The 123466-nt window shown below is 50.8% G+C and overlaps 8 protein-coding genes across 20 annotated transcripts in view; 5 read left to right on the top strand and 3 right to left on the bottom strand.

Moving 5' to 3' along the window:
* Positions 1–34639: 34639 nt before the first annotated feature.
* Positions 34640–65327, top strand: EVI5L (ecotropic viral integration site 5 like). 5 transcript variants are annotated; one of them, XM_045850556.1, is made up of 20 exons: positions 34674–34812; positions 45973–46156; positions 48481–48670; positions 49057–49281; positions 49408–49482; positions 50145–50270; positions 51703–51846; positions 51993–52082; positions 53191–53288; positions 53372–53432; positions 57285–57338; positions 58437–58469; positions 59453–59593; positions 61280–61408; positions 62740–62880; positions 62992–63147; positions 63244–63390; positions 63473–63568; positions 63650–63745; positions 63882–65327. In XM_045850556.1, exons 2-20 carry the CDS (start codon positions 46005–46007, stop codon positions 64158–64160), a joined length of 2433 nt encoding a protein of 810 aa, XP_045706512.1. In that variant the 5' UTR covers positions 34674–34812; positions 45973–46004; the 3' UTR covers positions 64161–65327. The 5 variants fall into 5 exon arrangements, with proteins under 5 accessions (XP_045706515.1, XP_045706512.1, XP_045706513.1 ...); XM_045850557.1 differs by lacking the exon at positions 58437–58469; XM_045850558.1 differs by lacking the exon at positions 45973–46156 and having other exon boundaries at positions 34696–34812.
* A 2389-nt stretch (positions 65328–67716) lies between these two features.
* On the bottom strand, positions 67717–76939 carry PRR36 (proline rich 36). 3 transcript variants are annotated; one of them, XM_045850623.1, is made up of 6 exons: positions 76810–76939; positions 71136–71404; positions 70922–71021; positions 70590–70702; positions 68679–70496; positions 67717–68506 (listed from the first exon to the last, which is right to left on the bottom strand). In XM_045850623.1, the coding sequence occupies exons 1-6, from the start codon at positions 76812–76814 to the stop codon at positions 67986–67988; spliced, it is 2826 nt and encodes a 941-aa protein (XP_045706579.1). In that variant the 5' UTR covers positions 76815–76939; the 3' UTR covers positions 67717–67985. The 3 variants fall into 3 exon arrangements, with proteins under 3 accessions (XP_045706579.1, XP_045706580.1, XP_045706581.1); XM_045850624.1 differs by lacking the exon at positions 76810–76939 and adding an exon at positions 71952–72375; XM_045850625.1 differs by lacking the exon at positions 71136–71404.
* Positions 76428–84143, top strand: LRRC8E (leucine rich repeat containing 8 VRAC subunit E). 4 transcript variants are annotated; one of them, XM_045850626.1, is made up of 3 exons: positions 76428–76579; positions 79935–80077; positions 80953–84143. In XM_045850626.1, exons 1-3 carry the CDS (start codon positions 76528–76530, stop codon positions 83194–83196), a joined length of 2439 nt encoding a protein of 812 aa, XP_045706582.1. In that variant the 5' UTR covers positions 76428–76527; the 3' UTR covers positions 83197–84143. The 4 variants fall into 4 exon arrangements, with proteins under 4 accessions (XP_045706582.1, XP_045706585.1, XP_045706584.1 ...); XM_045850629.1 differs by lacking the exon at positions 76428–76579 and adding an exon at positions 77073–77115; XM_045850628.1 differs by lacking the exon at positions 76428–76579 and adding an exon at positions 79516–79744 and having other exon boundaries at positions 79939–80077.
* Positions 84144–84944: 801 nt separating this feature from the next.
* MAP2K7 (mitogen-activated protein kinase kinase 7) lies at positions 84945–95149 on the top strand. 4 transcript variants are annotated; one of them, XM_045850634.1, is made up of 13 exons: positions 84945–85595; positions 87356–87403; positions 90411–90552; positions 90730–90796; positions 90905–91018; positions 91106–91225; positions 91377–91484; positions 91561–91761; positions 91877–91957; positions 92073–92215; positions 92577–92622; positions 92782–92827; positions 92961–93063. In XM_045850634.1, the coding sequence occupies exons 1-12, from the start codon at positions 85472–85474 to the stop codon at positions 92788–92790; spliced, it is 1203 nt and encodes a 400-aa protein (XP_045706590.1). In that variant the 5' UTR covers positions 84945–85471; the 3' UTR covers positions 92791–92827; positions 92961–93063. The 4 variants fall into 4 exon arrangements, with proteins under 4 accessions (XP_045706590.1, XP_045706587.1, XP_045706588.1 ...); XM_045850632.1 differs by lacking the exon at positions 92577–92622 and having other exon boundaries at positions 84951–85595; positions 91582–91761; positions 92961–95149; XM_045850633.1 differs by lacking the exons at positions 87356–87403; positions 92577–92622 and having other exon boundaries at positions 84953–85595; positions 91582–91761; positions 92961–95149.
* Positions 95150–95595: 446 nt separating this feature from the next.
* TGFBR3L (transforming growth factor beta receptor 3 like) lies at positions 95596–98967 on the top strand. Its single transcript, XM_045850635.1, has 7 exons — positions 95596–95675; positions 96567–96703; positions 96803–97096; positions 97700–97832; positions 97935–98093; positions 98300–98372; positions 98821–98967. Exons 1-6 carry the CDS (start codon positions 95603–95605, stop codon positions 98365–98367), a joined length of 864 nt encoding a protein of 287 aa, XP_045706591.1. The 5' UTR covers positions 95596–95602; the 3' UTR covers positions 98368–98372; positions 98821–98967.
* Positions 98968–100607: 1640 nt separating this feature from the next.
* SNAPC2 (small nuclear RNA activating complex polypeptide 2) lies at positions 100608–103505 on the top strand. Its single transcript, XM_045850538.1, has 5 exons — positions 100608–101023; positions 101609–101728; positions 101885–101953; positions 102241–102511; positions 102601–103505. The coding sequence occupies exons 1-5, from the start codon at positions 100841–100843 to the stop codon at positions 102930–102932; spliced, it is 975 nt and encodes a 324-aa protein (XP_045706494.1). The 5' UTR covers positions 100608–100840; the 3' UTR covers positions 102933–103505.
* Positions 103506–114567: 11062 nt separating this feature from the next.
* Positions 114568–116394, bottom strand: CTXN1 (cortexin 1). The gene is made up of 2 exons (XM_045850564.1): positions 115831–116394; positions 114568–115494 (listed from the first exon to the last, which is right to left on the bottom strand). The coding sequence occupies exon 2, from the start codon at positions 115472–115474 to the stop codon at positions 115226–115228; it is 249 nt and encodes an 82-aa protein (XP_045706520.1). The 5' UTR covers positions 115475–115494; positions 115831–116394; the 3' UTR covers positions 114568–115225.
* Positions 116395–116490: 96 nt separating this feature from the next.
* Positions 116491–123466, bottom strand: part of TIMM44 (translocase of inner mitochondrial membrane 44) — a 16239-nt gene continuing 9263 nt past the window's right edge. Inside the window, exons 8-13 of the mRNA XM_045850563.1 lie at positions 123286–123378; positions 123056–123180; positions 121325–121375; positions 118244–118333; positions 117377–117487; positions 116491–117043 (exon numbers count right to left, since the gene is read on the bottom strand). Coding sequence (XP_045706519.1) covers positions 116924–117043; positions 117377–117487; positions 118244–118333; positions 121325–121375; positions 123056–123180; positions 123286–123378 — 590 coding nt within the window. The 3' untranslated portion in view covers positions 116491–116923. The remainder of the gene's footprint in view (positions 117044–117376; positions 117488–118243; positions 118334–121324; positions 121376–123055; positions 123181–123285; positions 123379–123466) is intronic.

Raw genomic sequence — 123466 nt, 5'->3', positions numbered from 1 at the left:
TACTACCTTTAATTCTAATCTGAAGTCAATCTGTGTGCAACAGTGGGGCAAAGGGGAAATGGCCACCTTAAGGAGAAGTTATCTTCAGACAGAAGAACGAAACAATATTCTTTACCTACAGGAGGATTGGGCTGGAGCAGCACAGATGACCTAGCAGTCTGAGCAAATTATTCTTTACTACCAGACTACTGTTACAGTGCTTTTTCATAGTATAACTTACATACTAATGATTGACAAAACAAAGGGATGAAGAATGAAATAGTGCCAGGAGCCATACTTCCTAATGGTTTTGTGGCCAATGATTGCTTAAATCAATACTGTCACCAGTTTTATATTTATCTCGATTGTCATGCCACTGTGGCTGTCACTAACAAAAAAAATATGACTATATATTAAGGAAAACAGATAATCATCAACCAGAAGGCTTTGATATGCTTGCTAAGGACAGTGAAGTTGGTCACAACAAGAAACTTAAAAATGAAATGAAATCTGGACACAGAGATGAAGTTGGTTCGGTTCATATCTACATTTATATACTCTATAGACAGCATATTAGATCACTTATTATTTTATTTTTAGTTATATTTTATTGATTATGCTATTACAGTTGTCCCAACTTTTCCTACTTTGCCCCAATCTACCCAACACCCCCCACTCCCTCTTTAGACAATCACCACATCATTGTTCATGTACATGGGTCATGAATATATGTTCTTTTGGCTACTCCATCTCCTATAATGTGCTTAACATCCCCATGGCTATTTTGTAACTACTTATTTGTACTTCTTTTTTTTTTTTAGATTTTACTTATTTATTTTTAGACAAAGGAGAAAAGAGGGAAAAAGGGAAAAAAACATCAGTGTGTGGTTGCCTCTCATGTGCCCCCTACTGAGGACCTGGCCCACAACTCAGGCATGTGCTCTAACTGGGAATCAAACCAACATCCCTTTGGTTCACAAGCCAGTGCCAGTGCTCAATCCACCAAGCCATACCATCCAGGGTAACCTAATTGTACTTCTTAATCCCCTCACCTCTTTACCCATTCCCCTGCACCTCCTCCCATCTGACTACCATCAAAATGTTCTCTGTATCCATGATTCTGTCTCTGTCCTTCCTGTTTGCTTAGTTCATTTTTTAGATTCATCTGTTGATAGATATGTATTTATTGCCATTTTATTGTTCATAGCTTTAATCTTCTTTTTCTTAAATAAGTCCCTTTAACATTTCATATAATAATGGTTTGGTAATGATGAACTCCTTTAGTTTTTTCTTGTCCAAGAAGCTCTTCATCTGCCCTTCCATTCTAAATTATAGCTTTGCTGGGTAGAGCAACCTTGGTTGTAGGTCCCTGCTTTTCATGACTTTGAATATTTCTACCCAATCTCATCTAGCCTGAAATGTTTCTTTTGAGAAATCAGCTAACAGTCTTTTGGGAACTCCCCTGCAGGAAACTAACTTCTTTTCTCTTGTTGCTTTTAAGATTCTGCCTTTATCTTTAACTTTGACACTTTAATTATGGTGGATCTTGGAGTTGGCCCCTTTGCATCCATCTTGTTTGGGACTCTCTGTGCTTCCTGGACTTGCATGTCTATTTCCTTCACCAAATTAGAGAAGTTTTCTTTCATTATCTTTTCAAATAGATTTGCAATTTCTTGCTCTTTCTCTTCTCCTTCTGGCATCCCTATGATGCTAATGTTGGACCTCTTAAAGTTGTCCCAGAGGCTGTTTACACTATCCTCATTTTATTGGATTCTATTTTCTACTTGTTGTTCTGATTGGTTGTTTTTTGCTTCCTTATGTTCCAAATCATTGACTTGATTCTCGGTTTCATCCACTGTACTATTGTTTCCCTGTAAATTGTTCTTTATTTCAATTAGTTTATCCTTCATTTCTGACTGGATCTTTGTTGTGATGCTGAGGTCCTCACTAAGTTCCTTGAGCATCCTTATAAGCAGTGTTTTGAACTCGGCATCTGATAGATTGCTTATCTCCAATTCTTTTAGCTCTTTTTCTGGACTTTTGACCTGTTCTTTCACATTTGGGCCATGTTTCTTTTTCTTCCCATTTGGCAGGCTCCCTGTGTTTTTTCTATGTGTTAGGTAGAGCTGCTTTGATTCTGTGCATTGATAGTGGCCTAATATAGTAGGTGTTCTGTAGGGTCCTCACTGATCACCCAAGCTGGGTACTAGAGATGTGCCCTTCATGTGGGCTCAGTACACTCTCTTCTTGCAGTTGAGTCTTGATTGCTGTTGGCAGGTCAATGAGAGGGATTTACCCAAGCCAGTCAGCTTCAAAGACTGGCTGTGACCATTGACCACTGACCTCTTTCCTCTGTGGAGAATCAGCTGTGTGGGGGCAGGGTGGTGGTGCTCTGACATAGTCTGTAGCTGCCCACCTGGGTCTTCATGACCTGTTTCCACCTCTGGGTGTGCAGGCTCTGGGATTTCCCAGGTGGTGCAGCGCAAGTTCAACCCCCACCATGCTTGAGCTATAAACCAATCTGAGATGGCTGCTACTTGTGCAGGGCTTGCCGATTCCTAGGCCAAGCCAAGCTGTGAATCTAGACTGGCTGCTGCTATTGCCAGGCCTGAGGCTCACTGAGGCCAACTGTTGCCTGTTTGAGAGGGTTTAGGAAGTTGTGAAGCATGAGCCAGGACCAGCCCACATGGAAAAGCGGCTTGGGTGGGCCGGTAACTTTGGTGAGGTGGAGTCTCTGGTGATCTCCAAGGTGGGTCAGACACTGTTAGCCAGGTTGATAGAGTCTCAGATATGGCACCAGCCTGCTACTTCTGTGGCTCTTTTGGAGGAGGGTTCAAAAAAGGGACAATGGCCTCTGAATGCCTTGATATCAGACACTTCAATTTCTGTATGCCACTGGTGTCTTTCAAGCTGCTACCCTGGTGCTGGAGCTTTGAAGGAGTGAGTCTGAGTAAGTGAGTACTTGTATGGGTTCTTTAAGAGGGACTGCTTGGGCTCCAGAAGTTTCTTCCACCAACTAAATCCCCACTGGTTTTTGCAGCCAGAAGTTGTGAGGACTTATCTTCCTGGCACTGGAACCCTGGGTTAGGAGCCCTGGTGTGGGGCTGGGATCCTCACTCCCAAGATATCCCGCCTGAATTTTTATCTATCCCACATTGGTGGGGGGCCAGCACATTCCATGTCTGTGCCTCTCCTACTAGTCTGGGTGAATGTGGTGTTTAATTCCGTATTTGTCAGAGTTCCATTCAATTTGATTTCTGATGGTCCTGAGTGATGGTTGTTCTATATTTATTTTAGTTGTAATTTTGATGTGGTTGTACAAGGAGGGAAGTCATGTCTGCCTATGCTGCCTTCTTGACCATAAGTGTCCTAATTAGATCATTTTTTTATCCATCTGTCAATCTCTGCCTTTGAATTGGAGAGTTTAACCCATTTATATTTAATGTGATTACTGATAAGGTAGGGTTTATACCTACCATTTTGCTATTCATTCTTTATATGCCCTATGTCTTTTTGTTCCTTGGTTCTTCCATTGCTATCTTTTTTTTATTAAATAGATGTTTTCTAGTTTATCATTTAAATTTTCTTGTTTCTTTAACTATTTATTTTTGAATTATTTTCCTAGTGCTTATCCTGGGAATTACTATTAACATCTTTGTTTTAATAGTATGCAAAACTTTGCTACTATATCGTTCCATTTCCCCCTCCCTTTATGTTGCTATTATCACAAATTATATTTTTATACATGTGTGCTCATCAACTTTAATTTCTAATTATTATATTATACAGTTGTCTTTTAAATCACATGGGGGGAAGGAGTAACAAACAAAAATGCATTTATACTTGTAGGAGACCATTCTACATGGTGTGGGCCCAGCTCCCACTCGGAGATGCACAGGACCCACACCCATGGATAGGTTCTCCTGTGGAGAATCAGGCCTGCAATGTGCCTAGGCCACTTTGAGTCTTGCTCTTGCTAAAAAATTCCCTCACCCTGAATTGAGGACATTTACTGCAAAGTAACTTCCTAAAATCCATGCTAAACCTTCCAAGGATGAGTGTAACCAGTTCTACCACTTTTGCCTTTTCATTTGCAAATATCCCTCTTCTATGATGTGATTAGCAGCATTGGCTCCTTTGTTTTCTGTATAGGGTAACCACCTAAAGTAAACCTGTGCATAGTAAATGAGGACCATCATGTAATGTGCCAAGAAACCCAATAAAGGCCTGTAACAGCAAGGGCCAAGGCTTTTGCTCCCCTTGAGAGAAAAGCCGTGCTTTCCCTTTTCCTCCACCAGACTCGGTAGTATGTGTGAATGTCTCATTTCATCCATAATGACAGAGACACTGCAGGCTGATGTCTGCATCAATATTCTCTATTATAGTTACCTATATAGATTCACATTTCTGTCCTGAAAGACTCCCTTCATTTATTTTATTGTGGTAAAATATACATAATATAAAATTTACCATTTAAACTATACAACTCATTGACATTTAGTACATTCACAATGTTGAGCAACCATCACCATCTAGTTCCAGAACATTTTCATCATACCAAAAGGAAACTTCATACCATTTTAGAAGACACTCCCCATTCCCACCTCCCCACAGAGCCTGAAAACCAAATCTACATTCTATTTCTATCAATTTACCTATTATGTTTCATATAAATGGAATCATACAGCATTCTTTGTGTCTGACTTCTTTCACCTAGCATAATGTTTTCAAGGTTCATAATGTTGTCACATATCATTAGTTTATTCATTTCTGTAGCTGAATAATGTAGTTTTTCTGGATATAGGATTCTTCATTGACAGATTTTTTCTTCTTTCAGCATTTTAAATATGTCTCCCCTATGGCCTCATTGGTTTCTGATGAGAAATAAGCTGTTGATCTTACTGGGGATCACTTGTACATGATGAGACATTCTCTCTTGCTGCTTTCAAGATTCTTTCTTTTTCTGTCTTTGTCTCTCTTAGTTTTTCTGGATATAGAATTCTTGATTGACAGGTTTTTTTCTTTCTTCTTTCAGCATTTCAAATATGTCTTCCCACTGTCTTCTGGCCTCGTTAGTTAGTTTCTGGTGAAAAATAAGCTGTTGGTCTTATTGAGGATCACTTGTACATGATGAGACATTTCTCTCTTGCTTCTTTCAAAATTTGCTCTTTGTCTTTAACAGTTTGATGACTATGTGTCTAAGTGTGGATCTTTTTCAGTTTATCATACTTGGAAATTTTTGAGCTTCTAGATATGTAGCCTAATAATTTCACCAAATTTTGGAGTTTTCAGCCATTATTTCTTCAAATATTCTGTCTCTCTCTTTCCATTCATCCTCTCCTCTGACACTTGTATCATGTGCCAAGCATATGTCACTATGCTTGATGGTTTCCTTCAAGTCTCTGAGGCTCTGTTAAAATTTTTTTCTCTTCCTCAGACTGGATCATCTCAATGGACCTATGTTCAATTCTTACTGATTCTTTCTTCTGCTGGATCGTACCTGCTATTGGATTCTAGTACAAAATTTTATTTCAGTTATTGTAACTTACAACTCAAAAATTTCTATATAGTTCCTTTTTTATAATTTTTCTCTTTTTTTCGGGATTTTATTTATTTTATTTTTAGACAGAGGGGAAGGGAGGGGGAGAGAGAGAGAGAGAGAGAGAGAGAGAGAGAGAGAGAGAGAAACATCAGTGTGTGGTTGCCTCTTGCATGCCCCCTACTGGGAACCTGGCCCCACAACCCAGGCAAGTGCCCTGACTTGGAATCAAACCAACAACCCTTTGGTTCACAGGCAGGTCACTCAATCCACTGAGCTACACCAGCCAGACCTTTATAATTTCTCTCTTTATAGATATTCTCTATTTGGTGATATTGTTCTTATACTTTTCTTTAGCTCTTTAGATAAGATTTCTTTTAGTTCATTGAACATATTTAAAAGAGCTGATTTAAAGTCTTTGTCTTAGGAGGCTTCCAATAAAAATGGAGGAGTAGGTAGATATGCCTTGCCTCATTGCACAACCATAAAAAGGAACACAACTAATTAAAAATGAGAAACACCCAAAACTGCCAGAAAATGACCCATAAAAACACCTGGAGCTGTACAGAAGTCCAACAACCAAGTATTTAGATATATTAATCCAGATGGGTAGGAAGGGCAGAGATGGGGAGTCGGGACAGAGAGCACTCAGTGTGGCAGCAGCGGGCCAGGGGTGGAGAGGCAGTGAGGCAGTGAAATGAAGAGGCAGCTGGTGGAAGGGGCAGCCCCACATGCATGTGTACTGGATAAAAGTCAAGGAGATACCTGTGAGAGAACCCAACTGCAGGCCAGACTGCACAGCCCAGGGTTCCAGTGCCAGGAAAAATAGAGCCTAATAACTTCTGGCTATAAACCTAGTGGAAATTGGAGCAGCAGGAGAAATTGCCCATGCATACACAAACTTACCCACCCTGGAAACCACAACCAGAACAGCAGTTGCAGGGGTGCCAGTTGCATACAGGAAGTGGATGAAGTGACTGAAAATGGGGCAAGGGCCAGGCAATCCCCCAGATGTCAGCTAGCAAAGGCATTGTCCCCTCTTTAACTCCTCCCACACACACAGAGCCAGAGTTTCCCTACCCTGGCAAATACCCAAGATGGGAATTGAATACAGCAAAAGTATGAGGGAAGAAATGAAGGCTCTGCTAAGGGAAATAAAGAAAAATCCACAGGAAACCAAGAGTGAAGGGAGGGAAACTGGGATCCAAATCAATGATTTGGAACATAAGAAAGAAATAAACATTCAATCAGAACAAAATGAAGAAACAAGAATTCAAAAAAAATGAGGAGAGTTCAAGAAAACTCTGGGACATCTATAAAAGGGCCAACATCCGAATATAGTGATGCCAGAAGGAGAAGAGGAAGAGCAAGAAATTGAACACTTATTTGAAATAATAATGAAAGAAATAATAATGAAAACTTCCCTAATTTGGTGAAGGAAATAGACATACGAGTACAGAAAGCACAGAGAATCCCAAACAAGTTGGACCCAAAGAAGACCACTCCAAGACACATCATAAGTAAAGTGCCAAAGATTAAAGATAAAGAGAGAATATTTAAAGCAGCAAGAGAAAGGAAGAGAGTTACCTACAAAGGAGTTCCCATAGGACTATCAGCTAACTTCTCAAAAGAAACTTTGCAGGCACGAAGGGACTAGCAAGAATTATTCAAAGTGGTTAAAAGCGAGGAACTACAACCAAGATTACTCTACCCAGCAAAGCTATCATTTAGAATTGAAGGACAGATAATGTGCTTCCCAGATAAGGTAAAGCTAAAGGAATTCATCATCACCAAGCCTTCATTATATGAAGTGTTAAAGGGACTTATTTAGGGGGAAAAAAAAAGAAGATCAAAACTATGAATATTAAAATGACAACAAACTCACAACTATCAACAACTGAATCTAAAAAATGAAAACAGAAACAAACTAAGCAAATAACTATAACAGGAGTAGAATAATAGATATGGAGATTATCTGGAGAGTTATCATCTGGGAGGGGGAAGGGGGAGAATGGGGGAAAAGGTATGGGGATTTTGAAGCATAATTGTGTAGGTACAGAATAGACAGGGGGATGTTAAGAAGAGTATAGGCAATGGAGAAGCTAAAGAACTTACATGGATAATCCATGGACATGGATTAAGAGGGGAATCACTGAAGGGAAGGGGTAACCGAGAAGAGGGAGACAAAGGGAGAAAATTGGGACAACTGTTACAACTGTTTATAATCAATTAAATATACTTTAAAAAATAAAAAAGTAAAGTCTTTATCTAATAGGTCCAACATCTGGGCTTACTCAGGGACAGTTTCTCTTTTTTAAAATTTTACTTATTTATTTTTAGAGAAAGTGGGAGGGAGAGAAATATCGATGTGTGGTTTTTTCTTGCACACCCCCAACCAGGGACCTGGCCCACAACCCAAGCATGTAACCTGACTGGGATCAAACTGGCAATCCTTTGGTTCACAGGCCAGCACTCAATCCACTGAGCCACACCAGCCAGGGCAGGGACAGTTTCTATTCACTGCTTTTTCTACCATGTATGGGTAATCTTTCCTTGTTTGTTTGTTTGTTTTATATCTTATAAATTTTTGTTGAAAACTAAACATTTCAAATAATATAATGTAATAATAGAATATGACAGCTATGGAAATCAGACTTTTCCCTCATTGTTGACACTGCTGTTTGTTGACATTGTTTTTGTTTATTTAATGACTTTTCTGAACTAATTCTGAAAAGTCTATATTCTCTGTTGTGTATGACCAGTAAAATTACTACTCAGCTCAGTAGTTAGGTAGTAATTCAATAGAGATTTCCTTAAATGCCTGAAACAAAATGTCTCCCAGTCTTTGCCGAGGATCCCTGTGTTTTTGGACATGACTTAAACACTTAACCTGGAAAGTTGCAACTCTGCCTTAGTTTTTCCTTTCTGCTTTCACCAAGCCTCAGAGCCAGCCTGAAGTGAGAACCTAGGCCCTTCTCAAATCTTTCCTGGGCATGCACACAACCCTATGGATGCACATGGCTTTTCAGATTCCCAGGAATTTGTTAGAATTTTTCAAAGCTCTTAAATACATTTCATTCATAATTTTTTCTTTTTAATACTTTTGGTTAGACCATTATTTGCCCCAATTGTTAGCCATTGCCTCAGGCAGCTGTGATGTTAAAACATTGGATAAATGCTTTTAGTGATGTCAATTACAGACAAGCTTTCTAAGGGAGGTCTAGACAGGGAGCCACTAGACACATCAAATAATAACTTTTTCCTAGAAATGAGGTTTTGTGAGGACTCCCACTCTATTCTTTCTTCAGAAATGTAGGCTGTTATTTTTCAAGGCTACTTATGTGTTGGAGAGTTGGGAAATGGGACTAAGGTAAGTTAAAAGTCCACAGAGCTCTTTACTGAGATTCAGCTATTTTTCTTGACTAAATGCTTCCTGAATTACTGTAAACTTGTGGTTGATTTCCAAACTTCTAAAAATGTTGATTCTGACAAACTTCGCTGTTTTCTTTTTCATTGCTTTTATGGAAAGGAAAATTTTACTCTGCCGGGTTTTGTTTTGTTTTTTTTGTCATTCCTCTTTCTTTTTTTTTTCCTGGATTTTTTTAAATGTTTAAATTGTCTTTAATTTGACCAGTGAAAGGCTTTCACACTGGCTTCTGTGTCCTTTTGACCTATGCCTATAAGGTTTTTGCTGATCAGTTTTCCTTCCTCTTGGTTTACAACCTTGAGAATTTCTAGGGTGAAATCTGGCCCCCATACAGAGGGTGAGGAGAAACCAAAGAAAAAGGCAGACTACTCCAGATTGGTAGGGGACAGGTTTTACACACAAGGAAACTTACTTGTACAGTTTGTCTTAGGTAACAACAAATGAGCAGACCTCTGTCCCCACCCACCAGAATCTTAAAAGTTTGTAGAGAAGCCTTAACTGGGTTTAGTCACATATACTATCCAGATAGTCTCAACAGTACTTTACTCTCTCAAGGCTGTGCCCTTGAAAATGGCTCCCACTGTGCCAACAGTGGCCATCCATTCCAACAACAGGTGAAGGGTGAGGAGTCTGATTGTGCAGGTCCAGCTCGCATGGAGCTCGCAGGTTAACTGGCAGTCACACCCTCTCAATGATCTCTCTAACATTTCCTTTCTGGACCAACTAGATATTCCAGACTTTCCCTGCTCCAATGTGTAACGAGCCATTTTCCCCAAAGAGCTCGTGTTGCTTTTAAGTGCAGCATGGAATTCAGAAATTAAGACCTGGATGTTCAGTGTACTTATTATTATTTGAGTATCACTAGTGCTAGGACCTCTCAGCAGACAAATGGGAACACACACACGCATATACCTCTATGTATTTTTAAAGCCATGAGATTATACCAACACTTTCAATGAAATACAACAGATTTCATTGTAATTTTCTCTCCACTCACCCTTCTCTGATGGTGAAAACCCAGTTCCCATTATCCTGAATGTATTGATTTATTACATCAATCTCCCTATATATAACCAATCTATCACCATCCCCTACCCTGTGTGAACAGCATCTCACTGTGCTTGGACACTGACCCCTCCCACCAGGCAGACAGACCTCCATGCTATTGTCTTTCTTACCTCACTTAGGCTGTCACACCCCAGAGCAGGCCTCCCCTCACATGGAGGCTCTCCTCACCAGGTCTGAACTCTAAAACTCTAGTGGCCTCCATTTGGGGGGTTGTGGGGAGAGAAAGAGAGGGAGAAAAACATCAATGCAAGAGAGGAACATCAATGATTGGTTGCCTGTCATACACTTCCCAACTGGGGACCAAACCCACAAGCTCAGCATGAACTCTTACCAGGAATGATACAGGTGACCATTCGCTTTGTGGGATGACACCCAACCAACTGAGCCACACTAGTCAGGGCTCCATTTTGCACACTTATTTACTCTGCCCTAACAGTTTATCTATCCATGCACCCCACCCATACTCAGAGCCAGGGTCTGCCTGCCCCCTGATGTGGAAGCTGCCACTACATTGGCTCATTTCATCTCTGAAATTCAGATAATTAAGGTGTTGGGAACTGCTCTGGCCCCCGGGGCATGACCAGTTAGCCAAGGATGAGTAAGTTTCCTCAAGGGAGGGATGACCTAAGACAGGCATGGTCATAAGGGGGCCCTCAGGGAAGGGCTTGGGGGCTATGAAGAAAGGGTGTGATGGGCCTTTGCCCCTTGGCTTTGACATAGCCTGAGTCCTCATTCTGTCTGCAAGAAGTCTCCTAATCTCTTGGCTGCCTTATTTCCCCTGCTCAACCTAAACCTGAAACAATCTGGAGATGGGTGCGGCCCTGTGCTTGAAAGGGCGGGTTCCCTGGGGGGGTCAGGCCTAAGAAAGAATGCATAAAATCCTGTGAAACCTGCTTTGCTAGTACCCTCAATTTAAATGTTAAGAGTCCAAGCATGAAATGAGTTTGTTTCCCCAAAGTTTCATGGCCCTTTAGCTATTTGACACTGACTCACAATAGGCCCTGAGTTCTTTGAATGTTATCTATTTGATCATTACTGCCTGACAATGATTGATGAACTTTCCATATATGCCCTGTATTCCTATATAAATTGAAGCCAATAAAAGCCTGTCAAGGCAAGGGTCCACGCAGTCTCCCCTTGAGAGAGTGGCTGTGCCACCCCTTTTCCTCCACAGGACTCGGTAGTCCATGTGAATTTGTCTCATCTCAGCCATAACACCGCAGACACTGTGGGCCAGAGTCCACATCATTAAGGCTTCCTTGCATTCCCAACTCTGAGTTAGCCCTGATGTAAAGCATGTATTTTCATCTGTGTTTTTCTAATTGTCACCACAGAAGTGCAAATCTTTCTGTTCTTTCTACATTCTAATAAGAAATCTTACAACTTGATACTTCTTTTGTTCTAAATGCTTTTTGGACATAATTTCAATTAATCCCCATAACACAGATACTATTGTCCTCATTGTATCTATGACAAACAAGCTCAGAAATTACTGCACCTGCCCATGGTCCATCAGCTTATAAATGCTGAAGCTGGGATCAAACCATGAAAGCACATTGTTTTTCATTCACCCCTGTGCCCCTAACTCACACCAGCTCAAAAAACAGGGCAGGAGGTTGACAGTGTTGCCTCTCATATTTGGGAAGTCCAAGGGTGACAAGAAGGGCCCAAATTCAGGCTCAAAATTTATTTATCTGTCAATTATCTGTCTCCCCCACAATGCAGCCTTCTAGACAGAGTTGGCAAACATTTTCTGAAAAGAGCCATATAGAAAATACTTTTTGGCCTTGTTGGCCATATAGTTTCTGCCATGATTACTCAACTCTGCCACTATTATGTGAAAACATCATATCACTGAATGAGCAGGGGTATGTTTCATTAAATTACAATGGACCCTTGAAAAACACAGTCTTGACTGCATGGGTCCATTTATACATGGATTTTTTTTCAAGAAATACCTGTACTATTTTCCCCTGGCTGGTGTAGCTCAGTGGATTGAGCATGGGCTGCAAATCAAAGGGTTGCCAGTTCAATTCCCAGTCAGGACACATGCCTGGGTTGGGGGCCAGGTCCCACAGTAGGGGCCACATGATAGGCAACCACACATTGATTTTTCTCTCCCTCTCTTCCCCTCTCTCTAAAAATAAATAAAAATTTTTAAAAATAAAATAAAAATGTTTTTAAAACCTATATAAATAAATAAATAAATAAATAAATAAATAAATACCTGTACTATTTTTGATCCACAGTTGAGAGTCCACAGGTGCAGAGGACCTACTATGTACTTTGATCTATGCCTATTTATATAAGGGACATGAGCATCTGTGGATTTCGCTGTCCACAGAGGACCTTGGAACCAACTCCTGTGGATACCTAAGGACAACTTAAGTTTTTTGGAGAGTCTAATGCTGTACATGAATTTTTTCTGCATGAGGGGCTGGTGACCCTAACCTCTACATTGATCAAGAGTCAACTGTTTTTATAAGCCCTGGCTAGCATAGCTCAGTGAATTGAGCGTGGGCTGCAAACCAAAGCATCGCAGGTTCAATTCCCAGTCAGGGCATATGCCTGGGTTGCAGCCGCGTGAGAGGCAACCACACATTGATGTTTCTCTCTCTCTTTCTCCCTCCCTTCTTCCTCTCTAAAAATAAATAAATAAAATCTTTAAAAAATAATAATAATACATTTTTAAAAATCCAGTGTGACAAATGTCTTTAAAAAATAAAAAAAAATAAAAAGAGTCAACTGTTTTTATAAAAAGAACCAGGTGCTGGGCCGTTCAGAGGGAAGAAACTGAGTCTATTCTCTTCACTGCTATATTCCCAGTGACAAGAACACTGCCTAGTACGTAGTAGGCACTCCACTGGTGTTTATTAAATGAATGACTAAAAGAATTATTATTGCTTGTATGTTCTCTGTGGAGAAGCAGTGATGCAACCAGAGTGACCATTGCTAGTGGAATAGAGGATGGAAGAGCCAGCTGGGAAATATGTTACAGGTCCTTTGGAGGAGCTTTTGTTCCTTAAAGAAAGGGAAAAGAAACAAGTTTTATTGGGCATCTGTTTAGTGCTAAGGACCTGTTCTTTCTTATTACAGGCCTGTGAAGTTGGTTTACGTCATACACTAAATGTTTGTGTCCTCTCAGAATCCCTACGTTGAAACCTAATCAATCTCCAATATGATGGTATTTGGAGGTGGGGCATTTTAGAAGCAACTAGGTCATAAATGAGATGAGTGCCTTTATGAAGGAGACCCCAGAGAGCTCCATTGCCCCTTTACCCTGTGAGGACACAGTGAGAAGGTGGCTATCTATGAACCAGGGCATAGGTTCTCAACCACAAATGGAATCTGCCGGTGCCTTGACCTTGGACTGGCAGCTTCCAGACTGGGTGGCTGTTTAAGCTACCCAGTCTATGGTATTTTATTATAGCAGCATGAACAGACCAAAACAGTCTGTGTCCCCAATTCACATAGGGGGAAACTGAGGCTCAGAGAGTTGAGAATACCTATTCATGGATACATTGCTTGGAGCAGAGCTGGGGTCCAAAGCCAGAACAGTCTGATTTGGCATACTCTTTGTGCCCATCTGAACTTCCTGAGGAGGTAGTGGCTTTTCCATCTCTACAGACATATCAGCAGAACAAGAACATCAACCCCTCGGGATGGCCAAAAATGATACTCTGTCTTGGGTGGGCTATTCCTACCACATTCATTATTAACCCTTCCACCTGGTATTCCATGCTTTGGGGTTAGATCCAAGGCCAGCCACCCAGTTTCCTTTTCTGGGGCCCTAGATTCCTGCTGAAAAACTTTCAGTTCCTCTAGGGACTCACATCCTCTTTCATTTCCTGATCTTTGCATGTGCTGATCCTTCTAAAGGAAACACTCCTTACTCCACCCCATTCCATCTCTGTTGCACCATATCATCCTGCAGCATGGAACCTTTTCCCTAGAATTGAATCTCCTTCTGGAAGCTCTGGCATGGTTTCTGATATCACCAAGCAGTTCTACAATTCTCAGCCATTGCTGCCTGAATGTCCCACAAATTTAATCCCAACGTTATTAATCTGGAGATAGTATCAGAACTATTAAAAAAAAAACACCAAAATTCTCTGGCTGGTGTGCCTCAGTGGACAGAGTGCTGGCCTGAGAATAAAAGTGTTGCCAGTTCAGTTCCCAATTAGGGCACATGCCTAGATTGTGGGCCAGGTCCTCAGTTGGGGGCATGTGAGAGGCAACCTATCGATCTTTCTCTCACATCAGTGTTTTTTTCCTTCTCTTTCCCTCCCTTCCCCTCTCTCTAAAAATAAATAAAATCTTTAACAAATTGAACTGAGTGAATTTTAATAATTTTACTGGCTTTATTCAATAATTCATGAACTGGACAGCATTCAATCTAGCAGTTAGAAAGGAGCTCTGAAGAGCTATGCAAGGCAAGAGATTTTAGAGGCAGAAGGGAACAGAAACAAGGAAGTTGTACAAGGCAAAAAAGTGGGTTGGTTATTGCGAAGTTACTTTCCCTATAGGGGATGGCTAGTGCTGATCAAGCCACTTCTGGTGGGAATGCAGATTGGTGCAGCCACTGTGGAAAACAGTATGTAGATACCTCAAAAAATTAAAAACGGATCTGCCTTTTGCCCCAGTGATCCTGCTTCTGGGAATACATCTGAAAGAACACAAAATGTAAGAGGTATTCAAAACTTGGGGTGCCCAGGAATATAGGAAAAATTCCCACTAACATGGCTAGGGAAAGCTGAGCAGGGCCATGAGAGTTACTTTGTATATCTAAAGAAAGTGGCCAGTGTTTTAGTAATGTTAAGTAGCTGTGCCTGCTGTGCTTGCTAAGAGCCAAGGAGATGGGTGTAACTCTAACTTGTGATGTATAGGAGGGGCTTCCTGTGCCTGTGAGAGAGGCTTGGAGGTGGCTCCTGTGTCATGGAGCCATGCCTGCCCGGACCAAACAACGGAAGCTGAGAAGGGCGGGAGATTTGGGAAAAGGCAGATGTAACCCAGTGTGGGAGGAGCTGGCAATAGGGTTACAGAGGAATATCCATGTTGGAATTCAAACTCCTGCACAGGGCAGCCATGCGGTCTTGTCTTGGCCGCAAGGTTTGAAAGGAGGCAGAAGGACCCCCACCAGTTCACCAGGAGGAGGGGCCATGAAGTTTTGGATTAAGAGCAGGAGCCTTGTCAAGCGCAGATGACTGGAAGAAGCCATAATACAGACGGGAATCTCCCCAGCTAAGCTACAGACTTCTATTTCTTTTCCTGAGAGACAGTACCCCTGACTGACTGGCCTAGTTAAGCAAGGGGAGGCAGGACTGTGTGGTTATGGGTGGTTCTGTAACTGGAAAAGACACTAGCATTTGAGCTGCCTGTCACTACCAAATCCAATAAGCAATGACAGCAATTGAATCTTTTATGGGTGCTTTATTCAGATGGCCAGCAATCTGACCATCTTCAAGGGAAGATGGTGGGTTCATACCCTAACAAACCATCTTCCCTTCTCTTTCCTGGCCATATCTTTTATAAGGGGGTGGGGGAGGACAAACAAGGTGCAGTGAGGGCTTTGAGATTCAGAAGCTGCAACATTCCTGTCCTGAGCAGTTAGTTGATCCCAAGGGGGAGGGGTGGTCGTCTGCTCTCCCAGGAACAAAGGTTCAGATGTCCCCAGGAGGTAATCTATCAGTGCCCCAGGAGGTCACCTGTTTTTCCCAAGAGTCAGGATGGGCCTTATCTGTAGTTTCTGAAACAAAAGCTTTAACATATACATTATTTGCTAGACTTATAACTTTTTACCTTAAGCTAAAATTGTCAAGTCTTGAGTTCCCTATCAGTTTTTGTTTCTAAAGGGAGTGGGATTTAGTGGCAGAATTTCACCATTGTTCTAAATCTATCTAACTTTTAATAAATAGTTTCTTTCCTTTTCATAACACTCTGGCATTGGGAGTCATGGTTTTTTGGTGGTGGGCAATAGAACCCAGAGGAATATAACCAGAGAGGTTCTGTTTCAAAAATACTGATTCAAAAGAACATAAGCACCCCTATGTTCACTGTAGCATTATTTACAATCTCCAAGATATGGAAACATCTCAAGTGTCCATCAGTAGATGAGTGGATAAAACAACTACGAGACACTTACACAATGGAATACTACTCAGCTATAAAAAAGAAGAAAAAATTTACCCTTTGCAACAGCATGTATGCACCTGGTGGACATTATGCTAAGTGAAGTAAACCAATCAAAGAAACACAAATACCATATGATTTGACTCTATGTAGAACTTAATGAACAAAATGAACTAACAAGCAAAATAGAGACAGACTCATAGAAAGTAGGATGACAGCTAAGGGGGGGATTGTGGGAGGTGGAAGGATTGAGTAAAAAGGAAAAAGGACTCATGGACATAGACAACAGTGTGGTGCCTGTAGGGGTGGAGGGAGTATAAGGGAACTAAATGATAATAGAAAAAATACAATTAAAAAACTCAAAAAGAGAAACAAAGATTCTATTTCTGGGAGAGCCGAAACTATTGTTAATTGAAGTCTCAGTTTGGTGGCATAAGGCCTAGCATAAGTGACTCCATTTTGGGACTGTTGCCTTGTCTTTAACAGATCCCACAGATTAAGGGCTCGATCCCACAAGACTGTCCCCAACTTCAGACACCAATTGCAAGTCCAGGCCACCCATATTTCTGACAGAGTGGCTATAAATCAGGGGTTCTTATGACACTCATCTCAGTTCAATAATTTGTTAGAACAATTCACAAAACTCAAGGAAACATTCACTAAACTTACATTTACTGGTTTATTTTAAAGGGCATGCTAAAGAATACAAATGAACAGGCAGATGAAGAGGTACATAGGGTGAGGTCCAGAGGAGTCCCAAGAACAAGAGCTTTGTGCACAGGAAACTGGGGTGCACCACCCTCTTCATTGCCAACCAGCTCATCAACTCATTGTTCAAGAATTTTTATAGTTTAACCTCCAACCCTTTAATCAGTTGACCTGAGACTATAAAGGGTCCCTACTCTAAGCCATTTCATTATGATAAACTCTGGTGTGATCAAAAGAGCCTCCTTATGAATAACAAAAGATACTCTATCACTCAGGTAATTACAAGGGTTTTGGGAGCTTTGTGCCAGGAACTGAACACAAAGACCAAATAATGTATATTTCTTATTCTATCACAGAAACTATCCTAGAACTCCTCCACATTGGGTCAGTGATTCCTTGGGGCTTCCCTAACCCCTTCTTTACTTGTCATACAGAAACCATATGTTTTACATCTGTCTTGCCCTCTAGACTATGAGTTCCACATGAATAGACTGAGTTCAACAAATGTCTAGTGAACAAATGAAGTAAGTGAGCAAATGTTAGCTCATTCCACTGCCCAGTTTAACTTCTGCATCACACACAGTCACATCTTTTAATACCACCTCCTCCAGGAAGCCTTCCTTCCCAAACTTGTTGGGCTGCACAAGCTTTGTCACACTTCATAAGCTTTTTTTAAATTTAAATTATTTTATTGTTGTTCAATTACAGTTGTCTGGGTTTTCTCCCCACTCCTCCCCGCACCCCCTCCAAACCTCCCGCCCTCCCTTGCTTCCACTCTCCCTCTTGGTTTGCTCCACGTGTCCTTTATAGTAGTTCCTGAAAACCCTTCTCCCCACTGTCCCCTCCCCCATCCCATTTGGCTATTGTTAGATTGTTAATTTCAGTGACTCTCCTTATATTTTGTTTGTTTTTTTCTTTTGTCAATTATGTTCCTGTTAAAGGTGAGATCATATGGTATTTGTACTTCACCACCTGGCTTATTTCACTAAGCATAATACTCTCCAGTTCCATCCATGCTGTCACAAAGGGTATAAGCTCCTTCTTTCTCTCTGCTGCATAGAATTCCATTGTGTAAATGTACCACACTTTTTTGATCCACTCATTTGCTGATGGGTACTTTGGTCACTTCCAACACTTGGCTATTATAAATTGTGCTCCAATTGTAGGAGGGTGCAGCCAGAGGGCCCCCAAAAGAAGGATTTGTAATGGAGTCCAGAGCTTAAGGTGTCCAGGAAATATTAGAAAGATATATAGGATGTCCTCACCCCACCACACACACAGGTGTGAGTTGGGGGAGGGGACACATGGAGCAGGGCCATTGAGTTGTTTTGCATAGCAACAGTTTTGCAGATAACCTCTAGAATGGTCATTTAACATATCTATAACCTTTAACTGGTTTCATAGATATGTTAAATAGCTGTGGCCTTGCTTTGAGCCAGGGAGAAGGGAGTGACTTCCACCCAGGATGTAACTAGGAGGCAATTCCCCCTGGTTACAGAGCTTGCGTGAGAGCTCGGAGATGATTGGCTCCATGCCATGGGGCCACGCCTACCCAGACCTCCTATGACAGCCCAATAAAGCTGGAAGGATATGGGAGTGCTGGCAAGTGTAGCCAATGGTGGGAGGAGTTAGAAATGGGGCTGCAGAGGAAGACTGGCATGGAGATTTAAACCTAAACATGGCAGCCATTGAGAGGAGAATCACATGCTTTTGGCAAAGTGGGGACCCCCTGCAGCCATGAGAAGAACCACCACTTGGCTTTAGCAGAAAACCACCATGTGGCTTTAACAGAAAACCACCACTCGGCTTTAGCTGGAGATCCCGGCAACACAGCTGATGGTGCCGGAAACCGAGGTAGGCCTACCAGCCAAGCATGGATTACTGGGAAGAACCGGGGTCTTCCTGAGCCACAGACTTCTATTTCTTTTCCTGGGATATGGTACTCCAGACTGGCAAAGGGGGGAAGGAAGGATTGTGTGTGTTTCTAGGTGTTTTAAGGGACTTTGGAATTTTGATGAGGACATTAAGTCATTACTCTTAAGTCTATATAACTTGAATAAATAACGCCTTTCCTTTTCACCAATCTCTAACATGAAGAGCTATAATTCCCTGGTGAAGGGAATGGTGAACCTAGTAAAGGGGGACCCCAGGAGAAGAGGGGTCAATTCTGTAACATTGTAGGACCCTCTTCCCTGGCAGCCAATTAGGGGAAATCATGGGAGACCACATGTGCAATAGCTTTAAAGTAATACAACTACTTGTACATACTCAGTAAAATCCCACCAAAAGTAGCCAGGAAGGATCTGCCTTATAAGAATAGAGTCCCTCCAGCCCATGAGGTCAATCTCTGCTTGGAGTTGGCCTGCTCCCATGTTCTCTGCTATAAACTCTGGGTGTTTGGTTCAATTCTCTGTCCTGATCACCAAGAACCAGGTTACCTGTGCCCACCTGTGACACTATGAACATTGGGGTGCACAGGTTCTTTTATATTGGTGTTTCAGGGCCCTTAGGGTATAATCCGAGCAGTGGAATTGCTGGGTCAAAAGGAAGTTACATTTTTAGTTTTCTGAGGAAATTCCATACTGTTTTCCACAGTGGCTGCACCAGTCTGCATTCCCACAAATAGTACACTAGGGTTCCCTTTTCTCCACATCCTTGCCAGCACTTATTGTTTGTTGATTTGTTTATGATGACCATTCTGACCGCTGTGAAGTGATATCTCATTGTGGTTTTAATTTGCATCTCTCTGATGGCTAGTGATGCTGAACATCCTTTCATATGTCTTTGGGCCCTCTGTATGTCCTCCTTGGAGAAGTATCTGTTCAGGTCCTTTCCCCATTTTTTTATTGTTCTTTTTTTTTTTGGGGGGGGGGTGTTTGTTTGTTTGTTTTGTTTTGTTTGTTTTTGTCTTCCTGGAGTGGAGTCATATGAGTTCTTTATGTATTTTGGAGATCAAGCCCTTGTCTGAGGTGTCATTGGCAAATATGTTTTCCCATACAGCTGGCTCTCTTTTCACTTTGATGCTGTTTTCTTTAGCCATGCAGAAGCTTTTTAATTTGATGAGGTCCCATTTGTTTATTCTTTCCTTTACAACCCTTGCTTTAGGGGACATATCCGTGGAGATGTTGCTGTGTGGAATGTCTGAGATTTTCTTGCCAATGTTTTCCTCTAGGACATGTATGTTGTTACAACTTATATTTAAGTCTTTTATCCACCTTGAATTTATTTTTGTGTATGGTGTAAGTTAGTGATTGAGTTTCATTTTTTTGCATGTAGCTGTCCAGATCTCCCAACACCATTTGTTGAAGAGGCTATTTTTGTTCCATTTTATGCTTCTTCCTCCTTTGTCAAATATTAATTGACTGTAGAGACTTGGGTTTATTTCTGACCTCTCTGTTCTGTTCCATTGGTCTATGTGCCTGTTTTTATCCCAGTACCAGGCTGTTTTGATTACAGTGGCCTTGTAATACAGATTGATGTCAGGTATTGTGATTCCTCCTGCTTTGTTCTTCTTTTTTAAAATTGCTGCAGCTATTCAGGATTGTTTATGGTTCCATATAAATTTCTGAAATGTTTGTTCTATATCTGTGAAATATGTCACAGGTACTTTAATAGGGATTGCACTGAATCTATAAATCGCTTTGATGATGTTAATTCTTCCAACCCATGAGTATGGTACATGCTTCCATTTGTTTGTGTCTTCCTTAATTTCTTTCTTCAGTGTTGTATAGTTTTCTGAGTACAGGTCTTTTACCTCCTTGGTTATGTTTATTTTTAGGTACTTTATTTTTCTTGTTGCTGTAGCAAATGGAATTTTTTTTCCTGATTTCTGTTTCTGATGTTTCATTGTTGGTGTACAAAAATGCCTTTGATATCTGAGTATTGACTTTGTAACTGGCTGTTTTGTCATATTAATTTATTAGATTGAGTAGTTTTTTGGTGGGGTCTATAGAATTTTCTATGTACACTATCACGTCATCTGCAACAGTGACAGATTTGTTTCTTCCTTTCCAATCTGGATGCCTTTTATTTGTTTTTCTTCTCTGATTGTTGTGGCTAGGACTTCCAGTATATGTTGAATAGGAGTGGTTAAAGTGGGCATCCTTGTCTTGTTCCTGATCTCAGTGGGAAAGCTCTAAGTTTTTATCCATTGAGTATGATGTTGGCTGTAGGTCTCTCATATATGGCCTTTATTATCTTGAGGAATGCTCCCTCTATTTCCACTTTGCTGAGTGTTTTTATCATAAATAGGTGCTGTACCTTATCAAATGCTTTTTCTGAATCTATTGATATGATCATGTGATTTTTGCCTTTCATTTTGTTTATGTAGTGTATTATGTTTATTGATTTGTGAATATTGTACCATCCTTGCATCCCTGGGATGAATCCCACTTGGTCATGGTGTATGAACTTTTTAATGTATTACTGGATGTGGTTTGCCAATATTTTGTTGAGGATTTTAGCATCTATGTTCATCAGCAATATTGGCCTGAAGTTTTCTTTCTTTGTTGTGTCTTTATCTGGTTTTGGGATTAAGATGATGTTGGCTTCATAAAAAGAGTTTGGGAGTCTTCCATCTTCTTGAATTTTTTTAAATAATCTGTGGAGGATGTGAGTAGGGTCTCACTTAAATGCTTTGTAAAATTCTTTTGTGAAACCATCTGGTCCAGGGCTTTTGTGTGTCAGAAGCTTTTTAATTACTGTTTCAATTTCATCAAGTGTAATTGGTCTGTGCAGGCTTTCTGCTTCTTCTTCATTGAATTTTGGAAGATTATATTTTTCTAGAAATTTGTCCATTTCACCTAGGTTTTCAAATTTTTTGGCATATAGTACTTCATAGTAATTTCTTACAATCCTTTTTATTCCTGTGGTATCAGTTGTAATCTCTCCTCTTTCATTTCTGATTGTGTGTATTGGGGTCTTCTCTCTTTTCTCCTTGATAACCCTGCTTAAAGGCTTGTCGATTTTGTTTATCTTTTCAAAGAACCAGCACCTGGATTCATTGATCCTTAGAATTGTGCTTTTAGTCTCTATGTCATTTAATTCTGCTCTGATCTTGGTTATTTCCTTCCTTCTACTTGCTCTGGGCTGTCTTTGTTGTTGTTCCTCGAGTTCTTATAGGCATAGGGTTAGGTTGTTTGTTTGAAATGCTTCTATCTTTTTTAGGTAGGCCTGTATCACTATGAACTTCCCTCTCAGAACTGCCTTCGATGTGTCCCATAAGTTTTGAATTGCTGTGAGTTCATTTTCACTTGTATCCAGGAACTTTTTGATTTCTTCCTTGATCTTATTCTTGACCCATTCATTGTTTAAAAGCATGGTATTCAATCTCCATGATTTTTAGTGTTTGGGGTTTTTTTCCTTGAGGTTAGTTTCTAGTTTCAGTCCCTGGTGGTCAGAGAAAATATTTGATATGATTTCAATTTTCTTGAATTTGTTGAGGCTTGTTTTGTGTCCTATCATGTGGTCTATCTTTGAAAATGTTCCATGTGCATTTGAAAAGAACATGTATTTTGCTTCTTTGGGATAAAGGGCTCTATATATATCAGTTAAGTCCATTTTCTCTAGGACATTGTTCAATGCCACAATATCTTTGTTGATATTTTGTTTGGAAGATCTGTTCATTTTTGACAGTAGGGTGTTAAAATCTCCAACTATAATTGTGTTGCTGTCCATATCTTTCTTGAAGTCCTCCAAGGTTTTCTTTATGTATTTGGGTGCTCCTATGTTGGGTGCATATATACTTACAATGTTTACATCTTCTTGATGGGTTCTTCCCTTGAATATTATGAAGTGATCTTCTGTGTCTCTTTTTATGGTTTTTTTTTTTTTGAAGTCTATTTTGTCCAATGTGAGTATTGCTACCCCAGCTTTTTTTCCCTGTCCATTTGCTTGGAATATTTGTTTCCATCCCTTCACTTTCAGTCTGTGTAGGTCTTCTATCCTGAGGTGGGTCTTCTGTAGGCAGCATATGTGTGGGTCATACTTTCTTATCCATTCTGCTATTCTTCATCTTTTGACTGGGGCATTTAATCCATTTACATTTAAGATTATTATTGATAGGTACTTATTCATTGCCATTTTTTCATACCTGTGTTCCTCTCTCTTTTGCTGTTTTTCTTCCTGTTCTTAATGCACTCCGTTTAGCATCTCCTGTAGAGCTGGTTTGGAGGAGGTATATTCTTTGAGGCTTCTTTTGTCTGGGAAGCTCCTTATTTGGCCTTCTATTTTAATTGAGAGCCTTGCTGGATAAAGTAGTCTTGGTTGCAGGCCTCTGGTTTTCATTACTTGGAATATTTCTTGCCATTCTCTTCTGGCTTGGAGCATTTCCATTGAGAATTCAGCTGCTAGTCTTATCTGGACTCCCTTGTATGTTACTTCCTGTTTTTACCTTGCTGCCTTTAAGATTCTCTCCTTATCTTGGAATTTTGTCATTTTAATTATAATGTGTCTTGAAGTGGGCCTCTTTGGGTTCCTCTTGATTGGGACTCTCTTTGTTTCCTGGATTTGTGTGACTTTTTCTCTCATCAAATTAGGGAGGTTTTCCATCATTACTTTTTCAAACAGGTTTTCTATCCCTTGCTCTTCTCCTTCTGCTATCTGTATTATACAGATATTATTACATTTCATGTTGTCCTGCATTCCCCTTAACCCCTATTAATTCTTTCTGGGCCTCTTTTCCTTGTCTTGTTCATTCTGGGTGTTTTTTTCTGCCTTGTCCTCCAGCTCACTGATCCAATCTTCTGCTTCATTGAGCCTGCTTTTGATTTCTTCTACTGTGTTCTTCAGTTCAGAAATTGTATTTTTCATTTCCTCTTGGCCCTTGTTGATAATATCTATTTACTTTTTCATGTTGATATATTTTGCAATGAGTTCATTGTAGTTTCCCTGTAGTTTTTTGGTAATTCTCTGTGAGCTCATTGAGATTCCTGGTAACCATTGCTTTGAACTCAATATCTGATAGTTGACTTGCCTTTATTTCATTTAGCATTCTTTCTGAGACTTCCTCATTTCTTTTCATTTGGGGATTGTTTCTTTGTCTTCCCATTGTGAGATTCTTCTTGTTACCCTCTGCTTCTTAAATTTATCTGTTCTGACTCTGTGGGTTTATGGTGTGAACTTCTATGGTAAAATACCTGTGAGATTCAGTGGTGCCATCTCCTTGATCTCCTGAGCTCACTGGTCTTGGACTTCTGTTTATGCTGGCTCTGTGTATGTCTTTGGGTTTTTATTGTTGTTGGGTCTTTCTTTGGTGGGTCCTTCTCACCAGCTGGTTAACTGAGGGTCACTCTGTCCACCACCTCTCATATTCTGTTGTGCAGGTGTGGGCAGGTTGTGTTGAAGTTGGTTCTTCTGTGTGTACAAGGTTTTGAGGATTCTCTCTTGCTCTTGTTCAGTCATTTGTTCTGGGTAATTTCTCCACTATTAATTGTATTTCCAGATAGGTCTTGGGTTGAGTTAGTGTGGCTTCCACTCCCTCCTTCACCTTCTTCTGTTGTTATCTGTTGATGGTTCCTTTGTTGGTGGGTTTCCTCTTCCAGCAGGTGTCCTGGTGTTCAAAGCTTCCACATACTCTTTTTTGTGATCAGTTGGAGGGGGGAGGCAAAATGGTTTAATACAGCAAGAGTGTATTCTATGATATTTATAGTACCAACCCATAGAGAAGAGATAGGAGATCCTTTGGATATGTATAATGTTAACCATGATATTTCAACCAACTAGCCACTTTTTAGAAAGGGTGGAAAGAAGGTAAGGCTCTTGTTGTAGGGGGAAGGATTGTGAGTTGGATCTAGAAAGCAGTGAGGTTGTGGGAGGTCAGATTATGAGGTTAAGTGAGAGTAAAGGATAGAAAATAGGTGTAGTGTGTGAGAGAACAGAGTTGACCACAACAGTAACAGAGTTCAGGAAACCATGTAGTGGGCTAGGATCTGGAGGGATGCTGTGTAGTATTTACAATTGTACAGAACAGCTATTATTTATAATAATAATGGAGCAACAATCATATGACAGAGTCTATGTGATCTGGATAACCAGAATAGGAAGTATAGAACCTAGAGTAGTGTGCTAATGAAACACAAGTGAAGTGAAAGACAGTAAATCAACAATACACTATGAAAGCGAGAACCAAAGGAAAGTGTAGGGAACTGTTTCGTGTGTTGTGGAAATGTAGTTCACCCCTCACGTGGAAAACCAGTGGGGTATGAGTCAGCACACAAGACCATGCCCACAGATAGGCTTTCCAGTGGGGAATCAGGCCTGCTTTGTACCTAGGCTGCTATGAGGCTTGCTTTTGCTAAAACTCCCTCACCCTGAATTGAGGCAGCAAGGGCTTACTGCAACTTCCTAAAATCTGAGCTAAACCTCCCAAGTATGGAGTGTTAACAATCCAACCACTTTTCCCTTTACATTTGCAAATAGCCTTCTTCTCTGATGTAATTAGCAACATCCTCTCCTTTGTTGTCTGTAAAATGTAACCACCTAATAAGAACTTGTGCATAGTAAATGAGGACTATCCTCCATGCAATGTACCCAGGAAAACAATAAAAGCCTATCCAGGTGAGGGTGGGGCGCTCTCTCTGACTTAGAGAGCAGCTGTGCCATCCCTTTTTTTCCACAGTATTCCTATAGTCCATGTGTATTTGTTCACGAGCAGCCACAACATACATGGATCCGGCCAGCCAGGATCCACCACAGGAAATGAGTCAGACAATGTAATTTAACCACCCAAGCAAAGAAAACTAAACAGAAAGAAAAGGAATACAAAAATACTAATAAAATAAAAGATGTAAGAATAATGAAAAAATAATAATACAAATATGCAATAACTTGCAAGTTCTCTGTAGTAGCAAAGTGAAATTTGTCTCACTGTCTCAGCTGTTGGGATGCCCCCTCTTTGGGTCCAACTCTGGTCTTTTCACAGTTTCAGGGTTTTTTTGTCTCACTTGTAGGAATTATTTTTTTAAAAAAAAGAAGGAAGGGAGAAGAGATGAAAAGGGAAAGAAAGGAATAAGAAATAAAATGAGGAAGAAGGAGTTAAAAGTTAAAAATAATAATAATAATAAAGAATTACTTAAAAAAAAAAAGCCTCCTGCTGGCTTCAAACTGGCCAAGCCAGTTTTGCTGTTCTTCTGGCTGCAGCATGCTGATGGGTGGTTGGTTTTGTTGACGGGAGAGACCTGGTTCTTCTTGCTGACGCATGTAAAGAATTACATATCAGCAAATCTAGTAGTATGTAATCAGTTTATTAGTGGCCCGTTCCCATGGAAGAGAACAGGACCGGGTAGAGTAGGGGATGAAAGGCAAATTTTCAGGGCAAAGCAGGGTGCGAAAAGCAAGAGAGGCTGAAGACAGGGTGGCAAGCCCCTGGGCAGCCTAAGGCCAGGTGGCCAGAGGCCCTGTGGCCCGAGAGCCAAGAGCACCCTGAGCCCCCGAGAGAGTCCTTTGTTCTCTGGACTTATATAGTTGGTGGGATAGGAGGAAAAAAAGTTACATATTGATTGATGGGTAAATGTGGCGCCAGCTTTCCTGGGGAAATGTGACTACACAAATTTAGGGATAAAAGGGGTTCTGTCCGCCCAAATTCTTATCTTGCTCCAGACTCCATTTGGTCATCCTGTTGTAAAACAAATACATGACAGGAGGCAGTTAATTAAATTTGAGGCACTTTCCAATGTTATTTATGGGCTCTTTCTGTAAGTATCAGGGACTCCCTTGTAAAACAGATAGTGACCAAAGGTAGGCCATTAACCAAAGTTGTTTTATGGGCTCTTTCTTTGGGCATCTGGGACCCTCTCCCACATTCAGGCCTTGGGATGAAAGCACAGTTTCAAGGCTTTCTTTCCCAGATAGTGGAAATGTTACATAGAATTTCAAAGACTTTCCTTCTTTCTTGCTAACATAATGTTTCTTGTGATATTGGAACACCTGTCAAGATTATCAGAGCAGGTTCGGGACTGCTGAGTTAGCATGTGAGACTTGTTTCCTTCCTCCTTCCTGCCTCAGTTTACTATTTATTCTACCTAATTGGTAAAAGGCATCTCCTGGCAACCAGGGTAATAAATGCTAGCCAGTGACAGTATTACAGTCTCAGAGTTCTTCCTATACTGTCTCCTGCTTCAGTTTTGCTTTTCTCCCTTGTAGATCGGCAATCAGTCAGCCTCCAGCCCAGTTCCCCAGCAACCTCTGGTCATGCAGGTTCAGGTTCAAGTTCAGGCTCCAACTCTCCCCAGGAGTACAGGTGTGAGCTCAGGGGTCTTCCACAGTGCACACTCTCCCTGGGGTTTAGGGTGTGAATTCAGGGGCCCCTCTCCAGGGCTTTGGGTGTGGGCTCCGGGGCCTTCCTCAGTATGCACTCTCCCCGGTTGCAGGCATGCGAGCTTGGCCTGGCCACCTCTGGTCCACGCCCTGTAAGCTTTGATTTGGCAGCAGGAGGTTTTCCCCAAAAATGGGCCCCAGGTCATACCCCACTTACCTTCCCAATTTTCTTAGACAAGCGCCACCTGCTGCTTTAGAGGAATGTCTCTCCTTCTTTGAAATGTGGGCCAGGCTGGACTGGCCATTCAGAAATTTGTCCACAATAGAATTCCAGATCTTCAGCTAACATCCACCGACCAGAAGGAGACCCCCATGGACTGTGGCAGGACTCAATAATCAGGCAGCCTGGCCGTGACCAGTGTGGCTCATTTGGTTGGGTGCCATCCAACAAAGCAAAAGATCACCCTTTGATCCCAGGCACATGCCTGAGTTGTAGGTTTGGTCCCTAGTTGGGGTGCATAGCCAATTGATGTTTCTATCTCACATTGATGTTTCTCTCCCTCTCTTTCCCCCTCTCTAAAAATAAATAAAATCTTAAAAAAAAAAATCAGCCCTGGCTGGTGTGGCTCAATGGATTGAGCTCTGGCCTGCAAACCAAAGGGCGGTGGGTTCGATCCCCAGTCAGGGCACATGCCTGGGTTTCAGGCCAGGTCCCCAGTGGGGGGCACATAAGAGGCAAACACAAATTTATGTTTCTCTCCCTCTCTTTTTCCCTCCCTTCCCCTCTGTCTAAAAAATAAATAAATAAAATCTTTTTTTTTTTAATTAGGTTGGATTCCCAGCCAGGGCACATGCCTGGGTTACAGGCCATGGTCCCCAGCAACCGCACATTGATGTTTCTCTCTCTCTCTCTATGTCCCTCCCTTCCCTCTCTAAAAATAAATAAATAAATAATCTTTTAAAAAAAATTAGGTTGGGTTTCTGGGCAGGTTGGACATCGCCACCTAGGGGATCCAGGTGTCTTCTACATGGGTTTACAGAACAGACCATACCTTCCTGCCTCCTTGCCCTTACACTGGCCAGACCCTCTGCCTGGATCCTGCCCTTCCCTCATCTCTCCGACATTTTACAAGTTCTTGAGAGTACCATCATGGTCCTCCGGGTTTGCACTTTTTCCTCATCTTGAGCTTTAGCCCCTCCTAGTCACTGTTGCCCTTGAGTGCCCCAGGGAAGGGGAGCCTGCCCAGAGTCCTGCTCTGCTCCTGGGTCAGCTTTTGTTTCAGCCCCTAAGGCTCCATTCTTGGTGCTGCAGATGAGCTGTGCCTCATGTCTTGGAACAAGGAGACTTCCAGGGATGTAGATATGCTTCTGTAATCTTTGGGGGGAAACCTCCTCAGTTCTCTAGGTGTTACCAAATATCTCAGAAAGGGTTGTTGTCATTCCTGCCTTCATCTTCTCCCTATTCCCCCTTCTTGGTTGCTCCGCCTCCCACGACTCTCCAAAAATGACCAACGACAGTATCTACCTTCCCCCTGAGAAAACCAACAAATTCATTTTTGTCTTGGTCCTACCCATGATAGGGGTGGCCATTCCTTCCTTCCTGTTTGAACCCCCCAGTCATCTAGGACTCTTCCTACCTTCCAGGTTGTTCCTGCTCTGCCTATTTCACAGGCTCTTCTTCTAACAGTAAACATGTTTCAAGTCAGAGGATTCACACTTTCCAATTTCAAGAATTAATACCAAGCTACAGTAAGCAAAAAAGTGGTTCTGGCATAAGCAGAGGTGTCTAACCAATGGAATAGAATGGAATTTCAGAAATAAACCCATACATCTATGGCCAGTTGATTTTTTACAATGGTGCCAGGTCCACTCAGTGGGCAGGACAGAGAGGTGTAATGTCTCCAACAAATGGGGCTGTGACAACTGGATTTCCACATGCAAAAGAGTGAAATTAGACCCCTACCTCATACCATATACAAGAAATAACTGAAAATGGATCAACACTCTAAATATAAGAGCAAAAACTATAAAACTAGTAGGAAAAAACAGGGGTAAATCTTCATGATGATGGATTTGGCAATAGATTTTTAAAAATGGAATCAAAAGCATAGACTACAAAAAATAGGTTAATTGAACTTCATAAAAACTTTGTATATGAAAGGATATTATCAAAAAAGTGAAAAGGCAGCCTACTGAATGGGAGAAAATATTTGCAAGTTATATATTTGATAAGGATTTAGAATCCATAACATATAAAGAACTCCTGTACTCAGCAACAACAAAAGGACATACGACTTAGTTTAAAAAATGGGCAAAAGACTTGAGCAGACATTCTCCAAAGGTGGCATATGAATAGCCAATAAGCACATGAAAAGATGTTCAACATTATCAGTCCTTAGGTGTTGGGAATCACCCTGCCTGGTATCAGAAGCTGTAATCCCCACTAAGGCTGAGGGAATGACCTTGGACCTTAAGCCACTAAGGAGGCAAAAGCTTATCTCCCTGGAAGGAGTGCCACTTCTACTCCTTTTACTTCATCCTGCCTGGCCCCCATTGCTTGGTCCGTTAGCCAATGATGGGTAAGATTCCCCAAGGGGGGAACAACCTAAGACAGGCACGATCACGTGGGAGGCCCCCAATGAAGGACTTTGGGAGCTACAGCAAAAGGGAGTGATGGACCCTCGCCCCTCAGCTTTGACATAGCCTGAGTCCTTATTGTCTGCGAGAAAATCTCCTAATCTCTTGGCTGCCTTACTTTCCTTCCCACCTAAGCCTGAAACAATGACAGAGGGTGGTACAACCCTGTGCTGGAAAGGGCGGGTTCCCTGGGTGATCAGGCCTAAAAAAGACTATGTAAAATCCTGTGAAACCTGCTTTGTTTAGAATGCTCTCAATGAAATGATATGGGTCCAAGCAAGAAGTAAGTTTATTCCTCAAAGTTTTACAGCTCTTTAGCTATCTGACCCTGACTCAAAATAGGCCCTCAGACTTCTTTGTTATCTATTGTTTAATCCTTACTTCCTGTCAATCATTAATGAGCTTTACCTGAATTCCTGAGTAAACGAACCCAATAAAAGCCTGCTTGGGTGGGAGAACAGTGGCTCTCCACTAGAGAGAGTGGCCATTTCGTACCTATTTCCCCACAGGACTCGGTTGTCTCTGTACATGTTTTTCTCGTGTTTTGACGAGCATCCACAGCTATGATAGATACCGCTGGACTGGTATCCTCCACACTTAGGTAAATGCATATGAAAATCACAATGCGATAACACCTTCACCCCTTCTAGAACAGCTGTAATTTCTTTTTTTTTTTAAGATTTTATTTATTTACTTTTAAGAGAGAAGAGAGAAGGGAGGGAGAAGGAGAGGGAGAGAAGCATCAGTGTGTGTTTGCCTCTCACACGCCACCTACTGGGGACCTGGCCCACAACCCAGGCATGTGCACTGACTGGGAATCCAACAGGCAACCCCTTGGTTCGCAGGTTGGCACTCAATCCACTGAGCCACCCCAACCAGGGCAATAGCTACAATTTTTTTAAAAAATTTTAAAGATTTTATTTATTTATTTTTAGAGAGGGAACGGAGGGAGGGAGGGAGGGAGAGAGAGAGAGCGAGAGAGAGAGAGAGAGAGAGAGAGAGAGAGAGAGAGATCAATGTGCAGTTGCTGGGGGTCATGGCCTGCAACCCAGGCATGTACTCTGACTGGGAATTGAACCTGCGACACTTTGGTTCGCAGCCTATGCTCAATCCACTGAGCTATGGCAGCCAGGGCTACAATTTTTTAAAATTAACAAATATTAGTGATAATGTGGAGAAATTGGAACCCTTGTGCATTGTGGGAAGAATGTAAAATGGTACAGTCCCTGCAAGAATATAGTATGAAATTTTCTCAAAAAGCTAAACAAAGAATTATCATAGGATCCAGCAACTCCACTCCTAGGTGTAAATCAAAAGAATTGAAAGCAGGTACTCAAACAGTACTTGTGTACACATATTCACAGCAGCATAATTCACAATTACTGAAAGGTGGGAAAAACCCAAGAGTCCTTCAACAGATCAGTGAATAAGGAAACAAAAATACATATAATGGAATATGATTCAGTCATAAAAAGGGATAAATTTGTGATACTTGCTATATAGCACAGATAAACTTTAAGAACATTATGCTCAGTGAAGTAACCCAGGCATGAAATGACAAATATTTGTGATTCCATTTATCTGAGCTACATAAAGTAGGCAAATTCAGAGACAGAAAGTAGAATGGAGGTTATTAGGGGCTGAGTGGAGGGAGTATGGGGAGTTAGTGTTTAATCTTTCTACTTGGGGATGATGAAAATGTTTTGGAAATAGATAGTGAAGATTACACAACATTATGAATATGCTTCATGCCACCAACTTATACACTTAAAATATCAAGTTTTATGTTTTGTATTTGTTACCACAATTAAAAATTGTACTAAAAAAAGCCAAAGCTGCAATGCCTTTTAAGGCCTAGGCTCAGAACTAGCCCAGCAACAGCTCTGATGCATTTTGTTGGTCAGAACAAGTGATGGGGAAACAGACTCTGCCTCTTTATTGGAAGACAGCCACAAATATCATCACCTCATTTGCTCTCTATAAGACAAGTATGAAGTCTAAACTCACATTAATCAATATTCATAACAAATGAATTTTTAGTCCAAAATTTAAACCAGAAAAAAATTTTGATTGTGCTAAAATTTGTTATGGCTAAATACTGAGAGAAAAAAGTCTTTTAATAAATTTAAATATGCAAAACTTGACTCCAAAGAAATGACAGCCACACACACACACACACACACAAATCACAGTGATAAAAATCAATAGCTGGTAAAAATTGGGCAAAAAGAGCCTGATTGATGACTTAAATGTTTACTGCAAAAATCACATGGGGAAAAACATTCCCAATAAAAGACTTCAGTCAAGTAAAAATGAACTTTGAGAAAAATTTGGGAATGGTTTAACTGCACTGAATAGAAAAGTGACCCAGGAATCTCATTGGCTAAATGCAGTTTATGATTCAAAAGTCTTTTCCAACAAAAATTTGCTGGATATATTTTCCCAGTGTTTATAAAAACGGAATCAAAGTGCCCCCAGAATAAAATCATTGTTTGTCTGGAAATGGCAGTATAAGAATGAGAGAGTTAAATGTCCTGTGCACCTTCCTGGTGTTTTATTTGATCCCCTAGACACCAGATGTCCCTCTCTCCCCACAAGGCCCCAGAAACAAACTGGTTGTGACCTTTTTCTGGGGGCCATGGACCACACCCAGGCTTGTACCTCCCCACATCCAGGTTTTTCTGTTCATCTGAAGTTGTGGCTCACACCAGAATGTTCTTTCCTAAGAAGTGACCTCTGGAAACATGGGCAAACCTGAGACTTTGGCCCTTATGATGGCTCCTCAGTCCTCCATGCTCAGGGGTTGTCCCATATGGTTACTTGGCCCTTACCAGATCCTGATGTCATCCTTGCCCTCCTGAGTCAACACCCTGCATCTCATCTCCAACCATGTCCACAGGATCTGTAATCCCATTCTAGGCCTACTCAGAAATCAGGGGACAATGTCCATAAATTAATTTCAGCCTCAAACTCACCAATTCTAAAGTCACTTTTAACTTCGTCAGGACTATAGAATGCCCAACACATAAGTTGACTTTTAAACACTTTATTTTTTTTTAAGATTTTATTTATTTGTTTTTAGAGAGGAGGGAAGGGAAGGAGAAAAAGAGGGAGAGAAACATTGATGTGCAACAGAAACATTGATTGGTTCCCTCTCGTACACCCCCAACTGGGGACCTGCCTACAACCCAACCTTGGGCCCTGACTGGGAATTGAACTGGAGACCTCTTGGTTTGCCGGATGACATTCAACACACTGAGCCACACTAGTCAGAGCCAAAGCTGAGTTTTAAAGGAGGGACATAAAGATCTATTCTTTCAAGGAAGAAAGGAAGGAAAGAGGAAGGGAGGGAGGGAGGGAGGGAGGGAAAAAAGAAAATGAAGGAGGGGCTTGTGAGGGAGACAGAAAGCATTATATTCATTTTTACCACCAGAGTTTTTAGAAATAATGTTTTGGGGCTTTTCTTAACTGTTCCAGAATTTTCATAGCTACAATATAGATAAAGAGAGAAGACAGAGGAGACATGCAGAGACAGAGGGAGAGTAGAGACAGCAGCAGAGAGTGCAGACAGGGACAAATGTAGATGGGACAGAATGTAAAAAGGCAGAGGTTGATGGACAGGGACAGGGAGCAAAGGGGTGTCAGCCATTGCTCCCCAAACCAGACAGAACTCCCTACTATTTAGAAGGTTGAAAGCTAGACCTTAGAAGGTCCTGGAATGCCCACCCTGGGTCCCAGCCCTCCTGTTCCCAATTTTCAGTCCCCATTCTGAATTTATGATGTCACCCTCTTGTGACAGGGTCTTTCCCTGCCCCACCCCTGTAGGACCCATTCCTGCAACTTGGGGTGGGTACTTGCCTGTTTTGCTAAGTCTTGCAGGCTGTCAGTCATTGTCCCTACAAGTCCTGAGCCTTTGGCCCACCGTTCATTTAGTCATTTGTTCAGCAAACATTTATAAGCAGTCCTATGAGCCGGGCCTCTACTCAACAATGCTGGGAATCCCTCCAGACCTGATTTAGGCTTACCCCACCACAGCCTTCAGGGGTGGAGAATGGGAGGGCCAAGTAAGTAGCGATAACACAGCCTGATCAGAGTTTTAATGAGGGAACAGAAGGTACTGTGAGTCTCAGAGAAGATCCGGCCTAGACAAACTAGGGGAAGGAACCGACCAGAGTCTTTGGTGTGATCTACACCCCCAATAGCCCTACCTCCAGCACAGAACTGGGCTCAATAACGCGCCCCCTTATCTTCCCTTCAGCCTTAGGGATTTCTGGCCACGCCCCTTATCGGACCCAACCCTTAGTCGCTCCCTTATCTGGTCCCGCCCCACCGCTGCCTAGGTCACGCCCCCTAAGCCCCTCCCCTATGTCATTCAGTGTAGGTTTCAAGCTAACCGCACACCAATAACATGATCCCATTGGCTACAGAGTGTTACTTCACCGCCCTCCTTCAGTTGTCAATCTTTATAGACTCCCCCAACAGTTGTCATGGCTTGGTTTAAGGGGTAGACGAAAATGAACATCTCAGGATGTCTCGTTATAGGGCAGAGAGCCCGGCTCTGGGTGGGGCTTAGTGCCAAAAGCTTGCTGTTTCAGTCTGGTGTTCCTCAAGGCCGCAGAATTCTCTCAGGGACACACCCCTCTTTCCTCTTTATTGGCCTCTCCAGGTGTTCATCAACAGTACTCCATATTCCGATAGGCAAAAGCACCCGTCCTTCACTGCTTTCCTAATTTCAATTTGCTTTTCTCTTCGGAGGAGGCAACCTTCTTGGCCGTAGCCAGAATACTGTTCACGGAATGGCCACGGACTGGCCAAACATCCCGTCACTCCTGTCTTGTGGGCGGAGCCAGGGTAACTAGGGGCGGTGAATTGGCTGACTGGGCCTCGGAGGCGGGGCAGAGGCCCCTGTCAGCCGGTGAAATGGCAGCGGCTGAGCGGTCGGCCGCAGCGGTCCCGGGGGGCGGCTGAGGGGGCCGGGCCCGTGCTGCGGTGCTAGCGGCGCGGCGGGGATCGGGCGGCACAGCCCGGGACTGCGAGGGTCGGCAAGATGATGGCGGCGCGCTCAGCGCAGGTAGGGAGGCGGCGTGGGCCAGGCCCCCTGGGTGCCTTCTCAGGCCAGCGACTCCGCGCTGTGGCCCACGGGGGCCGGGCAAGACCGGGAGTGGGGTCGCTTCGTCAGGACCCCGCACTGGGAACCCTCTGCACTCCCAGCACGAACCCTGGCCCCCTGGCCCCCTGGCCGTCAGCCTCGGGCTCCGACCTCCGCCCACCCTTGTTCCTGACGCCTCCCCACTTCTCAGGGCCCTTCCCCAGACTCTCTCGAGAGTCCCCCCACCCCCACCCTGTCCCTCCCGGGGAGTCCCCTCAGGGCAAGGACCTTCGCCTACCTTCTTTACTGACTCTCAGGACCCCTCCCGGGACCCTTCAGGGCCACCCCCAGCCCCTGTCCCACAGACCTGCTCCTGCAGGCCCAGGACAACATCACCCCTTCTGACCCCTTAGGATCCCTCCCATCTGTAGAACCCTTACCACCACGTCCCTCTCACTTCCTATCCTGTCGGCCTATACCTGCCCCCACCCCCAAGGATACCAGCCTCAGGGCCCTCCCTGTCCCCACCTTCTGACCCCACAGGACCCCTGCCTAGCCTCTATAAATCAGGATTCCTGTCCACAGGCCTCACCTCACTACCCCTGAAAGTCATTCCTGGGGTCCTCCCAGCACACTCCAGTAGCTACACACACACACACACACACACACACACACACACACACACACACACACACCCCTGAGTCTGACTTCCTGACTCATCTTGATCTCTGCTTCCTGGAAGTCCACACTCACCTCTTGCTCAGCACTACCTCCCAATTGTTATGAACCCCCCTCCCCACCCATAGACATGTCTTTCTGAGAGCCTCACATAGCTCACACACACATAGTTCTCACACAGAGAGATACTCATGAACCACCACCATCCCCCCCCCAAAAAAAAAAGCATACTGATGGGCATCCTGGTACCCACCATAGACATTCAGGAGCCCCTGACATGCACACATACACATACATACACACAATCAAACACTTGAACCCCCAACATACACAAAGAAACTCAGGACCTCCAACACAGACCAGGCAGTTGGAACCACACACATGCACGCACATACTCACACAGGGCCTTCACCCCTTCTTGAACCTTAACTTCCCAGGTCCTCCTAGAGGCCACGGCACTCCCAGCTCTGGCTGAGACTCAGACACTCTGGCTGCCCTACCTCAGACAGCCAGTCTGCCCAGCCACAGCAACCTCCCTAAGCTGGCACCCCCACTGGGACCTGGAGTGGTAAGGTGACCCGGAATCTCCCAGCACCCTGTGGAAACCTGCTGCAGGCCTCTTCCCCTTTATGCATCTCTCCAAACTTTGCCCTTCTTCCAAAGGAAGGATGCTCTCTCTCCTACACCGAAGTGTCCCTAAAATTCCCTGCCTGCCCCCTGATTTCTGCCACCCCTGGCAGGGAGAGGGAGTTCAGGCTGCTCCCGTCCCTGGGCCTGAAGTCTGCCCAGACTGGCAGGACCAGCATGCTGACCCCATCACACCTACTGGCCTCAGATGGCAGGGCCAGTGCTGCTGTCCAGGGGCAGCCTCTGATAGTCCATGTCAGTTCTTTCACCCACAACTCGTATGCTATGCCAAATGAAACAGCTTCCTTCTCTCCTGGCATTTGGGACCCTGTGGGGCTTGGGTTCGGGCCTGCCAGAAGCAGACAGTTCTTTGTTAAGGATTCTTTTCAAAAGGGAAAATGTGGGCTGCTTTTTCCCTCAGCTGGGCAGTGATGGAGCTAGAGGACCTGTGTCCAAGTATCTTTTTGTGTTGTATTGGCTCTTCCTGCCTGTCTTGCCACCTCACCAACGTCACCCTTGGGTCCAACCTGTGGGTTCCCCAGAGCTTCTGCTGTTGACTGCTGGTCATTTGGAAGGAACTGCTTGTTGTTTGGCTTGGTTGGCCCTGACACAGGAATGAGGTGAGACAGGAGAGGAGAGCAGATAACAGAACTGGCAAGATGGCATGACCAGACTGCAGGGAGTAAGGAGGAGCCCCAGGTCCCCCTATATGGACTCCAGATCAGTCCAATCCCAGCACTGCCTGTCTGGGCTCCTTCCAGCATCCCTAGCAAATCCTAGGTAAACAAAGCAGGCTTCTTTGTGGATATTCACCAGTGAATTCTGGAAGGCCTGGAAAAAAGCACATCTTGGCTTAGGGCCTGAACTTCTCGATCTGGAAAGTGGGGGGATAAATTCTTAGAACAGTAGTTTATACTGCAGGGGAGCCAATGAGGTTAGGATATGGCTTTGAATATCCCCTGGGCACCATGCAGAAGGAGTCAATGGAGTCCAGGAGGGCACTCGCCCATCTAAGAGTGTGAACAGAATCACTAGCCATCCTGTACCCTGGCTGTACTTAGTTGATACATCACTGGATAATGATTGTCTCTCTGTGGCCAAGCTGCCCTACAGGAAGCCAGCTTGAATCAGGGATGAGAGATGGTCTATTGTGTTGGGAGACAGAGGGCAGTACGGAGCCTGCTTGCTGGCAGTGCCCATCCCCACCTCCACCCCCACCCACAATGGACCTCTGACATTGGGTAGGGAGAGGTTTATTCTGCCCACTTGCTGAAGGAAGAAAGTAAATGAAGACTGTTGAAGGTCATGAGGCAACAAGAAACAACGTACAGCCTCCCCAGGGTGGGACCTTCTATGGGGGCAGTGGGGTCAGAGAGCTCCCCGGGAAAGACTGTGAACTCCTCAGGAAAACATGAGAAGGCTCCCCAGGAGGGCTTATGAACAATATTGATGCACTTTTACCCCAGACTGGGGTACAGGTCTGTGTCTTTGTGTATGTATGTGCTTTGATGGGTGCAGGGGCCAAGTGGGAAGGTGATCTCAACTTCCTCATGCAAAATGTAGATGCTGATTGTTCTTGGGGAAGTCCCACACTGGGAATCGAGTTAGATTCCAGAGTCTGAAAGAATATCAAAGATGGTACCTACTCTGCATCTAAGGACCCTCTCTATGCGGTAAGACAAGCTGGCAACAGTAGTGCACACTGATCAGGCCCATGCCACATGCTAGGCCCTATGCCAGGCACCATTTGCATAGTATCTCATTTAATCCTCCAGACAACCTGGAGATACTGGGATTCTGGCACCATGCCCTTACCATCACATCCTCCTGTGTGGAAGCACGAAACTGAATTATGTATGGAATGCTGCTGTGGGAACACAGGAAAGAGCCCTGTACATTTCTGGGGTGTCAGGGAAGGTGGAGAAGGGATGATGTATGGAGTGTTCCAGGCAGCCAGAGTGCTTGGTCAGAGGCCCAGCAAGCAGCAGCAAGCATGATACATTCAGGGAAGCGTGCCTCTCTGGTGGACCTCATCCCATAAGCCTTCATGTTTCAAAGGCAATTCACAGGGCACACACCAGGACACTCCCTGGTCATAGCGATCCATAGTTGGCAGAACTCAGAAAGGCAGCAGACCCCACCACCCAGGGAAATCTGCAGCACACACTGTCTAGGAGCCCAATGGAGACAGTGGAAGGAAGGGGGTTAGTTATGAGAATTAACCCACTGGAGCTAGGAAGAGATTAACTGACTACACTTCTCTTCCACTTCTCAGTGCACTGGATGTGTTTGTGAGATTGTTTTATTGGTGTCTGTTTCTCATACCAGGCGGTGAGCCCCACAAGGGCAGGGTGCATAGCTGCTCACGGTTGACTCTAGGGCACATAGGAAATGCTCAGTAAATATTTGGTTGGTTTTAGAAGCTGACAGTCTTCTCTACTCATTCGCTTTTGAAACAGGGCCTGGAGCTCTTCCACAGAAAGAGCTCCGTTCATCAGCCTTGGAAAGTTTCCAAAGGGAGGGGAGATCCCCCTATCACCTCTGCCCCACACCAGTGAGCCTTTGTAGCAGGAATACCATTTTGGCCTTCAAGAGCTGAGAACCTTCTCAAGATGGTGCTGCTTTTATTCATCTGTCCCTGGAAGGCTTATGAGGGCTTTACATTTTTTCCTTTGTTATTCTCAGGGACCCTAGATGTTAAGAAAATGAGAGATTTGCTAGGGATGAACCTGTTTTAGTAACAGAAAGTAAGCTGGTGACAATACAGAGTATTAAACATTTTTTTTTGTAGATCAGAAGGGATTCCACAGGTTATAAATGGTCCCCACCTCAGATTTTAGCCTGAAGGTATTTGCTACTGTTGCAACTATTATCAATAACAATGGTTATAGTTTTACTGAGTTAATGTTTAAACAGGGTCACCACATAGGGGCTAGGCCTACTGAGGAGGGGAGGTTTGTTTATTGATCCACAAACATTGGGTGACTGACAGTATACTAGATGCCTCGATCCAGTAATAGGCTGGACAGACCCTGTTCTCATGGAACTTTCTCCCCAGCAGGAATAAACATCATGGGCCAGATCCTGGTCCATGGGCCATCATGGACCAGTCTCAATCACTTGACTGGTTTTTGCTTAGGTATTCCAACAACACCTGTGAAGTAGCCCTGGCCAGGTAGCTCAGTTGGTTAAAGCGTTGTCCCAATACACCAAGGTTGCGGGTTTGATCTCTTGTCAGGACACATGCAAGAATCAACCTGTGAATGCATAAAAAAGTAGAACAACAAAGTGATGTTTCTCTCTCTCTCAAATCAAGTTGGGGTTTTTTTTTAATTTTTAAAACCTGTGAAGTAGTTGCTATTATTAGATCTGTTTCCAGATGAAGAAACTGAGGCAAAGGGCATTGTATCCAAGATCACAGATAGAAAGTGGTAGAGGAAGGACTTGAACCCAGGCTACTGGCTCTGAAGTTCTCACAGGAAGCCAGGAGGTCTGGGATCAGTTAACCACATACACAGTCATAATACATGGATGTGGAAACACCCAGGATAACGAGGAGCAGTTAGAACGGGAGACAAGAAGAAGGCAGGTAGTGACCTCTGAATTCTAACTGCTGTCCTTGTTACCCCAGGGGCATCTGGCCCATCAGTTGCCTACTCCTTGCCAAAAAAAATTACCTGAGATACCAGGCCATTTTCCCCAGAGCTGGAGCCAGGCAGGGTTATGGTGGTCTGCTGGCATCTTTCAAGGCTTCAGATTCAGAAATGATTCTGTGTCCCCATAATCATTAGAGGTGGGGGATCAGAAGCCAGGAGGAGGGGACAAGGAAGCCAGAATTAAAGGAAACTTTGGGACCTTTATTCTTGCCTCTGAAAATACCAAACTCTGAAAGATGGCTCTTACATGCTCTCCCTGTTAAAAAATAATGACTGCCCACTACAGTCAGTGCTTCACATATATTATTTCTAAAGTAAAAGAAGGCAGAGAGAGTGGCAGTCCAGCGGATCATTGCAGGGTGAAGGTTTGGGAGTCAGAAATCCAAGTTTGAATTTTTCTTCCCCTACAGCCTAGTTGAGGAACCCTTTGAGTGACCTTCTGCTCAAGGTAACACCTTTCATATGTTAGAACTATCCTTTAATTTTCTATCTCTCCTGATATAGAATGCTTTTTTATGTTTAAAATAGACTTTCTTTTTTAGAACAGTTTTAGATTTAGAGAAAAATTGAGAAGACAGCACAGAGTTCCCACCAGACCCCACAACCAATAACATCCCAGGTTAGTCTGGTACCTTTGTTATAATTAATGAGCCAACATTGATATATTATCATTAACTACAGTCCACGCTTTATTTATATCTCTTCAGTTCTTCCCTAATATCCTTTTGCTGTTCCAGGACCCCATCCTGGATCCCCTGTGACATTTCATCAGCACATCTGCTTAGGCTCCTCTTAGCTGGAACAGTTTCTCAGACTTTTTTTGTTTTTGATGACCTTGACAGTTTTGGGAAGGACTGGTCAGGAATTTTCTAAAATTCTGGATCTGTCACACATTTTTCTCATAGTTAAACTGGAGTGATGTGTTTTGGGGAGAAAGACACAGGGATGAAGTGCCCTCAACCTATCAAGGACACATGCTCTCAACATGACTTTACTACTGCCAATGTTGACCTGGATCACCTGGCTGAGCAGCACAGAAATTTTGGTCTTTATTTTTTTAGCAGACGTGTATTGAGCACCTAACTAAATGTCAGATGCTGCATTATAGGCTTGGAGTAGAAAATTTAAAAAAATAGACCCTTGTACTAAGAATGTTCATGACTCAGTAGAGCAGGCAGGCATGTGCAGAAGAATATAACTGCCAGAGAATATGTCTTGGGCTGGGGTGTAGGGGATAGGTATTTTCAGAAAGAGACAGAGAAGTGAGCCAGGACACTGGAGGCAGGGTGTTGACAGGAAAAATCTCACAGGAAAAAAAAAAACTCAAACCAAGTTTTGAAGAATGCTTTTCCAAGCAGAGAGAACAGCATGTGCAAAGACAGGCGGGAAGAAGGAGGTGCTCCAGATGGGCTGAGTGTAGAAGGACAAGGAGATGAGGCTGGCAGGGCTGTGTGCACAGTGCAAAAATGTTTGAGCTCCATGTCATAGTATGGAGTGGCCAAAGGGTTTGGAGCAAGCACCAAGAAAGTACCAGGCTTAGCTTGGGCCAATAATAGATGGCAGCATCATGGGCTCAGGAAGGCCCACCTGTGGCAGAAGGGGCTGGCTTTAATCAGGACAGAGCTAACTTGGAGGAAAGTTTCCCAACTGGGGGCAAGGAGTGTTTTCCTAAAATTCAAGCCCAGTAGGGTTCCTGCCTTCTCCCACAAGGCCCTGTGGGGTTCTGGCCGCTGCAGAATTTCCTAGTCACTTTCACTTCTGGAGTTGCAGCCACACGTCCCCACTGCTTCTGTACCAGCTTCCTCTTCCAGCCCACCCCATCCATCCCTTACCTTCTCTTAACTGAGATATATATATAATTCATATAACATAAAACTCACCCTTTTAAAGTGAACAATTCAGTGGTTCTTAGTATCCACAGAGTTGTGCAACTACCACCACTAATTCCAGAATACTTCATTACCCCAAAAAGAAATCCTATTAGCAGTTTCTCCCCCATTCCTCCCACTGCCCCGCCCCCAGGCTTCTGGACATTTCATGTAAATGGAATCATGTCACTTGTGGTCTTTTGTGTCTGGCTTCTTTCACTGTGTATCACGTCTTCAAGGTTCTTACATGTTGTGGAACATATCAGAGCTTCCTTCATTTTAATGGATGAATAATATTCTATTATATGGATGGACCACATTTTGTGTATCCATTTATCCATCTATGGACATTTGGGTTGTTTCTACTTGTTGCCTCTTGTGAATAATACTGCTGTGAACAGTCATGTACAAGTTTTCATGTGGATGTGTGTCTTCCATTTTCTTGGGCAGACACCTAGGAGTAGAATTGCTGGGTCATGTGGTAACTTGGTTGAACATTTTGAGGGAATACCAGACTGTTTTCCACTCTGCCTTCTTTTATTCTGAGTACTTGTCTAATCTGTAGTAGAAAGTTTGGATGACCATTTGTTGGCCTCTTTCCCTATATGCTCTGGGTGAGCAGGGGCTATCTCTTTGCCCACTAGCCTTCAGTCCTCAGCCTGGTACCTAACACCCGGCAGGCACCCAACAAAAATTGGTGGAGACGCAGGTTGGTTCAATTCTTCAAATATTTCTTGACTCTTAGGTTGTACCAGGTTCAGCAGGAACCCAGACAATGGCGATTCCTGCCCTGGCCAGGGGTCTGATGGAGATGTTCGGGAGCTAGTTAGTGATCTTGGCTGGTGCTCAGGAGAAAGGGAAAACTGAGGACAGAGGTGTCACAATCTCTGGCATATATTTGGTCATTTAAGATGTGAGAGTGAAATCGCCAAGGGCATGAAGGGCCAAGGGCCAAGGCAAAGTCTACAGAGAAACAGGCACCATATGGGAGGCTGAGAAGCCCTGGGCAGAGAAGCAGGAGAGCCAGGAGCCTAGCCTCTTGGGAACTAGATGGGAGAGGACTTCAAGAAGGAGGAGGCATGACTAACAATGTCCAAATGCCCCTGAGAAGGAGAGGAAGAAGTGGGGAGAGATGTCCAGCATCTGGACTTTGCCCCCACACTCCCTGCCCCAGCTTACCAGCAGAGTCTCTTCCCACCCTCTTTCTTGGCTCAGCTTCCTAAACCATGGGCCACCCTATGGGGGTGAGGTGGGTGGTGGCAGAGGCAAGAGCAGGGTTAGGTGGCCATGGCCTACCCTTCAGGAGCCAGGATCCCCCTTCGGGTGGCTGAGGTAGGGCAGAGGCAAAGGGTTTTGAAGTTAGGAATGTTGAGAGGCTAGGATCCCAAACTGAGAGGGTCCTGTGTGTGGACTTTAGAGGTGTAGCCCCTCAGCCCTGGAGGGGAGCCTCCTGCCTCTGCATCTCTGTGCCAGTCCAGCCAGGAGGGGATGGTGAACAGCCCGTGGAGTTTTCTCATCACCTTGTTCTACTCATTTCCCTTGCCTAGAAGAGTGCCTGGCCCCCAGTAAGTACCAGGGAAGAAATGGCTGTGCCAGTAAGAGTCATGGCACTCTGGAGAGGGAGGCAGGACTGCCCACAAAGCTAGGACGGCAGCAAGCAGCGTCTATCCCAATCTACTTGATTCCCAGGATGGCGAGGTGCAGAAAGTATGCATGGGTGTCTATGGATGTGAGATGGTGTGTGTGTGTGTGAATGTATATGAGTGTGTGTCCGCCTGTATATCTGAGCATGTAAGTTGTGTGGAGTGTGTGTCTGCCTGTATGAGTATGTGTGCCTGTATGGCTGTGTGTGTGAGTGTGTGTACATCTAACACTGTAAAGCAGTGTTTCTAGGGAGTCTGGGGATGGGTCAAGAGAAAGTTCCTGAGGGATCAGAAGTTTCTTCCTGTCAGACTGCAAATTTCAGCCCTGTGCATTGAGTCAATTTTATATCCTGAATGAAATACACATTACTATGTGGTAAATAGCTGAACACACTTTGCTTAGCAGACAGCTCCTGTTTGTGTGTGTGTGTTTTGTTTCTTTGTTTTTGTGTGTGTGTGTGGTTTTTTTTACCAGAAACTCAGAACTGAACCATTCTCTCATGCTCTTTAGGGGAGGGGGTAAGCCAATGTGCTCTAAGGCTTGGATCCTCTGGTCTCAGTAAGGAGACAGTGGTCCCAGGTCATGACCCTGGCCACATGTGAGTTCTGTCTCTGAGGCCCCAAATCCAGCTGTGCTTCTGCGGTACTGATCCTCACCTCCCCATCTCTCAACCCTGAAGCTGGAAACCCATGAGGCCTTTCCAGCCCTTCCCCACCCAGAGAGATCCTTCCAGATTAGCACTTCTTGTCCATAGACTTTTTTGACTCTACAGAAGGCCCTGGAGCAGCCCTCACTGTCCCTCTCTCAGGAATGATTAACTCCTGGCTAAGTGGTACACATGGCTTGATCTTTGGAGCAGGTTGTCCTTGACCAGCGGGGCAATGAGATGGAAAGGTCTTCTGCTTCTTCCAGGAGCCACCACCTAGAGTTTGTACCACTCACCAAAAGCCAGAGTCCTCAGCACCCAACAGACTAGGAGAGCTCACATGAGCCAGAGACAGAACCAGTGGCCCTGGGAAGGGAGGGTTCTGGACCCCCCACGAGGCAAAACACAAATGGCACCCTACCATGACAGGGCAGCATGAGGGAAGGAGGCCAGAATCAAGTGCATGGCCAGGATCAAGTCCAGCCAGCTCTTGGGTATTGGCTGAGAACACAGTCCAAGCTGCAGGAACGTACCTAATGACCTGAGGTGGCAAGGCAGATATTAAGGGGTCTGCTCTCATCCTGTCACTATCCCCCTGCTCCTAGAGGACCAGTTTCTCCCTCTTTAGGGACTGGGCATGGGCCCCTATGCAGGCTGAGCTATCAGAGCCAGGTCAGGTGGGGTCCAGGGGCACATGGTAGACTCCTGGTACAGAGCATACAAGGGAAGTGGTAGGCATAAAGAAGCCTCCTACAGTGGTGGTTTGTGGGGAGCAGGACTTTCTTCCTGCTTCCATGGCTCTGGGGTTTCCAATCTTCTTAGACCCTTTGTGCTAACCTGGGCTCATTAGAAACAGCATGGCTAAGTAGAAGGAACACTACCCCCAGCTCCTCATGGCCTTCCCTTTCCTAGCAGTTCCTGACCCCTAGAAGCTCCCACAAGGGAATACCAACCCTGCAGGTATCCCGCACCAGGCAAAGCAGAGCCCCAGAGCCCTGGCTAGCTAGCCCTCAGCCCTGATCCCAGGATGGATAGCAATGGCTGATGTTTGTGGAGTAACCACTAAGTATCAGGCACTGTTCTCACATGTTGCCTGCAGTAGCATGCTCAGTTCTCACGGTTACTGTCTGAGGTCACTGGAGACTCAGAGAAGCCAAGTGCCTGGCTCAAGGCCATACTGCTGGTTGAGGGAGTGCCACACCTTAGGCACAGGTCTGTCTGAGTCTGGAGCCTTAGCTTTAAGAATGGTGCCGAGCTGCCTCTCATGGAAGGCAACTGGCAGGAGGCAAGCGGCCAGTGTCCTTGGAGCCCCCCAGGAGGGTAGGACCAGACCACCCCCAGGAAGAACAGGGCCAACACCTGCCAGACACATGGCAGGCCAAGATCAGAATACTGGTCAGAGCCCATAGCTTTCACTCTGTGTCCACCAGGGTATAGATGTCCAGCACTTTGATGTGTCCCTGGCTTCCCAGCCCAAGAGGAGTCCACTCTTCTGGCAATTGGCAGCACCAGACAATTAACAGTAGAGAATAACTGCTTCTGGCTGTGCCAGCAGCCCATTTTGGTTGATGAGACAGGGAAGTTCAGATGCTGAGACAGGCCTCCCAAGGCAGGCCACAGTAGGGGACAGGCAACAAGGCTATCAGGAAGGGCCACCAAAGCAGGGGCTGCTATATCTCAAGGCCCCAGCAGGGGTCCTGAGTGACTGGAGCCTTGGCCTTCATGCCCTTGGACAGCATGACAGCTTGGGCCCTGTCATGGTCCTATTGTCTCTGTCCAGGCATCTGGAGGACACAGGCAGGGGTTCCGGTAGCCAGGGTCTTGAGTAGAAGGTGCTGGTGCAGCTGTCAGCTGGGCTGAGGTTTGTGGGAACAAGGGGTGCACCAAGTGTACAAACCAGAAGTGGGAGCCCAGAGTGAGGAAATGTTCATCAGTGAGCAGCAGACTCAGCAGCCTAGAGCTGGCAGGATGGGGTGGAGACCCTACCCAGCGCTGACCATGCGTGTGTGTCTCCGGCCCCCAGACAGAGCTGTGACCTGGCACCATTTGCAGCTGATGAGCCTGCCCACCATGGCAAGCCCCACTCTGAGCCCCGACTCCTCATCCCAGGAAGCCCTGTCAGCCCCCACCTGCTCCCCCACTTCTGACTCTGAGAACCTCAGCCCTGATGAGCTGGAGCTGCTGGCCAAGCTCGAAGAACAGAACCGGTGAGTTAGAGCCTAGGAACGGAGGGGGTGTGCACAGTATAACCTGGGCCCCAAACAGCAGTTTCTGAGTGTGGCCTTGGGCAAAGTCATAGCCGCCACCAGAGGCAATGTCATCCTCCTAACCCCAGGCGAACAGACAGCTCCCCATTCAAGTGAGGAGACCAAAGTTTCAAGAGGCAGAGTCAATCTGTGAACCTGGCCATGTTTCTCAAGCCTTTGTTGGACAGAAGAGTCCAGTCTCTGACTCCAGGGTCAGGCTTCCCACCTTTTTCCTCTAGCCCTCCTCTTGCTTTAAAATGTGGGTTTATTCCCAAAACACTAATTTGACGAATATATGCACCACCGTGTTCACTGCAGTGTTATTTACAATAGCTGAGATTTAGAAGCAGCCCCCAAGTGCCTGTCAATAGGTGCATGGATAAAAAAGCCATGGTATATTTACACAATGGAATATGACTCAGCCATTAAACAGAATGAAATCTTACCATTTGCAACAGCATGGATGAACCTAGTGGGTATTATGCAAAGTGAAATAAATCAGTCAGAAAAAGACAAATACTGTATAATTTCACTTGTATGTGTAATCTAATGAACAATGTAAACAAACAAACAAAACAGAAACAGACACATAGATATAGAGAACATCTGATGGTTGCCAGACAGAAGGGGTTTGGGGATCTGGGTGAAAAGGACGAAGGGATAGAGAAGTACAGATTGATAGTTCCAAGCAGTCATGGGGAGGTAAAGCGCAGCACAGCAAATACAGTCAATAATATTGTGATAACTGTGTGTGGTGCCAGGTGGGGACTGGAAGTTTTAGGTGGGACACTTTCTGAAGTATACAATTGTCTAATCACTATGCTGTATACCTGAAATTAACACAAAATAATATTCAATGTAAACTAATTGAGAAAACAACAATTTTAAAAAAAGGAGTCCTACTGGTACTTAACAGACACATACTCCCTGAAGCCCTTTAAATCTGCCCTGGCTTTCCTCCTTTGGCATGTAAGTACCTTTAATTTTCCATAGTGTTACAGAAGAATAACGATTATATTCACGAGTAGGAATGTTTATTAAGTGAAAGGTGACCAAAAATAGTAACACTTCCTCAGTGTGTGCTTAGTGAACCTTTCTAGCAGAACAGAGGCAACAATTGAAAACTTTCAAATCATAGTTTTTGAGCTTTTGAAGTGACCTGTTATATAACTTGTCCTTTTCCACAAACAGTGTTATATAGCAAGATAAGTTTGTATAAAAATTACTATGTTCCCTTAATTATAATTAGAATTTTGATCAATTATGTTTTCTTATTTCCAAAACTTACCCCTTTTCTCCCAAAGTATAGCTTTAAATTAAAGGAAAATCTTTCAAATATTAAAAAATAAAATGTAGATCCATTATCATTCAGCTATGGCAAGGCCAGCAGATCGGGAAAGGACTGCCACTGAGAAGATAGTTTGTCACTCACAGTCCCCTAGAAGCAGGAGGCAGAGCACACCATGAAGGCCACACAGGGAGGTACAAGGGTCAGTCAAAAGGTGGACTGAGCCAGGGGGAAATTCAGGCAAGTACCTCCAACTGTAGTTTTGGAGAGAAGCAATGGGAAAGGTAGAGAAAGTAGGCCTGGGTTGGGCTAGCTGGAATAATTCTACGGGCTCTGGGGCATAGGGGTGGCTCTGGTTGCCTGGCACCTGGCCCTGTGGTGATCAGGATGGAGAGATAGTGGCCGTGAGTATGAGAGCCTGATAAAGCAGGGGTGGTAGTTTTGTGGGTTCTGGATTCAGTGATTTGCACATGAAAGACACACTGGGAAGTGAGTCCTTATCTCTAGGATTTAGGAAGGACTGGGAGGGGCAGACCCTCTAGAGTCAGCCAGGACCTAGCTGTCAAAGCATCAGGTTTCATACAACTTCTCCCTAGCTAGGTGCTTCCAGCAAGCAGCTCACCCTCTCTGCACCTCATCTATAAAACATGGATCTTAACAAAAACCTGCCCTTCAGGGGTGGTACAAGACTCAGTGAGTTAACCCACATGCTTCTCAGCCCAGTGGGCACAGAATGGGACAAACAAATGGCAGCCTCTGCAAGAACCCAAGGAGATGGACCACAGTTCAGAGAGCTTAGGGCTCTGGCCAACGTCACTCAACAAGTGCCACACAGCAAGAACAACTTAGACCCAATCCCTGGTGGCCTCTGGAATCCCTGGGAGGAGGGGCCAGGCTCCTCAGCAGCCACCTGTCCCCAGGGAGTCACTGAAGCCCAGAAATCTGGGTGGGAGGTGCCTACACCCCGGACTTGCCTCTACTGGCCCTCTCTGCCTAGGCTCCTGGAGGCCGATTCCAAGTCCATGCGCTCCATGAATGGCTCGCGGCGAAACAGTGGCTCCTCGCTGGTTTCCAGCTCCTCGGCCTCCTCCAACCTGAGCCACCTGGAGGAGGACACGTGGATCCTGTGGGGCCGAATTGCCAATGAGTGGGAGGAGTGGCGGCGTAGGAAGGAGAAGCTGCTTAAGGTGGCGGGGACGGTGGAGGTGGGTGGGTAGCTGGGCGGCCAGCAGGGGCAGGGCCCCGGCCCAGGCAGAGGGACAGAAGTAGAAGTGTGCAGGCACTTTCAGAGGGCTTTGCCAGAGGGAGAGGGGAGAGAGATCTGGCTGGGTAAGTAGCTATCACACTGACACCTCAGGGTCCTGTTTGTTTCCTGCCCCACTATGTTCTGTGACAGACTGGGGGTAGTACATTAAGCAGTGTAAACTCTGTCTGCAGTGCAAAGATGCAGCTGAGCTCCAGGCCACATGCATGGCATGGTCAAGCCTTGTCTTGGGGACTGGACTGGGTAGCTGTGAGGGGCTGCACTGGGACAGTGTCCAGCCTGGTCTCCTGCTGCCCACCTCATCCCCAGGAGCTGATCCACAAGGGCATCCCACACCACTTCCGGGCTATCGTGTGGCAGCTCCTGTGCAGCGCCACGAACATGCCAGTCAAGAACCAGTACTCAGAGCTGCTCAAGATGTCCTCGCCGTGCGAGAAGTTGATTCGCAGGGACATTGCCCGCACCTACCCAGAGCATGAGTTCTTCAAGGGCCAGGACAGCCTGGGCCAGGAGGTCCTCTTCAATGTCATGAAGGTGAGCCCACACCCACTACCCAGGACCCCTCACCCCACATGAACAAGCACTGTCCACGTTGCCTGCTGTCACTGCCCTGGCAGGATCCTGGCAGGACACTGCCCTGACACTGACATCCCCTTGCAGGCATACTCTCTGGTGGACCGGGAGGTGGGCTACTGCCAGGGCAGTGCCTTCATCGTGGGCCTGCTCCTCATGCAGGTAAGTGGCAGGGGCCAGGCTATGGCAAGGGCCAGCCCATCTGGGCTCTGCATCCAGGAAGTGGACAGAAGTAGAATGTAACCCTCTATCCAGAATTCTACAGTCAGAGCCTCCATCCTCCTCCTCTGATGGTCCCCGGGCCAAGCCCCCAGTGGGTGAGCACAGAGGGGCTAACTGCCTGTCCTGTCTACTGTACTGTTCAGGGGATGGAGGGGCAGACCGTACTACTCAGTCACCTCCCAGGGCTGGACAGGGAACTCCAAGGGGAAACTTAAGTCAGGCAGTGTAGAGCTTATGGGGGTTTTGTCCAGAAAATCCAGGAGGCTTAGGAAGGGGAGAACAGAGATGCTAGGAGTGGACTGAGAATGTCCCAACCATGGGCTCTGGGGGCAACCAGATCAGGGGCTCAAGTCCCAGCCCCACCGGTCCCTGCCAAGTGGCCTTTGGCAAATAACTTCAGCCTCAGGAGGTTTCCCATCAGCAAACAAGGGCAACCAGAAGTTTATTGTGAGAGTTCAGGCAGCCCACACAGTCCACATTCAATAGACATAAAGAGAATAGAAAAAGGCCAAGCACAGTACTCTGGGGACATAAGAAGAGCAGTGAGCGTCCCCTCCTACCCCTCCCACACTCACAGCCCCTGCTGGCCTGCCTATCCCCAGATGCCTGAGGAGGAGGCCTTCTGTGTCTTTGTGCGGCTGATGCAGGAGTACCGCCTTCGGGAGCTCTTCAAGCCCAGCATGGCTGAGCTGGGTCTCTGCATCTACCAGTTCGAGTACATGCTGCAGGTGAGCGGGACCAGGGTGGCCCTGCACCTCCCACTCCTCTGCAGCACACAGCCATGGGCACCAACCTGGGCCGCCCCAGTGGGTCTCTTTGACTGAAAATTCCAGGGCTGAAAAATCAGGTCCAGATTTCCCAGCTCAGAAAGGGGTTCTAGTCTCCAGGGGGCCATGTGGCACTGTCCCCAAGTATACTTCCATAAATGGCAGGGCCAGCCATTTATGGTGGGGGCTCCTGAGTGCTCTGGGCTCCCAGAGCCTGAGGGCAGAGGGGTTAGACTGGCTCTTGCCAGACACACCCACAGCCCCCTTGTCTACTCCCAGAGTGGCAGAAGGAGGGAAAGTGTCATCTGCCTACCTTAGATGATTAGGGGAGAGCTGTTTATCAACAGATCTTTCTGTTGATAAACAGCAGCCCCCATAGGGGCCGCTCTTGGCTGGAAGGCAGAGCAGGTGCATGCAAGAGAAGAACACACACATGCACGAGAAGAACACGCACATGCACATACATGTGCGTGTACACACATCTGGCCTGCTCCAGAAGCCCGTCAGAGTTGGGGCTGTGACACTGCACAGCAGCTGGGGGTAGGGGGTGGAGGGGGACAGGAGGTGGACCCTAGGATGAGCCTGGTCATGAAAGCCCCACTCCTCAGACCTGGAGGACTGGAAGGTACTATTGATCAAGGGGACCTGGTAGTACCAACAAGCAGGGGGCAGAGCCTGCAGAGAAGTGGCCCTACCCAGGCGGGGTAGCTGCAAGCTCCCACAGCAAAGTAGCTAAACAGCACCACAGAGCCCCTGGGTTTGCAGGGGAGCCCAGGGCATGTTATAGGGAGGGGGCGCCATAGTCCCTCTGCCAGTGAAGAACATCCAGGGGGTCCTAACACTTTCCTCAGCCTCTTTCCCCAGTTTTTGTCACTTTTCAGCAGTCTGAAGTTCAGGCCAATCAGGCTGGCATCCCCTGAGCTTTGCTGGGCACAGAGCATCGTGAGGAAGCTGTGGGGAGACACAGCAACTGGCAAGTTATTGAATACAAGTTGAGCTGCAGTGAGCTCATGCCATGCCCACCTCTCACTGTCTGGGTGGCCTTGAGGAGTTAGGCAAACCTACCCCAAGCTTCAGAAGCTTCCTGTCGGCTGGTCATGAGGATCCCATGAGCTGGGAGGAGGGCAGTCGGGCCAGTTCCTGCCCAGGGTGCACACCCAGCACCCATGAGCTGCTGGTACTCCTGCCACCCCTGCCTGTGTCCCCACCTCATGCTACTCAGTGTTCTGGGATGCTTCAGCCTCACCCAAACACAGTGCCAAGAGCACACAGAGGAAAGGAGCCAAGGGCAGATCAGAGAAGGCAGGGGCACTGAGACCCGGGGCACCTGTGGGCATGGACAGCTGTGCCTGGTGCTGGCTTCACAGTGCTGGCCTCCTCCCACCACCCTCAGGAGCAGCTCCCGGACCTGAACACCCACTTCCGTTCCCAGAGCTTCCACACATCCATGTACGCCTCATCCTGGTTCCTCACACTCTTCCTGACCACCTTCCCACTGTCCGTCGCCACTCGTGTCTTCGACATTTTCATGTATGAGGTCAGGACCCCTTCAGCCCCTTCTTCTCCCAAAAGCCCCACGCTGGAAATAAATACTGGCCAGGAAAAGGCCAGAGCTTGGGGAGGAGTCAGAGAGCTCCCCAGGAGAGCAGGACCAGAAAAGCACTGTCACCACCACCTTTGCAGGGCCTGGAGATCGTGTTCAGGGTGGGCCTCGCCTTGCTGCAGGTGAACCAGGTGGAGCTGATGCAACTGGACATGGAAGGCATGTCTCAGGTGGGTCAGGGATCCAGGGAAAGGTAGGGTTGCCAACCCCCAGCATGGGCACCTGAATCTTCCTGTGAGATGAGAGGGCCTGGCGCTCAGAGCAGCCTGATCCCTTCCTGTCCCCTGTGACCCCTGAGGCCTCTGTGGAGTACCAGGGGTCGGCCTTAAGGAAGCCCAGGCTCTGCCAGACACAATCCAGGGCCAGCAGCCTGGCAGTGGGGAGAGAGGAAGTCCCAGGCCCTGGCTCTGGAAGATCCCACCCCCTCCCTCAGGCCCAGCTTTGTGTCCCTCAAAGCCTTTGTGGCAAATAGTTATACTAGCCCAACCACAAGGCCTTGGGTGCAGTTGTGGGCCCCAGCAACTGGGCCAAGCAAGAGCACAGGAGAGAGTGAGGGGTCTGCCCTCCCCACCCTCCCACCCCCTGTTTTCCTGCCTGCTTCTCACTGCCATGCTCCCCCATGCAGGCCCCTGGCCCCTCCCAGTGTCCTCCAGCTGGTACTTCAGGGAAGAATACACAAAGGCCACGGTTGTGTCCACAAACACGAGTGTTCATTGTCCCCAGCTGCCAGAGGGGGGCAGCTGGGCTGGGAGCAGAAGCCAGCCTGGCCCCAGCCAACAGCAAGCTGTATCCACTGGTGGCTCATATTTAACCCTTTGTGGAGGCCTTGGGGGGCCCCAGGCAAGCAGGTGGACCACTGAGGGGTCTTCCCTCCAGGTTGCTCCTCGCTGCCCCAATTTCTTCAGTCTCCTCTGACTGCCATGGGGTATAATGTGCCTCTCCATGAAGGTGCCCTGTGTTCAGACCCCACCTCAACCCACTCCTGGGCCTTCACCCTCAGGAGCTCCCACGGCCTGCTTTTCTGCTGCAAACGGAAGTCCTGGGTGCAGGTAGCTTCTCCCCAGGTGCCTGCTTCTTATGCTTGTTTGCTCCACAATGACAGAGCACCCACAACTGGCAGGCTGGGCACTGCCCTGGGTACATGGTGACACCCCAGGCAGACCTGCTTCCACCCTCCCTCCTGGAGTACCCAGGCCCTCCTCCAGGGCAGCAGGCACAGCAGGGTCTCCCCTGCCCCTCCCCACCTCCCATAGTCACTGACCATCTGTGTCCCCACAGTACTTCCAGAGGGTGATCCCCCATCAGTTCGACAGCTGCCCAGACAAGCTGATCCTCAAGGCTTATCAGGTCAAGTACAACCCTAAGAAGATGAAGAGGTCAGTACCTGGCAGCAAGGGTGCTGGCAGGAAAGGGGTCTCTGAGGGTGGGACAGTGTCCACATCAGCCTTCTACTCTGCAGGCTCGAGAAGGAGTACGCTGCCATGAAGAGTAAGGAGATGGAGGAGCAGATTGAGATCAAAGTGAGTCCCTGGGGAGGGAGACAGGTACCAAGGCCCTTGGGAGCATCCCACCCCACGCAAGAAGCAGGCAGCCACTAGGGATGACCCTGCCCAATACACCAGGCACCCCAGACTGTCCTTAGGCTCTGGGTGTGTCCCTCCACCTGCTGCCCCTCACTCACTGCCCAACCAGTCTGAGGACCCACCTTGTGCTGGGGACCCAGTAGTGGTCAAGGTGGACCTGCCTTTATGGGGCTCCCATTGCAGTGGGGAGACAGTCAGTGAACCAGTAAGTATAGAGTATGCATGCTAGAAAGTACTCTGGGAAAAATATTTAGGGCAGATTGCTGCAGGCCCAGGGAACCGAGTGCTGAAGTTCAACTCTCTGACACATGGTTGGGTCTCCTGGCAACCCGCTGTGGGCCTGAGGGGCTAGAAGAACATCAGGAAGGCTGCCCTTGATTGGGAGCCCCAGGGCCAGGGGCAAGAGGGGAGCCCCAAGGCAGGCTGAAGCCAGATGCCGGAAGGACAGGCCAGGGTATAGCACTCACACATGGCCCCTGGATCCCCTGGTGCCTGGCCAGCCAGCCGTACTAGGTTTGGGGGTACAATTCTGTCCCAAGCTCCACTGTGTGGGTTTCTCCCCGCACCACCAAGCAATTCTCCAACAGCAGCTGGGTGTCCTACAATTCAGCTCAATTCTGACACCATCTACCTGGAGGAGGCAGCATCAGAGCCCACAGGTTAAGGGCACTGTCCCACAAGACTGCTGCTTCCCTGTTCAGAAGCCAGTCTCAAGTCCAGATTGTCACCTGTGCTCCTGATCAGCTGGCTATAGATCACAGGTTCCTGTGATTCCCCTCCTCAGGCCTGATTAATTTGCTAGAGTGGCCCACAGAACTCAGAGAAACATTACTTGCTAGATCACTGCTTTGTTATAAAGGGTCCAAGTCAGGAACAGCCTGAAGGAAGAGATGCTCGGGGCCTGAATGGGGAAGGCCACAGAGTCCCCCCACACCCTCTCCATGTGCACCACCCTCACAGCACCACTAACCACTCACCAACCTGGAAGCTCTCCAAACTTTATCCGGTCGGGTTTCATGGGATTTCATTACACAGGCATCACTGATTACATCATTGGCCATCAGCGACTGATTCAACCTCCAATCCATCTCCCCCAAAGATCTGGAGATAGAACTGAAAGTTCCAACCCTCTGATACATGGTTGGGTCCCCTGGCAACTAGCCCCCATCCTTAGGTGACCAAGGGGCTTTCCAAAGTCACCTCGTTAACAAAACAAAAGACACCTTTATCCCTCTCCTCACTTAGGGAATTCCCAGGATTTTAGGCGCTCTGAGCCAGGACTGAGTGGAAGACCAAATATATATTTCTTGCTATAAGTCACAATATCACAAAGAGTTTCCTGAATGTGCAGAGTCTCTGGACCCAGTCTTCCCACCCTCTTTCCCTCTGCTTTCATCCCTCAAACATGATTTTAATTATTCATTCAACAAACATTTATTGAGCACCTACTTTGTGCCAATCACAGCAGAGACAGAGGGCTCCCAGTCCAGTGGGGATAGAGGCACCCACATAAAGACAAACCCCAACACAGCCTTGCTCTGTCCTGTCTACACACTGGCAGAATCCCACAGTGGCTGGGTCTGGATTCCCACAGAGGAGGGTTGAAATCCCAGCTCTATTGCAGACCAGCTGTGTGGTCTAGGAAGGTGAATTCACCTCTCTGACACCTCTCAGTGTCTCCTTCTGCACAATGGGAATGACACTTGCTCTGCTGTTCAAATCAGTATTATTATCACCACCACTGCTCTAGTCATCCCTACCTCCTCTGGAAATGCAGAGGCAGAAGCTAGATTACAATTCAGGTCACCTGCCACCCATACCTGAGCGGGAGAGAGGGCATCATTTGTCCCTGTTTGTAGGACTTCCAGAAATAGTTTTGTGTCCTTAATTTTTAAGCACCTGTCTTTCTCAGGAGTGGCAACCTGACAGATGCACCTGTCCAAAAGTGTGTGTGTGTGTGTGCACACGCATGTCTTGCTCATACACAGACAAGGGCCTGCTCCTATCTGGTGACTATGAGGGCCTAGCAATAGGGAGGCACACGGCAGACCCTCAACCACATGCCCAGCCTGGAAATTTCCCACGAGAGGATCCTTAGCACCGAACAGGTCTTACAGGACTCAGACAGGGCCTTCTCCCTTGGCCCTGCCCTGTGCTCTTTCACCTTTAGCCTGTTTTAAAATGTACCTGGGATTTGTTTTAACCAGGTATGGTAGGGTGGCCGACACAGAGACAACTTCCTTTGAAAGAACAGTTTGTTGCTCACGGTTCCCAAAAAGCAGGGCCACCACACCATGCAGGCCACATGGGGAAGCACCAGGGTCAGTCAGGAGACAGTGGGATCAAGGGGGAGAGCAGGGGCCACAGTCTCTATTGTGGTTTTCCAGCAAAGGTATGGGCAAAGCAAGGTAGGCAAGTTTAGTGAGTTCAGGATTGACCAATTTGAATAATTTCGGGGGCTATAGGAGTGGTCCCTAGCTGTCCTGTGGCAATTTAGGACAAGGGAAATATTGGTTTGGTATGTGGAGTTAAATAAGAAAGGGGGGTACTCTGGATTGGCTGGTTTGCTTTGGCAGGCAGGTTGTTTACTATCTGTAGGAATTAACTAGTCCTGGGGGTCTGTCTCTCCAGGATTTGAAAGGCCGCAGGATGTCAAAGCATCAAAAATACAGAAAAAAATTTTCAAAGTCCCACTAGTACATAGCACCCCACACACACAATTCTTGTTTTCTTTCTCATTTTCACTTTTGAATAAACAGGAGAGTTTTCAGTGGGGCCCATCCAGCTCCTCCAAGGATGGCCTGTGCTTATGCCAAAGAGACATCAGAGAAATTGAAAGGTCATGGGTCAAGACTCTGGATTCCAGATCACTGTGAGAGGCAAAGAGCTGTGCTTTAAACAGCTTGGGAGGCTCAGGAAAGACACTGTCCCCCTCCGATAAGTTTCCCCATCTGTGACATGAGTCAATAGGCATCAGTTTAGTCTGCCACCTCTCTGACCAATTGCTTCCTAGGAATGTTCTGGATGTTTCCATCACCTTTTTCTCCCTGGGAGAAACCAGGAAATGTTCTGTGTGATCCACAGGGAGGCAGGGCCCTCATCAATGTTCTGATCGAAACTGTGTACCTACTTCTTAACAAGCACATACGTAGAGACTAAATACAAGGCGCATGAAAACCTCACCTGCTGTAGGGAAACCTAAAACCACGAATATCTAACCAGAATCCACCAGGGCAGGATGCAAGATAAAAGCAAGGGAGCTGGCCTCCCCCTAGCTTGGGGGGAAGTGACAACTGTCTGGCACAGCTAGATGGCTATCAGTAGGTCACAGAGATGTAGTTGTCAAGCTGAAGGAAGCATGGGTGTTCAGCAAGACCCCTTTTCCTGGACCCAAATTTTGAGAGGAGTTTGTCTACTGAGATTGAACCCTGGGACTAGAGGCAAAGCAGTGAGTGGTAGAGGTTGTCTGATAGCAGCTTTTGCCCTGTGGGAGGTAGACAGGCCCAGGCATGGGATAGAAACAGATCCCCAAGGAGGGCATGCATGCATCCCACACACAGTGTGTATCCACAAAAGTGCTCACATTATTTTTACTCAACCAAGGCTTAGTTTAAAAACAAACAAACAAAATCTAATGAGCCATCTGAATGGGGCTTAGCCCTGTTTTCTGGGATCACTGGCCCTGAATGTAAGCCTCTGGGTCTGTCCTGGCCGGTGGTGCCCTGGGGGACAGACCTCTGTGTAGAAGTGGAGGCAGGATCTGATGCGCTCTCCCCTCTCTCCACATAGAGGCTTCGAACGGAGAACCGGCTCCTGAAACAGCGGATTGAGACCCTGGAGAAGGTGAGGGGTATGGCCATCAGCCTATGGCACTAAACCCTCCAGGCCCCAGGCAGGACCCAGCAGCCAGAGGCCCAGCCAGCCCCTTGCTCCAGGCCCAGGCCCCACCAGGAGCCCCACTGAGATTAGAGCTGCCTTATAATCTGGCTGAGGGAAAATTTAGTTTAGGGCTCAGGGTTGAGTTATAACCTGGTTACCTGCAAACACCACAACCCATTTGTGTACGGTGCCCTCCAGGGCTGCCTGGGAGGAGAGGAGGAGATAGAACTGCTACTTTGACTATGGTGGCTGCAACTGGGCCATAAAGCACCCCACCCATCCTGTAATCTGAAAGCCTTGCCCTCAAAAGAAAGGAGATGGGAGTGGAGAGGTAGGGGGCGCTCTTGCCACCAGCTCCATTGTAAGGTACCACAACCTTGATCCTGGCTCCAAACTTTTTTTTTAAGATTTTATTTTTTAGAGGGGAAGGGAGGGCGAAAGAGGGAGAGAAACATCAATGTGTGGATGCCCCTTGCACAACCCCTTCTAGGGACCTAGTCCACAACCCAGTCATGTACTCTGGGAATCAAACCAGAGACCCTTTGGTTCTCAGACTGGCACAGAATTCACTGAGCCACACCAGCCAGGCCAGCCCCAAACTTTTTTTTACAGGTGGAAGTGGAGGTGGGGAGGCCCCCACTTTCTGCTCCACCCTCATTTTCACTTGATCCTCCACTGACCACAGGTTGTCCACAGGATTTTATTGCCCTTGCCCCAAGACCTCCATTCTTGTTCAGCCTCTGATTGAAACTTTCTGAGTTTTCCCCATTGGCCCAAGCCTGGCTGAACCTAGACAGGGCAGCTATGGGCACCTTCGCCTCCCAGTTCAGCTCACACACACAGACCCCACTCCTGGAAGGAGCTGGCTCTAGGTTTGGTCTACCTCCAGGTCCTGTCCTGCTGGTTCTCTGGTTCTCGGGTTTCACGCCTGTCTCCCCTGCTTCTAGAGATAGTCCACTGCATTAGTGACAAGTGGTTCTTGTCTGTCTCTCCCCCTCTCCTGTCCCCGTGCCTTCCGCTCTGCCTCCTCCCTCTGTTGCTGGGAACCCCCTCGCCTGGTAGGAGAGCGCTGCTCTGGCTGATAGGTTAATCCAGGTACTGTAGCTTTTCATCTCACTCTTCCTAGTCTACATGTGACAGCCAATAATGGGCTCTCCCCTGGTCACTGCTATTTCAGGGGCGAGGGGTGAAGGATTGGTACCATGCATGGGGGTGGCTAGGGACTGCTTCTCAAAGACAGAGGTGTCCTTCTAGAGGAGGGGGCTGTGTGTATGCAAATGTGGCATCTGGGTGTGTCTGTGAGTATAATACATGCACAGGGACACAGAGCCCCCTCCCTCCAGAGGACACAGGAGGGGTCAGGAACCCTGAGGGTGCATCTACAACAGGCCTTACCATGTGCTGATCCCCCACCACCACCACCCACACACCTCCCCACCCCTTCTGGCCCTTCACTCTCCTCTCTGCTGCCCCCTGCAAGGCCTGCCAGCTTCTCTCATTCACCAGCTTCTGCTTCCTCATCTTGAATGGCTTTATCTGGAAGCTTCTGCCTGCTGCCTGGTGGCTCGGAGCCTGGAATGGGGGGACCCACATTGGGTGGGATGAGGGGATGAGGCTGGTTGAGTGGATCTTATCCCTTGGCAGGTAGAGGCCCCAAGGTCCAGGGTTGGGGAAAGCCAGGGGACAGATGTATTCCACCTGCCCACCCTGCCCCCAATGCTCAGCTGCCCCCACCCTCAGTGGCAGAGCCCAGCCTCTGGTGTGCCATCATCCATGGATAAGGACTTGCTTCTCCTCCCGTGGGACAGAGGCCAAACACCAGAAGCTGGGAGGGGACGGAGCTGTCAGCAGCCCCAGCCATGGGGTCTCCATTTAACCCTTACAGAGCCCAGGGCCCAAGGGGGTGCGTGTCTTTCTCCAGGCTCCTCCTGGTGTCCTGTACCTGCCTACCCCTCACTCTTGTCCCCAGGCCCTGAGGGGTACCCATCCCAGACTCTAAATGAAGGAGGCCTCTCCCTCTCCCTCTTTGGCTCTCCTCGGGCCTCCCCCTCACTGCCCCCTGTCCTCACTGGGCTCAGGGACAGGTGACACGGGCACAGGAGGCCGAGGAAAACTATGTCATCAAGCGGGAGCTGGCAGTGGTGCGGCAGCAGTGCAGCTCGGCAGCAGAGGACCTGCAGAGGGCACAGAGCACCATCCGGCAGCTGCAGGAGCGGCAGGTACCAGGAACTGCTCACCACCACCCGGCTGCGGGCTGAGGGGTCAGCCCTATAGTTCCTAACTAGCATGTGGGGGCAGCACCCAAAACCAAGTGCATATTCTCCCCCAGCCATCAGCCCCTGACCCAAGGGAGACCCCTGTGATTTCCATGTTCCACCACCTGCTTGGGTGTTTGGCCCTCCACACTGAGACTGAAGCAGCCAGCTTCTTCTGCCTCTAGTCTCAGAGTAGGAACCAGGCTGTCCCTGCAGGGCCCCCTTCCTGGCACAGGCATTAGACCTTAATGGGTGGTATTGTGATTTCTTGGCATCTCCTCAAAGTCTTCAGGGCTATTACGCTTCCCCAGGGGGCAGCCCTGCAGGGTAGGAGCTAGGATGGGGACAGGAGGAGGCACCCTCCTTCAGTACTCAGAGAGTCTGGTCTGTGCCCAATGCCCTGAGCTGGCAGGGTGGGAATGAGGCAGCCCTGCAAGTCTGTTGTGGGGTGTTGAATGTAGTGTCGGGAGGACTCACAGGGCTAGAACACTAGGCAAAGGATCTGCTTCTCCCTAAGGTGGCTTTTAGAACCTTCCTTCAGCTCTACCCATCAGGCTTCCTTCCATACCTGATGACCTGCCAGCAGCTGCAGCCCCCAATCTGAGAGTGTTCATGGGGGCCATGCCCTGGAGGGGCAGGGAAAGATGCTGTAGGCTCCTCGGACCCCTGCAATCCAGGCCTGATCCCAGCAGAGCATGGCAGCAAGGTGGGGTCCCTGATTTACAGAAACCACAAGTGCCCAAGAAATAATGGGTAGGGAGAAGGAAGGGTTGTTCCTTGGGAGACCCCCTCAACCAGGCCCGGAGACCTTGGCTCAGGCATTAATTCAGGAATTTGGCACCCATGGATCTCAGAGACCCAAAGTGGTGGAGGGCAGCAAGCAGACCTGGGTACTGGGTAGGAGGCCAGTGGGGAAGTAGGTGGTATCAGGCAGGGACAGGGTCTGGGGGGATGGGGCTGGGGCAACCTCCCAGAGAACCACCCTGCCAGGCCATGGGGCACTGAGATTGGGACCCAACTCCAGCCCCAGGAGCTTTCCTGCAGCTCCAGCTGCAGGTCTCCTTTACTGGGCCCAAGTGGCACCTGTCTGAGAAGCCTCAGCACTGAGAAAGAAGTACCCCAGCAAACTCTTTTCCCATCCTTTCCTGTTTTGAAATGGAGGAGGGGAAAGGAAGAAGGTGAAGAAAGAGGGACATGAGTGCCACATCCCTGAGTCCTGCCCTACCACAGCCTACCATGTGACTAGTCCACAAGCCATACAGCAGGAAGGGTGCCTTGAAGAACCCATCCTCCGCACCCAGTCCAGCGATCCTGGGAACAGCCAATAGCATCCCTCAGGGCTATCCTGAAGCCATGGAAGGTCCCCTTCTAAAGATTCCCTCTGTGTGACTTTCCCAGAAAGGAGGCTACGTCTGGTCATCAGGGTCCCCATGATGGGATTCAGCTCTCCTCCCAAGAGGGCAGAAGGCACAGGAAGAGGATCCAGGGTTTATCCTCACCCCCCTCCCATCCTCCCACAGACTGAGCCTCCTCCCAGCCCAGGGGCTCTGTGAACTAGGGGCCAAGTCCTGGGCTCACAGCCAGCCGGCAGGAAGGCTCCCCACCCTCCAGCTGCAGCTTGGCCTGATGCAGCCCTCCACCTACCCCCAGGAAAACCCTCGCCTCACTGAGGACTTTGTGGCCCACCTGGAAACTGAGCTGGAGCAGTCACGGCTTCGGGAGACAGAGACATTGGGAGCCCTGCGAGAGATGCAGGACAAGGTTCTAGACATGGAAAAGGTGGGATTGAGCAGGCCAGTGTTGGGGGGACTCTGGGAAAGGGGAGGTGGGGTGCTGCATGTGCTTAAGGAGGTACACGACCAGGCCTGAGCCAAGGAGAAGGGCTGCCGGTGGGGGGGGCGGGGGGCAGTGTTCTGGCATCATATTCCCTTGCATCAGTAGTCCCTGAGGGACCCAAGACCACCTCCCCCATGGTCTCCCCAGGAATGTCTGGGCAGATGGCAAGTGGGTCCTTCACTTCTAAAACCGTCTCCGGTCCTAGAGGTAAACACACAAACACACACACATCAGGGCATCCCCATCCTTGTGCACTATGCACCAGCACTATAATGGCTTCCATGGGCTTCCTGGACAGCCTGCCCCACCTGTGCATCCCTTCAGTCCTTAGGTTCCAGGAGGGAGAGAAAAGGAAGAAAGACCCCAGCCCAGCAGGGCTGCTCACCCAACCCCCACCTCCAAGGAGATGTCACCCAGGGGACAACTAAGGGCCACCCTCTCCTGCCTGCAGCCCTGAAGGGGACCCCAGGCCTCCTGGGTCCCTCCCCAACTTCTTTCACACCGACTCAGTATTGACTCAGCTTCCACAAAGCTGCCAGACGAGGGCAGCAGCCACCCCAGCCACCTGGAGCCTGCCCCTGCCAGGTGTCTGCCACAGCCTCTCAGTCCCCCAGCCCAGAGCTGTGCTTTCTTCCACCTCCCTCCACCTCAGAGGGAAATGTGCACCCAGTAGTCCCTGCCTCCCAGATCCAAACAAGGGTCTGTGAGGTCCTAGGGCAGCAAGCTGGATTTTGTTGCAAGAGGCAAGAACACAAATCTCCCATCCCTGAACCATTGGGAGGCCAGGACTGACCCTCAGTGGGTTCTCAGGAAGAGGGGCTGCCTGGGAGGAGGCAGGGCACAGGGTTTGGAGGCTCAGTCTTCTCAGCCTCTGCTGGGACAGGTCCCAACTCTGGTCATAGTCCCCATGGGGGTGGATCTCAGATTCCCAGGTGGGTAGGCGCCAGTCCTCACCTAGCCTGTCTGGTGTCCTCAACAGTAATACTACAGAGGCCTCACACTTTATGGGGTTGCCCTAAGCCAGTCCTCTGAGAGAGGAGGTGCTGTTCGTACAGCAATTTTGTAGGTGAGGATTTGTAGCTGGGGCCACAGAGAGAGATCTGCTCCCCACAGGCCTGGTCCACCTTTCCAACAAAGCCTAGGCTCAGGGTGGACCCTCTCCTAGCCACTGCCCAAGGTACAGCTCAGAAGAAATGAGAGGTGGCATCTCAGCCCTCAGGAAGGGGTTGCACAGCTGCTGGCTGCCCTAGACTGACTGCTCCCATTCCCCTCAGAGGAACAGTTCACTGCCTGATGAGAACAATGTGGCCCGGCTGCAAGAGGAGCTGAAGGCGCTCAAGGTGCGAGAGAGCCAGGCAGTGGCCTCTGCAAGGGAGCTGAAGCTACAGCTGCAAGAGCTCTCAGACACCTGGCAGGTGAGGGCCTGACCAGAGGGCAGGAAGCAACCCTGCAATCACGAGGTCTGCCACCCTCTGGGCCTAGGGGGCCTCAGAGCCGCTGAGCTGACCACAGGCTTCTGTCGGCAGGCCCATCTGTCCCGCGGGGGCCGCTGGAAGGAGTCCCCACGGAAGCTGGTCCTGAGCGAGCTGCAGGACGAGCTGATGAGTGTGCGTCTGCGCGAGGCCCAGGCTCTGGCAGAGGGCCGCGAGCTGCGGCAGCGCGTGGTAGAGCTCGAGACACAGGTGGGCTGCAGCCGCCCTCTCAGGGAGGGACTTGGTATCCACGGTCGGCCCCCTGGCTAGCCCATGACCCCTGTCTGTGCGTCCTCCATCCCCCAGGACCATATCCACCGCAACCTTCTGAATCGTGTGGAGGCAGAACGCTCGACGCTGCAGGAGAAGCTACAGTACTTGGCAGCGCAGAACAAGGGGCTACAGACGCAGCTGAGTGAAAGCCGCCGCAAGCAGGCTGAGGCCGAGTGCAAGGTGCCCCTCTCCCGGATCCCGCCTTCCCACCCCCACCCTTGGCTGCCTCACTCTTGACTCGCCCTCTCCCCACTGCCCTCAGAGCAAGGAGGAGGTGATGGCCGTGCGCCTGCGAGAGGCGGACAGCATGGCGGCAGTGGCTGAGATGCGGCAACGCATCGCAGAGCTGGAAATCCAGGTGCTGGGTGGGGCGCGGCAGGGCGTGGGGCAGTGTGGGGATGGGATACCACCTGACCCCTACACCCTGGCTTTCCCGCAGAGGGAGGAGGGCCGCATCCAGGGCCAGCTGAACCACTCAGACTCCTCGCAGTACATCCGTGAGCTCAAGGACCAGATCGAGGAGCTAAAGGCCGAGGTGAGCACGGGAGGGGCCCGAGAGCCCAGCATGTCCTCAGCTGGTGACAGGCCAGGAGTCAGTGCCCAGGGTGCAGGAAAGAAGGGTGCTCAGCACCACGTGAGTCCACACCTCCAACATGCCGGTCCCACCCCAGGTGCGGCTATTGAAGGGCCCGCCGCCCTTTGAGGACCCGCTGGCCTTCGATGGGCTAGGCCTGGCACGACACCTGGATGAGGACTCTCTGCCATCGTCAGATGAGGAGCTGCTGGGCGTGGGTGTGGGTGCAGCCCTGCAGGATGCACTCTACCCGCTGTCCCCTCAAGATGCGCGCTTCTTCCGCCGTCTGGAGCGGCAGGCCAAGGACAGCGAGGGCAGCTCGGACAGCGACGCCGACGAGCTGGCCACACCCTATAATCAGGGCCTGGACAACTGAGGCCCTGTCCTTGAGCCCAGAGCCTGGGGTGGAGGATTGGAGGTACCTCCCTGGGCCTCCAGGGCCACACTTAAACTCCACACCCACCCCAAGGGGTGTGGCAGGGTGCAGAGGGTAGAGTTGGAGCCTGATGATCCTTCAGGGTACCTGTCACACTCACCCTCCCCAGCACTGTTTAACCATCATGGTCTGCACCCCCCAGGCCCAGTTATTTGGAGGGTCTGCCCCTGTGAATGAAGGGCACAAGAGGACACAGAGGTCCCAGGACTGGAGAGCAGAAAGCTCCCTCTTCCTACCCGGCCTCCTTCTGGGACAAGGAGGGCCCTGCTGGGAAGGGCCCAGGAGCTGGAGGAGGCCTGAGGAAGGAGGAGCCACTCTGGCCTGGATGTCAACACCCCATGGTGCCCCTGGGGACCCTTGGCAGCCAGGGACAGATGGCCAAGCTGGGCTTTCCTGCCTGATGCAGGTCTTGTGGCCCCCGAGCAGAAACCAAAGTGCCCCCTACTGTGTGCAGGCCCACCTGGGGTGCACACAGCCAGGGAGCCAGATGGGGGCAATGTCTGTCCCTGCTTCTTGGGGCTAGAGCAGCAGTACAGAAGTCAGGAGACCCTGTCCCCAGCACCCCTCTATGAGACACCTCTATCACCCCATCTTGATGGAGGCGTTCCCCACCCAGGCTAGCCTCCTCTCCAAGGGGTCCCCAGCCTCTACTTCCTTCCTTCCCTGGGTCCCTAGCCCCACCCTCCAGCCAGGGCCAGGCCCCAGGGGAGGAGGCTGCTCAGAGGAGTGGTGTCCTCATGCCTCCCTCCTCATGGTGGTCCCGTGCGTCTCTGCAGAGTCAGAGCCAAGAACGGTGCCAAAGTCCAACCATGCTCCCCAGACCCCTCCCCACAAGGGACTTCTGATGCTCTTGGGGCTCCTGGAGCCTGGAACAGCCTCACAAGCAGCCTCCTTGGCACCTCCTGGAGTGGGGAATTCATGTTCAGTGCCCGTTTCCAGTTACCCACTTCTCAGTGTTACAAAGCCTGGGGACCAGGGTGGGCATCACAGGGCTCTCCCATGTGCCTCCCACACTGCCCACCACCATTTTGCACACTGCCTGTTCATACTCCACATGTTTCCCAGGTGGGAATAGAAAATAAAGTGTATTTACACAGTGACAGACAATGGATGCTGAGTGGGGCAGGCCTGGGAGTAAAGGGACTGCAAGCAACCTCAGGGCCCCAGCTGGTCATCCAGCAAAGCATAGGGAGGGGAGCAGACTGTCCTTGTCTTTGGGAGCATCCCAGAGGGGTAGAGGTCATAGCAGGCCAGCAGGGGGTCCAAAGAGGTGCCCAAGCTGGGGTGCAGCATGAAGGAAGAGTACATGCTGGGTCAGTGTGAGAAAAAGTGTGAGGTTGGGGAGAGACAGTATGCGGGGAACAGGTCAGAGAGGATCTCGGTGTCAGGCTCACAGATGAATGCTGACAGCCTGGCATTTTCAGAAGGGTGGCCCTGGAGATGGTGAGGACAAGGAGCGTGATTTCCCTCCTGGGTGACTCAGCTTGGGCCTCCCCTGAGACAAGTGGAGCAATTCGAAGTCTTAGGGTCTAGTTGTGTTCATTCAGCACATACTTCCTGAGACCTTCCTGGAGCTCTGCCCCATGCCTGGCTCTAAGTGATCCCCAGGTTAGTCAAGGTAACAGACACTGGTACAGGGACAGGGGCCAAGCCTTCATGCTGATGTGACAAGTGCCCAGTAGGTGAATGAGCAGGAGATAGGGAAGATTTCCTGGAGGAGGGGTGCCAGAGCCAGATCCAAAGGCAAAAGCATAAAGGCAAGACATGGCAGGGACGAGGGGAAGCACATGATAGAAGGAACAGGAGAAAGTGGGCATGGCCAGACCAGGAAGGGGTTTCTTCCATTGGGAGCCAGTTTGCACTTCTGAACTGAGGACACAGGGGTGCTATGGGGGGCTTAGGTGAGGGGAGCACCATCAGATAGACCACAGTGTTGGGGATTAGTGAGGAGGCCAGGGCAAAGACCAAACTGAGCTGGACAGTGGGGAGAGTGAATGGGGGCTCCCCTCAAGTGAAAGGGGCCTTCTGAACAGCAGGGCAGGATGCCAGTTATGCTCCGGGACAGCCAAGTTCCACATATTGTCCCATCATTCAGCAGCTCCTATGAGCCATGCACCATTCCCATCACAGAGATTTAACAGTAAGACTCAACCAGTTTTTATCTCCATGGCTCCCACAGGGTAATTCATACCCCATGATGGCACAGGGCCCCTAAGGTCTAAGTTTCTGCCCTGCTCACTCTTGGGGTTGGCCTTGAGGCCCCAGCTGCCCAGTAGGTTATGAGCCAACCCCTACCTTTGGGCATGTCTCACATTCTGGAAAGAAAGACCCATGGGTCCTTGCCATGGCTCAACTAGAAAATGAAACTCTGGTTTGCCACAGCACACATTGGCTTGGAGGGGTGGAAGTAGTGTCCAGCTGGGACAAGGTTCATTTCTCCTCAGACCCTAAGTTGGGAGGCCCCCACATCTGGGGTGGGGATAGGCAGGACTGGGCGATCTGTGTCTCACAGGAACCCGGCTACAGAGTGGACTATGAGAACTGGGTCTAGGGGCAGAAACAGGGCTGAGGGTACAACATGGAGTCCTGCTCTTTTCTTTTACCTACCTGGGGATTGAGGTCCCTGCCAGGCCTCCATCATTCTTGGTGTGAAGTAGGATGCCCTTATGGAGAAAAGGCCTGGAGGTGTTTCTTGAAGGAGTACTTGGGAGGAAGGGCCTGGGCAGGGGCTTAGGGAGTCCAGGAGTTGGTTAGCTTTGGTGACATCCGTGATTGTGAGGTACAGACAGAAGTGCCTGGCTGGAGGGATTTGGAAAGAATACCCTAAGTTGGGAGGAAAGGTGAGGCCCATGGTTTGGGAGCCATTAAGGGGCATGGTGAGGACATCCTGGTCTCCCTACTCAGCCTTGGAAGAGAGGCTGCTCCTTCCCTACAGATCCCTCCCTATCCTATCCCAGGAGGGCCCTATTCCCTCTGCCTGGTCATTTTGAGGGAGCCACTGCCCAGCTTCAGGGCTTCCCTGCACTGCAGCCTCCTCATAAGCAGAGGGCATTAGGGCATTGCGTCCTGGGTAAGAAGGCCCAGGAAGGAAGAGAGAGGCCAGGGGTCTCAGGTGATCCCTCTCTCCCAAGGTAGGAGGATGCACACTGAGAGGAGGGAGAGGCCCTCACTCTGACCTCCAGCAAGACCCTCCCACTTCTTCTGCCTCCCGAGGAGTTCTGGCTCCCCTGGCCCAGTGTAGGAAAAGCTCGAGTCCTTCATCCATGCTGGCCACGTACTAGCTTACCCTCTTGGTGGTGTGGACTCATCTGGGTCCCTCCTGCACCTAAAGTTTACACCAAAAGTCAGACAGTAAAAAACCTACCTTCGTACTCGTGGGTGGGTATGCCACGTTAGACCATGCTCGGCATCGCCGGTAATGACCTCATCCCCACCCTATCCCACCCCCATCCTGGACTGAAAAAGCAAAGGTGCACAGGCTAGAGTGTCCCAGCTTTATTGCTTGCCGTAGTCAATATACTGGGCACGCGGTGGGGCCTAGGCTGAGGAAGGAAGGAGCAGGGCTCAAGGGGAGGGCCTTGGCCAAAGGTGTAGGTGGGTCGAGAACCAGGGACAAAATTCTAGGGTAGGGTTCCAGGAGGCTGAGACCAATGCACCCAGATCCGGACTCCAGAGGAGGGGACCAGCATCTAAGACAAAGAGGTGTAACCGCAGGGTGGATGCAAAGGCAGGGTTGGAATGTGGAGAGCCAGGCTATGGTCTGGCTCAGTGGAAGGTCTCCACCTCCACAACGGTCCAGTCACCCTGCGGGGAAGCCATGTCATCCGGGGAGAAGCTGGTGACCGAGGTGATGCTGGCGCGGGACTCGTCCAGGGGAGACAACAGCTCGGCCCAGCGACCCAGTTCGGCGTCGGTGAGCGCAGTCCGGGAACCTGCCGCACCGCCGCCACCACTCCCAGCGGTCCCCGCGCCACCGCCGCGGTCGCCAGTGGCACCTTCGGCCGCTGCTAAGAGCAGCGTCCGGCTCAGCAGGTGCTGCACTACACTGGCCTGCAGAGCCCCCAGCGGCAACTCGCCCAGAGGCGGGGGCTTCACACTGCGTGAGGCTGCCCCCACTCCCGCCCCCGCCCCGGCCACCTCCTTCCCACCACCCACGCTGGGCCCGGGCCCGGATTCCAGTGGTCCCGGGTCGGAGGTCGCCGACTCGGGCCTTTCAACCTCGTAGATAGTGCACAGGCCGTCAGCAGAGCCGGACCCAGCAACCGGAGGCCAAGGCAGGGGCACTCCTGCGGCGAGAGGCTAGAAGCTAGGCGCAGGGAGAGAGAAGCCCCGCCCCCCCGCCCCCCCCAGCCCCCCCCACCCAGCACAGATCTAGGGGAGCCGCACCTTCAACCCCGCCCACCCACATTCCGGTACCTGGCTCCGGGCACAGCTCCGCAGGTTCGGAGGGCTGCTTACCTGGGGTGCTGCAGACAGCCAGTGGTGGAGTGGGACCTCGACTCCAGGCAGCCGGGTGGCAGGCAGCGAGCTCTGCGTCGGCGGGCGGGGAGGCTGGGGCGCCGCTCTCGGGCCCGCTGTCGTAGCCACGCAACTCCTCAGGTGTGCTTGTGGCGCTGCTGCTGTGGCCCGCCAGGTCCGGGCCGCTCAGCGTACTGGACGGGCTGCGAGAGGGCGGTGGCGGCGGAGCGGAGGCCAGCGCCAGTGTCAGCCGTGGACCCGGGATTGGGGCATCCGGACCCGGGGTCAGGGGGCGTGGGGCCTGAAGCAAGGGTGAGGCAGGAGAGGGAGGGGCCTGCAGAGTGGGCAAGGCCAGAGAAGGTGGTGCCGGGGGAGGGGGCTTGGCCATGGGAGAGGGTGGGTCTTCTTGCAGAGGAGGCAAAGTCAGAGTTTGGATCTGCACAGGGGCCCTAGCCAGGAAAGAAGGCATGGTCTGCAAAGGGGACACGGCCGGCGAGGGAGTGGCCTGCAGGGATGATGAGTCAAGAGAAAGTGAGACCTGTAGAAGGGGCAGGGTCTGAGAAGAGAGAGTGGCCTGTAGAGAAAGTGTGGCCAGAGAAGAGGGACTCTGTGGAGGGGGTGTGGCCAGGGGAGAGGGTGGAGCTTGCAGAACAGTTGAGGACAGAAAAGGTGGGGCCTGTAGAGGCAGGACCATAGAGGGCATGGTCTGAAAAGAGTGGCTAGCCAGAGATAGGGTCTGTGGTGGGGGCGTGGCCACAGAAGGAGGGGCCTGAGAGGCCAATGTGGCCAGAAGAGGGTACTGCGTGGGAGGTGTGGCAAGTATATCTGGAGTGGCCTGAGGATGCGGTGGAGACAGAGGACTGGCCAGTAGAGGGGGCGTGGTCAGGGCATAAAAGTCCTGTGGAGCGTCTGTGGCTAAGGGAGATGGTAAGTTTCGGGGAGACCTTGCCTGAGAAACAGGGGCTTGTAGAGGGGGCGTGGTGGGTGGCAGAGGAGTCGGCAAAGGAGGTGCGGTGAAGGGAGAGGGGAGAATTGGAAGAGGGTGCAAAGCCAGAGAAACCTGGGTGGGGGACGTATTCTGCAGAGGTGGTGAACCTGAAGGAGAGAATGGAGCCAGAAAATTGGCTGTGGGAGAGATGGGTGCCTCAGGAAATGATGTATCCAGGTGTGTGAGTGGGGCTGGCAAAGAAAGTGTGTCTCGCAGACATGGGAGGGGCTGCGGAGAGGGTGGAGCAGAGGGAAGAGGTACTAGTGGAAAAGGCGTAGCCAAGGGACTTGTAAGGGACTGGGAAGGAGGCGCAGTCGGTGGAGAGGTAGGAGACGTGTTCCTCAGAGGAATGCCTGTGTTATGGACAGGCGGTGCCAGTTGTGTGGTCGGATGCGGTAGAGGTGATACAGCCAAAGGAGGAGAAAGGCTCTGCTGGATGGCTGTGCCCTTCCTTGGGGGTGCGACCTGCCGTGGACGTGGAGCCTGCAGCCCTTTCGGCTTGGCCTGCGAGGGATGCCCCAGCGCCCCAGATGTTCCACCTAGCGAGGCCCGGGAGAGGGCTGGAGAGGACGAAAGGGTGGCGCTGGAGCCCAGGGGGCGCGAGGCTGGCCTCTGGAGGCTCCCACCGCAGCTGGGTCGCCGCCTAGCCGCGGGGCTTGGCTCCACGGTACTACGCTCTGTGGCACTGCTCACTGATTTCCTGGGGACTTCAGTTGGAGGTCGTGGCCGCGCATTTGAAGCTGCCCGGGGGAGCCCCACCTCAGCACCCCCACCCCGAGACCGACGGGAGATAGCTGGGGAAGGAGCACTTCGGGTGGGCTCAGAAGAGTCTAGGGACAAAGCAGAAGGCCAGAGAGTCATCAATACTTCCAGCCTGGTGCCCCTCATTGCCCAGGAGCCCCACTCCTCCCCAGGTCACATACCTCTCCATGCCCCTGCATTCGGGGCAGTCCTTCTGGAAGTTTCTGGGGGTTTTCCTCTGCCCATAGATTCCTCAGCTGGGGGCCGGAGCCCTTTCTGCCCAAGAGGGCCTAGCCTGGTGGGGGGGGGGGGTGCATGCTCAGTGCAGAGCCCCCCCTCCTTGTTCAACCTCCAAAGTTCACATTTTCTCATTTGTGAAATGGGGCATATGGTCTCTCTGCGCCTAAGCATGGCTTTTCCCCAACTTGTGCCCAGTGATCAGCAACTGTTCCCACACCCCAATTCATGTGTAAAGTGATTCCACAGAGTGACACTAACCCTTGGCATGGGTTACCTGGTGGTCCCGCTGACACGTCCCGGGACAGAGATGGAGCCTGGGCCAGAAGTCTTGGCAGGAGTCTGCACCCCTCTCTCTACTGCTGGGAGCCTGGAGGCTGTTGGAAGAAGACTGAGTCAAAGTGTTGCCCCAGGAAGCAGGGCAAGTTGGTATTTCAGAAGGAGAGGGGAAACAGAGAAATCGGGTCAGAATCAGGAAGAGGCAGGGATACCTGGGCTTCTGGGACCTGCCCCAGCACTCCGCATGGGTCCCACTCGAGGAGTAGCTTCCAGGAGGGTGGCTGTCCGAATGTCCCCGGACCGTTCGGCTGGGGGCACTCGCCCCGCAGCTCCAAGAACTCGGAAGGCCGTGGGGATTACTGGGGGAGGGGGCCGAACAGACCCTGGAAGTTTGGGGGTTTTCCGAAGGCCTGGTGAGCGAGAAGCCGCGGTCTGCGCAGGAGCCCCTGCCCTGCCCTTGTCCCTCTTGTCCATCCCGCACCTGATGAGGAGACAGACCTGTCAGCATCCCAGGTCTTGCACCATACCCAGCCTGCAAGGAACTGGGTCCTGGCACCTCACTGCCCCTTCCCCAGCGTTGCCACCCATGGGCACACAAACCTCCGCCTCAATTCATTTCCCTCCCACCCAACCACACACTCACCAGCCCAGCTGCTCATGGCTGTCCCTAAGTCCCACCCATTACCCTCCTACAGACCCTGCCTGCCCCAACCCACCATCCTTGTCCTGTCTCTGCTCCCTTTCAGCACCTGAGATCCACGACCCTACCCCTCGACCCGTAGGGACCCAGCCCACTGGCCTCGGGGACAGAAGACTGCCACAGGCCCCAGACGGGGTTGAGGGATGGCAGCTAACACCCAGGTACCCTCGCCAGCCTCGAGGGACGCCAGCACCTGTCGGGAGGAGGAGCGGCCCCCGGCTGCCCGCGCACGGGCTCAGAGACAAAGAACGGCGTCGGGAGCGCATCCCCTTGGCCCAGCAGAGGCCCGGTCCGCGCCATCCGCTCCACCTGCTTGCGCCGTGCTCACCTCCGTCTTGAGTCTCCTGCTCCACGCAGGGTGGCCTGGGGTGGGGCTGTGTGGCAGCACCTTAGTGGCCTCAAGCAACAGACAGGCGAGGGGAGGGGGTTGCGGGAGGTGGTGCAGGGAGCAGGTCCGCCCCTCCACCGCAGGCTTGAGCGACTGGGGGCGCACGCGCCGCATCCAGACCAGGGAGGCGGCGGAACTCACTGGAGGGAGGGGCGGCTACTCCGCGGCTGCGCCTGAGTACCCGCGACCCAACCCGAGGGGACTGGGAGGAGGAAGGAATCTCCAGAGATCACGGATCAGGCCTCCCCAACACAACACACGCACACCCCCCCCCACACACACACACACCCCCCTGGCAACCAGGGGGCGGGACCATCGCGCCTCCGGCCCCATCGACCAATCCGGCTGTTCGGTTTCCTTGGTCACTGTTCTGGCCTTCCCTACCAAGGAAACCAGGTCCCCCAGAGTCCCCGGAGACATCCGCCCCTCTCATACCCAAAGGTTTTCCCAGACCCCAGGAAACCCCATACCTGGTGGTGGAGAGGACTATTGGGAGAATGCAGCTTGGGAATTAAGGGACAAACCCTGAATTTGGGGGAAGAGAGGAAAAAAGGAAGGTCAAGAGGGAGAGAGAAACAGTATGGTGAGTGGTGACCCAGCCTTCTGCAGGACAAGGTACCCCCACCCTGCACACCCTCCCAAGTGCCATGAAGGAGCAAGGTCAGGTCCGTAAAGGCTTCCCAGCAGAGCCAGGCTTTGGGAGCCCAAGACTGTGGGAAGTTGGGAGGTGTCAAAACAGGGCCAGGAAGGAGCTGAGAAGATCCCGTTGGAGGTTTCCCAGCCCAGCCAGTGGGACGGAGATGTGTCAGACCCTCCAGTGACTTCAACTAATGCAGGAGTCTCAGTGGAGGAACTTGATAGGGTACCGTGGCATGGAAGGCATGGGAGGTGGCCATCTTCAGGTGTCCTGTGCTGGCCAACTGAGGCCAGGGGTCCTCCCACACCTCCATGTTCTCCCCACATACATACTGTGCTTTCTGCCCCATGCCTTATCTGTCCAAACACTTAGCCACTCTGTCCCCCATCCCAAAGAACCAGCTCCCTATGCCCATCCCTTTCCCCATTACATGTGTAAGTGCCCCCACCCCCAACACACACACACACACACACACACACACACACACTACAGGAGTGGCCCATCCTTGCCTAGAACTCAGGAGACTTCTAAGCACAGGACCAGGCAGAGTGGCACTTAATACCCTGGTGAACCTGCCACTGGTAGAGGGAAGGGTGGACTTAACTAGGCGTATGTGAGCCATGTAAGTTTGTATTTTTTTCTTTTTTTGTAACCCAAAGACCTGATTAAACTTTGATTGCAGAGGCATCCACCTCAAGGATGGCTACCTCCAGTCAACACGTTGCCAGCCACACAGTACATGAAGAGCAAGGCTGCCTCCCACACTGAGTCTCCTTTATTTTAAAGATCTTAGTTGACCTTTTTTCTTTCTTTCCACACTTTACATCTACCAATAAAGAGTGTGCTTATGAGTTCATGAAACCCAAGGCCCCCACACTTTACCCCAGTGAAAAAACCCCAGGCTACTTCCTCTCTCTCTCCCTGATCCCCGCCCCCCATAACCTCATGTAATTTCCAGGTCCTGTAAGGCATCCTGCAATCACGATAAGAACTACCAGGGTTGGGCCAGTCACAACATTGGTTGTTAAACGTCTGAGACCAGCTCCAAACACTTGGGTGTAGCCAGAAACAAGGGTTTGTGTTTTCTCATTTCTGGGATTGTATCCACAGTTGAGGTTCAGGGAATGGAAGAGAGAGAGGCCAGGGTCAGAACTGAATACCCTGCCCTGGGCAGTGGGAGCCAACCTTGAAAACCCATCTTTTCAAGGAGCCCTCCCTCCTGCCTGGCAGGGGTGCCCCTCACATCCCCAGGGCACTGCCCTCTGGATTGGATCATTCTGGGCCTCACTTCATCCTCTGGTCTACTGAGAGTCACCCACGTGAGTCCCTTCTGGCATGGCAGCAGCCTGGTTCCCCTGCCTGCCTGCTCACCTGTTCACCAGTAGTGCCCTTCTGAGTCACAGCTGCCTTACCCAGACACCTGCCCTGCTGTCTTCTATGATACAAGGGTCCCTCCAAGGCCAAACTGAATCCATCCTGCATTTCACTGAGATCTGGACTCTGCCCTCATGTAAGAACATTCCTCAACTCTGGTGCATCAACAAGGGGGATGCATTACACAAACCAAACATACCCTGCATTCCCTGCAATGGAATATGCCTCAGCAATAAAAAGCAACAAACTGCAGTATCAAGAAATGAAAAATGGACAAATCTCAAATATTGGGGAAGGAAAAAAATATTCTGCTGAACAAAAGCAGCTACACACACACTTCACTTCATGATTCCATTTATAGAACATTCTGGAAAATGCAAGCTAATCTATAGTGACAGAAAGCAAAACTGTGGTTGCTGGGAGCCGGAGGGGGAGGGTGACTGTTGGACCACCCGTTGTAGCCATTCTTGGACTCCTGACTCTTAGAAACTGTGTGAGGCAATGAATACTTACAAGTTTAAGCTGCTACATTTGGGGGGTAATTTATTACACAGCAATAGCTAACTACCTCAAGTTCACAAAACCTTAGAAGCTGGGCATTAAATACCAGTGCTGGTGAAAATGTGGAGAAATGGGAAAACTTGAGAGCCATTGGGGGGGGGGGTGTAAAATGGTGCTGCTGCTGTGAAAGACAATATGGAGGCTCCTCAAAAAGGTAAAAGCAGAATGACCATATGATCCAGCAATTTCAGCCAAAAGGATTGAAAGCAGAGACTCCCAGAGATATTTACTCACTCATATCATAGCAGCATTATCCACAATGGCCAAAGATGTTAGCAACTCAAGTGTCATCATGATGTGGATGAATAAACAAACACGATGTGGCCCATCCCAGCAATGGAAGATTATTTGGTCTTTGAAAGGAAGGAAATTCTGAAACCAGCTACGATGTGAATAAAACTTGAAGATATTATGCTCAGTGAAATAAATCAGTCATAAAATGACAAATATTGTATGATTCTATTCATAAGAGGTCCCTTGAGGCATCAAATCTATAGAGACAGAAAGCAGTTCTTGGGTGTCAGGGGCTGGGGAAAAGGGGGATGGGGAGTTAATGTTTAACAGGGACAGAGTTTCAGCTCAGGAAGATAAGAAAGTTCTAGAAATGGACAGTGGGGATGGTTGCAGAACACTGTGAATGTACTTAATGCCGCTGAACTGTACACTTAAAAATGGCTAAGATGGTAAGTTCTGTTATGTGTATTTTACCAACCACAATTTTTTTTTAAAGTTTGGTATTATTGACGTGGGAAAACTCCCCCATTCCCAATGGGGACAGCAAGTGGGAGGCCTCTGGAGAACCACAGGAAAGCACTGGGAGTATGTGTGTCCTGTAACCCTGCCATACCACTTCAGTGTCAATACCTGCAGCAGACACATTTGAGGGCCCCTCCCTATTACACCCATGGTTCCCACTGCAGGCAACTCAAAATTACCAGGGAGTTAATGCCTCTCCATGCCCCTTCTCCAGAGCAGCCCTCAGCCAAGACAAACACGACCTGGCACATCAGCACTCCAACTGGGAGGTGCCTTCCACCACCTCCCAGTGTTCTCCAGAAGGAGCGCCAGTTGCCCACAATGGCAACCTGCTCATTCACCCTCATTGATATCCCCTCATTAAGGCTTACTGGCTTTCCTCCCTGTCCAGTATCACCTCCCCACTACACCATCATCAGTGCTTGCAGGGATCACTACTCAGATAAACTATTTGCATCCAGTTCCTTGTCTCAAAATCTGCAATTTGAAGAGCCCGAATTAAGATAACAGCTCAATCATCCACCCATCCATCATTACCTGAGTGCCTACCACTGTGTTCCTGGTACCATTCCAAGTGTTGGGGACACTACAGGGAGCAGAAGAGACCCCTGCCTGGGCTTAACAGGGCTTCCAGCCCAGTGACCTCAGACTCTTGCATAAGTGTGCCAAGTTGGACACTCACTCATTCCAGAAAAAAGCTGGAAACAAATTTAGAGCATGGATATCAAGGAGCTTCTCTGGAACAGGAAGAGTCCACTGAAGGGAAGGGAGAAAGTACTGTGCCTCAGATGGTTCTTCAGAGGGAGTCCAGGGCTTCACGCAGGTGGAGTCCTGGAAGGGGCACCCATTACAGTTTCACAGAGGAACCTGAGCTTAGGGAGTTCCAACCTTCAAGGTTTCAGGGTCTCAGGAGGTGGCGCTTCTTTGTCCCAGGGGGGCGGGGTCTCACCCTCCCATTCTAGTCTGGCTCCCATTCCTTGTTTTGTAGACAAAACAGACCAAGGTTCAACTGCCCACACCTCCAAGCTGAACTGGGAATTGGCTAGTCCAAGACCCTGGGCATGGCAAGACAGAGTCATTCTTTCTAGAAAACAGCCTCTCAGACTGGACTCTAGTCCCATCTCCCAGAGCCCTCTGTTCCCTGCACTCACCCACAGACCACCTGTGGACCTGGCAGCAGCTCGCTTGATGCCTTACCCCCAGTGGACAGCCAGCCTCAAGGCTGGGCAGGGTAAGACAGGTAAGCACCCCCACTCTGCTGGGCTTCCCTGAGTAGGTGGTTGGAGCAGGAATGGGAAACCCGTTTCCTCTCCCATGGACCTCAGTCACTGGTTCCTTGCTTAGACCTCAAAACCAGGTGGCTGCACCTTGGAGTGGATGAAGGAGGAGGCCTTCCATGCTTTCTGACCCCGTCTACACAGTTTGGCTCCAAGGACAGGGCCCGGGGGGTGCGCGGTGCCTTCAACCCACCTCATACGTATGCCCCAGGCCAGGTTCCGCCTGATGGCAACTGAGCCCAGAGTTCAGGGCCCCTGCTCTTTGGGCCGGCCCTCGGAACACCTGGGGAGAGCAGGATTACGGTCACACTTCTCTGTGATCCTGGGCGCCTGGAGTCAGGGGACACCTGGGAGAGAGGCAGGACTGAGACGTCAGGTGGGCGGGGCGGGATGGGGCGGCCCGGGTTACTGTCCCGCCCACCCTGATTCACCCAGCCTGCCCCGGACTAACTCTGCAGGAGCAGAGACCCAGGAGTTGGGCTCAGCTCTGCCTTGAGCGGTGAGTAGGTAGCTCTCCTCCGCTGAGAACCAGGTTGCTGGGTGAGGGTCGGGCCCAAGGGAAGACTGCCCCAAGTATAGCTGGTACTGTGTCTGGGGCCCACAGCCACTGTCCTGCGTGCAGGAGAGCTGGGGAGGAGGTAGGGGCAAAAAGAGGTTAGGCCCTAGTCAGGACAGCACACAGGGCTGCACAATGACCGAGTGAAGATCAATAGGCTGGGTGTGGCCCTTGGGGGTGGGTTGGTCTTCATCATGTTCCCCTCTCCTTGGTCACTGAGACAACGGCGACAACTTGACTCTGTAAGCCCCTCAAGGCAGCGGAACCACCACTTGGGGTCTTCACCAGGCTGCCCCCTCCAGGACTCTTGAACCTAAGGATTTCCCAGACTCCCAAGTCCTGGCAGGGCAGTTTGGAAAAGTACTAGTTTGAGAGTTCCCAGGCACAGGACCTCAGACCAAGATCCACTACTAAGGCGCATCCTTCTCAACCCAGGCCTTAGTTTCTCCCTTGTGTAAAAGTCAAAGGTTGGCCCTTGTGCCCTCCAAGGCCTGTTCTAGAGCTGATGACTGCTGTTGTGTCTTCCTTGACCCTTAATATGGACTGTTAGTGGGGACGGGGCTGGATCAGGAGAACCCATCACTGCCATGTTTTGGGAGACAATGTGGGGGTTTGGGGAGGGCCTGAGAGAGGAGAAGCAAGAGGCAGGTGTGGTTGGGTGGAGCTAAGGCCGGGTAGGGGGCCTGTACCTGGTGGTAGGCTGGCAGACTGCCTCTCCAACCTGGAGTTCAGAGCAGCAATCCCTTCATCTCACTCCTGCATCCCCCTACTGAGGTTCTTTTGGCAAAGATGCTGGTGTCTTCAAGAGGTTTTCTCCCAAAATGGAACAGAGTGGATGTAATCAGTCAGATGGAACTTGGGACTTGGGCCTCAAATGCCATTTGTGGCTGTGAAAACTTGAGTAAGTTATTTCCCTCCCTTTGAGTCTGGAGAAAGAGGGTTTCCAACACTCATGCTCACCGGGGCATTGAAAGCATACGGTGGCTGTTAAGTTGAGTTCATGGCCCCATTGTTATTTTTCTTAGGGTCCCTCCACATCCCAAAAGTCCTATTCTCCAGACCCTCCCACTAGCCCTACTCAGACAGGTGGGGGGGCAGCACTGTGTCTGTGGAAGCTTAATGGTAGGTTGTGACAATCAAGTTTGAGTCATGGAGACACATAATGATAATGTCTCGTGTCTGCCTCTAATGGTGTTGTGTATGCACCTTGTTCCATGGGAACCACTGGGCCATCTGCTGGGCAACTTGGAGGTCTCTGCCCTTTTGCCTTTGATTGTGGACCCCAGAAGTGAGCTTCCACCACCGAGATGGTTCTGGAAGTGTGGCAGAGACTCAGGTAGGAAGTTAGTGCCTGACTCTGTGTGTGGCATTTCTGCAACAGCCCCCAGAGTTACTGTTCTTGAATTAAGCAGCTGAGCAGTGCCCCTTGCAGGGACAGGTAGTCAGGGCAGGGAAACAGTGGGTGGCGGGGCCAAAAAAAGGGTGTGTAGTGTCTCCTTGGTCCTGGACCCCCCTCTGCTCAGTGTGTGTGTGCACTTGAGCCCGTACACACCAATGTGCACACTTTGGAATGCCCAGGGACCCTTTATGTGGCTGCATTGTGTTTTGGGGCACTGGGGGCTGTTAAGGTGCTCTGGGTGTGTCTCCACGTGATTCCCTGGTGACTGAGACTGACTGGCATACACTGGGGCATTTTTACTTGGCTGTCAGGATGACAGCAAGTTCCAGAAACTCTTTGGGAGAAATGAGGACTGTATATTGGGGACCATGGATGCTGGGAGGGGCAGGTGGCCTAGGAGCACATTCACAGGCAGTGAGGGCCTTGCTGCCTCCCTCTCCTTCCACCTCCAACCTCCAGGAGAGAAGAGGGAGACTCCTGGGTCCCAACTTGTGGCCTTCATGTGACTTACACCTGGCCATCTGTATCTAGAATAATGATACCTTGGTCTAAAATGAAACCAAGGGACAGGCAGTGGGCTGGCTGCCCAGTCCTACCCTGGTTGTAGGTGTTACGCTGGCTTTCTCTGAGTTTTTCATTTCCTGATCCTCTGCCACAGCCTCACCCACCCTGACAACCCCCTGCCCCTGCCTTTCAGAGCCCAGGCGTCTGTTTTCTGCCTCAGATCCTGGACACTAGCCCCTCTAGAAACCCAGGTGTCCTAGTCACCCCCCCCCCCCGCCCCCAGGGCTGACCAGCCTTCAGTTTTGCCACTCCCTGCCCCTGAGGACTGTAACCAGAGCCAGGTTCTAGCCGGCTTTTCCGGTTGGAGTTTGGAGGTGGTGCCCCAAGCTCCCCTCAAGGAGGTGGCCTCCCACACCCCGGAAGTCCTGAGCCCTGGGCCATCCTCTGGTTCAGTGGTGGAGAGAGCTGGGCTGGACACCAGTATCTCAAGTCCGGAGAGCAGCAGAGGAAGTTTTTCCCAGATTAGCATTAGGGGTGGGAGGAGATGCCCTGGTTCTGAAAGGACACAGGCTAGCTCAGAGACAGCAGCCCTGTGGATGGACAGTGCCTCCTGAGCTCTGGGAGGGCAGGCAGGCTCTGACTGGGGCAGAGGTCCCAGGAGCAGAAACGGTAAGAATGGTAGTGGCTTGGCTCCAGGAATGAGGTGAGGTCACGGGGAGCAGGAGGGGGGAAGCATAGCTCCTGGGTTCTGCCAGATTTTGACAGGTCCGAGCGCAGACCGAGAGCAGAGGCAATGATGGTCTGGCTCCTTGCGGCTCTGGCTGAGGTCTCTGTGCTTACGCCTCCTCCTCTCTCGTAGGCAGGATGATTCCGGTGGCTGAGTTCAAGCACTTCTCCGAGCAGCAGCCCGCCTTCAAGTTGCTCAAACCCTGGTGGGACGTGCTGGCCGAATATCTCACGGTGGCTATGCTCATGATCGGGGTCTTCGGCTGCACCCTTCAGGTAAGGGGAGGGGCCAGACTGAGTAAGGGGCAGGAGAAGTGAAGTCTACATAAAGGCGGGGCTTTGGGCGTGGTCTGGACGGATGGAAGAGGGACCTGGAAAATTCCCTACCCAAGGAGGGGGAAACCAGAGGCCTCTACACTCCATACCAATTCTGATGCCTTCCCATTCCCTCTACCACTGGCAGCAGCACCAAAGTCCTTCGCATAGCTATGGCAGCCATATTTTTATAGTGTAATCCTTATGTCCCCAGGACCTAGAAATACCTGCAGTTACCTTATTAGTTTGCTTGGTCATACAGTGTCACCAAGTGGGTAGCCTAAACAGAAATTTATTGCCTTATAGTTCTGGAACCTAGAACTATGAAATCAACGCATTCACAGGGTTGGGCCCTTCCCAGAGCTGTCAGGAAGAATATATCCTGTGCCTCTCCTAGATTCCAATGGCCTCAAGCATTCCTTGGTTCATAGATGATGTTCTCCCTATATCTGCATAGCATCTTCCCTCTGTGTGTGTGTGTGTGTGTGTGTGTGTGTGTGTGTGTGTCCAGATTTCCCCTTTTTAAAAGGACACAGTCATATTGGTTTAGGGTGTGTCCTAATGATCTCATCTTACCTGGAATCCCTCTGCCCGGGAAAGACTATTTCCAAACGCCACCACATTCACAGGTATTGGGGGTTAGGACTTCAACGTCTTTTGGGGGGACAAAGTCAACCTAATTTTTTTTTTCAGACAAAGACCAATGCTCAGGCTTAGTTACTCTACCAAAGCCACAGCCAGCTGGGGACTGTCAAGGATCAGGGCCTCCTACCTCAGCCTACTTATCTTCCAGTTCCCCAGTTCCCACACCCTTTCACCCTCTTCCTTATCCCCAGGTGACACAGGACAAGATCATTTGTCTACCAAGTCATGAACCTTGGGAGAACTTATCTGAGACCTCATGTCAGCAACTGCTGCTGCAGGGGGTCCCCAGACAAATGGGGGGTCTCCATGAAGTGAGTGGCCTCAAAAACAACCTGGACCTGCAGCAGTACAGCTTCATTAACCAGCTCTGCTATGAGAAAGCCCTCCACTGGTACCCCAAGTACTTCCCCTACCTGGTTGTCATTCACACGCTCATCTTCATGGTCTGCACCAGCTTCTGGTTCAAGTTCCCTGGCACCAGCTCCAAGATTGAACACTTCACCTCCATCCTGGGCAAGTGTTTCGACTCACCATGGACTACAAGGGCCCTGTCTGAGGTCTCAGGGGAGAACCGCAAAGGCCATACCACTGGACAAGCAACAATGACTGTGGCAGCTGAGGCAGGGCCAGGAAAAGCAGGGGAGGGTGAGAAAGAGAAGGTGCTGAAGGAGCCTGAGAAAGTGGTGACTGAGCCACCGGCTGTCACCTTGTTGGACAAGAAGGAGGGCGAGCAGGCCAAAGCCCTCTTTGAGAAGGTCAAGAAGTTCCGCATACATGTGGAAGAAGGGGACATTTTATACACCATGTACATCAGGCAGACAGTGCTCAAAGTCTGCAAGTTCTTTGCCATCCTGGTCTACAACCTTGTCTACGTGGAGAAAATAAGCTTCGTAGTAGCCTGCACAGTGGAGACTTCAAGGTTCACAGGCTATGCCAGCTTCTGCTGCAACCACACCAAGGCCCACCTCTTCTCCAAGCTGGCTTTCTGCTACATCTCCTTTGTGTGTGTCTATGGGATCACCTGCCTCTATACACTCTATTGGCTCTTCCACCGGCCCCTCAAGGAATACTCCTTTCATTCTGTGCGGGAGGAGACTGGCATGAATGATATCCCCGATGTAAAGAATGACTTTGCCTTCATGCTGCACCTCATCGACCAATATGACCCACTCTACTCCAAGCGCTTCGCCGTCTTCCTCTCTGAGGTCAGTGAGAGCCGACTGAAGCAGCTCAACCTCAACCACGAATGGACACCTGAGAAACTTCGGCAGAAGCTGCAGCACAACGCCAAGGGCCGGCTGGAGTTGGCACTCTGCATGCTCCCAGGACTTCCTGACACCGTCTTTGAGCTCCGAGAGGTGGAGGCACTTCGCCTGGAGGCCATCTGCGATATCACCTTCCCCCCAAGCCTGTCACAGCTGGTGCACCTGCAGGAGCTCAGCCTGCTCCACTCGCCTGCCAGGCTGCCCTTCTCCTTGCAGATCTTTCTGCGGGACCGCCTGAAGGTCATCCGTATCAAGTGTGAGGAGCTCCGTGAGGTGCCCCTCTGGGTGTTTGGGCTACGCAGCCTGGAGGAGCTGCACCTTGAGGGGCTCTTTCCCCCAGAGCTGGCTCAGGCAGCCACCCTTGAAAGCCTCCGGGAGCTGAAGCAGCTTAAGGTGCTGTCTCTTCGGAGCAATGCTGGTAAGGTCCCAGCCAGCGTGACGGATGTAGCCAGCCACCTGCAGCGGCTTAGTCTGCACAACGATGGGTCCCGCCTGTTGGCCCTTAACAGCCTCAAGAAGCTAGTGGTGCTGCGGGAATTGGAGCTGGTGGCCTGTGGGCTGGAGCGCATTCCCCATGCCATCTTCAGCCTGGGTGCACTGCAGGAACTTGACCTCAAGGACAACCACCTGCGGTCCATTGAGGAAATCCTCAGCTTCCAGCACTGTCGCAAGCTGGTCACACTCAGGCTATGGCACAACCAGATCGCATATGTCCCTGAACATGTGCGTAAGCTGAGGGTCCTTGAGCAGCTCTACCTCAGCCACAACAAGCTAGAGGCCCTGCCACCTCAGTTGGGCATGTGCTCTGGCCTCCGCCTGCTGGATGTCACCCACAATGGGCTGCACTCCCTGCCACCTGAGCTGGGTCTCCTCCAGAACCTGCAGCACCTGGCTCTCTCCTACAATGCCCTAGAGGCCCTGCCTGATGAGCTCTTCTTCTGCTGTAAGCTTCGGACGTTGCTCCTGGGCCATAATCACCTCAGTCAGCTGTCACCCCAGGTGGGGAACCTCAGGGCCCTCAGCCGCCTGGAGCTCAAGGGCAACAGGTTGGAGGCACTGCCAGAAGAACTGGGCAACTGTAGAGGGCTCAAGAAGGAGGGGCTTCTGGTGGAGGACACCCTTTATGAGGGCCTGCCAACAGAAGTTCGGGAAAAGATGGAGGAGGAGTGAAGCCAGGGAGGGGTAGGTTGAGGCAGAGGCTTTCTGGATGTTTCAGTTCTAAAATCTCTATCACTGTCTTCAAGGCAGGTGGGCCTGGGCCAGGGAGGAGGAGCTGACAAGCCAGCCTGTGGGGCCCAGGTAAGATCCTGGGACTGGTTTATCTAGTGAGATGGTAGGTTGTGGATTTGGGGTGGAACGTCATGGAAGGATTAACTCAGTCATAAGATTCTGAAACCAAAACCACACCTCTGTCTTTGTCTGGCTTGCCTGCCCCAGCCCTGGGCTAGAACTGCTGCCCTCCCCCTGGACATTCTAGCTCAATCAGTGCCACAAAAAGGGGTGGGACACAGCCCAGTAGGATTTCAATCCTTTCCCCCACCAAACAGCTTACCTCAGCGGTTCTCTCCCAAGAAGGGGACACAGACAGGAAGGACCAGCACGCACTGCCCCCACTTTGATGTTAAGCCCTTATGTACAGACATGTGAATTCAGAAACAAGGTTCTCTTATTTGGCTATGCATCAAAATCAACATTCCCAGAAAACATCCCAGGCCCCACCCCTGAAAAACTGACTCAGGAGCTTTGGCTGGAGGCCAAGAACTTGCCTGTAAATAAGCAATCCAGGTAATTCTGATGCACATGGTCCTAGGCCTGTATGTTGGAATGACCTACAGAGTAGATATCTGGATATCTAGAGCAGGGATTCTGAACCCTTTTTAGATGCCTAAACCCTTGAGAATCTGATGAAAGCTGGGGGCACCTCCTTCCTCAGGAAAATGCCTGTGTATACATCCATGCACTATTCTGAAAACAATTTCAGGCCAAATCCCCCCCAATCCCTAAGGGCTATTCATGGATATCCTAAGGGTTGTGGACCCCAGGTTAAGAACACTTGCTGTGGACGATACATTTGTTAAAAAATAAACAATACTAATTATCAGAACTATCACTCTGATCTCCTGTGTCCACTCCTGTCCTTGCCTAAGCCATTTCACCAGACCAATTATAGGCAAGTGGCCACAGGTACCACAATCAAGGGTATATGTCTCTGTCCTGGAGACCTCAGACAATCAGGAGAAATTAGGTGGTATCTCTTATCTAGCTCTTTTCCTGGAGAAACCCCTTTCTAATACTTTCCCTGTTATCCTCCTGACTCCATACTTTTTTTTATCTGTCTCACCTGTAAGTAATCACCAGCGGGGTCCCCTAGGCTGGACCAGGAGCCTGTAGAACGCTAGGCACAGCCGGCCAGACCCTGACCTCCTGGGTTTGGCCACCTCCCAGGTGTCTGCAAAAAGCAATTCTCTTCTTGGCACCTAAGAACAGAGGCACGCTGCTCTTCGGGAACTCAGGATTTCAGATGGGGACATTTCCCCAGCACCTTTAAGACCTGTTAAAGGAATATTTAGGCTGCAGGGACACTAGGCTGAAGCACCTAACTCCAGGGCCAGTCTTCTGCATTGTTCAGGAGCTGGGCTCACATTCTGAGGGCGGGACGTCTTAGGGAAGAAAAGTCTTAAAATGTCCCAGGCCAATGTGACCTCAAACTCTAGCCTTGACTTTGGCCCCGTGGCCGAGATCAGGGGTCACGCTGCAGGATTCCGTTGCCCCGACAGTGGCCCAAGACCTACCCTGTCTCTCCACCCTGTCCTTGGCCAACCCTGAGCTTGCTGAAATGGAAGGAGCTCCCTATAGGTGCCTAATTAGGATGAGGAGGGAGCAATTAAGCAAACCAGAGATCCTAATGAAGCATGTTCAAAGTGAGAAAGGAGTCCTGAGAGGGAGTAGGGGCCAGAAAGGGCCCAGCCAAGAACAGTGAAGAGGAGACTGAAGACACAACCGAGGCAGCCGCTCGAGACAGTGCCGGGGGAAACAGCTAGCGCACGCGCAGAGGACTCCCAACGGGAGACCTCGTCTTCCCCTTCAGAACGCTAGCTTGTCACTTTCCCAGCCCGTCGCTCTCTGCAGAATCTGGAATGAGGTTTTCACAAGGAGCGGCTCACCGTCGCAATTGGGAATTTGCGCATGTGCACCTCGCGGGTAGTTCGCTTGTTGCCAGGCGCGAGCTCTAGGTGGCGTCATCCCTCGGGCTGGAACGAGACACGCACGCGCAGAGGTTCGCTCAGAGACTAGCGGGTGCGTACCCGGGCATGCGCCAGGCGGGACGAGACGGCGGCTCGGCGGGGTCATTCAGACGCAGGCGCAGTGCGGTGTTTGTCTGCCGGGCTGACGGGCGGCGGGGAGGTGCGCGGCGGCGGCGGCGGCGGCGGCGGCGGCGGGGAAGATGGCGGCGTCCTCCCTGGAGCAGAAGCTGTCCCGCCTGGAAGCAAAGCTGAAGCAGGAGAACCGCGAGGCCCGTCGGAGGATCGACCTCAACCTAGATATCAGTCCCCAGCGGCCCAGGCCCAGTAAGCACGGCGGCGTGGGGGAGGGGGCGGGCGGGGCGGGCTCTGCGGGAGGCCCCGCCCCCGCTGTAAGCCCCGCCCCCGCTTCCGGGGCGCTTTTGCTTCTCACCGCCCCCCCTCAGCTGTCGGTCGACGTGGAGAGGGTCACGGTGACCCCGGGGCCTTGGGGCTGGCGGGCTTTCTGGCGGCCTTTTCCCGGTCTGGGGGATTCCCCCTTATGGGTCCCGGAAGGCTAGTTACCCGGCTCCAGGTGAGGACCACCCCCACCTGGTGAGCCTCCCCCATCCCCGTGCTCTGCGGAGCCTCTGTCACCCTACGGTGAGCCGAGCTCTCCCTACTCCACGCTATCCTGACTACATCCAGGTCCTCTGGAAACACGCACACAACCCTTTTGATCAGGTGGTTCCACTCCTACCATCTCAGTGATTGTCAAGAGGTCCCTACCCCTCTCCACTGCTGGGTCTTTGTCACCCGGACTCAAGGGATGATCCATTCATGCACTCAACATCTGACCTGGGGACCCTTGAAGTTACTCGATCACATATAACACCTCCTTATTCCTCTGACCAAATGATTCTCTCACTCCCTCCTTGTAATTGGGGATCCCTACTCCACAGACAGACTGTTATTAGGCTCAGCAGACCCCCACTGTGTTCACAAACCCAGACCTCTTTATACTCTTCTGGCCAGTTTCACTACCAGCATCTTGGTGACTGTGTCCAGCCTCTGAAAAATACACACCCAACCCCCAGCCTGGAGTTTTTATCATCTGGACTCAAGTGACTTTCTCTTTCCCACACACTCACCAAGCTGGCCTGGGGACACCTGAAGCCAGTATGGTGATATCTAGCATCCCAGCACTCATACACCTATCCTCTGATTCCACCATCTCAGTGCCTACTTTCCTGGCATCTGAAATCAAGGGTTCCCCCAACACCCCCACCTGCTTTGGGATCACCATGATCACATTTAGTCTCCTTGTTATGTCCCACAGAACTCTCTTTTCAGATCCTCTCAGCTGGAGGGCATCAAGTTTCTCCCTTCCCTGCAGGCCTGATGAACAGCACCCCACATGCTTTCTGCATCTTTCTTGTCCTCCTCAGTATCCTCTCTGATTGACCCTTGAAGGTTATGTAGTTCCAATGGGGTCAGCCCGACAGGACAGGGAAGATGCCCTATATCTGGGTACTCAGACTACCCCCTACTCCCCCAGCCTGACTTTCATAGGCTGACACCCACTTGTCTGTGTGTAGGGTCCACTCACCTTCCCTCCCTCTCTGGGTCAGCTCATATTCCTCCCTGAGGGGGGGTCTCTTGGGAAGCCCAGAGAAAGTGACAAAGTAGCTATGCTAATGTTGGACACAACCTGGGGCAGGAAGCCCAGCCAGGACCAGAGGGCCCCTGCTGGATCTGTAGTGCTGCCCTTCCATCCCCCAACCCCAGCCCCAAATGAGCAAGACAGGGCTGGTTATGGGGCCTGGGGTGCCTTATGGGGGTGGCTGTCCCAGGTGCAGAGTGAGGCACGGCAAGGCCCAAGGCAGGCAGGCCCTTGAAGAGCCCCACTTTAGGCATCTGTGTCTGTGTCAGCTCCATCCATCCTTCCAGTCCTCCCATCTGTTGGTTTCTACCCATCTCTGCAGTTTGGTGCCTTGCGCCTCCCCCTTCTCCTCATTATGATTTGATTTCTTTTCTTTTGGACAAATTGATTGTTTCTGTTGTGATTTATCGTGGTGTTGTTTTTTTTCTTCCTTCTCCCCATCCAGTTATTGTGATCACTCTAAGCCCTGCTCCTGCCCCGTCCCAACGAGCAGGTACCAGCCTTTTTATCATCGCTGCTTGGACATCTGCACCATTGACCTAACCGCTGCCCTGGCCGCAGAATCCCATCTCCCTGTTCCTCCATGCTGTGTGTGTTTGTGTGTATATACGTGTGTGTGCACGCGCACACACACATACACATTTCCTTGAACTCTCACTCTCCCTCCACGGGAGCCACATCAGGCCTACTTTGTCTCTTCCTCTGTGTCCTCTCACCTCCCCTTTCTCCCATCCTGTTGGATGCAGGTTTGGATTCCCTGGAGGAGGAACTGGGCTCCCTCACTGACTGGTAGTGTGTCACCTGTGAGAGAAGCCCGTGTGTGTATGTGTGTGTAGTGAGAAGGAGAGAAAATGGGACCTGTGCATCAGTTGTGCTTATGGATCCATTTCAGCAATTCAGGGGACATGTTTGGCCCCTATGTGCTGTGCCTGCCCCAGGCTCCAGGGACACAGCTGTGAATAAAATGGACCAGATTCCTCTACTTGTGCAGCCGATGCTGCACTAGGGGTGAGCTGGGGGTGGGAACAATGAGCGGATTCCTGGTCAAGGAGAGCAGAGGAGGCTATGATCCTTAAGGGCAGAGTGGAGCAGGGGTGAAGGTGCTGTGGTAGGGAGGTCGGGGCAAGCCTTTGGAGATGGGAGGGTTAGAGCAAAGTCTCATCGAGGGTGAGGGGTGTGCAAATAGAGTTGGAGGAATGGCCCTGCCAAGGCCTGAGTCCAGGTGCCAGTGGAACTGGGAATGGATGTGTGTAGGGTGGCTCATGCTTGGGTCTTTGTGAGATTGACTGGGCTGGAGGTCTGGTACCATTGGTCCTTGTGGGTAAGTGGGACTAGGTTGGAAAGTTGTATGTGTACAACTTCGTGTGTATGTGGAAGATGCTGGTAGGGGCCCCATGTTGTACTGTCTGCTTGTCTGCATGTGGGGGGTTTGCCATGACCTGTGTGTGTGGGCACGTATGCTGGCTGACAACCTGGTACACCTGTGGCTCCAGATAGCCGCATGTCCTCACGTCCCCACCTTTTCTCTTATTCATTCATCTTTGTCTCATTCATTTTCATGCTCTCTGTTCTCCTGACCTGCTGCGTGGCCCATCACCAGCTCAGTGCTCAGTGCCCACACTGGGACATTATGTATTTCCCCTCTCCCCACCCCCCTCCCTTCCAGCCACTTCACATCCCCCTGTGCTTCAGTTTGCAGGGCTGGTGGTAGCCTCTGTCTGCCTGCAGCCCTTTCTGAGGCTCTGGGGCAGCTCGCAAAGGTCCAGTGGCCTATGCGAGGGAAAGGACACATGGGGAACCAAAGTGTTTAGAGAGTAGGAATGTGGTGCTCTCCCCAGAGAGCTGACAGTGCAGGGCAGAAAAGGGGTCCAGATACCTCCTGGGATGAGAACCTAGAAGTGTCTCAAGAAGGTCCAGGTGTACGAGTACAAGGTGAGCCTGTTCAGTGGGGGGCAGGGGGGCTTAGCACTATGGTTTAGGCCATGGCAGAGCCAAGATACAAGGACATTCATTACACAGCCGGGGTGGGGCAGGGCATGGAAGTCAAGGGTGCTGGGTTTGACTGTGTCCCTGTGGTCCCCCGAGCTCTTTCTCTATTGCTGCCAGGCCCTTTCAGTACCTGTACCCTTTCTAGAACCTTCAGACCAAGGTCATATACCTGCCCCCGTACTCTGGCTGGAATCAGGGACCTGGGCCAACAGGTCAAGGAAAGTGCCCACCTGCCAGCAATTCAGGCCCGTATTACCAGGTGCTCGCAGAACTGCAGGAGGACTACATGGGCTGTGGCAGGAGGTGTGGAGAGAGGAAGGGCATCAGCTGGGAGCAGGCCCTAGGCCTGCTGTCCATGGGAAGGTGTACCTGGGAGGGCACTTGTAGCCAGTGCCCTCCCCAGCCAAGGACCCCCTTCCAGAGTGCCGGTCCTGGGGGGATGAGGGTTCAATGGAGGATTGTCGGTCTCCTTTCGGAGCCACAGTGGCCCTTGCTCCTCCATCCTGTTGCCAGCCCAGCCAAGGGAGGCTCCCAGCCCTTCAGCAAACATGCTCTCTTGTCTGGGCCTCTCTTGCCTGTCTCTGCAGCACCCTAGTCTTGGGCAGCTGGGTCCCAGTCTTGGCTCCTGTCTGTCTGTCTCCTGCCATCCCATCCCCTAACACTCCCTGCCTGTCCTGGGGTGTCCCCTGCCTGCCCGCTGCCTGCCCGCCTGCCTGCCTGCAGCATGCTCAAGCCATCCGCATGCAGGCTGCTGGAAAGAACCAAACCCCTGCCTGGCCAAGCACCCCTTCCAAATCCTGCCAGTCCTGTAGGGGTGGCACCAGCCGGAACCCTCCATCATCAGCACACAGGCCCAGTCTGGTGTCCTGCCTCTGCCCCGTCCCTGTCAGCCCCAGCTCTGCAGGCCAGGTTGGGAAGCTCAAAGACGAACCTGCTGCCCAGAGGGTGGTCCTCCCTGACTCTGGAACAGAACATAGGACATGGGAAGTGTGGGTCCCTTGCCCATTGTCTCCCTAAGGCAGTCTACCTCATTCTGGTTGGGCAGCCAAGTTCATTTCAGCCCACAAGACCAAATCTCAGGCTGATCCTGGCAGGCAGTCCTTCCTCACATGGTCCCAAGCATGGGCACTGTGGCAGAGGTGAGGAGGAAAGGGGCATGCCAGGGAGGGTGCCTGCCTGAGGGACACCATCAGCCTCCAGGCCTCATGACACCATCAGTGTAGATTTGGGCATAAACTCTCAGCCTCTGAGAACCACCATTCCCAGCCAGCCCACTCCATCTCCTTCCAGAGTAGGGGCATGGAAGAGGTACTCTGAGAGTGGTGTCAAGGGTGCAGACTCCAGCTCCTCCCACCCAGCAGGGCAGGAGGCTGTGCTAGCTAATGCGAAGATGCCTGGGAGGGGAAGGTAAAGGTCCCTAGCCCCTAAGAGTGCAAGCACTGGAGGTGGGGCCAACTGGACACTAACCCCCTCCACGCCCCTGGCTCTCACCACCCCCCCCCCCCCCCCAGCCCTGCAGCTCCCACTGGCCAATGATGGCGGCAGCCGCTCACCATCCTCCGAGAGCTCCCCACAGCAACCTACACCCCCCGCCCGGCCCCGCCACATGCTGGGACTCCCATCCACCTTGTTCACACCCCGAAGCGTGGAGAGGTGAGCCTTTGGAGCAGGGCCAGCTGACCTGTGGGAGGTCAGTGTCGGGGAGGGCCTGTGGGCTGGCTCCAGGGAGGGGGTGGTGGAATTTGTGGGAATCCCTGCCTGTTGGGAGCTGGGGTGGCCTCAGGTTGGTCAGGACACCCCTCCACCCACACATGCTCCCTGTTCCTTCAGTATTGAGATTGATCAGAAGCTGCAGGAGATCATGAAGCAGACAGGCTACCTGACTATCGGGGGCCAGGTACCACCCTTCCCCCAGCCCCCAGGGGGTGGGCAGGTCTCAGCAAGGTTGGGTCTGTGTGGTGGGACAGAGGCCAGGCAGACCCCCAGCCACAACTCTCCTCACCAGCGCTACCAGGCGGAAATCAATGACCTGGAGAACTTGGGGGAGATGGGCAGTGGCACCTGCGGCCAGGTATGGAAGATGCGCTTCAGAAAGACAGGCCACATCATTGCCGTCAAGGTGAGCCCCCATCCGACCCAAGTAAACCCCATGACCCTCATGTCTGGTGCTTAGGATCTCCTTTCCTCCCCACACCATCCTGTGCAGCAAATGCGACGTTCAGGGAACAAGGAAGAGAACAAGCGGATCCTCATGGACCTAGACGTGGTACTCAAGAGCCATGACTGCCCCTACATCGTGCAGTGCTTTGGGACCTTCATCACTAACGTGAGCCCGACTGCCATGCCCCACCTTGTCTGCCCACTTCCTTGAGTCTCCCTTGCTACTCTGAGCCTTTCCCTGAGCCGCCATCCTCTTCCTGTGATTGGGGTGGGCAAGAGGGTATGGCTGCCCCAAAGCCATGCCTCTGCCCCTGCAGACGGATGTCTTCATTGCCATGGAGCTTATGGGCACCTGTGCCGAGAAGCTGAAGAAGCGGATGCAGGGCCCCATCCCTGAGCGGATCCTGGGCAAGATGACAGTAGCGGTGAGTGGCCAGGCAGGGGCAGGGGCTGAGACTGGCTGCCCAGACCCCATCAACCCCCTTCCTGACCCAGTCACAGCACCCTCCCCTTTCTTCAAAGATTGTGAAGGCGCTGTATTACCTGAAAGAGAAGCACGGGGTGATCCACCGGGACGTCAAGCCCTCCAACATCCTGTTGGATGAGCGGGGCCAAATCAAGCTCTGCGACTTTGGCATCAGTGGCCGCCTTGTCGACTCCAAGGCCAAAACTCGGAGCGCTGGCTGTGCTGCCTACATGGCAGTAAGTGGAGGCCCAGCGGGCGGGTAGCCTGGGGACCTGGGCAGTACACCTGCCCCTGCCACAGGGCTCCCTTCTCCCCTTTCCCTGTTTATTCTCCCCTGCCTCTTCCCTGTAGCCTGAGCGCATTGACCCCCCGGACCCCACCAAGCCAGACTATGACATCCGGGCTGACGTGTGGAGCCTGGGCATCTCCCTGGTGAGTTGGGGTCCCTCCTTCTGAGAGCTGGGCTGACCCATTCTTGGGGTACAGGAGGATAGCAGGGAGGGCAGGAGCCTGTCCTTGGCCAACCCAGCCATCCATCTCTCCCCAGGTGGAGCTGGCGACAGGACAGTTTCCCTACAAGAACTGTAAGACGGACTTTGAGGTCCTCACCAAGGTCCTGCAGGAAGAGCCCCCACTCCTGCCTGGCCACATGGGTTTCTCGGGGGACTTTCAGTCCTTCGTCAAAGACTGGTGAGGAGCTTCTACCCCAGCGCTGTGCTGGGGGAAGTGGGCAAGTCAGGTGTGGCCCGAGGTTAGGGCATCGGGGAAGCTGTGGAGCCCGAGGGGAATGGCAAGCCCTCCTTCATGGGGGGCAACTGTGGGCCAGAAGTACCTCAGGGCAGGGGCTGTAGGCAGAAACTGGAGCCCTAGGCGCTATGACCAGGGTTCAGACTGGGCCTGAGGGGACAGCTGGCTCCAGAGCATTTGGCTAGATGACCATGAGCTTTACTTCGGGAGGTTGAAAACAAGCAAAGGTCAGAGGGCTCGAAGCATTCTGCACCATCAAGCAGAATTGCTCAGGCAGAATGTCCATGTTGGATTCTCTCTCCAGGGAACTCCTACTGGCACCTCATGACACGGTTCAGGCCCCCGCCCAGGTCAGTGCAGGCCCTGGGTCCTTAGGTGTTCCAGCTCATGGCACAGGGCTGGGAGGACACAGAAGCTCCTTCCCACAATTTTTGCAGACCCCTGGCTCAGCAGGTGGCATGGCTGGGCCTATCTCCAGGTCCTCACCTCCCTCTCCTCTCTGTTTCCAGCCTTACTAAAGATCATAGGAAGAGACCAAAGTACAATAAGCTACTTGTGAGTATCTGAAGCCCCTCCCTACTCTGTCCCAGCCTCACTCCCCACCACTCACTCCTCCGGACACCCAGGGCCTGGGTAGGGCTAGCAGGGAAGCTGCCCTTGTCCTAAGCCCCTCTCTTGGGCACTGCAGGAACACAGCTTCATCAAGCACTATGAGACGCTGGACGTGGATGTGGCATCCTGGTTCAAGGATGTCATGGCGAAGACCGAGTCACCGAGGACTAGTGGAGTCCTAAACCAACACCACCTGCCCTTCTTCAGGTAGCTGCATGGTGGTGGCCAGCCCCACTGTGGGGGCCAGGGAAGTGGCCTCAGGCCCCCTCTTCCCTACCTGGCCACCCAGCTGCCCACCACGGGAGACCTGGGAACTGGATGGCCGACAAGGGCTGAGGACAAAGTATGGGATGCCAACCCAACCCTGACTCCCTACCCAGCAGCCATGGACAGATGGGCCCACCAGGCCCTAGCCCCTCCAGTCCTGGGGTCAGCCGACTGTACGAGTCCCCCTACAGACACTGTGAACGGAAGACAGCAGGTCGCGAGCAGACTCGCTATTTATTCAGTCGTAACCTCTGGGCTGGGGTGGCCACCACAGGCCAGGAGAGAGTCACCTGTCCTGCATCCTCCCACGCTCACCCCATGCTGCCCTTTCCGCTTTCCATGGTACACATGCTCTGTCTCCACCTCCTTCTCTCACCTCCCTTGCTGCCTCTCTGGTTTCTTCTGTCTCCTTTCCTGCTTCTGCCTCTGCTTCTCTCCTGGCTCACGCCCAGGCTCTGCCACCCGCAATGGGACCCCTTGGTCCTCTTAGGTCTTTGGTGAGCGATGAGTCTTTCGGCTGGCATCCTCATCCCAGGAAGGCAGTCTGGGCGTTGTGACTGCAGCTTACCCAGGCTGCGTGCCCTTGCGTGCGTGCTCATGCTCTCTCTCTGTCAGTCTGTCTGTCTGTCTCTCTCTTTGATCTCAGGGGGTCCTTTTTGGAGTTTATTGTATATTATTGTACTTGGTGGGGTGTTTGGGGGACGGAGGGAGGAAGAAGAGCTTGTTCTCATGGGGCTTATTGGTACCTTCAGAAACTTTTACCAAAGTCATGTTTAGCTGCTTGTGGTATAGCCCACAACCTACCCTGGGCACTGGAGGGCTGGGGCCAGGAGTCAGGCAGGGGGTCTGGGCCATTGTGCCTTGTCAGCCTGACCTGGAGAAACTAGTCCCAAAAGTGGGTCCTGGGGACGGGGGCTCTTCCCTTGGGGCTGGAGATTGGCCACAGCTTGGGATGAGTTGAGGACCTCAGGTAGTTCAGAGGGAGCCCATGGGGCCATGGCCACGCAGGGTGGCCTTCAGGGAAGGTGGGTATGGAGTGTGGTGGGCAGCAGGAAATGCAGGTGTGGCAGGGAATGGGGAGTGGAGGATGGGAGGTGGGGATGGAGGGTACAGGGAATGGATGTGGGGGTTCGAGGATGTGTGATAGGGACAGAGGTGGGGCAAACTGAGGGCTGGGCATGTGAAGGCAGTCACCGCTCACACAGTGCCCCTCCACTCCCTCAGAGCTGGCCACCTTGAAGCTGGGCCACGGGTCCCCTCCCCCCAGCCCCTCTGCAGCGGCCAGAACAGGAGGGGGGTGTTTTCCTTCTTTTGTTGGTGATGCATGCAAATCAGTGGACAAAACACGCACACGCACACAAAAACCAACCAGCACCCAAGGTGAGGAGCCTCCCTGGACGTAGCTGGAGCAATCGAAACTCAGCCTAGGCATTGCTGTAACCTCTCTCCACCCTATCGACTCCTGTTACCCTCCCAACGTAGTCACAAAAGGCTGCATGTTTAAAAGTACTCTGCGTCTTCTGTCTGCCCCCCAGGGTGGGGGGTGGCCCTTCTCTTGCCCAAGTCCCCTTTGTGAGGGGTTGGGGCAGGTTGGGGGGCCAACAGGCCAGGTTCCACCCTATGGGGTCCCAGCCATGGGGGCTTTAGCCTGTAACCACAAGGTTAAGTGGTTGGTTCCAGGGCCAGCAATGGCCAGAGGCCAGCTGCCCAGATGTATCTTTATTTAACTTTTGTTTCGTGAGTGTGTTTCTGCCTTCCCCTCCCCTTCAGTGTTAAGTGGGAGCCCTGGGGGAGCCTCTCCTCCCTCTGTCTCCAGTCACCAGCCATCCTTCTGGACCAGGCAGAGGTTTGAGCAGGCAGGCAGGAGACTGGGGCAGCCTGGCCCAGCCCACGATCCCTTCTCAGGCTGCCAGTATTGCCCCTTCCCTTTTTAAAATGAAACACCCTTGTTTGTAAATCCTTAGACGCTTGAGAATAAAACCCCTCCCTTTTCTTCCACTGGGTCTGTGGTGTGACCTGAGCCTCTGCAGAGTATGGCGTGGAAAGGGTCTGTAAACCCTGACTTTGGGGTTGGGATGCGGGGGCTGGGGAGTGGTGCCATGCTGGTGGATGAAGTCTCGACATCAAAAGGAAAACAGGCACATTTGCGGCTTGGTAAGGTGGGCTTGGTAGTGAATTGCCTGATACCAAGCAGGCACTGTAGAGAGGGACACCTGACCTCCAGTAGCCACATGTCCTGCTGGAGAGGAGCTCTTAATACCTGGCAGGCCTTGGGTAAGGGCTCTGGTGTCAGCACCTCAGCCTGCCACCCCCACTCTTTGCCTTGGGGAGTGGTTGCCCAGCCAAGGACAGGGCCACCTGCTGGGCCTGGGTGTTGCTGGGGCTGGTGCTTCAGCTTCCGGCTGCCCCTCCCCACACACACACACACACACACAACAGAGCCAGTCCAGCATGCTGTGCCCCACGCTCCTGCTGCTGGTCCTGCTCCACAGGGTCTCTGCTTCGCCCAGTAGGCACGCTCCTGGTATGTGGGGCTGGGAGACGTGTGCCTTCGTGCACTGATTCCTGTGCCACCCTTCCTCAGCCTCCCTTGTTCTTTGCCTGTGGGAAGGGGTGGGTGAGTGGTGGGGTCTATCCCTGTCTCCCATTTCCAGGTTCTTTAGGATCCCCAGCTTCTTCAAAGTCCTCAGAAGTCACAGTGAGGGCAAAGACTGAGGGTGGGGGAGGAGAGGGTTGTGCAAATGCTTTTAGGGAATGTGTGTGGGACAAGGGGTGGTCCTGCATGTCAGAGACAAGGACCCAGCTGAAGGCAGACGACCTTATGTGTGCCGCTTGCACCTGCCATCTGGGATTAGGAGACTCCTGTCCAAGCTCCCTGCCGCCGCCGCTGCCGCCACCTTGAGCTTGAGAGTGAGGCAAAAGCCCCAGAACTTGGTGGCCTGGCCGAGCTTGGGCTGTGTCAGAAGGGCTGTGGGAAAGCACCTGTCCTACCCTTTCCTCCCGCCACCCTTCACGTTGATGACAACGCCTATGTGCCCTTAGAAAGGGAAGGATGGAGCCAACACTCCCATCTCCAGGCTGACCCTGCTGCAGTTCATAGGCCCTCGCCTCCTCCCCAGTCTGGAATTTCCTCGCTCACTGTGGGGGAGGAAATCAGGGTCCAGAAAGGGGAGCTCCTCCCCAGGGTCCTGCAGCTTTGTGCCTGACCTCAGCTGCTGGGCTGTGAATACCAGGAATCTCCAGGGAGGACATCATGCTGTCCCAACTGGTGCTGAGCAAGGCGAGGAGCTGAGCGTTAAGAGTAAATCTTCCACTGTATCCATTTTCCAAAGCAGGTTAGGAAGTTGGAGCATTTACCCGAGGGACTAAGGCGCAGCGCGTCCTCCCTCCTCTGCAACTCTCTCTTACTCGCCAGTATCCCCGTTCCGAGCTGTGCCGGGGCCGTGGCTGCGCCGACCCCTTTTCAGACTAGAGCTGTCAGATGTGGAGGATACCTTCCAGCGCCGCGCGGGGCCACTCGAGGTCCCGGCGGACAGCCGCGTGTTTGTGCAGGTGTGGACTGGGGTGCGCCAGGGTCGGGGGGCATGCCGGTGGGGGCAGCCGATCCTGACGGCAGCACCTTACCCCCTAACACCTCCCAACACCATCCAGGCAGCCCTGGCCCATCCCTCCCGGGGCTGGGGCCTGGCCCTGCACAGCTGCTGGGTGACACCGTCCTCGCGTCCGGCCCCGGGGCCCGCCCTGGCGCTGCTACGTGGCGGCTGCCCTGCCGATTCTTCTGTCACCTTCCCGCCACCGCAACCCTGGGCCGCCCACTTCAGCTTCCGTCTGCGTCTGGTCTTCAATGCCTCTGTACAGTTCTTACATTGCCAGCTGAGCCGACATCGCTGCCTCTGGGGAGCACACCAAACTACTGCGCCTCTGACGCTGTCACCCCCGTCGCCGGTGCGCGGGCACACGGCAGGGAGTCTGGGCTCCTGGGGCTGGTCAAGGGGGCTGGACAAGAGCGTTTCTAGCATTTGAATGAGGAGCCGCTTGGAGTTGGGGGATCTTGGGGTCAGGGTGCCTTGGAGCTGGGGGTAGGGGCTGGGCACAGGGTGGTCGGGGAGCCCGTGGGGCTCTACATGAAGGTTCCTCAGGGAACAGGGAGTGGGCACTGATTTTCCTCATGGACAGGGCACTCAGATCCCCTTGCGCTGGGCTTTGAGGTCCCTCCAGGGTCGGATGGTTGGATGAAGAAAGCCAGCAAGGGGCCAAATCTCTGGGTACCTAATGTTAGGTTTCACAGGTTAGATGCTCAGAGAGCTGGGTTGTGTGAACTTAAAGGGATTGAAATTTAGAGTCTTCAGGAGCTGAGTGGCTGATTGCTTGTATATCTTATGGGCTAGACTCAAGGACTCCCAAGGGCCTGGATTTCCAGGGGGTCTAGTGGTAGGGCTCCTGGTTGCAAAGAGTACTGTGAACTTAGATCTTTTGGGAGCCCTGACAACCAGCCCCCAGTTCTCTGGGCCCTCACGTCCCGTCCCTTCCCTTCCCCCTCCTCTCCAGTGTCTGCCTCAGAATGAGGCATGTGCGGGCAATGGCAGTGGCAGTGGCAGCGGCGAGAGTCTGGACGCTGATGGCCCCCACATGCACACGCTTACGCAGCCCATCGTGGTCACGGTCCCACAGCCACCCCTCAGTGAGCGTGCAGTCTTCCTGGGAGGGGCAGCCTGGGGCCAGAAAACTGGAGTGGGAGGACCGCTGGGGCATGGACCCAGTCTCAGCATTGTACTCTCCGTAGGGCCACCCAAGGACATCCCCAGCAGAGCCGTACGTCCAGAACCTCCAGCGTCTGCCCCAGTGGCCCTGGAGCCCGCACCAGTGGTGGCACTAGTAGTGGCCGCCTTCTTGCTGGGCGCTGCGGTGGCTGCCGGGTTCGGCCTCGTGTGCGCACACTCAGGTACCAATCTTGGCCCGCCTGGACTTTTGCTGGCCCGCCAGCCCATTCCTACAATTCGGGACCCGGGTCACTTCGATCCCCGCCACTGCGGGCTGATCATCCATAGACCTGCTCCATTACACCCGCAGCAGCCCCCAGGGGGCGCCCCGGCACCGGGCCAGTACTCAGCAACCCCTACTGCTTCGCAGCCTGCCTCTCCCTTCCAGCGACCCCACCTCCTGGCCCACCCCGGAGAACCTCGCCTAGCGACCCCCAGCCCACAAGACCCCAGTGAGGCAGGTAAGCGCGCGCGTGTGTGTAGGTGTAACGTGGGGCCCAAAGAGCTGGAGGGAGGTGATGATAATGACTTCATAGCACTTCTCTGTTCCAGGCAGCATTCTAAATATTAACACATACCACTTCTCAGCCTTTTGGCAAGTGTCTAATAGTTCACACATATTAATTAGTTTAATCCTCATGAGAACCTTCAGATAGATACTATTATAGACCCCATTAAAAATGGGCACTCTGAAGTAATTTATCAAAGGTGACAAAATTTGGTGGAGCTGGGATTTGAACTCACGCAGTCACCCGTGGTGGACTGCAGGCTCTGTGTAGGACCACACTAGGCAAGAATTCAGGATTCAGACCTAGCATCCTCACTCCTGCATGTACACTGATGGGGGAGGCCAACGATCAGCTGAGAAGGAGGTAGTCTGAATAGTATGCATAGTATCCTCTTCCCTAGAACACCTGGATGGCGTACCCCCAGATCAAGCACTGCATCAGGCAGACTTTCCTCTGATCAGACCTCTGACCCTACAGAACCACAGACCAAGATCCCTGCGCCCAGCCCTCCTCACTTCTCCCACCAAGGCTCAAAATAAACATCTGGTCTGACCTAGAGTTCTGAAGTATGCTTGTGTACAGGGATTGGGGGTGGGGGGCAGGAAGTGGAGGCTTGGCATCAGGACAGGGAGGATTCCCGGCTGCAAGAGGTCCAGGCTAGAGCAGTGGGGCTCCCAGGCCATTTTGCTAAGACCCAAGGGGGTTCTGTCCCAAACAGAAAGGGGTACCAGACTCCATGAGGTTAAATTTTTGTGTTTTTTCTTTAATATTTTATTTATTTATTTTTATTTATTTATTTTTAGACAGAGGGAGGGGAAGGACAAAGAGAGGGAGAGAAATATCAGTGTTTGGTTGTCTCTTGTACACCCCACTGGGAACCTGGTCCGCAACCCAGGCATGTGCCCCAACTGGGAATCCAACCTGGTGGCCCTTTGGCTCACAGGCCTGCTCTCAATCCACTGAGCCACACCAGCCAGGGCTGTGTTTTTTAAAAATTTCAGAGAGACAGGAAGGGAGGGAGGAAAACATCAATTGGTTACCTCTCACAAGACCAGAGCTGCCAAAACTGCGTGTGCCCTGACTAGGAATCGAATGGGAGACCTTTCAGTTCTCAGGCTGGCGCTCAGTCCACTGAGCCACACCAGCCAGAGCCCAGAGGTTGTTTTAAATAAACCTTGCCTCCTTCCTCCATCCCAGCACTGGAGCACCTGCCTGTTACAAGTTTCTCAAATCCAGGCTTTCACTCTCCACTCCCACTGTCTGAATCCTGCCCTAGTTAGGACCTCCACCTCCTGCCTCTGCTCCAGCCTCTTCTCCATCTAGTACAAAGCTCCTTAAATCTCTCCTGTCCCAGCTCCTTCCTCCCCTGAGCATTGACAAGAACGAGATGACTTTATTTTTTAAAAATATTTTTTTAGCCCTGGCTGGCATAGCTCAGTGGATTGAGTGCAGGCTGCGAACCAAAGCATCACAGGTTCCATTCCCAGTCAGGGCACGTGCCTGAATTGCAGGCCATGGCCCCCAGCAACCGCACATTGATGTCTCTCTCTCTCTCTCCCTTCCCTCTCTAAAAATAAATAAATAAAAATCTTTTAAAAAATTAAAAAAATATTTTTTTAGCCCTGGCTCATGTAGTTCACTGGATTGAGTGCAGGCTGCGAATCAAAGGGTCGCCAGTTCAATTCTCAGTCAGAGCACATGCCTGGGTTGTGGGCCATGTCCCCAGTGGGGGCCATGTGAGAGGCAACCACGCATTTATATTTCTCTTTTAAAAATAAATTTTAAAAAGTATTTTTAAATTCATTTTTAGAGAGGGTAAGGGAGGGAGATAGAGAAGTAAAGAAACATCAAAATGTTTGCCTCTCACACGCCTCCTACTGGGGACCTGGCCTGCAACTCACGCATGTGCCCTGACTGGGAATCCAAACGGGGACCGTTTGGTTCGCAGGCCAGCACTCAATACACCGAGCCACACCAGCCAGGGCTCTATTTTATAAACGAGGAAACTGAAGTTGGGTACAGCTAAATCACTTGCTTAAGGTCCCCAAGAGCCCAGGCTCTTGGCTCCGACTGGACAGTTGCCCTTCCTACCAGGACCCACCCCTCTTCCAGAAGCACAGCTCACTGTTGGAGTTTCACAAGACGTAGTCCAGAAATGAAAATACACGAGATCTGTGGTATGGGATCCAGTTTACAAATGAAATAAAACATGGGCGGGGGGAATCACGTACGTCTTCGCCAATACGGATGGATATCAGAGCCTCCACCATAATCCATCCACGATGCTCCCTCTACCTCGAGTCGCAGAGCTACGCCCCCGTCTGCTTCCGCTTCCGCTTGTTGTATTATGGCCCCAGCAGCCTCCGTAGCTCCGCCCTCCAGGGAAGAGAGTCTGGAAACCCAGGTCCGCCCTCTTCGGCATGAAGCCCCCACAAAGGCGGCGAGTTGCCCCGGCGCGCTATCTGGGCGAGGTTACCGGCACCACGGTCTGGAGCGCCCGCGAGAAGCGGCAGCTGCTCCGACTACTGCAAACGCGGCGTGGCCATCCGGAGCCGGACGCCGCCGAGCTGGCCGGGGAGCTGCCGGGCCGGAGCGAGGCGGAGGTGAGGGGGTTCCGCGAAAAGAGCGAGGGTAGAGGAAGACCTGAGATGTGTCACGGTGGGCGCAGAGAGCAGTACAGATAGCAGGGCGTGGGAGGGTCGAGCGCGAGGCTGGAGGCGGGGCAAAAGCAAAATTTAGGGGCGGGGCGCACTCGGAGTAGAATTGACCGGGCCGCGACGCGGGGGGCCGGGACGCGGGGGCCGGGACTCGGGGCCGGGAATCGGCGCACTGGGCGTACGCGGCGTTTGGCGCGGCGAGACTAGGCGGGACTGTACTAGAGCTAAGAATCGGGGAAATGGGGCGGGGCGGAGTGCACGTAGCGGAGGAGGTGAATAGGGTAGTGTTTAGCATTGGGACGGACCCCTGGCTGCGGGGAGCAGTCAGAAGGGCCTGGACCTTACCTTTTTATTAGGTCGCCATCTGCGCCTTGTTCGCACACCCTGGGCACAATCTGTGGCCCTTAATGACAGGCTTGCAGGAAGCAAGGAGCAGTGGCCGGCTCTGGAGCAGGCAGTGGTCTTTGGCTTCTCTGCCCTAGCCGTGGGTTTGTAGAAGACCCATTCAGCCTCCTCATCTCTCTTCCCCAGATTCGGGATTTCCTCCAGCAGCTCAAGGGCCGTGTGGCCCGGGAAGCCATTCAGAGGGTGCATTCAGGTGGCCCAAAGGGTCAAAGACGCCTGGAAGCACAGATTCCGGCCCCCATCGAGGTGAGTTAGGGCAAGGCTCCCCAGGGCCAGCTCCTGGAAGATGGGGTGGGAGTTGGGAGGATCAACTGGTCAGGTGATCCTCAGGAGGGGCAAGCCTTGGGGGACTCCTGAGGGTTGATCCCTAGGCTGACCATGTACTCTGGTTGCCCTGCCCAGGTGTGGATGGATCTGGCAGAGAAGGTAACAGGCCCGCTGGAGGAAACCCTGACTGTGGCTTTCTCACAGGTACAGCCATCCCCTAGGCAGGCCAGGGGTGTCCTTGGGGACAGGGTCATATATGAGTCTAAATAAGGTGGAGGTGTGTCTTGGGCCCTTCCTCTTACCAACTCTGTGACTCTGGCCAGTTAGGAGACATCCTGAGCCTCAGTATCTCTCACTCTGAGGCCATCTCCTATATGGGACACCTTCCCTGGGTGAGCAGGCGGAGGTGGAGGGTTCAGCACATTTTGCAGGGCAGGGGAGTGGCTGAAGGGAGGACTTCTCCCTTTTCCTTCCTGATCTCTGCCTGCCAGGTGCTCACCATCGCAGCTGTGGAGCCCACCAGCCTCCTGCAGTCCAAGCCCTCCAAGCCCACGCAGGCTCGTGGGAAACTGCTGCCCCTCAACACCGCTAGTGGGCAGGAAGACCAGAGATCTGAGGCTCCTGGCCCCTCCTCTGAGGCACCTTCTGAATTCCCAGCTGGCCTCTCTGCTGAGGGAGACCTTGTAGTGGACTTTGAGAAGATCTACAAGTACTTGTCCTCCATCTCCCACAGCTGCCGTGGCCCTGAGCTTTCCGCAGCTGGTGAGAAGAATGGGGGACGGGAGCTGTGGGGGTGGGGTCCAAGGCAGCAAACCCTATTCTCTTACCACTCCCTCTCCATCCATCACCAGAGTCAGCGGTGGTCCTTGACCTGCTCATGGCACTTCCTGAGGAGCTGCCTCACCTGCCCTGTGCAGCCCTGGTTGAGCATATGATGGATACATACCTACGCTTGATGGCTCCCCAGTCTGACCCCAGCAGTGGGAACTTGCAACCAGGGCCTGAGGACTGTGGGACTGGCCCTAGGGGGCAAGAGAAGACCAGCCAGGCTACCCCCCAGGCCCCTGAGAAGGCCAGGCCTGATGAACCAAGATCTGCCTGGCAAGCAGCTGGGGTCTGCCCCCTGAACCCATTCCTGGTGCCCCTGGAGCTTCTGGGCCAGGCAGCTACTTCTGCAAAGTGAGGGGCCCAGCAGGCAAAGGACACACCAAACATCTCTTAGCCCCTGGCCCTCAATTCTGTTTGTGCTGGCACTGGGTATGCATGGGGATCTGGTCATGGTGGAAAGTCCCTGACGGGTGTGCAGTACCAAGTGGCCTTCAAGACCCTCAATACGGCAGGGGTCTCAGAAGTGGAAACCCAGTTGTACAGAAGTCCAGCCACAGAACTGAGGTGAGGACCACCACATGCCTGGGCTAAAAGCCACCACTAGCACCTCCCCCCCATTGGCCCCTCCTGGCTTCTTGCATCCTGTGGCCTATGTCCTATGCTCAGGGGTCCCCAACCCCCAGCTTCAGACCTGTATTGGTCTGGGTGGCCTGTTATGAAACAGGCTGCACAGCAGGAGGTGGGAGGGGGCCAGTGAAGTTTCACTCACATTAGCATTACTGCCTGAGCTCTGCTTCCTGTCTTTCCACTGTCGGCACCCCTTCCCCCTGCCCCATCAGAGGAAAAATTGTATTCCATGAAACTGGTCAGTCCCTGGTGCCAAAAAGTTGGGGAGCATTGCTACCACTGAATAAAATTGTCAATCTGTTTTGCTTTTTGACTTAAAGTGGCAATGGGGGTTCAAAGTGCAGAGGGAGATGTCAGAAGAGAGGCAGACCTTAGGATCCTAGGGACCGAGGGAGGCATGCCAGGGAGGAGGGTATAGACACCAAAGGCTACCACTGCCAGATGTGCTCTGAAGCTGCTTGGAGTGATAACCTCAGTTTGGTTATGAGGTGACCCTTGGTGATTGATGAAGGGTCAGGGCCAACCTGAGCCCAGCAGGTGTCAGAGAAAGGTTTTCTGAGCAGGGTAACCTTACATGATACAGATGGAGGGGTGACACCAGCAGAGTGAGGGCGTGTTAGGTGAATGATTCTTGGTACTTAACAACACCCTCACCAGGGCTGCCAGTGCACCCTAGGAGGGGTGGGGCCACATCACCTGAAAGGAATGTCCTTGTGTTACAGGTGTGCACAGGTGTGCACAGGTAACCAGGTTCTTAGTGATCGAGGACAAAGAATTGAACCGAACACACAAAGTTTATAGCATAAAGAAAGAGGGGAGGTTTATTAAGTGATAGTACACACCACAGGACACGGGAGTGAGCCAGCTTTGAGCAGAGGAAAAAAAAGGGGCACGTGGGCTGGGGGATTCTATTCTTATAGAGGCAGAAGCCCCCCTGCTAGTCTTTGGCGGGCTTTTCCTGCGCAGGTACAAGGAGTTGGATTTCAAAGCTACTGCACATGCGTGGTTTCCCATGACTTTCTTGATTGGCTACTGGAGAAGGGAGTCCCACAATGTTATTTCATTATAATGATATTATAATGAATCAGGGGTAGTGCGCAGGCGCATTCTATGATTCAGAGTTGTCCCAGAAAACAGGAACAACCCGTCTTAGGGGGTCTTTGTCATGTATAGGTGTTTTCTACCTCAGCCCTGTGGGGCCTGGGGAGCTTCCTTCCTGACTACCTCCTGCCTCAACTTCCCCCTGAGAGACATGGTTCTCAAAAATCTTTTTGGGGTTGTTGAAGGATGAAGATCCGTCTTCCATAGCTGCTTTAGGCTTAGATTGGACAGTAGACCCTGCCTATTGAGAACCACGGAACTGTTGCCCTATTTTATCTAGGGGTTGAAGAGGAATTCCTGAGGCCACCGCAGATGCTGTATGTTGGTTAGCTTTAACATCGTTTTTAGGGATTGGTTGGAAACCTTGGAGCGTCATTAGTTTGACGTGGAACTGCTTAAGTCTAGAAGAAACAAATTTAACAAGTAAATTAAATAAGCAAGGTCCTAAAAGTAGTAAAACCAGCAGTGTTATTAAGGGCCCTAAGAAGGGTAATAACCATGTTAAGCCAGGGAACCAGGAGGTTAGGGCTTTTTTAATCCCTTGGCCCTGTTGATTATACTTATGTAGCCATTCTGCCTGTTTATAAATTTTTTTTATGTTAGTTTTGATCACTCCAGAGTTATTTACATAGGTGCAGCAGGTTTTATTGATAACAGCACATACCCCTCCTTGTTTTGCTAGAAGATAGTCAAGGGCAAGGCGGTTATCCATGACTACATTTGCCAATGAGTCTACTGATCTTGAGAGTTTAGCTAGAGTACCAGCAGTATCTTTGGAGATTTTTTTTATAATCTTAGTGAGTTTCCTTAGAGTGGCCTCATGATAGGCGAAGCCTCCCCAGGGGGCTGCAGCGGCTATAGTGGCAGCAGCTCCAGCCACTACTAGACCAAAAGCTTGTTTTTTTCTGCTAAGAGATGGACTCCCAGGACCCATGGTTATATTTATAACAGTAAGGTCTTGGGGGCCCAAGGTCCCTAAGGTACAGTCACCCCCATGTTTAGAGTTGCTGAGATGAGTATAAGCAATAGCTTTTTGAAGTTCTGAATGATCCGTTAGCCAGTTATTGGGAGTCCCACATAGCCAGACGAGCCCCGGGGGTGCTGCAATAACTGTGGCATTAGTGGAATTATATTTGTTAAGGAGGGCATATGGCAAGGGGGAAAAGGCAGTCCTTAAAAGGGCCTAAGTTATTTCCTTGATCTTTCCCCCCTGCAGGAGGTGGTAGAAATTTTGCTAATACTCCTTGAAGAGATTGGTTTAATTTCTAAGTAACACATTTAGAAGTATCGTTTGTATCTGCATTGTGAGTTTTGTTAAAGCAACAATGGGTACTATTAGGAATACAGTTAGAATTATAATTTGGGTAGCATACTATATGTGACTAATTTAAAGGTTTGAAAATCTTTTCCTCAGAAAGATTTTTTAGAAAGCTGGAACTTGAAAGAGAAGCCAGGGCTTTAAATGGGTCAATGGCCCTTGTATGAGTATTATTATAACATGGGGTACATCCCATCGTACTGTTGCACTTAAGAGAGGTGCTGGAGTAATTAAATGGCTTTAATTTTAGTGGGGTTATATGGAAACACAAAGGAGGATTTTTTTCCCATGTGACTCTTAAAGAAAAAGGGGAACGTGTGTAATTGGCAGAGGAATTTAAAGCACTGATTAAGGATTCATTAGCTATTGGGTAGGCTTTTATATGAGTATTATATCTGGAAGGAGTTTTTGGGTTAGGATGACATATCCAACATTGGGCCAGGTTTTTTCCTGCTGCTAAGGTTCGAGAAGCATTTACTAGAAAATTTTTATCCCATTCCGTTACACAGGGTGCAGGCGAGTAGAGAATGGTTAATAGAAACATCAAAGACATTTTCATTTTAGACAATCCACCCAGATACAATTCCACCCAGAAGGAAGTGAGCAAGCCTTTATATGAAGCAGAGGACCAGTACGAATAGGAAGTTTTTAAGAAGTGCAACTATTCAAAACAATGGTGATTTTAGTGCACTGTTATTGGTTATTACTTATCTTTTTAGGGCTTTTTCCTTTTGAACAGGAACCTGAGGTCCTCCAGTGGCTTGCAGGTATAGTCTGGGCTTTGGGTTTCCAGCCGGTCCTGAGTCAGATTGGGATCCGTGGGGGCTAGTTTTACCCTGGAAATATGAACCCAACTATCGACCCCTAAGAGTTTTACAGCCATAGGGGTACTCAGGGCTACCTGGTAAGGCCCTTTTTATTTAGGGTTGAGTTGGTTTGCTGGTGATCCCTCCCTCCAGGTTTTAAGGAGTACCCAGTCTCCCGGAGATATGGCAGTTTGAAAATTTCCTTTTGGGGCTGGTAAAACTTTATTTCCATATTTCTGTGAAGCTTTTTGCACTTGTCCTAAGTTTATTATATACTTAATTGCTTGATGGGTTTTTGTATCAAATATTAGATCTAGAGTTAAAAAGGGCCGGGCGTACAACATTTTAAATGGACTGAGTTTAGTATTGGCCTTAGGGGAGCCCCTAATTCTTATGAGGGCTATAGGCAGTAACTTAGCCCAGTTTTTAGAAGTCTCTTGACAAAGTTTTGCTAATGTCCTTTTTAAAGTTTGATTTGCTCGTTTTACCTTTCCAGAGAACTGTGGTTTTCAAGCAGAATGAAGATAATATTTTATGCCTAGAGCTTCAGAAACTGCTTGAGTGATTTTAGAAGTGAAGGATGGCCCATTATTATTTTGTAGGGATCGTGGAAGACCAAACCTAGGTATTATTTCCTTTAAGAGAGCCTTTACTACTTCTGTGGCCTTCTCTGTCCTTGTTGGAAAGGCCTTAATCCATTCAGTAAAGGTATCTACCAGGACTAGTAAGTATTTGTATCCTTTACAAGGAGGCATTTTGGTAAAATTAATTTGCCAGTTCTCTCCAGGATAAGTCCCTCTTCGCTGAATAGGTTTTATCAGCGGGGGCAGGGATGGCTTTTGCCCAGGGTTGTTATAGGCACAAAGAGTACAAGCCTGGCAAATATTCTTTATGGTAGTAGCTATTCCCCTACCTATGAATAATTTGTTAACCATTGTCATTGTAGCATCCCTCCCAATGTGGAAGGAGTCATGCAAAGCTTTTAAGAACTTCCACTGGGAGGCTTGAGGAAGGAAGAGCCTCTGGCCAATATATATCCAGGGTCCTTCATGGACACCTCCTTGCTTCAAAGCCCAAGATATTTCCTCAGATGTATAGTTGGGCTTGATATCTGAGACATTTACAGGGGGGAATAAAGCCATTTGTCTATTAGTCCCTAGCGCTGCTTTCTTTGCTTCTTGGTCTGCTCTCCTATTTCCCTGAGAGATATGGGACATATCCTTTTGGTGGCCTTTGCAATGCATAACTGCCACTTGCTTAGGGAGCCTAACTGCCTTCAATAAATTTAAAATTTCTGGTCCATGTTTAATAGGGGAATTCTTAGCGGTGAGGAGCCCTCTTTTTTTCCATATGGCAGCATGAGCATGCAGAACAAGGAAGGCATATTTGGAGTCTGTATATATATTGACCCTTCTTCCTTGTCCTAGAATGAGAGCTTGGGTGAGGGCTATAATTTTAGCCTTTTGGGCCGAGGTTGAGGGTGGAAGGGGTTGTGCCTTAATGGTGTTATATAAACTAACTACTGCATATCCTGCTTTTTGCTGCCCATTCTGTACAAAGCTGCTCCCATCAGTGAACCACTTATCATCAGGGTTTTTTAAGGGCTGGTCTAATAAGTTAGTCCTGCTTGATTGAGTAAGACTAATAACGTCTGAGCAGGAATGGATTAAATCTGGGGATGATTTTGTAGGCATTAAGGAGGCTGGATTTAGGGTGTTACAGGTCTTTATAGTTACTTCAGGATTGTTTAGAAGAAGGGCTTGATATTTGGTTAGTCTATTTTCTGTTAGCCAGAGGTGCCCTTTTATTTTTAACACCCCTTGTACCTGATGTGGAGTTAAGACTTCTAACTTCTGCCCCAGAGTTAGTTTACTAGCTTCCTCGGTTAGCATGGCTGTGGCTGCAACTGCTCTTAGACACGGAGGCCACCCAGCTGCTACAGTATCCAGTTTTTTTGAGAAATATGCAACTGGTTGAGGCTCATTCCCTAGTCGTTGGACTAAGACCCCTAAAGCTATCCCTTGCTTCTCTGCTATGTATAGAGAGAAAGGCTTGTTTAAGTTGGGGATGCCTAAGGCTGGGGCTTCGACTAGAGCCTGCTTGATTTTATTAAAAGCCTGATCACATTCTTTTCTCCATATAATGGGTTTAGTGTTTGGCCCCTTAGTAGCTTCATACAGAGGTTTGGCGATTAGCCCAAAGTTGGGGATTTAAATCCTACAGAATCCTGCCATTCCTAAAAAGGAGCGAAGCTGCTGTTTAGTAGCAGGTGGAGTTAATTTAGTAATGGCTTTAATTCTCTCCTGTGATAATTGCCTACATCCAGGAGTCAAAATATACCCTAAGTAATTTACTTTTTGTTTGGTAATCTGAGCCTTTTTTTTTGATACCCGATATCCTTTTTCAGCTAGGAAATTCAGAGTCTGGATGGTATTTTGATTAGAAGCCTCCTTGGAGGGGCTGCAGATTAGTATATCATCTACATATTGTAAAATGGCCCCTCCTTGTAGCTGTAAATTTCTAAGATCCTTTTGTAATACCCTAGCAAAGAGATGGGGACTGTCCCTAAACCCTTGTGGCAATACAGTTCAAGTATATTGCTGATGTATTATTGTTTTTGGATCAGTCCACTCAAAAGCAAATAAATACTGAGAGTCAGGATGCAAAGGGATGCAGAAGAAGGCATCTTTTAGATCTAATACTGAATACCACTGAGCATTATCTGGTATCTGCGAGAGCAGGGTGTAAGGGTTAGCTACTATTGGATGTAAAGGGACTACTGCTTTATTGACTAACCTTAGGTCCTGGACTAGCCTGTATTCTTCTGTAGGTTTTATTACTGGTAAGATGGGAGTGTTGCAAGGAGACTGACAAGGGACTATGAGCCCATGTTGTATAAATTTAGTTATGATGGGCTGTAACCCCTTCAAAGCTTTTTGTTTAATAGGATACTGCTTTCTGTGAGGGTAATCTGACCTGGGTTTTAACTGGATTTTAACCGGTAATGCAGTCTTTGCTCTTCCAGGAACCCCTGACTTCCAAACTAGTGGGTTTACTGCATCCAGAACTGAACTTGGGATTTTTTCCTGATTTTGAATACTACTGATTATCATCACCTTACTTAACTTAAATGGCACTTCAGGGAACAACAAGATGGTTCCCATCCGAGCTAAAAGGTCCCGGCCTAACAGAGGAATAGGGCACTGAGGAACAATTAAAAAGGAGTGTTTGAATATTTGACTTTCAAATTGGCAAGTGATAGGGAATGTATAAAAATATGCCTTAGGATTTCCTTTGACCCCCATTACCTTAACTGATTTGGAGGAAAGAGGTCCAGAGTAAGAGTTAAGGACAGAGTAAGTGGCCCCTGTATTAACAAGAAAGTCGATTTTCTTACCTGCCACATTTAGAGTTACCCGGGGCTCCTCGGTAGAGATGGGAATATGAGTATTCCCTGGGGCCAACCTGTTCCCCGGGCACCTTCAGTCCTTAAGAGTAGCCATGGCCTTGGGAGATGACCCCTTTCCACTATGGGAACGGGGGCAGTCTACCTTCCAGTGCCAGGGATTAGAACTGAAGTTCTTGCATAGAGGACAGGGCCTCGGAGGTGGCTGAGTGCAGTTTTTTGACCAGTGTCCAGGGCGTTTGCACTTATAACAGGTCTGATCCTTTTGCCCCTGATTCCTTTGAGGCCTCCCCGAGCTCCCCTGATGGGGCTGGTTTTTGCCAATGGCACTACTAAAGGCTAGTGCAAGGAGCTCTGCTTGCCTTTCCCTTTCCTTCTTTCCCTGTTTTCTTTCCTCCAAATCCCTATTGTTAAAGACTGAAAAGGCTGTATCCATGAGCTGATCTAAGGGGGTCTGCGGGCCCATTTGTAATTTCTGAAGCTTTCTGCGAATATCAGGGGCAGATTGAATTATAAAATGCTGCCCTATCAAGATTTGACCCTCCGGGGATGAAGGGTCCAAGTTTGTATATTTTTGGAAGGCTTTTACTAGTTTGTTTCTGAAGAGAGCTGGGTTTTTTTCCTTGCCCTGAAAGATTTCCCTAACCTTTTTATAATTCACAGGTTTCTTGATGCAGTTTTTCATTCCTGCCAGTAAGCAATCTATCATTGCATCCCTACTCCGGATCCCTGCCTGAGTATTGTATTCCCAGTTAGGTTCCTGGTCCGGGACAGCTTGGGCAGCTGGCTGGTTAGTGCCAGGGTTCTGGGTATGCAGCTGATCTGCATACTTACGAGCCTCCTCCCAGATCCGCTGTTTCTCGTCTGGGGAACAGCAGGTGGTCAGAATTATGTACAAATCCCTCCACGACATACTAAATGCTAGAGTAAGAGTTTGGAAATTACTAGTGAAACGTGAAGGGTCCTCTGAAAAACTCCCTAGCCTGTCTTTACATTGTTGTAAATCAGTTATAGAGAATGGCACTTGTACCCTTATAGCACCTTCAGGGCCTGCTACCTCCCTCAAGGGTAGGAGTGCAGAGGTGGTAGGGAGATAAGAAGCGCCACTTCTAGTATGTCCTGCAGGGCTGGGTTTTTCCTCAGCTGGTGGCTTTAGGTTATCCATAGCATAAGGTGGTGGAGAGGTCGCTCCCTCTAAGGTAGGGGCAGAGACTTCAGAACTCTGGGGTTCTCTTAATCTCCCTTGAGAGACAGGTGGGGGAGATAAGGAGGGTATCTTCTAATTGATCAACACTTGGGCCTGTAGGTTTTGTCAGGGTGGGGCTGGAGCAAAACGAGGGATCTCGGTACAGAGCCATAAACGCCTGCACGTAAGGAACTTCAGACCATTTGCCTTCCCTCCGGCAGAATAGATCTAGCTGTAGGATAGTATTATAATTTGTGCTCCCATTCTCAGGCCATATCTCTCCACCCCCTAATTTATACTGGGGCCAAACAGTGTTACAAAAAGAAAACTAATCTCTTCTTTTTTTTAAATTTTTTGGGGTCAAATTTATCCCAGTTGCTAAGAATGCAACCCAATGGTGATTTGGAAGGGATGGAAGATGTAGTTCCCATCTCGACTGCGGTGATCCTAAGAGAGAAGGAAAAGAAACAAAGATACTCCTTTGCAGACTAGAGGCGTCCCTCTCTTTGCTGCCCTTAGGAGATTCCTAGTGGGCCATGGGCGTCCCCTGGGATCCCACCGAACTACCAGACGTCTCTGGCGAAAGAGATTCTAGTGAGAAAGATACTCCCTTGCAATCGAGAGGCGTCCCCCCTTTTTCTTGCCTCAGGAGCTTCCTAGTGGGCCACAGGGCGTCCCCTGGGATCCCACCGAACTACCAGACGTCTCTGGCGAAAGAAATCCTAGTGAGTGTCGGCCGACAGAAATCGAAAAGACTTGAGAGAATTACCACAGTCTACTTTTGTCTTTAACTATTGGGAAGGAACCAGTCCTGCATTCTTGAGCAATTGCCTATAATCCTGAAAATCCCAGACTCTATCCTTGTGGCCCTAGTACATTTCCATTTCTGTATTCTTTATCTACGGGGACCCTCATTTTCCTGTAAGCTTTAATATCTGGGGAAAAGGAAGTGTCTTACTAGAAAAATAATTTCTGGCCCTGTAAACCATTAAGAGGAGCACCAAGATGATCTTATTATAAAATGACTCCTTTCCAGATCACAAAGAAGACCCTTAAATATTCTATGTAATTTTCCAGAGCTTTAAGAAATTGTGCCTGCGTCTGAAATCTCCCAGAAGGGACCTCAAGCAATGTCTAAATCACCACCCTTCATACTGGAGGCGTATTTCATGGAGGGACAATGAACTGAGAGGGGAAATTAAAATACCCTTATAGAAACAAGTAAACCACCTTAGAATTCCAAATTCAATTAATTAGGTAAAAGTGGCTCTATGCAGCCATTCTAATAACCAGCGACCAGCAGGTACCTGTTGTGCAGTTCTGAGCGATGTTGCTGCTTACAATGATAGTATACACGTGGCAAAGATGGGAGTGGCTCATTCCTGCAACTGTACTTAGTGCTAGCCTAACAATGACCCCAAGGTAGATATCTTAGTACAAAGACAGCAGGAACCCTTCATACATAAAAGGCAAGTGGGGTGTGAGTGAAGGTATAAAGGTCAGAAGTCAGTTGGGGAGGAAAAGCATAAAAGACTGTCCGTGGGCCCGATGAAAAGAATGCAAAAGGAAGTCACAGTGCAGGTGAGGTGGTGACTGATATCCCGCTTGGAAGGTCCGACTATGCCTACTGGGGGAGTGGCCGCGGGGGTGGGGCAGTGTTTTGTGCTTTCCACAGTGTGCCTGACCGTTGTGCGGACATTTTCTTGTACCTGGCGGGGACTAAGGCTAACCCCGTTCCGCATCCAAGTTATCCTATCACAGGAGTCTTCAAGCGGCGGGTGCCCTTGTGGCTTTTAACTGCCCGACCTGTGCCCGCAAATTAGCGGCCGACCTTCCGTCACAGAACATCAGAGTCACTGAAACAGAATAGGTGATAACGGAAAAGGGCATCCCGGGTGTCAGAGCAGCAAAGGGGGCTTACCACTCCGGTGTCTTCTCCTGGCTGGCTCGCCAAAAAACTGTCACAGGTGTGCACAGGTGTGCACAGGTAACCAGGTTCTTAGTGATCGAGGACAAAGAATTGAACCGAACACACAAAGTTTATAGCATAAAGAAAGAGGGGAGGTTTATTAAGTGATAGTACACACCACAGGACACGGGAGTGAGCCAGCTCTGAGCAGAGGAGAAAAAAGGGCACGTGGGCTGGGGGGATTCTATTCTTATAGAGGCAGAAGCCCCCTGCTAGTCTTTGGCGGGCTTTTCCTGCGCAGGTACAAGGAGTTGGATTTCAAAGCTACTGCGCATGCGTGGTTTCCCATGACTTTCTTGATTGGCTACTGGAGAAGGGAGTCCCACAATGTTATTTCATTATAATAATATTATAATGAATCAGGGGTAGCGCACAGGCGCATTCTATGATTCAAAGTTGTCCCAGAAAACAGGAACAACCCGTCTTAGGGGGTCTTTGTCATGTATAGGTGTTTTCTACCTCAGCCCTGTGGGGCCTGGGGAGCTTCCTTCCTGACTACCTCCTGCCTCACTTGCATAGACAAGTGGGCCTGTTGGCACTTGGCTATTTATATCATGCCTTCTTTCCCCTTTTCATGTGACCTCACTTCTGTCTGAAGTTCCCTTAGTAAACTTTTCATATTCTGGTTTCCCAACAGGGCAGCCAGGAGCCAAGTCCAAAGCTGGGGGTGCTAAGTGTTAGCGGTGGGTTGTCAGATATTGCAGGTTAGAAAGGGTCTCTAAGGCAGACGTGTGGAAGCAAGGGGAGAAGGAGGAGCAGAACTGGGTAAAGGAGGGAACAGTAGTCCCAGCTGCTTGTGTCAAAGGTTTTCTGAGCAAGCGCCCAGCAGCTGCGCTCTCCTCTGGGACCCGTGCCGGCTCCGCTCTCAGCCTCTCCTGGTGGAGACAGCAGCCTGAATTCTTGGAGATGCCATTAGATTTCCTTTCAAGGGGTCTCCCCTCCACCAATTTCTGAGGGTGTGGAGGGGAGGCAGGTTGGGAGGGTGGGGCAGGAACCAGGTGTCCTTGGAATGGCATTCCCCCAGGACTACCTACTCCTGAGAGCTGCTAAAATGTATTCCAAGTGTGCGTTCACTCAGCCTTCTTTTTATAGAAACTCGCACTTCTCCACACATGCATTGCACACAGCTCCTCCAGAGTGCACAACACCCGCTGTGGAGTGGGGGCCAGCCCACTCCATGATCATACCCTGCCCCCACCAGACCCATGCAACGATGGTGGGAAGAAGGGACTGGTGGGAAGAAGGGACGAGGCAGGGTCAGAAGGGTTTGGGGCTGAAGATGTGATCATCACAGCAGGAGGCCATGCTCCAGGGCTGGCTGAGGGCACAAAACCCGAACTCCCCACTCGGCTAAGTCCATTTCACAACCCCCAGAGTCTCCCCAGGTCACAGAAAGAGGAGGGTCACAGGAAAGAGCCTGGAGCTGAGGGAATTGAGGTGGTTACACATCTGTTCCCCAAAGTGTGGGCCTGGGTCTTCACAGCACTGGTCAGAAAGGCGCTAACTCATCTCGCTCAAGTAAGCGCTCAACAACAGCTTTTATTATCACCATCAGCTCAGGCAGGTAGGAGTGAGAAGGCATGGGGAGGGTGGGGGAGGGTTTGGGGGTGTGGGAGGAGGACTCGGGGAGGGGGCAGGGTGGCCAGTGACTGGCATAGGGGAAGTGGTGACTGAGGGAGGGGTGTGCCGATCTGGACTTGAGGCTTGAGCCCTGGGCGGGAGTGAGGCTGCCCGCGTTTTCCCCCCATGGAAGGCGCCACGCATCCTGGACACAGCAGCCGTTGTTACTCTTCAGGCTAGGTCCCAGGGCGGCCTGCGTGGGGCATATTGGCGTGCAACATCCACCCCGTGGGGCCAGGAGGGAGCCCACGCGGGGGCTCAACACTCAGCGGGGATGTCGTGGGGATGGTCAGATGGGAGGGGAAGGAGACAGAGCCTCCGCATCCAGAAACTGACAGACCACTCATGCTGGCGGCGGGACAATAACAAAGCCACCTACACGATGCGGGCTTGGTTAATTTGGGGGGCCAGGACAGGGAGAGATAAAGGCACAAAGTGGGGCTCGGGCTGGCCAGGAGAGGTGACAGGAGAGGCCTGAGGATGGGAAGAGCCTGGGCGGGGCGGGCTGGACTTCTTAGGCCCCACCCTGGAGTTGAGCTCTGGGGTGGGATCCTGAGGGCAGTCCGGGCCCGCCGGCACCCCTGTTCAGTGGAGGGCCACCCGGGGGTGCCTGGCTCACACCAACGCGTAGTCGAACTGCCCACGCTCGAGCGCCTCCTTGTGGTCGGTCCAGGAGGAGGCGGGCATGCGGCTGTAGGGGTCGAGTAGGATGCGCACGCAGCGCACCATCAGCAGCACCAGCACCACAAGCAAGCAGAGAACGAAGGCGAACACCGTGCGCTGCTCTGCATCCAGGCCCGCTCCGGCGGGGGGCCCCGTCGATGGTGGCAACGGCTCGGGGGACAGCGTCCAGGTGGTGCTCATGGCTCACATCGCCGCATGCCCTGTGGACAAGGGGTCGGCCCGGCCCGGGGCACGGGAATGAGGTTCTTCTGCCTTCCCACGTGGCCTTCGACCTTGCCTGTTCCCCCTCTGGTCTCCGGGCAACGCCCATGCCCCCGCCCGTAGACACGCCGCGACCGCCACGCGGGGACCCAACTCCGCGCAGGCTGGGGTGCTGAAAGCTGGGAGACGGAGCTCCGACTGGGCTGGCCAGCACACAACAGGTGCGACTGTCCTGCCCGGGTGCGCAGCGGGGTCTGGCCCGGCCCCTACCCCGCAGTCTTTGTTCTCTGCGTCCCAGAGACCCCTTCCCCCACCATCCCTGCAGTTCCCCTCACCCTGGCCTCGACCGCGATGGGAACCAAGCGCCCAGCAGCCGCGCTCTCCTCTGGGACCCGTGCCGGCTCCGCTCTCGGCCTCTCCCGGTGGTGGAGACAGTGGAGGCAGCCGGTGCTCAGCCCACCCCACCCGCCCCTGGAAGCAGCAGAGACCGAGGCGGGCGAGGCGCGAGCAAACCGGCGGCGCCGCCGCGGCTGTTTCCATAGCAACGGGGGCGGGGCGGTGGCGGGAATTGGGGGCGGAGGCTGCGCCGGGAGCTTGCTCGGCAGCGACCTCGCCCCGGCTTCGGGATCACGGTGCCCAGGCCTAGCGGATCTACAGGCACCTAGGACCCCACCGTCCCAAGCACCCCAAATGCCTCCACCCAGTTGTTAGCTCCTGTACCCCCTTCTTCATGTTGGAACCTTCACCCAGGCTCCCCGTTTGGGGAATCCCGTGCCACCCTCAGTACTACTCATGGCCACTCAAGCTCCCACACCCCTGAGGGAACCCCATCCATCAGCGATCCCACCATCCCTAGCTTTCCTTGTCACTGGTGTCCTTTCACTCCGAGGGGTAACAAGGTCCCAACCAGACAAGGCGCCCCACTAGGTCCCCAGTTCCTTTACTGACCTGGCACGCACAGCCGCCCCAGTGACAGACAACTCAGATCACCCAAGTTGCTCTCTTGCCCTTTGGTGTTTTATTACTACTTCCAAATCTCAGGCATACACACAGGGTAATAAGAACACTGTTAATGTTTTTTTTTAAAATAGAGCTAAAGCAGCCTGGCTGATGTGGCCAGTGGGCCCCACCACCTCATCCCCAGAGTCATTTCTGGGCCAGGTCCTCTTGGCACTGTCTCGCCTGTGTGCCTTGCCTACTAGCAGCCCCTGTGCAGCACAGGGTGGTACACAGGCTGGCACTGTGAGAAGCAGCCCTCCACAGTCCCTGGTCCTTCCCTGCCCAGCTGGTTTTGCAGCCACTATGGCAGAATGGACCAGAGTCCACAGTGTTGTCTCCACAGGTCTTTTGCCACAGGTGCACATCGGTCCCACGCTGGGCAGCTGCCCTGCATGATACAGCTTGGTGTCCCCGTTGTGGCCGCTGAGCTCAAAGGACCTGCTCTGTGCTGGAAGCAGAGATGTCCAGAAGCCGCCAGGCCGCGTAGGGGTTGAGCTCATCCTGGTCCCGGCATAGTGCCCACACATACAGCATGCGTAGCACCTTGTCCTGCAAGAGTGGGGATGGGGATGGGCCCAGGACAGAGAGAGGCACAGCGGGATGAGGCTGCCAGGCGGAGGAGTGTTTGGGTGTCAACCTGGGCCTGGAGTCCAGAGCAGAGGCTCCAAGTTGGGCTTTGGTGAAACTGGACAGGTCAGTCACCTTCTGACCTCTACCAGGCCCGATACAGACCCTGGGGCTTCTCAAGGTACCACCCTGCTGTTCCCTCCCAGTCACAGAACCTGCTGGCTCTGAACTGCCACCTGTGCAAGGTGGCTGGCCACTGCTATTCAGCTGGTCCTAGGCTGGCCACCTGCCTACCTCATCCCTTCCCTCACTCACCGGGTCGCCCTCGACCACTTCGCCTTTAGGGTTTTTGATCACCATAACCAGCTGGGCGTGGAAAGTGACGATCAGCACAGGCCCCTGCTCCATCATCTTGCCCATGGCCAACTGTGGGGGGAGCCAACAAGGCGGGTGGCATAGAACAGTCCCCTGCTGCTCCCCCTGATGTGGAGACCCAATCCCCCACCCTGCTTCCTGGGGTGCTACCAGGAGGGAGCCCCAGCACCTCAACATCTTGACTCATCCCCCTAGAGGGACCCTGAGGATCCACCCCAATCAGTCCCCCACAGGTGTCACCTCCTGCTGGCCTGTTTCCATGCAGGGATTTCCCAGGAGACTCTCCCCATGCACCAGTCCAAGCCCTCCACTACGAGGAGATGCATTCTGAATTGCTGAGAACCCATGTGGGCTCCCAACACCCTGGCAGCCTTGGTTCCTAGACTAGGGGCCATGTGGGGCTTCAAGACTTCAGAGTCGGGCACCTGGCACACAGGTGGGAAAAGAAAGGTGGCACTGGCATGCCTTCAGCCCCAAACAGAGGAAAGCAGAACGACTGGCAGAGCAACAGCCTCAGCAGTCCTGACAAAACCCCATACTCCCCAGAGAAGGTGCATGCACATCAACACCTTGGGGGACCCTCGGGGACCCTGAGGTCTGAGTGCAACATCCCCTAGGCCCACCACTAGCCTAAGAATATTCCAACCATAGGACTATGGAAACCTTTCACTGCAATGGACCCTTGAGGTCATTTAATCAAAATGCCCACCTGTGCTGGAAGTCCTCCAGGGATGGGGAGCTCACTCCTCATCAATTCACATTCCCAACCCCAGGGTCCTTCCAGCCCATTCGGGAAGAAGCACTTACGTCGACATTGTCAATGTCCAAGATACGGGAGTGGAACTGGAGGCCTAGTGCCTTGGCCTGCTGGATGGGGTGGGCTAGCTGGCTGTAGGTCTGCAACAAGAGGCCAACATGCCCATCTGAGGACCACCCAAGCCCAGGCCACATCACGATACCGTGCCACAGGTGAGGGCTGGTGCCAGCATCCTGGGACACTCTTCCTGCAGGCAGCTCACTGGCAGAATTTCCTGATTTCAGCTCTTGCACCTTCCAGAAGTGGCCCTGATGCATGGTATGCTATGCCAGGAGCAGCAAATGCCAGGAGCATGGTTCTAAGCACAGAGGCCAGTGCTGCCCATTTGCTGGCCCACTTCCCTCTCATTACAAAGATGGTACCATGTCAGGACTGCCAAACGAGAGTGGCATTCATCGGCGATGCAGGCAGCTCCCCTGGAAAGCCACCTGAAATGCACTCACAGGGTAGACTTGAGGCCTTGCTGGCTGATCTTAAATGTCCCCACATTTACCTCCCTCCAAGTCTTGGCCTGGAATCAAACACTTTTTCTAAGATTTGCCCCAACCCATGTGTGGCTCTGAAACTAACTGTCTTCTTCTCACTGATTAGTCCCTCCTAGGCAGCTGACTGCCACAGGCAACCTGTTCTTCCTACAGGGACAGTGGTACCCCAAATTACACTCTTAATCCCCTCGTGCTTGTTCCCAGGACAAAAAAAGCTGCCTTTGGAACGTGTGCAACTTCATTATCGCAACAGACAAACAGGAAGGAAGACATTACAATAGCATCTGCTTTTATCGAAATAACTGATTTGCCAAGATAAAAAAATGGTGCCCATCCTACTTCTTGTGAAGTTTCTTAAAGACGACATTTTACTTTTTGAAATTTTATATATTCATTGTAGAGAGAGAGTAAGGAAGGGAGAAAGAGAGGGAGAGAAACATCAATTGATGTGAGGTCTCTCACACACCCCCAACCAGGGACCTGGCCCACAATCCAGGCATGTGCCCTGACTGGGAATCAAATGGGCGACCTTTTGGTTCTCAGGCTGGAGCTCAAGCCAGGACATTAAAGATAACACTTCTCTCTGTGGTCCTGGCTGGTGTGGCTCAGTGGACTGAGCGCCAGCCTTCAAACCCAAGGATCATTGGTTCGATTCACAGCCAGGGCACACGCCTGGGTTGCAGGCCAGATCCCTGGTTAGGGGTGTGCAAGAGACCTCACATCAATTGATGTTTCTCTCCCTCTCTCCCTCCCTTACCCCCTCTCTCTCTAAAAGTAAATGAATTCTTAAAAACAAACAACCCCCCCCACACCTTTGTGAGCAACTACAGCTTCATCTGCATTTCTAAAGGCACCAGCAGGCAGGCAACTCTCTGCAGCTCTCTAGAAAGAGTCTGCCATCCCCTAAGGGCCCTGAGGTTAAAAACAAAAAAACAAAATCCGCTCATAACTGACTGCTGAATTAGTCACTGGTTGGGGAATATTGAAAGAAAATCTGACAATGTCTCTGCTTTTTCCAAGTTGGCTGTAGCTGGTACAGAATCAAATCAGTCAAAAAAGCCTCTGGGCTTCTTAATACAAAGAAGATGGAAGAAAACGCCCCATGAAGACATAGGGCAAGGAGCAAGTGGGGTGAGGGGAAGTGGCCAGAGGAGACAGGAACCCTGAGGGAATGAGGCTACCAGTGTGCTCCTGGGGACACCTGACCGGCTCCTCACAGTCTAGCATTGCCTGGAGCCCTGGGCCCCCAAGCCCTGACCCTGGGGAGCACTGGGGCCTCATCAGGACCCATGGCTCCTCCCTAGGCAGGAAATTCATCAACATCTTGATAGGGGACTCAAGAGTTGAAAAATTTTAGTTTAAGGTAGTTAATAAGCCTAGTAGGTAATGCATATGGTTAAAGTTTTTGTTCCAGAAACTATAGATAAGGCCCATCCTGGCTTCTGGGAGAGACAGCCAACCTCCTGGGGCACCAACAAAGATTACTGCCTGGGGACAAGCAGAGGCATCCAGGCCATTGTGTTCCAGGGAGAGGAGTCGACCACCCTCTCCTGGGAACAGCTAACTGCCCAGGACAAGAATGCTGCTGTCTCTTTCATCTAATTCTCCCTGAATTTCAAACCCCTCACTGCACTTTGTTTATTCCGTTATAAAAATGTTGGCTTAGAAAAAAAATATAAGATGGTCTGTTAGGGTGCAAACCCACTATCTTCTCAGATCACCGGCCATCCGAATAAAGTGCCCATAAAGATCTGATTCCTGTTTCTGTTTATTGCGTTTGGCATGCGACAGGCAGCACAAACGCCAGTGTCTTTTCTGGTTTCAGTCTGTTTTGCTGTGTTCTGGGATATCAAAGGAAGACTAGCTAATGAATCCACCTAGTGCTGTGTGCACCCTGAAACATCACTTCTGTGTTCATGCTGTACCCACAAGATGGAAAACGTAGAACTATGGCTTAGAAAAGGGAGATTATGCAGGCCACTGGGGCCTCCAACTGCTCTCTCCCCAGCACCCATGGGCTCTGGGGGAACATCTAATGCACTCGAGAATTAATCATTGTCCCTTTCCATCTGACCCCTGGGCCCCCAGCCCACCTGGCTATGGGGCCTTGCTTTTTGTCACTTAAGGCCACCTGAAACAGAACAGGCCACATTGAAACCTCATCTCACCCAGATGCTTTCCCCAGGATCACTCTTCTGCTCTATGAGCCTCCTTAACCAGCATCAGGGCAGAGAAAGGGTCCTGCATGACAAAGCAGGAGGCCCAGCTCAGCCCCAAGCCATCCTTTAGGCCAAATGAGGGAGGAAAGAGCGAGCTAGAAGGACCATCCCTAACTAAGGGTTTAGCCTGGAAGGACCAGCCACCTGGACCCCAGAGAGTCCTGTGGGTACATGGCACCCAGTCTACTGCATTAATGTGCAGAAGGGGCAGAAGGGGCTGTGCCCGAGACCAAGTCAGACATAAGAACTCCCATTTGATTAGGACGCCAGGCCCTATCATGGCCTTTCCAGACCACTTATCCAATCAGATCTCCAAACTGTGATTTCTCTTTAGGCCTAAACAGAAAAAAAAAAAGAAAGTACTCACAGCTTCATAGCACCAGTCTCTGAGAATGTCAAGCTCTCCAGAAATCATGGCCTAAAAAGGGAAATACGAAAAAACGTAAACTCGATCCTTTCCTCTGTAGACATCCCTCCCCGCCCCCTCTGCCAGCGGGTTCTGGTTGAGGAAGGAAGGGGGCGTGTGTGTGGCTTGAGTCAGGTTGTAGTAGGGGGGGCCCTGGGAGAAAAGCCCCTGTGGTGTGACTACTGGGTGGCCTAGGGTGGGTGCCCAAGGGCCTGGTAAGAGAGGAAGGTGGCAGCATACCAGGCTGTCACCCTGGCAGGGACACTGAGCCAAGGAGGTGACAAGCAGCTTTCTGCCTCCCCTGGAGATGAACCTTTGGATGGCCAGGGAGCAGAACAGGAGTGGGGATGCTTCCACAGGAACCTGGAGTCAGGGCTGGGTCTGGGGAACATCTGGGAGGAGCCCAGAGAGGGGATGAGGGCCAGGTACCTGTGGGAAACTACAGACAGGCCTGGTGCTAGGCTACCCTCACCCCAGAGGGCACTGCCAAAGCCTAGGCTGCTGCTCTCAGGAACTGCCCCACTCCCACCTCTGCCCAGCCTTGCCCAAAGTGGCATGAGGGACCCAGGCAATCAGGATGGAGAGGGGACCACATGGAGGCTGGCAGGAGGAAGGGGGCCAGCAGAGGCGCCGGCATCCACCTGGGGTCAAGAGCTTTTCTTTTGTCCTACTAGGGGCCTCCTGAAGGCCTGGGCTGCCTGGGCTAGAGGTTGCTGAGGCTTTGGCCATGTCTTTGGGGCTGTGGTTGGGCAGAGAAAAGGCAGCTTTGGGCAGGGGCTTCATGGAAAGTGGGACCTTCCTGGCTGGCGTAGCTCAGTGGATTGAGTGCGGGCTGCAAACCAAAGTGTCACAGGTTCGATTCCCAGTCAGGGTACATGCTCGAGTTGCAGGCCATGGCCCCCAGCAAGCACACACTGATGTTTCTCTCTCTCTCTCTCCCTCTCTCTTTTTCCCTCCCTTCCCTCTCAAAAAATAAATAAATCTAAAAACAAACAAACCCCCAACAACAAATCTGTAAGTGTACTATATCCTGTCATCGTTAAACAAACAAACAAAAAAAAACAAACAAAAAAAGTGGGACCTTGAGCAAGTGGCCTTCTCCTTTCTGAGCCAAATGGAAGGGTCAGGGGCCCAGAAAACAGGATTCAGGGCTCCCAGAGAGGCTTGTGAGGGAAGAGGGCAGAGAGCCCCTCTGTGATAGTGGCCCAGGTCCTGACCCCTGCCTGAGCATCTGGCCTGAGTTCTGTGCACCCTCAAGGCCCTCCTCACAGCTCTCCCCAAGGGCCAGCAGCCAGCCTCTTCCTGACTCCTGAAAGGCTCTGGCACCTGGAACACGAACGCCTGAGCACTGGTAGCCACAAGGGAACAGCTCGAAGCAGAGAACATGGGGGAAACAAGAGGCGAGAAGAGGGACTCAGTCCCAGAGGTGGACTGACAGCATGGGTCAGAGCCAGCACCACTGGGATCAGAGGGGTCACAGGCAACAGGTGCATTCTCAGAGGTACTTGATGGACAGGGCCTGGGAGTTGGGGTGCTCAGGCTCTGAGGATTGAAGCTTTACCTCTGCCGAGAAAACACCCCCCTTGGCCAAACATCCCTGGAGGAACTTCCAGTCTGGTCTCAAAGTTGGTGATGCCCCAGAGGCAGGGCAGAGAGGGCCCCAGGGAGTGGCCTTTGGGGTCTGGCACCCACCTCCAGGACATTGGGGATGATGTCACTCTCACACTGCTGCAGGAACCGCTCCTTGTCAAAGGCAGGGTCCACACGCAGGATCTCCGTGAGCACCTCTGACATCTCTGTCTTCGAGAATAGGCCTCCTGGGGGCAGCCAAGGCAGGAGTGGGCAAGGGGGCGAAACTCCACCCTGTTGCCAGCCCAGGGGTGCAGGTGTGGGGTAAGATGGTCCTGGAGCTACCCACTCACCCAGCAAGTCTGTAACCTTGTCTGTCAGTGCTCGGGAGGCTCGGATGAATGTGTTGTCACTCTCATCATATTTCATCTTCATCTCGAAGAACCCTGCAGGAGAGAAGCAGGAGTCAGGGCTCCCTTCCGGAAACATGCCCCTCACCCCTGACTTCTGTAAGCTCCTTGTGGTCCCAGCATG

The sequence above is a fragment of the Phyllostomus hastatus genome, unplaced genomic scaffold, assembly GCF_019186645.2.
Source record: "Phyllostomus hastatus isolate PE091 unplaced genomic scaffold, TTU_PhHast_1.1 phas_contig_81, whole genome shotgun sequence".
Classification (NCBI taxonomy): Eukaryota; Metazoa; Chordata; class Mammalia; order Chiroptera; family Phyllostomidae; genus Phyllostomus; species Phyllostomus hastatus.
The sequence above is the reverse complement of the archived record's forward strand: the minus strand, read 5'-3'. Positions and strand labels throughout refer to the sequence as shown.

Bases quoted from the DNA above. Each gene is read 5' to 3' on its own strand.
- SNAPC2 (XM_045850538.1), top strand. From the start codon at position 100,841: ATGAAGCCCCCACAAAGGCGGCGAGTTGCCCCGGCGCGCTATCTGGGC. The intron at 101,729-101,884 runs GTGAGTTAGGGC...TGCCCTGCCCAG, and splicing joins AGATTCCGGCCCCCATCGAG to GTGTGGATGGATCTGGCAGA. The intron at 101,954-102,240 runs GTACAGCCATCC...TCTGCCTGCCAG, and splicing joins TGACTGTGGCTTTCTCACAG to GTGCTCACCATCGCAGCTGT.
- TGFBR3L (XM_045850635.1), top strand. From the start codon at position 95,603: ATGCTGTGCCCCACGCTCCTGCTGCTGGTCCTGCTCCACAGGGTCTCT. The intron at 96,704-96,802 runs GTGTGGACTGGG...AACACCATCCAG, and splicing joins ACAGCCGCGTGTTTGTGCAG to GCAGCCCTGGCCCATCCCTC. The intron at 97,833-97,934 runs GTGAGCGTGCAG...TACTCTCCGTAG, and splicing joins GGTCCCACAGCCACCCCTCA to GGCCACCCAAGGACATCCCC.
- MAP2K7 (XM_045850631.1), top strand. From the start codon at position 85,472: ATGGCGGCGTCCTCCCTGGAGCAGAAGCTGTCCCGCCTGGAAGCAAAG. The intron at 85,596-90,410 runs GTAAGCACGGCG...CCCCCCCCCCAG, and splicing joins TCCCCAGCGGCCCAGGCCCA to CCCTGCAGCTCCCACTGGCC. The intron at 91,485-91,581 runs GTGAGTGGCCAG...CTTTCTTCAAAG, and splicing joins TGGGCAAGATGACAGTAGCG to ATTGTGAAGGCGCTGTATTA.
- CTXN1 (XM_045850564.1), bottom strand. From the start codon at position 115,474: ATGAGCACCACCTGGACGCTGTCCCCCGAGCCGTTGCCACCATCGACG.
- LRRC8E (XM_045850626.1), top strand. From the start codon at position 76,528: ATGCCTTACCCCCAGTGGACAGCCAGCCTCAAGGCTGGGCAGGGTAAG. The intron at 76,580-79,934 runs GTAAGCACCCCC...CCTCTCTCGTAG, and splicing joins GGCTGGGCAGGGTAAGACAG to GCAGGATGATTCCGGTGGCT. The intron at 80,078-80,952 runs GTAAGGGGAGGG...CCTTATCCCCAG, and splicing joins TCTTCGGCTGCACCCTTCAG to GTGACACAGGACAAGATCAT.
- EVI5L (XM_045850556.1), top strand. From the start codon at position 46,005: ATGAGCCTGCCCACCATGGCAAGCCCCACTCTGAGCCCCGACTCCTCA. The intron at 57,339-58,436 runs GTGAGGGGTATG...CTCGCCTGGTAG, and splicing joins GGATTGAGACCCTGGAGAAG to GAGAGCGCTGCTCTGGCTGA. The intron at 63,391-63,472 runs GTGCCCCTCTCC...CACTGCCCTCAG, and splicing joins AGGCTGAGGCCGAGTGCAAG to AGCAAGGAGGAGGTGATGGC.
- PRR36 (XM_045850623.1), bottom strand. The intron at 71,022-71,135 runs GTATCCCTGCCT...TTCTTCCAACAG, and splicing joins GGCAGGTCCCAGAAGCCCAG to CCTCCAGGCTCCCAGCAGTA. The intron at 70,497-70,589 runs GTATGTGACCTG...CTTTGTCCCTAG, and splicing joins GAATGCAGGGGCATGGAGAG to ACTCTTCTGAGCCCACCCGA.